A 141,648-nucleotide genomic window follows, 5' to 3' on the forward strand; every position below is an offset into this window, starting at 1 on the left:
TTTTAAATAAAGATACAATTTTTTGGTAGAAACAAATTTGAGAAAACAAAATTAACTAAAAAACTTGAACTTGAACAAATAAAAGGTTATTTTCTTTTATATAATTTTAACAAAAAAATATTTTTTGTAATTTTTTGGTTCTGAATTCAAGTAGAAAATATAAGTTTAAACAATTTTCAAGGATTTTCTTAGAGATTTGGGCTCTAATTTTTGTAAATTATGTGGGGGCCTAAGGCTAATGCCTTTTTGCTAACACTATAGGCACACCTCTCATCATATACATAGTCTATTACATATATAGTCATAGAAGAGAATAAATTGTGTTTTGTTTAATAATTCTACACATATTTGTCTAAATTACAGTTTATGTTTTCTTTCGGCAAAGTGGTTTAAAGTTCAAGAAAAATCATTTTATGGCGTGCTTTTCTAGTAGAATCTTTCTTTCCGGCATATTTAATTTATGAACGTTAACTCGAGTTCTCTATTCATATGGAATTATCATAGCATTGTTTGTTGAAGTAGGACATTTTGATTTGATCAGTCAGCTAGGTAATATATAAGTTATATGTATTCACAAAGTTGATGTACTTATTGTACGTCCATAATTTTAAGATTTTAAAGTGTTTTAGAAGGGAAAAGACTGAGCAAGCAGATAAAATAAGAAAACAATAATGAATAAAGGGTGAACGAAATAATAATCTTGTATTAAGATGTAAAACGACATATGTTTTCAACCAAGGTTAGGTTATCTAAATTGTAAGATATTTGTTTTGTTATTCCAGGATATAAAGAGGAATGTGTAACACATTCAGATACAAAAAACACGAAGTAAAAACTAGAAGATGTGCCACTGCGTCCTCTACTTTTTTTCTAATTTTCTTCTTCTTCAATTTCCACGTTGGAGAGTTGGTGAAGTTCTTAGTCTTTATCTTAATAATTATTCTAGATAATGCACTAGGGGCGGCTTGATCAAAGTAAGAATCCATGTGCTGATCAAAGTAAGAAGCCATGTGATAAGAGTAATATAGTGGTCCTTTATTAATCTTAAAGAATTGATATAAAATTCAGAGAATTTTGACTTTGTATACAAATAACACTATATACATATTTCATATACTATCGTTTTTTTGTTTTTTGTTTTTTTGCTAAAATACCTTATATATTAGGGCTTATCGGTGATATAACCAAAAAAAAGTAAAATTAGTTTTGTAGAAAGAGAATAGAGAGATAGGAAGAGAAAAGAGGAGAGAAGGTTTGATTTTGGTTATATAATGAATTATGAGTTTTTGTTTGGTTATTTCACCTAATTTTCCTATATATTAAAAATGGAACATTTTTAAACAATAACCCCGTTTTAGCAATTTATTCACGAGTTTGCAATTTTGGTTGACGTTGCATTACACAACTCTCTTCAACTTTTAATTTTAATAATAATTTATTTACTAGAAAAATTACAATATATGTCATTGGTACTCAATAACATAGTTTTTTTAATTAAAATGACTATACACATATTTTTATTTTTCAGTCAATTTACACACATTAAAATGTCTTAACATTACAAAAAATATTACATTTTTAGTTCACGAAAATACTATAATATGCCTTTCATAACATTTTCTCATATGCTATGTGTTCGGTAGCTATTATAGATACTCCCTCTGCGATAGCTCTTTTCTAACGACACTAAGTATACAGTAGCAATAAATGAATCTCGTTATTTACGTTACACGACTATATTTCGACCCAAATTGTTTGCGATTCATAATTCGAACTATGATATGTCTTCTATAGAAACTGATATCATAGGATTGACAACCTAAGTATTCTATACCTCTATAATCCTGATTACCTGAATAGAAAACCCTAGATCTAGCGTTTTCTAATAACTGTTTACAAATCTCAAATCAATCAACTGAACAACTACCTTGTTCGCCTACTTGGAATTTACTGTTTTCATTATTTACCCTAGATCTATTGTGTGCCCTAGCTCCTTATGGATTTCATCCCTAAGTACTACAATTGAACCTCTTATTTGAGAGAATAAATTACTCCTTTGGATAATTTGAGTGATATCAAATTTGGCGCCGTTGCCGGAGGCTTTGATCGACATTAGAGCTTATCTAGTTAGATTTAGTCTAGGTTTTCTACTGTTCAAGAAAACTGATAAAAAAATTTCTTAATTTTTTTCAGGTGCATGCCTAGCACTACTAGAAGCAACAAGGAAAAATCAATGTTATTCTCAGACCCAACAATCTTGGAACACACAATCCGCAAAGAGAAGAGATCAGCATCGATCGACAAAACATCAGTTTGGTGACCGACACTTCTCAGGAAACGTCGACTGATATTCCAAATCTGTTGATCGACAATTGTGAGCTACCGCCGATTGACACTTCAATCAGAAAATCGATTGACCTCCGTTCGCGAGACATGGTAGCGACCCTTATACTAGAGCGAGATGAGAATGAAGACCTGCATGACTAGGAGGGTCATCTGCATAATGCAGCAGGTTAGAGGTTAGATGATCAAAGGGCTGTAATTCCTGATCAAGATGCTGAAGCCCCTGCAGCTACTCAAGTTGTAGACGAGGCTGCTCAACCTAGAACGTTGGCTAACTACAATCGTCCAGATCAGTACTACGCCAACATATGTGATATTCGTCCTCCAGCTATCCAGAGGACCGATTTCAAGGTGAAACCCCAATAATTTACAGTTGTGGCGCAGACTCATACTATGGTTTATCACATGAGCATCCTATGGACCATCTAGAGCCGTTCAAGGGTCTGGTTTTGGCCATTAAAGCCAATGAAGTCCCTAAGGAGATGCTTTGCAAGCTCTTCAAATATTCACTGTCTGGAGATGCTTTGCGTTGGCTTAAGCAGTTCCCACAAGGATCTCTTACATCCTGGGCTGACATCAAGAATGAGTTTCTGCGCAATTTCTTTGACGAGTCCCGAGCTGAGGACTTAAAAAGAAAGGTTGCTACATTTACCTAGGAGCCTACAAAGTCATTCAGAATCTCTTGGATCAGAGAGACTGTCCACATTATGGATTCGACGAAGTGCACCTGCTTGCACTTTCTTCAGAGGAATCGTGCTGTCATATCAGATGGCTCTGGACACTGCTAGTGATGGACACTTCAACACTAGGACTCGATAAGAGGCTGTGAGACTGATTGAGAACTTGGCATCTAGCAATAGCACCAAGAACACTGATTTTGAGAAGAGAAAATCAGCCACCCTAGGAAAAGAGGAGTTGGATGATGTTAAGGCTAAGCTGGATATTTTTCACAAGCTTCTCAAGAATCAGGTTAGCTTTGCAGAGGATGTAGAAGCAGCTGTATACGTCAACAGTGACAAAGATTTTAAGGAGGATGTGAACTTCATCAGTGGAACTGGCTTTTAGAATCATAAGCCTGGAAATCAGAGTGGATACAAAAACTCTTATGGCAATGGACATAAGAGTAATTTCAACCAGAGTTCACAGTTCCAAAAAGCCTACATCAACAACTTCAACAACAACATCAACAAAAACTATGGAAATTCTTCCTATCAGAATGTACCACCACAGACTCGAGAGAGCAAGATAAAAGCAATGATTGATCAAGTTCTTGAGGGTCAGCAGAAGCTGATGATGAATGTCAATGGGAAGATAGATGCTATCTACACAGAGCTGAATGCAAAGTTTAAAGCCTTGAACACACTTGTGAAGAATTTGGGGACACAAGTGGTTCAGACAGGAGACGCTATTAAGAGGCAAAAACCTTCATCAAGGGTAAAGAAGATGAATCACTGAAGTATTACGTGAATGCCATCACAGAGGATGATTTTGGAAAGTGGTTAAGGATGAAAAGCTTAAGGAGGGAGAATTCAAATTTGAAACCTCTATGAGCTTCGGCAGTTCACATTGGTGTCAACTGACGCCAAGCGAAGAACATCGATCGATGGAGGCAGATGAACACCGATCAATACATGCTTTTCAACATCGATCGACGGAGTCAATTGTATCATGCGAGACAGTGAGAATCATGACCCATGAAGAGTTCACAGCTAAGCATCCTAATACACTCAAACCCTTACGTCTAAACATCGATTGGCAGAATGAGCCAGTCGCCGATCGATAGAGAGAATTAACCAGCGATCGACAGTCACCTTCTAGCATCGATCGACGATCACCTCACTGCTAACGAATGCAACTACCCAAAATAGATGTAGCACGACTGAATGCATTCAAAAACCCATCTCAACCTTCAGAGACATCAACAAAAAATATCAGTGAGAAATTTGAAGATGCACCAGAGCCTATGCAAGTTGATCAGGCTACTGTGGGAACAACCTTGAGGAAGAGAAAGGAAAAGGTTCCTAAGCATCTGAAGAGAAGAGCCACTGATAAAGAGATGGATAGTTTCACAAAGCAAATCATGGAGATTGAAAATGATCTAGGATTCATTGCAGTTGCTACAGCGACCATGAAGCTGAAGTGGAATCGGAGACTGAATCATTGATCGCCACTCAACCTAAAGCATCGATCGACAAGATGTTTGGAGCAAAGATCGACAAGACCTTGGAAGCATTGATCGACAGTGAACATGCGAATGAGATAGAAAATTTCCCAGAAGGATCTATCAACAGTAGGGAGAATGATTACTACCAACTTAGCTTCCCTGTTCATACTGCTATACCTTCAAAGAGGAAGATGAGCGCAATGGAGACTGATAAGTATGATGACTACAAAGAAGAAGCACTTATTGAGTTCTGTGGCCTTGCCATGGAAGAAGCATGAGTTCTCAAGGGATTCCATGAGACCAGAGGGAAAACATCGATCGACGAAAACAACAAAACATCGTCAACATTCATCACGGAACATAGTCAGACGGCTGGTGCAGGTTTTGGTTATCTCAGAGCAGATGAGTTTGGTATTTTGAGAGAGTCAGAAGGACAGTCACGTGCCCTGGATGAACGAGCTATACACATCTCTAGAGACGACGCATACACTATTCCAAAAGCTAGAGGAAATCTTTCGAGTCCGCAAGCAGATAAATAGGATCAAGCATTAATCGACGTCAACAACCGAGCATCGATCGACGGTCTCTTTGAGTTTGGAAAGAGTGCTTATGATTCCAGCGGGAACAGAATATTCAAGTGGGGTAGAAGAGATGAATACGGCATATACAGAAACGAGCATGGATATGCACGAGCACTAGATGGCAGAATCATTCATGTTTCTAAGGAAGACATCAGCGAAATTCTGGAAAGAGCTACAATGTATGAACAAGCTCATATCTGTCTACCAGAACATGCAGCAAAGTTCACCAGAACCTTGCCAAAATTAGGCAGATATTGATGATATGGTACATGGGATCTACAGAACCATGAGATGTCACTAGAAGAATCCTACAAGAGGCTCGATGATGTCTACTATCCAGTCAATGACAGCATTGAAAGGCTGACTACACACATGGATGAGCTGAAAGAGGATATGGACATGATCCGGAGATAATTCCACTCGACCATCGATCGACAATAGGCACGCATCTTTGTGAGGCAGGCTGGTAACAGTGAAGTTGTTAGAAGACAAGCTTGATGAGATAATATTTTCCAAGAGATTGGAGGACATCGAGGAAAAAATTCATGCCAGACTTAGAATGCAACTGGGCTGTATTGGAAATATTCAGAAAAGGATGCATTTTAGTGAGGTTGATAAGGAGATACTAAAAAACCAGTGGACCAGAGGAGATGAAGGCATAAGAAGCTTCGTTGGTACAAGTAAAGCAAATATATCGTTCTTTACTTTTTAAGACTCACGGACACTTAATTGTGTCGATTGACATCAAACATCAGCAAGCAAATATATCGTTCTACCTTGTTAATTATGTTCTTATGATTTATGTCATCACCAAACGTCGACTAGATATACACTAGGGACACTGTAATTTAAGTTTGGGAGGGAGATTTACCAATATTTATTTTATTTATGAGTCTTATAAAATATTTTCAAAAGTTTTTATCAAGTCAAAAAGGGGATAATGAACTTTTACAATTTCACTTATTATCTAACCATTCTTTAGCACCACTATTAGATTTATTGACTGCAGAGTGTATTAGATATACAAAAGTTGATCACCTGCCTAATTACCCACACTTGTTGAGAATGTTTGAAGGAACCAAAGCTGATCTCCAACCTAATTGAGCTTAAATTGTTTGTCTTAGGGCTTGATATACATTAGATCGGATTCCTCCTGCAAGTCTGGAAGGTAAAAGTTGATGTTAGGAGTTTTCAAGGCTCCTAATCAAATGTTGTAGTATAAAGGATGTCAAACCAGTTCTAAGTGATTCTAAAGCAAAGGGAATGCAAGACCATGCTTAATCTAAGTGCTATCAAGTTGTGAGATGATTTTTGACTAGATTACTACTAAAATGCAATAAAGGACAAAGATTTCTTTCTTATGATGAAACAAGAGGACTCATGGGGCTAGGCATCTGATCTTGGGTGACATAGATCCAATCTAGAGGTGGGAAGTTTTCAATCAAACACTTTCCTTATGCCTAGACACTAAGCTAAACAAGCCCTATCTCTAGATGAATGTTCTTTTGATAAAGCAACTCAAGCATCTAATCTCTTAGGTTGAATTTTACTAAATCAAACATGGAGAACAAGTCTAATAGCAATCTTAACTCCTTTAACAATTAATCTCTTAGGTAAAGCAAGCTAAAAGCATTGAAGAGCTGGTTCATGCATCTCAACATACACCTTGTGGGCAGGAAATGCCTAGAGAACTATTTTAGTGTGATCATGACTAAAATAGCATTGAGAACCATCAACAAGCAAGGAAACAAGTAGATCTAACACTAAACACCCTAGATCTTCTCTAATCACCCTTAATCACCCTAGCACATGAATCCAAAGATGACTACTCACTACTCTTCATGATGAGCCCAATAATCAATGATGATTTGGTGCTAATCATGATTAGTGATCAAGATAATCAAGCAATCACAAGAGAATATGATCAATATAATATCTTTCACCTAAAAGTTCTTTTGGGATTAGATAGAAAACAAGATAGATCCTAACTTTAGGATTACAAGAGTATTTATATCTTTGGTAAACCTAATGGTTTCCATTAAAAAGTCTAAAAAGCCTTTAAAAAATATTAAAATTTGACTAAGGATAAGTCTCGACTCGGGTTGGGTTCCGTCGGGTGCAACCCGCGTCAGCTTCCCCACGTCAACTCGTCGAAGCGCCTTCAGATCGTACGTACGGGTAGGCGTTCCCGCGCTGCTTCACTCGCGTGACTCCTCGAACAAAATCCTTCAGTAACGCAGGTAGGGGAGGATGGGTATCACCCGCGTCGTCGTCCCCGCATGAAGACGTTGATGATCTTCCTATCTCGTACGAGCGGGTAGTCGACCCCGCGTGCTTCTTCCCGCGTGGCACCTCGTTGTCTCTTCTTTGCCAACGCGGGTAGGTGATCCCGCGTGGCTTCAACCCGCGTCGGAGCTTACATCTCTTCATGTTAACGCGGGTTAGTGAACCCGCGTGGTACTACCCGCGTCGCATTCATGCATGCTCGTCCAAACTTCATTTTTCATCTCTTTTCGAACCAAAGTGCTCTTAAACACCTCAAATCACTCTATGGGATACTCCATTACCTGATAAAGACATATTAATGCAATATGGATCCTAAGAATGCTAATATCCTAATCTATATGATCAAAACATGCAAGAATAGAGAGTTAAAGCAATGTAAATATGCAAGATATCAAAAGTCTGTGTGTTTCTGATTCCCTTCTCTCTTTCTCTCTCTCTCTCTCTCTCTCTCTCTCTCTCTCTCTCTATCTCTCTCTCTCTCTCTCTTCGGCATCTATATGAATAAAAGATTGAAATGATTTCTTGCGGTTAGAAGGGTAGGAGTGTCTCATGAGACCCCATTATTCCCTTCTAATGGAATGATCACACATCGTTGGAAGTGAGGGGTAGGAGTGTCTCCTGTGACCCCATTATTCGCCTACACTTTGTCAAGAAAATAAAAATATATACATAGAAAAAGAAAGAGGGAAATTCAAAAAGAAGATGAATAAAGATGGACTGTATCAGCATCATTGTTTGTTGGAATCGAGATTAAGAATAGAGAGAAAGAGGGAAGAAATAGATTATTAAGACTACATGTGTGTTCAGAAACTTGCTTGAGTATCAGTTCATGTGTCTTTCGATCTATACTCCCAAGGTAAATTATACACTTTTTATATATGTATTAAATGAGATCAGTAGAGGGGCGAATTAGACAATATTAGCTACGTTGTTGCTTAGATGGGTATGTTGCTAAGCTAGGATATGGTATATGAGACACCTCTAAAGTTAGAATTGATTTGACGTGGCTTGTAACATTGTAGAGGTGATGATAGTGAGTTCTTAAATTATGTGAGTCCCTGTTTTTTTCAAACCTCTTTCATAAAGATTACTTTTTGTTTTGCTTGAGGACAAGCAAAATGGTAAGTTTGAGGGAGTTGATACATCATGGATTCTACCCATTTTTAGCCATGGTATATAAGTGTTTAAGAAACTATTTATTATGTGTTGGAGTTTTTTTAGCACATTTACAGGTTCAAGAGTGTTTTGGAGAAAAGTGATGATTTGGGTGCATTTTAAAGATAAAATGAGATGAAGCTCATAGCTGACCATTGAACATGTCTGAAAGTCGAAGATCTGAGATAAACATCGATCGACGCATATCATGTGTCGTCGATTGATAGTAAAGCGCGCAAAACCCAACTACGTTTCGAGCCGGCTTAAATCCGAGTCACGATATATTTACAGAAATACCTCTGACCAAATTTTAACCTAATATTTATATGCACTACCATTGTTCAGGCAACACACACTTTCTTATTTTCAACTTTTCACATTAAACAACACTTAGGGTTTTTAGTAGATTTGGAGAGAAGATCCAAGACTCCTTCAAAGATTTTATTAGAACTCCAGTATTCTAATTCTATCTATTTATGCATTTTATTCAGTTTATGCATATGAATTGTTTTGCTATGTCTGAGTAAATTCCCTGTTAGATTTAGGGTTCAAATAGGTTATGAGGGATTAGCCCAAAATATATAATTTCTAAGGTGATAAATATCTTTCAAAGAATTGTGGTTAATTCCTGTGTTCTAAAGTAGCTAACTAGAACTCTGAATTTAGGATTGTGGACAACTACAAAGGTAGGTTCTGCACCATAACTAATTCCTTTGAGCTAGGATTGTTTAGAAACAAACGAAAGTTGATTTAAACAATACTAGTGAACCTATCGATCAAATCCCGAACACGAGAACATCGATCGACGTTCTTAACATAACATTGATTCGACGTTTAAACCGTATCAACAAGCAAAAGATGAGATATGAAACTTAGTTAAAACATAAGACTCACATGCGAAAGCCGGATATCTTTACATAAGAAGACGAGTTCTAGGATTGACAACCTAAGTATTCTATACTTCTATAATCCTGATTACCTGAATAGAAAACCCTAGATCTAGCGCTTTTTTTTGGACGTCCATCTAGCGCTTTCTAATAACTGTTTACAAAACTTAAAACAATCAACCGAACAACTACCTTGTTCGCCTACTTGCAGTTTACTATTTTCATTATTTACCTAGCTTAATCACAAACTATTTAGATCTATTGTGTGCCCTAGCTCCTTGTAAATTGAATTTCTTATTTGAGAGGGTAATCACTCTTTAGAGTTATTTGAGTGATATAAAAAAAAATGTTATCGTAATCTATCGTTCGCAGAGAAAAATATTTCATAAACCTAAATTGATTAACTCAAAAACCTCTTGACAGATCTGAGGAACCACCAAAACAAATTTATGAATCGGATTTCTGAAACTCATTTCAAATAACGAAGTTCAACACAAAGACGTTGTCAGTCAAGGATTAGACCATGGTACTTTCGTGTTAACATTAAGGTCATGTTAGTTTACGATTGTCCTTAAAGGGGATGCCATATTCTGGTTTGGACCTTTACTGGAAGGCGTAATTGACCGAGGGCCAAAGAGCGCTTGTCGAGATTGATAGACCAAGTTTGCCGGAGTTATCCCTGTTGAGATGGCCGATAGTCATAGAAAACGATTCTCCGCTTTTGGTTTCAATTATACGATGAATGTTTCATATAATTTTACCTATAGTGTTATGAAAATTGATATGTTTTTGTACGAGGAAGAGGTAGCCTAAGAGGTTTGATACAAAACCAGTGCGGAGTCAGCTGCGGGATGTTTGCCTTCTCGGATGTGTCCGAGGGAAAAGAAAGGCAGAAGCCAGCGAGCCGCAAGGCTAAAAAATGAGATCTATTAGATCGTAATGCGAAGAGATAAAGTTTAGATTGATCATCCAAAGTCAGATTTTACAGCTTTGTATTTGCTATCATAAATATTTCTTCGTAAAACCTGTTATGTTTACTTATGAAAGTTTCTTTGTATGAATTGATCTGATTGTACGAAGAATTTTTCGCGTAAGTAATGGGCAACCGGTTTTATGAAGGTTGTAAATCGGTGATACGTATACACATGTCAAAGTAGCATTGTTTCTGCGGGTATTACGAGAAACATTTCTGCTTTGATTTCGATCTTTGGTGAAAGTTGTTTAGAGATACTCATGGAGTGTTAGCGAAGTTTATTTCGCTATGATCTAGTCGCAGATCGTTTTTCATAGGCTTTTGAGAGTATTATCATGACATATTCATTTCTGGAACAAATTTGTCAACCAGTGGTAGATCTTGCGAACGATTGGGAAGAAAGTGTTCCCTTTAATGTGCTCGCTGCTACTTTTAGTCTAAAGTTTTTTTCGTCGCAAATGTTTTCGATGAATTACCGTGAATCACTTGGTTCAACGGAGACTGAAGAAATGCTTCGATGCTTGAAGATTTCACGTAATTTTTTTTAATAGGAAACTAGCTTTATAAAGCCGGAGAAGGTTTCAAGACTATGGCTAATCGTCGAGTATCAGTTTGATATTGGTACATGTTTACTATATGCATGACTGCGACAAGAGATGATGTATAGTCTTTGAGATTATGTTCATGATCGTCTGGATATGTTGCTGGCGTTTAGACAAATTTTTGATTGTCGTTTGCCTATTTGGCACGATTTGCTTTGACGAAAGCGTTATCTTGACGATTTGCAAAACTTTTTGAAGTTTGGGAGTATACAAGTATAATATACGTACCCACTCCCCCTTTTTTTTTACGAAAGAAAACGGCCGAACCGATACTTTGAAGGGTTGTGTATGTTTCTTCTTCCGAGGTTTGGAATGCTCGACCATCCGGGCCGATTTAAAGATGACGCTGGGACTGTGATTTGATTGTTTCCAAGTTGACGACTTGGAATATGTCGGTTTTGAAAAAATCGCTAGAAACAAATCGGTTTTAAGATGACGTTCATGTCTCTAGTTTTTTCTCTCTTTAGGAGGCGAGCTGGATATGCGTGGCGATCATTTCTCGATTTTCAGAGAGTTTAGATCGGTTTGCAAGATCTGGCTGAACAGTTATGGAACGATATACCGAGACAAGAAAAATTACATAAGACTTAGCTCGCTAGACTATCCACCTAGGTTTTAAGTTCCCTAAAGTTCTATGGCAGTCTCAAAGGCGTTTTCATTTCTTAATAATTTCCTACGAAAATTCCAAGTCTGATTCAAAAATTTCAAGTTGAAAATACCTTAGTTCTCTCGAAGATTCGGGTTAGCCTCTTCTCCGTTTTGCTTGCTCATTTGCCCTTACTCTTCTGTCTGCCCATTTCAAATAGCAAGAATATTAATTCTTCATGGACTTCTCTGCTTTCCTTGCTGCGTTTAGGCTGCTGCCAATCGTTTAGGAATAGCCAGGGATGATCAAAAGATGCGAAGGATGATCAGGAAGACTCGCCAGGTGATGAGGTTTTGGCGACAGATAACGGCGTGAGAGGAAGGATGGTGAAACCGTGGAGAGAGGTGAATGGGCGAATGTTGATTCTCGGATTTCGCTGCATCTCTTTTATTATCCAAGATTCTTTTTTCTACGGTCGTTGTTAGATTTTTGAAGGTTGTCAAATGTTGCCAACTTTAGTTATTCCGCAGAATGTTATCGATTTTAATTTTACAAAATTTGTTTCGTAAAATGTTGTCGAGAATAATTTTTACGAGATTTGTTCCGTAAAGAAGTTTGAAGAGGTTAATTACTGCAACCAAGCTTAATCAGAAGTTTTTCTCATATCCGTGGAATTGATTCATGGAAGTTTCTTGTAGTTTTTTTTTCCGAAGTAAGATTTAGGTGACAAACATCGACAACTCGCGGAATTTGTTACTATGGAAGTGATACTTGAATTCTTACGAAATCTTTGGCTTCAGAAATTGTTTTAGTGGTGGGGATACGATCTCCCGTTTTGCTTTATTTACTCTTCGTAAGCCATTTTAGGTTTCGAGTGATTCTATAGAAATCAACTTCGTTTCTCTGAAAGTTATTTGGAAGAAGTACAGCTGTGGGGCTTTCGTAACCGATTTGCTGCGCTTCCTTATTCTACAATTAATCTAGGGTCTTTCGAAAGATATTCGAAAGAAGTACAGCTGTGGGGCTTTCGTAACCGATTTGCTGCGCTTCCTTATTCTACGATTAATCTAGGGTTTTTCGAAAGATATTCGAAAGAAGTACAGCGGCGAGTTATGTACCCGATTTGCTGTGCTTCCTTTTTCCGCGACTAACCTAGGGTTTTTCCACAAGATATTCGGAAGAAATACAGCGGTGTGTTATGTACCCGATTTGCTGTGCTTCCTTTTTCCGTAATTAACCTAGGGTTTTCCTGCGGTTTTGGGGAGAGCAAGTTTTACTTATCCGAAACGTTTTCGAAAAACGTGTTTTGGTTAAACCTTTACACGTTGAAAATTCTTTAGTTCGGCAATGAGCTAAACTTATAGGGTTTGATAAAATTTATCATTTCCCTTTATGTTTTGATAGAGAAATCACGAGCTCCTTTCATTGCACTTCTTGTGGCGAAAAGTCGCGGCTAGATTTTTCGATTATACCAAGGACTGTGGCGTTTGCGTAAGCGTTGGCCATAGACGCAGTGGCGGCTGGAGTTGTCTTACCAGCGTTGTTGCGAACTGCGATTTTGTCTTTCGTATTTTCAGACATTGTTTTGATCAAGCGTTTTGCGGCTATGAGTTAGAGTAATCTGTACCCCACTCCTTCTAGCGCCAAACTGTGGAAACCGAAAATTGCACTGTCGATTTTCGTTTAAATAAGTAAAGTTAGGAAAACCTTAATTTCCCAGAGGTCCCGAATATCTGCTAAACCACACGCCAAGCAATCAGAACACGAAATAAAAACGAGAAAAATAAGAAATCGAAAAGAGAGCAAAATAGATCTTATTCCAAATCCGCGTTTTGAGCGTTACAACAACATAAGAGCCTGGGCTACGAGAGCTATCAGCGAGATTCCTAGTTCTAAAACCCTAAGACTGCAAGACCTAATTGAGTCGCAGCTCAAATAAAAAAAAAACAGAAAGTTGCCTAAAATTCCTCTAAGTGCTAAGTTTGCTCTGAAAAAGTTTTCCTTTGTGCCTCTCGCCTGGGACTCAGTATATACTCCTCCAAGGTTGGTTTTAGCTTTTCCCTTCCTGCTCTTAAGCCGTCTTAAGTTTATCCACGGAAACTTAAGCATCTTAAGTTTTTCTTTTAATGAGAGTGACCTTTCAAAGAGACTTTTTGCGATAAGGCCCTTCTTAAAGGGGTGGCTCACTCTCCTTTAAAGGTGTCCCTGCTGTTAACATTTTTTCTGCGGAAACGTATATTTATATTTGTTTTTATAAAATAAAAACAAAAATCGCCATAGTATCTACGAGCTCATTCTTAAGAATCGTAAGTGGGCTTGTAGTCGCGTTTTGGACCTCGTTGGGCCGTCTTTCGACATGAAACGTTTGTTATGATTTTCATTTCGAGAAAAAACAAGTTCTCACTGCGGTACATGGGAGCTAGCATTGAGGAACATACGAGAATGCACGGAATTGGGTCGTACCCGTTAATCGTTGTCCGAGACAGTTCGGTCGCAACATAGCGACCTTGTCTGCGCTGGATCGGTCGCTACGTAGTGACCAACTGAGTGGCTTGGTTGGTCATTTTGTAGCGACCGGCTCGTTCGCGGACCGGTTGCTACATGGCAGCCTTGTTTGGATCCTTTTCTGACGGTTTATGAACGTGTTCTTGGACTTTGGGTGTTTAGTTTCGATGAATCAACCGAGATTAGTTCAAGATTTCACCGCAAAGTTCGCGGATCGGTCGCTACGTGGCGGCATTGATTCTGTCATGACCGATTTTGACCCCAACAATGCAGTTGATAAAAGCTCTTGCAGAAACTTCTCCTTTCTCTCTCAGCTCTGGATCACATAGCACTCTAACCTTGGTAAAAGGTTCAGAACCTCCTCTGCAGCGCACTCTATACTCAAGACTTCCCTGTTGACATTGCAAAGGGACTAGTAGCAAGATATCTGCATGTACATTCCTTTTCTTTTTGTTCTTTTTATTCTTGGTCCTTCCCCCAAACTTAGACTTTTCATTCTCGGGCTGTTCTGAAAGTCGGAGCTCGTGCCAAAGCTCGGTCGCTATGTAGCGACCGGGCTCAAGCCAAAACTTGGTCGCTACGTAGCGACCGAGCTCTTCCAAAACGTCGATACGACACCAGTCCATGCATTCTCGTCAAACCTTCGATGCTATCTCCCGAAGATCGTAGCAAAATCGGTTCATGTTTTCTGCAATTCTAAATCATCGATCAAACTTTGCGGATTGAAACCGCGGAAAGTTCGTTCTTTATCGAAAGAAGTCGCAGTAAACGCTTCGAGTCGGAAGACGGCCCAGAGGGACCTCAATCACGATTCGAGGCCCACCCTACGATTTCTTAATTAAAAGCCCGTAAACCGTAGCATGGTTTACGCTTGGCGCGCAAGGAAGGATAAACATCAAGTTTCCGCAGATAAATACGAAATTTTGAGGATGATTACGAAGATCGGGAAAAATGGAATATCTCCATTTTATGCTATGACGGCGTAAGGGCAGAAGAGTAAAAGCGTAAACCGACCTTGGAGTGAGTATATAAGGAGTCCTAGGCGAGAGACATGGGGCGAGAGACATGGGGAGGAGAACTTTTTCACAGCAAACTTAGCACTTAAAGCAATTAGGCAACTTTCCGTTTTTGTTATTTCGAGCTGCAACTCAATTAGGTTTAGCCATCTTAGGGTTGCTAGAACTAGGAATCTCACCGACAGCTCTCGAGCCCAGGCTTATACCTTGTTGTAAACGCTCTTACGCAAATTCGGAATAAGACTTCTCTTTGCTCTCTTTTTACGATCTTTAATACTTTGTCGTTGTTATCTCGTGTTTTGATTGCTTAGCGTGTGGTATTAGCAGATATCTGGGACCTTTGGGAAAATAGGGTTTTCCTAGGTTCCTAATTTAAACGGAAATCGACAGTGCGAATTTTGGTTCCCATAGTTTGGCGCTAGAAGGAGGGGGGTACGGATCAATCTAACTCCCAGCCATAAAACGCCTGATCAAAACAATGTCTAGAAATACAAAAGACAAAATCGTAGTTTGCAATAACACTGGTAAGACAACTTCAGCCGCCACTGCGCCTATGGCAAACGCCTACGCAAACACCACAGTTCTTGAGAAAATCGAAAACCTTGCTGCGACTTTTTGCCACTGGAAGTGCAATGAAACGAGCTCGCGATTGCTCTTTCTGAACATAACGGGAAACAATAAATCTTATCAAACCCCGTAAGTTTGGCTCATTACCGAAAAAAAGAAATCTCAATGCTTTACGGTTTTACCAATACACGTTTTCCGAAGGTAAAACTCGTTCTCCCAAAAACCGCTGAAAAAACCCTAGGTTAATCGCGGAAAAAAGAAAATGCAACAAATCGATTACACGTAGCGACCAAGCTCAAGCCAACTCTCCACTCGCTACGTATCGACCGGTAAGGCCTCAGAAAGGTCCTCCTTTGGGTTCTCTTTTGAATTCTGATCGAAACGTTTTTTGTTTCGTCTCAATCGGAGTTTCCGTTGAGATTTTAACGACGAAAACAAGTAGGACTCTTCTTGGTTCGCTTCCACTCGCTATGTAGCGACTTGTTAGACCTTTACTCGCTACGTAGCGACCGGTAAGGCCTCAGAAAGGTCCTCCTTTGGGTTCTCGTTTGAATTCTCATCGAAACGCTTTTCGTTTCGTCTCAATCGGAGTTTCCGTTGAGATTTTACGACGAAAACAAGTAGGACTCTTCTTGGCTCGCTTCCACTAGCTACGTAGCGACCTGTTAGACCTTCACTCGCTATGTAGCGACCGGTAAGGCCTCAGAAAGGTCCTCCTTTGGGTTATCTTTCGAATCTTCATCGAAACGCTTTTCGTTTTGTCTCAATCGGAGTTTCCGTTGAGATTTTACGACGAAAACAAGTAGGACTCTTCTTGGCTCGCTTCCACTCGCTACGTAGCGACCTGTTAGACCTTCACTCGCTACGTAGCGACCTGTAAGACCTCAGAAATATCCTCCTTTGGGTTCTCTTTTGAATCCTCATTGAAACGCTTTTTGTTTCGTCTCAATCGGAGTTTTCGTTGAAATTTTACGACGAAATCAAGTAGGACTCTTCTTGGCTTGCTTCCACTCGCTATGTAGCGACCTGTCAGACCCCCAGCTCGCTACATTGCGACCTGCCAGACCCCCAGCTTGCTACATTGCGACCTTTCAGTCCTCAAAAGGCTCCTCCTTTGTGTTCTCTTTTGAATCTCGATCGAAACGCTTTTCGTTTCGTCTCAATCGAAGTTTCCGTCGAGATTTTACGACAAACACAAGTAAGACTCGTCTAAACTCCTTCGCTATCTCCTACTCGCCCTTACCTCCAGCTTTGTGTTCTCCTTCAAATCTCGATCGAAACATCTCTTGTTTCGGTCGTAGTTACCATTGAAACTTTACGACAAAAAAAAAACCCGCAAAGACTTGTTTTCTCGCATGGATTTAGATTGATCGTATAAAATGGCAACGGTTAACTTAACACCTTAGCCGCCTCAACTATACGATTACGTTGAACCTTTTTACAAAAATTGACGTCGTATCTAAGGAGAAGATAACAGTCAAGTTTGGAAGATAAATGTCAAGTTTCAAAGGATAAACACCAATATCGGAAATGGCGAACATACACGAGAAGAGGAAAGGGAAATGAGCAAGCAAAACTGAGTAGAGACAAAACTGCATCTTCGAGATAACTAAGGTATTTCCGACTTGAAATTTTTGAAATCAGACTTGGAATTTTCGTAGAAAATTACTTTGAGGCTGCCATAGAACCTTAGGGAATGTAAAACCTAGGCGGATAGTCTAGCGAACTAAGTCTTAAGCAATTTTTCCTGTCTCGATATATTGTTCCATAATTGTTCATCCAGATCTTGAAAACCGATCTAAACTCTCCGAAAATCGAGAAACGATCGCCACGCATATCAATCTCGCTTCCTAAAGAGAGAAAGAACTAGAGACATGAACGTCGTCTTAAAACCGATTCGTTTATGGCAATTTTCTCGGAACCGACATATTCCAAGTCGTCAACGTGGAAACAACCAAATCACAGTCCAAGCGTCGTCTATAAATCGTCCTGAATTTTCGATAATTCCAAACCTCAGAAGAAGAAACATACACAACCCTTCAAAGTATCGGTTCAACCGTTTTCTTTCGTAAGAAAAAAAAGGGGGGGGGGTAGGTACGTATACTATACTCGTATACTCCCAAACATCAAAAACTTCTGCAAATCGTCAAGAATAGGCAAACGACAATCTAATATTCATCTAAACGCTAGCAACATATCCAGACGATCATGAACATAAATCTCAAAGACTATACATCATTTCTTGTCGCAATCATGCGTACAGAAAACCTGTACCAATATCAAACTGAAACTCGACGATTAGCCAAAGTATTGAAGCCCTTTCCGGCTTTAGAAAGCCAGTTTTGTTTAAAAATTTCTACGAGAAAATCACCAAAGCAATTCTTTCAGTTTCCGTTGAACCAAGCAAATCACGGAAAAGCATCGAAACATTTGCGACGGAGAAAACTCGAGAATAAATGTAGCATCGTGCACATTAAAAGGAGCACTTTTCTCCCGATGGTTAGCTAGATCCACCGCTGGTTGATCAATTTGTTCAAGAAACGAATGTGTCATGAGAATCCTCTCAAAAAACCTATGAAAAACGTTCTGCGACTAGATCGTATTGAAATAAACTTCGGTAACACTCCATGAGTAACTCAGAGCAACTTTAGCCTAAGATCAAAATCGCAGCAGAAACGTTTCTCATAAAACCCACAGAAACAACGCTACTTTTACATATGTATACATATCACTGATTTACAACCTTCGTAAAACCGGTTATATGATATGCCCACAGTCGGAAATCATATGATAAATTCTTCGTAACGAAACTAAGTCCTAACAACCAAACGGTTAACAGAAAATCTAAACTTTTCGAAAATTGACCATGTTCAATACGCTCCACAATTCACTTTAAGTCTGCAACGTTTTAACTATAATATGCGGCATGTAAGGAAAAATTTGTAACAAAGCTTCTTGAGCTATACGAAACATTCTAAAAAATGCACGAAATAGATCTCGGAAGGCCAACACTTCACAAAGCAGTATGAAGGAAAACGCTTGTTCCCATGGACAAATTTACACGACACCTCAGTCCTAATTCCTCGATCCCAAATCAAATTATTAGCATCCAAACAGGAACGACAATTTCGGCTGCGAACATCCGTAGTCAAACCAGAATGTTTCTCAAACGCAGGGCTAAGACTAAACCCCTGCAACATCGCGAAACATCTTCGAAGCCAGCAAACATTTCAAGCACGAAACACGGCATACGAAAGAATAACAAATCTTCAGCATCGCGAGACGTCGCAGACGCCTGAAGATTCATTCTTCGACAAAATTTTCTTCCTCGATAAAAACACCTTCTTGGAAGACCAGACAGTCATACGCACTAACATCTTCTCAAAAAATATTCTTCGCGAAGACTCAAAATGGTAATTTTTACCATTAAGTTTGTTGCTGATCACAACAAACTCTTAACGTCCTAAACAGACTTAGCCATCTCGTAGAGATGACTCTCGTACATCCGACACAAGGATAACAGCGCTATAAAAGAAACCCAAAATTTTTGGTCAGCACTTCCAGGAGGCTTAAAAATTGTCCTTGGAGAAATGCTCGGTTCCAACCATACAAGTCGTATAAGCCGAGAACCTATCGCGGTCTTTAAATCGGTATGGAATCAGGATGAAACTGAAACGGGATACGTAAGTCGAATTAGTCATCGCACCCTCTAAAACCAGGAGTAAACCTAGGTCCTTGCCCTAAACCCAGCGCAGTGGTCTTTAACATCTCTAGGCATAGTATCAAACACCCTGATACAAGATCCCAAAATTTGTCTCTTTGCCAATATTCGAGAATCTTCAGAAATCCCGCAAGTTTACACACTGCGGAAAACTCTCGAAACAGATTACAGATATAGCAGTTCACACAGAGTTAGATTACGAGATGACAACTCATAGTCTTCCTTCTACACCCATACAAAATGCCATTGGCAGCAACACGCCTTATAACCGCTACATAAAAACTAGACCATAAAGGTCTCACTGGAAAACTAGTCATAAGAACCTTAACTCCAAGACGAACTACAAAAGGCTTGATCCCTTCAACAAGGGTACGTAGGCAGCTGTCATAAGGTGCATTCTACATTTAGAAGAGCAAGAAGACCACTTACCACTGACCTTTTCAACCATTAATTCCGCCTAACTCACCGAATTGCCTAACTTGCCAAGCCACTCGTTAGAACCTCACGCAAGATGCTCATGGTTCTAACGAGCTGGGGGGCTAACTGTTGGGTCAAAATCGGTCACGACGGAATCAATGTCTGAAAGTCCGTAAAAATCGGCATGAACGTTTTTACGAAAAGTAATTTTCGTACATAAATCTTTACGAAGAATCTCGCGGTAAAATCATGTTCAAATCTCGATTGAATCAAATACCTTCTGTCCCAACGCAACAGACACGTATCTAAAACCAGCCACGGACTAGCTCGAGTATGGCAATCGGACCACGGACAAGCCAAGCACGATCGCTACGTAGCGACCGAGTGTCCGTACCGCTCGGTCGCTGCATAGCGACCGAGCGTCCATCCCGCTCGGTCGCTACGTAGAGACCAAGCGCTCTCCCCGCTCGGTCGCTACGTAGCGACCGGGCTCAAGCTAAAGCTCGGTCGCTACGTAGCGACCGCGCTCTTCCAAAACGTCGATACGACACCAGTCCATGCATTCTCGTCAAACCTTTGATGCTATCTCCCGAAGATCGTAGCAAACTCGGTTCATGTATTCCGCTATTCTAAATCATCGATCAAACTTTGCGGATTGAAACCGCGGAAAGTTCGTTCTTTATCGAAAGAAGTCGCAGTAAAACCTTCGAGTCGGAAGACGGCCCAAAGGGACCTCAAACACGACTCGAGGCCCACCCTATGATTTCTTAACCAAAAGCCCGTAAACCGTAGTACGGTTTACGCTTGGCGCGCAAGAAAGGATAAATGTCATGTTTCCGCGGATAAATACGAAATTTTGAGGATAATTACGAAGATCGGAAAAATGGAATATCTCCATTTTATGCTATGATGGCTTAAGGGCAGAAGAGTAAAAGCGTAAACCGACCTTGGAGCAAGTATATAAGGAGTCCTTGGCGAGAGGCATGGGGAGGAGAACTTTTTCACAGCAAACTTAGCACTTAGAGTAATTAGGCAACTTTCCGTTTTTATTATTTCGAGCTGCGACTCAATTAGGTTTAGCCGTCTTAGGGTTGCTAGAACTAGGAATCTCGCCGACAGCCCTCGAGCCCAGGCTTATACCTTGTTGTAAACGCTCATACGCAAATTCGGAATAAGACTTCTCTTTGCTCTCTTTTTACGATATTTTATACTTTGTCGTTGTTATCTCGTGTTTTGATTGCTTAGCGTGTGGTATTAGCAGATATCCGGGACCTCTGGGAAATTAGAGTTTTCCTAGTTTCCTAATTTAAACGGAAATCGACAGGGCGAATTTCGGTTCCCACAGAGCTATCCACAAAAGTGAAACTATCTTTAGAAGGTTCCATATGCAGTCCTAATAGCTCAGCAGTGTCTATGGCCATGATGCTGACTGCAGATCCAGTATCGCATAGGGCATTTGGTAAATTGTGGCTATGTATAGAGCATGGAATCAGGAACTTTCCAGGATCTTGTTCCTTCTTCAGTGTCCTCTTGGGTTTACGGCTGACCTTGTTGAATAGGAGCTCAATGTCCTTATCAGTCTCTTTGCTCTCTCTGATGAAATTACCAAGTTTATACTTATGATATGCATCCTCACAAGACATATCCTTAGGAACCCTCTTCACCCTCTTGTGAAATCCTTCAAGTTCCTCTTTATTAACTTCTCTCCTGAGGTGTTTGGGAATATTTCGTTTCCTAGATTTCACTCTCTTCTCAACTGGAATTTCTTCTTTCGTTGCCTGTCTTTCCATGGCAGGTTCATATCCGTCTGTTTGGTGTCGACTGATACCTGGTAGATGTCGTCGATCGATACCTGGTAGATGTCGTCGATCGATACTCTCAACGAAAGAGGTTTTAGCTAGGGTTGATTGCTCTTGTTCTGGTGTTTCTGCATATTGTTGACTTGTCTTCTCTGTTGTCTTCAAGCAAACTGAAGTCTGAGATGGATTTCGGGTTGCTTTCAAGCGGTGTGCATCAAGATCTGGTAAATGTACTAGGTATGGCATTGACAGTTGTCGATCGCTGTCTATCTGCTGTTTTCGATCGACGCTGCCGTGTTGGTGTAGGTCGATTTTTTCGTGTTGTTGCCGATTGACGTTAACTGATATAAATCGAGCTAGGGTGGGGAGGATGAAGGTGTTGAGCGTCAAAATATGAGTGGCTCTGAAATCCAACCGTTTTGTCTGATCCCAAAAGTGGTGTCGATCGATGCTCGGCTGATGATGTCGATCGGTGCTCAGCTGTTGATGTTGATCGATGCTCAGTTGTTGGTGTCGGTTGATGCTCAGTTGTTGGTGTCGGTCAATGCTCAGTTGTTGGTGTCGGTTGACACCAGTACGAGCTGCCTTTGGACACAGAGCTTTTGACTAGGAAAGCATCTTCTTCCAGCTTCTCTTGCTCGAGCACTTCCCCAAGGTCATTATCTGAGATGGTATTAACCTGGTGCCTCTCAGTTTCCATAGCTTTCTCTTTGACCGGAGCTTCTTGCTTCTTCACAGCTTCTGCAGTCTGAGAAACCTGGGTATCTAGCATCATGATATGGGCATCTAAGGTTTCAAATTTTTCATTCAGCTCTTTGTAGAGAACATCCAACCTCAGATTTAAGTATGCATTCGTCTTCTGCTGAATTTTCAGAACCTTCTCTATCATAGATTCCATCTTTCCTATATAGCCCTGATCATCATCCTTCTCTGTAACATGTTCTACCAACGAGACCATGTACAAAACCAATCTCAGCCTCAAACATCTTGTCACTATCCACTGCAGCTGATTTTATACTGTGCATATCCAGATTTTTGGAACCCTTGCTAGACATCAAGTTCTCAATCAGTCTCTTAGCTTCCTGTGGGGTTCTTGTCTCGAAGTTTCCTTCGCTTGCAGCATCCAGCATCATATTATATCGCACATCAATACCCTTGCAGAACTTCTTCAACAGCTAAATCTCCGTAAAACCATGATGTGGACAGTCCCTTTGGTATCTCCTAAACCTTTCCCAAGAGCTTTTGAAAGCTTTTGTAGGTCCATGAGAGAATGTCCAAATTTTATCTCTCATCTCTTCAGCCCTTTTTCCGCGATTAACCTAGGGTTTTCCTGCGGTTTTGGGGAGAGCAAGTTATACTTTTCCGAAACTTTTTCGGAAAACGTGGTTTGGTAAAACCTTTATACGTTGAAACTTCTTTAGTTCGGTAATGAGCCAAACTTATGGGGTTTGATAAAATTTATCGTTTCCCTTTATGTTTTGATATAGAAATCGCGAGCTCCTTTCATTGCACTTCTTGTGGCGAAAAGTCACGGCTAGATTTTCGATTTTATCAAAGACTGTGGTGTTTGCGTAAGCGTTGGCCATAGATGCAGTGGCGGATGGAGTTGTCTTACCAGCGTTGTTGCGAACTGCGATTTTGTCTTTCGTATTTTGAGACATTTTTTTGATCAAGCGTTTTGCGGCTATGAGTTAGAGTAATTCGTACCCCCCTCCTTCTAACACCAAACTGTGGGAACCGAAATTTGCACTGTCGATTTCCGTTTAAATAAGGAAAGTTAGGAAAACCCTAATTTTTTCCAGAGGTCCCGGATATCTGCTAAACCACACGCCAAGCAATCATAACACGAAATAAAAACGAGAAAAATAAGAAATCGAAAAGAGAGCAAGATAGATCTTATTCCGAATCCATGTTTTGAGCGTTACAACAACGTAAGAGCCTGGGCTACGAGAGCTTTCGGCGAGATTCCTAGTTCTAAAACCCTAAGACTGCAAGACCTAATTGAGTCGCAACTCAAATAACAAAAAAACATAAAGTTGCCTAAAATTCTTCTAAGTGCTAAGTTTGCTCTGAAAAAGTTCTATTCTGTGCCTCTCGACTAGGACTCCTTATGTACTCCTCCAAGGTCAGTTTTAGCTTTTCCCTTCCTGCCCTTAAGCAGTCTTAAGTGAAAAATGGAGATATTCTATTTTTGCCGATCTTCATGTTTATCGGCGGAAACTTAACATTTTTTCTGCGGAAACTTATATTTATATTTGTTTTTATAAAATAAAAAAATAAACCGCCATAGTATCTACGAGCTCATTCTTAAGAATCGTAAGTGGGCTTGTAGTTGCGTTTTAGACCTCGTTGGGCTATCTTTCGACATGAAACGTTTGTTACGATTTTCTTTTCGACAAAAACAAGTTCTCGCAGTTTTTATCGTAAAGTTTCAACGGTAACTTTGATCGGAATGATGTGAGAAATGATATGGCTGCAGTACATGGGAGCTAGCACTGAGGAACAGACGAGAATGCACGGATTTGGGTCGTACACGTTAATCGATGTCCGAGACAGTTCGGTCGCTACGTAGCGACCTTGTCTGTGCTGGATTGATCACTACGTAGCGACTCGTTCGCGGGTCGGTTGCTACGTAGTGACCAACCGAGTGGCTTGGTTGGTCGTTTCGTAGCGACCAGCTCGTTCACGGACCGGTCGCTACGTGGAGGCCTTGTTTGGATCCTTTTCTGACGTTTTATGAACGTGTTCTTAGACTATCGGTGTTTAGTTTCGATGAATGAACCGAGATTAGTGCAAGATTTCACCGCAAAGTTCTTAGTAAATATTTCTTTATGAAGATTACTTTTCGTAAAAGCGTTCATGCTGATTTTTACGGTTATTTGGATGTTAACTTCGTCGTGTTCGTTTTTGACCTCAAAACGTGTATTTCGAGATAACCGTTTTTGACCCCAACAATGTTTGCTTCTTATTATCGATAAAATAATTCTAGAACGTCGTACGACCTTTTCAATAAAAATTATATGGAATTTATATTCCGAGAAATCTTTTCCGGGGACATTTATACATTGATTCTGTCATGACCAATTTTGACTCCAACAATGCAGTTGATAAAAGCTCTTGCAGAAACATCTCCTTTCTCTCTCAGCTCTATATCACATAGCACTCTAACCTTGGTAAAAGGTTCAGAACCTCCTCTGCAGCACTCTATACGCAAGACTTCCCTCTTGACATTGCAAAGGGACTAGTGGCTAGAAATCTGCATGTACATTCCTTTTCTTTTTCTTCTTTCTATTCTTGGTCCTTCCCCCAGACTTAGACTTTTCAGTCTCGGGCTGTACTGAAAGTCGGAGGATGTCGACCGATGCTGAACTCTTTGTGTGGATCGATTTTGAAGACTGAGAGTCGTCCGATGCTGAAATCTGATTGTCGATCGATTCTAAGGACTGGAAGTCGACCGATGCTGCAATTCCAATGTCGACTGACGCTGATTCTGGTATTGCAGGCTCGTGATTTGAATCAGCTGTAGGTCCTGGATTTTCAAACATCTCTATGCATGAAATAGACTCCTCACTTTCTTCTTTTCATGGGATCATAGAAGACAGTTTCATCAACATTAGTCCGACACATCTTATTTCTCTTAAGATCACAAACTGCCCCCACTGTAGCCATGAAGGCTCTTCCAAAAAGAAGTGGAGATGTCTTGCATGATTTGATATCCATGGCATGAAAGTCCACATGGATAATGCATTCTCCTATCTCCACCTTAACATTCTTGATCATGCATGCTGAGTTTACTCGGGAGCTATCCACGAAAGTGAAACTATCTTTAGAAGGTTCCATCTGCAGTCCTAATAGCTCAGCAGTGTCTATGGACATGATGCTGACTGCAGATCCAGTATCGCATAGGGCGTTTGGTAAATGGTGGCTATGTATAGAGCATGTAATCTGGAACTTTCCAGGATCTTATTCCTTCTTCAGTGTGCTCTTGGGTTTACGGCTGGCCTTATTGAATAGGAGCTCAATGTCCTTATCAGTCTCTTTGCTCTCTCTGAAGAAATTACCAAGTCTATACTTATGATATGCATCCTCATAAGACATATCCTTAGGAACCCTCTTCACCCTCTTGTGAAATCCTTCAAGTTCCTCTTTGTTAACTTCTCTCCTGAGGTGTTTAGGAATATTTGGTTTCCTAGATTTGACTCTCTTCTCAACTGGAATTTTTTCTTTCGTTGCCTGCCTTTCCATGGCAGGTTCATATCCGTCTGTTTGGTGTCAATCGATACTTGGTAGATGTCGTCGATCGATACCTGGTAGATGTTGTCGATCGATACCTGGTAGATGTCGTAGATCGATACCTGGTAGATTTTGTCGATCGATACCTGGTAGATGTCGTCAATCGATGCCTGGTAGATGTCGTCGATCAACACTCTCAACGAAAGAGGTTTCAGCTAGGGTTGATTGCTCTTGCTCTGGTGCTTCTTCATATTGTTGACTTGTCTTCTCTGTTGTCTACAAGAAAACTGATGTCTGAGATGGATTTCAGGTTGCTTTTAAGCGGTGTGCATCAAGATCTGGTAAATGTACTCGGTATGGCATTGACGGTTGTCGATCACTGCTTATTTGCTGTTTTCGATCGACGCTGCCATGTTGGTGTAGGTCGATTTTTTCATGTTATTGCCGATTGACGTTATATGATATAAATCGAGCTAGGGTGGGAGGATGCAGGTGTCAAGCGGCAAAATCTGAGTGGCTCTGAAATCGAACAGTTTTGTCCGATCCCAAAAGTGGTGTCGATCGATGCTCGGCTGATGATGTCGATCGGTGCCCAGCTATTCTATGTTTTGCTTGAGGGCAAGCAAAAGAGTAAGTCTGAGGGAGTTAATAATCCTGGATTTTACAACTTTTATGCCATGGTATATGATTGTTTTAGAATATATTATATGGGTTTGGAGTATATTTTAAATTGTTTTCAGGCTCAAGTACGTTTTGGAGAACTTTGGTGATTTTGGAGCCTTTTGAGGGGCAAAACTGCACAGATACGTCAGATGTTTATCTATGGATGGAGATCTTTCCACGGTGCGATTGATCCTATATTTTGTCTCAAGATAGAGCTTTGAGTTAGCTTTCCAATGCCACCGGTTTAATGTCAATCAGCATCCTATAACATAACTAATTTCCGTTTTACTGAAGAGTGGTATGTCTGCCTCGCGAGAGAAAATCTTCGAGGATAATAAGGAATGTCGATCGACGACACAGCGTTGGTGTCCCATCGACGGTTATGCCAGAAGACGGGCCGGGTCTTTTTCATGACCGAATTAAACCTAGAAGCCACCACAAGTTACCATAATACCCTTGGACGACTCATAACCCTATTTATGTGTTTTCTAAGCCATTGTTGACGGCTACACTTTCTATTATTCTTTATTTTTCTTTTAGGGTTGGAGAGAAGATTGATTCTCCTTCAGAGACTGATTGGAACTCCTTTGGTTTTATCATCTTGTTATTCAAAATGATAATCTGTTAGGATTTCTAGGGTTTCTTATTGATTTCTACACAAGGGTAGCTTGTAATACCATGATCTGGAATAGTTAGAAAAGCATGACAATGTAACTGATTGTTTAAACGTAGAATCATAGGACAATTAAGAGGCACGGAAATGCAATCATTTATTGGAACCCGAACTCTTTTGGATTACATACCTAGGCGCATGCGAGAGTTGGTCTCGGAATCTAGTTGAACATAATCGATTAGGTCTTTAATTCTTGTCTGAAGAAGCATCAATCGACGCTTGGTCCTTGTTCACACGTGGCAGCTGGAACACAAGACTTAGACAGCTGATTAGTAATTGCATGCGAAATCTCGATTACTTACATATTGACTATGAGTTCTAAAGTTGAACCTATAAAATCCTTAGCATCATTGAATTTTAGTTTTGAATCTCTTGGTTGATAGATCCCTATATCTAGTTATTTTCTCTTATTGTTTACAAACCTCAACCAGTCAAACAACTGCCTTGTTCATCTTAATTTTATTTATTTACTGTTTTAATACTGATTGCCTAGCTTAACGTTGATTTGTAAAGTCTATTGTGTGTCCACACTCCATATGGATTTGATCCCTAAGTACTACAACTGATTTTCTTATTTGAGAGAGTAAAGTCACTCCTTAGGATACTTTGAGTGATATCAAAACACATTTCTTAACCTAGTTCATATACTATTCTTGCAGATGGGTTTCATACATGAAGTTGCCATAAACGAAAAGAAAGTTGGCTAAGTAAAAAAAGTAAAATTATTGGTTGAGTTGCTCTCGTATAAATATGATAGAAATGACATCTTACAAACATATTCAGTATCACACTCAACACGATAGTAGAGGAACTTTAGCTTTCTTAGAAAGAGTTACTTACTAAATGAGACACTTTTTTCTCTTTTTTTACTTCATTAGACACATCTCACTTGAGGGACACTTCTTCCTCTCCCTTCCTATGTGTTTTGACTCATACACCCTTTTGCTTTGGTTAGTGATGAGTTAGTTTTATTATTATAAAATGGCTGCCAGCTTTGTGGGGACCAAAAGAGGAGCAACGTGTTTCCTTAGATGAGATATTAAGGTTTTTGTTTTGGTTTGGGAGACAAATAGCCACCGTAGGATTGAAAGCGATCCAATGGTCGGGGCTTCATGTGTTTGAAAAAGGTAGGTCAGGTAATAAATGCAAGTTATCTTCCGGGTTGAAGGATAAGGAGAAGTAGCTGCAGCAGGGAGGCGAAGAAAGGTGAGTTTTTAGTTGTTTCTTGTTAAAAACCAAAGACGTAAAATCTGTTTAGGTTTGCTTCAAAACGTTTAACTATAATCGTTAAATTTTTGATTTTTTGTTTTATTTTGTGAAAGAGCTAGCTTTGAAGATGGACGACCAATGTTTGGTTCTAAGTGGAGAGTGGGTGTGTGGGGATGGAGGAAAATGGGATTTCATCATTGAGAAGCATCGAATGGGTTGTATGGTGCCTGTGTACGAGGGCATTGGTTGTGTGGATCTTGAACGCAACGTTCTGCGGGAGTTTGTGGTCGATGAAGCTCGTTTTGGTGTAGCGTTGAGCTACTGGCCACCAACAAGCCTGGAGATTGCAACTGGGATTAGGACCCCACCGGTGCTGATAACAAATGATGGGACTGTGAAGTACTTCTGCAAGCATCTTAAGGTGACCGGGGGGATGAATCTGTTTGCTCAGTTTAAAGAGAAGCCAAAAATTGTGGACAGTGATGTTGTGGATGACACAGATATGGGTTTTGTGTCACCAGATGCAGCAAAATTTTCGTCTGGGTCATCTAAAAGGGGTTGCATTCCATCAGCTGCTTCAGTGACTAAGGTGATAAACCTTGAGGAAGATGATGATTTAGTACGGGAGGTAGAGAGGGTGGAAGAACATTTGATGAGTGGGAAGAGAGTCAGAGGAGAGAGCAGCTGCGGTGTGGAGGATAGTGGTTTGAGTTCTGGAGCTAACAGTGAAGGAGATGTTGTTTTGGACGAGATAGAACTGAGGCCCAGAGGTTACGACCAGGAGTTTTGGGACCCGTTGTTGGCTGGAGATTACGGAGGTTCCAATGCCGTTAATGTTGTGTTTAACGAGGATGAGATTGTTGAAGGACTGAAAAAAAATTCGGGTCCGAGAACATATGTTGAGGTTGGGGGGTCAAGCGGAGGAGATAAGAAAGAAAATCCACTGAAGCCGGAGGATTACAATCCTTGGATGGGAGGAGGTGGTGGCCCTCAGGTTGGTGTTAACATGGAAAGGCGACCTGCACGTAAACTCGCTGATGTTGACGACGAGGAGTTTGATATTCCTCCAATGTTCGATGACACCGAATATGATGTGTCAGAGATCCCAGACATGGATGTGGACGAACATGACAGTGAAATAGCTGTTGGGAAGATATTTGGGAGCAAGGAAGATTGTCAGATTGCTTTTGCAATTTATGCAATAAAAAAACAGTTCAAGTTCACGCAGACGAGAACGAAAGTTGATTCATTTGTTGTGGAGTGTCCAGACAAGAGATGTGATTGGCGTGTAACTGCGCACGAGATCCGGGGGTGTGGTTACTATGGATAAGGAAGGCTCAGCTTGATCATATGTGCCCCATTGAATACAGACAAGGATACAAGAGCAGAGCAACATCTCGTGTCATAGCTGCCGTGTACAAAGCAAAGTTTGGGAACCTGGGGAAGGGTCCTGTTGCGCGTGATTTGCAGAAACTACTTCTGGAAGACCTAAGTGTGAATGCTTCGTATATGACGTGCTATAGGGCTAAGGAGAAAGAAATTGTGGGTGTGCGTGGTTCTGATGAGGACGCGTATCTGAAGCTCCCTGAGTATCTGTACATGCTAAAATTGGCAAATCCCGGTACAATTGCGGATTTGGAGACAGATTTAGACGACGATGGCGATGAACGTTTCCTTTACTTGTTCCTTGCATTTGGGGCTTCAATCAGTGGATTTAGGAAGCTTCGCCATGTGTTGGTGATAGATGGTACCCATCTTAGCGGCAAGTACAAAGGAGTTCTCTTGACAGCTAGTGGGCAGGATGCAAATTTCCAGATTTTCCCTCTAGCTTTTGCCGTTGTGGACGCTGAGGACGAGGATGCTTGGACCTGGTTTTTGCAAAAAGTGGAGAGGATTTTAAGCGATTCCCCCAGTCTAGCCATAATATCAGACAGGGCTGTGTGTATTTCCAATGCTGTGAGCAAGATTTATCCGCAAGCCAAACATGGAGCTTGCATAGTACATTTGACAAGAAACGTAAATTCAAGGTTCTCAAGTAAACACTTAGCAGAATTGGTGATGAAGACAGCCATGGCGCATCAGCCACGTGAGTACAAAGATCTTTATGGGAAGATCAGGGCCGCTAACAGTGCATGTGGGGTGTATTTGGGAAAAATAGGTACAGCTCGTTGGTCAAGAGTAAATTTCCCGGGTGAAAGATATAACATCATGACTAGTAATATTGCTGAGCAGTTGAATAATGCGCTATTGGAAGGTAGGGGAGTCAACATTCTAGAGTTGATAAAGTTCATTCAGAGAATGATGACTAGGTGGTTCAGTGCGCGTAGGAGGAAGGCGGAGAAACACAGTGGCGCTGTTGCTATAGAGGTGGACAAAGAGATGACAAAGAACATGGCGACTGTTAAGGGGAGTTACATAAATTCTGTCAATGAGTGGACTTGTCAAATTTTAGGAAAATTTGGGAGGTCAGACAAGGTTATGCTAGCGGAGAGGAAGTGTAGTTGTAAGTATTTTGATAATATCAAAATACCCTGTGGTCATGCAATACTAGCAGCTAACGGGCTTGGAGTCTCAACGGAAACACTGTGCGGTCATTGGTACAAGACATATGTGTGGAGGGAGACATATGCAGGTGTGATAAATCCAGATGAAGATCCAAGGAATGTAGACATACCTGAAGAAGTAAGCAAGATGGTTGTATACCCTCCCATCACAAAGAGGCAGCCTGGGCGTCGTCGCAAGTCACGCATTCCCTCGACGGGGGAGATCAAGGTGAGTAAAAATGATTTATTAGACAGAAGTTGTAAAACGGACCGTTGCTGATGAAGAAAGGGTTGTTTGTATTGTTTTAGGTACCGAAGAAGAAGTTGAGTCAGAACAAATGTGGGAGGTGTAGGGGGATTGGACACAACCGCCCTAATTGCGCTTGTCCCATCTAGGCGTGTAGCTGAATGAAGTTATTTTGTGGAGCATTACGGCGGAGTTTGTTTTTTTGTATGTCCGATGCTGAGGACATAAGTTGTTTTGTTATTGTTGTTCTTGATGGTCCTTTTTTGAAACAATATATCTAGAGCAAACAATAATTAGGTGATGAGGCATGTTTGTTGGATTTTTGATATCTTCTTCGGTGATTTATGAGATCCTTATTAGGTATTTTTGTGGATGTGGACAAGAAGATATATGTGGTTGTTGCTTTGTTTTATGTTGACTACATTATGGTGAGGGATGGTTGTTGCTGTGTTTTATGGTGTTCACATTGGAGTTGTACTTATGGAGACTAGTCCCGAAATAACATGAAATTGAAAGTACTAATAAAAGTGCAGTAATGTAATGATCGAAATCATAGTAATCTTAAACACAAAAGCATTTGGTGATAACATAGACGGAGAGTCTTGCAACAGAGTCATTGGCACATCCAAATTAATTCATCTAGTTGGTCAACCTAGCGTAGATCCATGCCATTGTTCCAAGTGCAATGGCTGTGACTGCAATGTTGGTCAATGGGTTGTACGCAGTAGAGGCCACCGTTGGGGAGGCAAGAGTAGCTTCTGTGGTAAAAGCTGGGCTGTCCTGAGTGCAACAGCTGTCGGTCTTGGCATCCATTAGAATTTTGAGCTGATGGAGTGTTTGTTCGATATGTTTGGCCTGGATTTCCAAACGTCTTGATGTGTAAATCTTGTAAGAGTCGACATCTTCCTTCAGTTGGGAGTGTTTTGCATCTACCATGTTGATCTCGTCAACAATGGCTTCGTCCACCCACTTGAACAAGTGGTGCTCGGTTTTTCTCTGATAATGAGAAGGAGAATTAGATCTATGTTTTTTAAAATATGTAATGAGACAACAATAGACGCTTTTAATTGAAGAATTATAATTGAATGTACCTTCAGCGCAATCTCGCAGCGATAGAACCTGCGGAAAAGATTCTCCTTTGTTTGCGCGCCGAATGTAGTCAGATTAGCTCCACACCAACAACGTGTGGGTATCCCAGTTGTTTGTCTCCCTGTATGTGACCGTGAGGAGGAAGAGGATGAGCTCATGACGAATGTAGGAGATTTGCACAGGGTCGTGGGTATGTAAGAGGAGAAATCAGATTTACTTTAGCTGAGAAGTAGTGTAGCTGAGAAGTATTTAGGGATTCTGTAGTTGAGGATACTTAATGGAATTGAATATTACGCTGAGGTCTGTGTTGCAATGTAGGTTGTGGTCGTGGACATGGAAGATGATATTTTGTTTGGGTAGTGGATGTGGACATGAGAAAACTTTGATTGATTGTATGCGTGAAATGGGGTATAAAAATTGTTCACTTTGCACGCTATATATAGTAGAGAATTGATCAATAGCAAATGCAAACGTTTTCCATAATGGAGGCCTGAAAATTAAGTCTTAATACATCAACAAGTCTAAGCGTGATCAAAGTTTTAGAAAGTGTTACATAACCGATAATAAGATAAGAGAAAAGGCAGGTGTTGTGCCCAAGAGAAAAAGTCCAGAACCCCAATATATTACACACAAAAGGTGGGGTGGAGACAGTAGTTGTAGCTTCTAATCATAGTACGCAGGCAGCACCATGGTCTTGTAGATGTCCATTGCGTACTGCTTGCGCATGTCATCGACAATCTGGTCTGTGATGCCAGCCATTCCAGGTGATGTATCACCATGTGAGTGCAACTCTAGGAACTTCATTGTCACAGGTCCGCAATCGCCGGATCGAGTGTTGATGTAGATGTCTGGGATACGGTTGCAGATAAAAGGCTTGAAACCTGTGAATTGGGTAAGTTCACAATTGGCAACTTTCCTGACAAGGTAAGGGAGGCAAGCAAGTACGGGTTTCATCCACTTAGCCATGCGTCTTGCTCCGTTCAAGGTGGGGAGAGGATCAAGTACTTCAACTAAACCCATATCAAGATTGATAGCTAACCCAACCCAGTGAGACTGGTTCCATAGCATAGGGGTGTAGATGGTGTAGATATCCTCCATCCATTTCTTTCCAAGGCACAGAACAATGTCGATCAATTCCTGGGGCCAAACGAAGCTGTCCTTCTTTTTCTTACCACACTTGTTGAAATCGTCCCAAATGTCGTTGATAGCTGAGCAAAAGATAGGTGGGGCGAAAGCTGCATTTTCAGTCTGAAGAATGTCGGAGTGTCTAGCAGAGAGCATGTGGACCAGAATTTGCATTTGCTGAACATGTAACAATGTTTGGAGTTAAAGGAAGATTAAAACAATACATAACAGGCTTACATGTAACAGAGAGTGTGACTTACGTAAGTGGTTGTCCATTGTTGAGGGTATGCGATGTCGAGAAGAGATTTGTTGGAAAACTCGAATTCAGATAGAGTACAATGGAACCTGTGACAGGCAGAAATTGAGTCAATAAGGGATGGAATGGAGAGGCACTGTAAATATTGGCATGAAAGAAGTAAGGAGTTGTTGTTAGAAATATCTTACACATTCATGTTGGCTCGAAGAATTTGTTGGAAAAGGTCCCATTCCTTCTGTGGAAGTGGGGTGATGAGATCCAAAGCAGGAATCACTGGAGATGCGATGAATTCCATAGCGAGAAGGTCCTCGAGTTCTGATGGAACATGTGGTGGGGGGTCTTTAGTTTGTGTGAGATCGACGGTGGGGTCATCTGCAGCCAGTTTCTGTTAAAGTAAAGTGATTAGATGATATGATTATACATGTCTACTATAAGTTACTGATAGTGTTCTTGGTTTCATACCTCCTCAGCAGAAGTGGGACGCCCGATGCCTGGTGGCGAGATAGACGAAGCTGTGGCTTTAAATGCATTGGGTGTCGTTGCGTGGCTAGCGAAACCAAGACCACTTTCATTGCTCTTGACCGGTGATGTTAGTGAAGTGAAAGGAAGTGGTGTACCGTAAATGAATGGCTGTCAGAGAGGATGGACCAGCTGTATTGTCGAATATTGGACCTTGGGAAAGAGGTAGGTCAGGGCTTATTGCGTCGTAGATCCTGAGACCATGATTGAGGATGTGACTAATCTCGGGGCTGTTTGGGTGATCAGCTTTATCATAGATTTTAGATGGCGGGTCCCACCGGCCGGGGTATAATGTGCCGAAAGTACGAGTCTCGGTGGGCTTCTGAATGGTTTCGTCACGAACAGGACTCTTCAGGATACCATTGTCAGGTCCATTGTGACTTGTTTTAGTTGACTGAGAATGTAGGTGCACAACTGCTGTTTCCTCATCCATAACATACACATCCTATAATGCAAGCAAACAATCTCATATCACAAATGGGGGCCAAAGAGAATAGAATGCTGCCGGTGAATATAAGTGAAAAAGTGTATTCGTGAACATCACCTGGTCCGTAATATTCTGCTCATCATTGTTCACCTCGTCTGATTTTTGATCAACCAAATTGTGGACGTCCTCTCGGTTGTTGTCAATAGCATCGACGTCCTACAATGATAATGACTTAGAGTTAGTGAAGGGTCTCCAAAGAGAAAAGCGCTTAGTCACCATATCGAGATGATGGTATGAGAAGAAACGACTCTAACCTCCGTGTCCAGAACGTTGGTTGTTTTAAAAAGAGGCTCCACCTCGTCGTATGATATGTGTTTCTGTGAGACGGGGACAATGTCTGCTTCGTGGGCCACATCATCCGCGGGTTCCAGCTGGTGGTCTACTGAGCAGTGGAAGTGAGAGTTGTGGATGGTGTCTTTTTTTTTCCATACCATCGAGAGCCTACCATGAGAACGGTGAAGGGGTTCTAATGAAGTTTTACAAAATAAAATCAAACGATCGGTTGTAATTCGAACCAAAAATGATTGAACTTCACCTCGGAGGCGTGGACAGTTGTGGTGTGGACGGTTTTGTTGGGAATGTCATCAGGAGTAGTGTTCATGTTTTTAGAAGCCTGGCGGTGGATATGAGCAGCGTACTGACTTATGAGAGGTGACTGGGGGTCCTCATGATCATCTCTCTCCATAGCATCCACAACCTACAGGGACCCATAAAACATTGTTCTTTTTAGATAAATTATTTTAGAATAATTGGCTATCGTTTGGAGGGTGATTGAACATCACCTGATCAGTTGGAGGATCGCTAGCGAGAGGTTTGACGGGTGCAGTCTCAACACCGCTCTGGTGTGTGTCAGGGAAATCCTATATGTAAAACCGAAAAGGTCAATAATGAACTTTTAGAGAACATTATAAGAATCATGCTGAACAAAACAAAGATCAAATGTGTGTGAACATTATACCTGATCGATGGGTGCTCCCTGATCTTCATGATGAGATGACCGTTGTTTTTTGCAACGAGATAGTACTGTATGAAATGATGATTGCCTACCATGCGCTTTTCTCTTCTTCTGATTTAGTAAATTTTGCATCTGTTTCATCTGCTTTTGAAGTACCAAGACCATCTCCGTTAGTTGTTCGTTGGTGAAAGTGTTGACGTTTGAGCGTGTAAAGTAAGAACTTATGCGCCTTTGCTTCCTTGAAGACGTCTCCTTCTTGATGGTCGGCTTTGGTTTGAGAGATTGATTGACACGAGTGAGCTTCTTATTCCCGTGACGGTGACCACGAGCTTTAGGATTTTTAAGTAGAGGCTCCGTTGTTACCCCACCAGGCCACATAGCTTTGTTGAACGTGTACTTCTCAGATATCAAATGTTCCAGGTAAATAAGACGGTCATCCTTGATTTTGTTGGGCCAATCTCCCCAACCAGGCTCCGCTTGGTTTTCGATAGCTATGACCGGTGAGACAGAAAGCTGAAAAACATGATTAAAAATGTGAAAATGAGTTTTATATAAAAGCCGCGGATGTAGACATTGTTCTTCACATTATCTAGGTTTATTTGACAATTACCAAAAACATTAGAATTTGAGAATCTATACTAGACCGGTACATTAGAAGAGAATTCGACACGCCTAATATCAAGGAAATTTATGGAGCCGTGCTGGGGTAGGTAACCATCTTCAAGGTCCATAAGCGTGCGGTTATCGAAGGGAGCAGGGATGAAATGAAGCAGTTGTGGGATGGCCTGGAAAGCAACCAATTGGAGTGTAAAAGGGAAGCCCTGCAGTCTAAAAGATCGCTGCTTGAGTTTGTGCACGAGCCAAGCGATAGGATCCTTTATCTTCGGTGGAGCAGGCTTGGGTGGTTTCATGCAGGAGATGGTCTTCAAGAATGATTCTCTACCCCAAGGAAAGGCGAAGAAGGTTTTGAGACTCGTAAGCATTCTCACATATCAAGGAGTGGGGCGTGCGACTTGTTTGTGCGCAATGAGAACGCCGTCGACTATGATAATCAGAGCTATACGAATCTTCTTCCAAAACAACATGTCCTTGTCTTCCTCAAGCATCTGACAGAGTTCAGCTATAGTTATCATGTTCTTCTCCACGAAAAGTTTCTACCAAACTACATCTTTGCCCGCAACAACAGCCTTGGCGGTGTCGGGATGATATCCTTCTGTAAAGGGGGAACAATTCAGACCTGTTACAGCTCCAAACTCTTGGAGACCGTAACGGAAAGGGTTTCCACCAAAAACAGAGAAAAGCGTATGGTCGCCTCCGCATATAAGTTGGCGTGAGAGGAAGGAGTGAATGAGCTTTCTAGAGATAGGAGCTTGTCGGGAAGGGATGTCGAATAGCTTTCCGAAGCAAGACTGTCGGATGGTTTGGAACTCCTTTGTGTCTCTGAGAACATGACGAAGGAATGGTAGGATCTCCGGTGAAGAATATATGTTAAGTTTGTTGATGGGGAACCTATCAGTCGCAAATAGCCTCAACGGGAGACGAGGATCCGGTTGCATGGTTCCTGAAAAGAGAGAGGAGAAACACATTAGAAGAAAACCTCTGTAAAAATGGAGAAGAAAATCGGAGGAAAAATAAAAAAAAAAACAAGAAAATTGTAACTTTGTTCAACAAAAACACTCAGAAATGTGAACCGATAAACACCATAAGAAGAAGGTAACTGGAAAACTGTTGTAATTGAAGAGGTGAACAGATAAACCGAAAATCCCCAAAAATGGTTTCCCCAAACCCTAGAATGAAATTGAAGAGATGAACGGGGTTACTCCTGAAATTATGAAAAAGATTAAACCTTTATAAAAGAGGAAACAGAAGTGGGGGGATACTAACCGGAGGACGACGGCGGTGGGTCTGAGTCCTGAGAAGCGGCGTTCTTCTTCTTCTCCTTCGCCTGAGAAAATGAGGGTTTTTTTCTCGCCATTAGACTTCGTCGACTCCGTGACAGATCCGGTTGGCTTCCGGCGATGAATCTTCGTAATCAACTCGATTTCGAGAATGGTGGAGCTAAGGTGTTTTTGGAAGATTTGAATGGTGGAGCTAAGGGGTTTTCAAAAATGGTGGAGCTAAGTCTCTCTTGTTTCAAATCTGTCTCGATTTGTCCGACACAGAATCAGAAAAAAAAATAAAAAATGTTGAACCATGGTTACTTTATCAGTGGTTAGGTAAGTGTGGTGTGGTCTAAAACGAGGGCAAAAGTGACTTTAGACAAAGGTAATGTGTGCCCCATGTGGGATGTGTCTAATGGAGTAATTCATAAGACATAATGTGTCTTAGAGAGTAAAAAAATCTCTTAGAAAACTGTTTTTGCAGCTAATTTCATTATGCTCTTTCTAAGAAATTTCTGCTTCTTTCTCTTCTTCTGCCCATAATGAGTTTTCTGAAATGACCGTTTTGATCTGTTGGCTCTTTCGATCTTCAAGGTTGCATTCAGATGGCAAGATCAGGAGTTGTTGGAATATGTAGAAGCTTGAAGCATTGTCGAATCCTCTTTGCCCATTGCCCATTCTTCATTACCAATTCCTTATTGACTATTTCTCTTCTCATCATTTCTCGTTTGAATCTTGTCCAAAACTTCTTAGTTTAATTGCAATTAGAGTTGTTGTTGAGATTTTATGAAGAAAACAAGAAACACTTTGTTTTTTTGTAACTTTTAGCCAAATGTCGAGGCGAAAACGGTTAACTTGAACACCAGTATGTTTTGATGAAACAAATATGCTTTTATCATTTCCTAGATAAACAGCACCAAAAACCGCAACTTGGAGCGAGTTGATGATTTTTCTGAGAAAAGTCGTAAAACTTGTATAAAACGATCTGAGAACGGATTTAAATACAAAACATTCTAGTTATGACTTATAATGTGAAGCAGCCCAATTTTAATGACGGTTTACTTTGCGTGGAGAGGAATATGCAAGAAAACAGGATATAGGAAGATTTTTTGAAATGATAAACTCAAATCTCGACAAATAAGGAAGAATTGGAGAAATTGACGATATGAGAAAAAGGAAACACTAACGACTTTGAGAGAGTATATAAACAAGACCTTGGAAATTCAATAAGGGAACCCAGCAATGAAAGTTCTGAGAAATTCATGTTAGCTTTGGAGAACGTAGGACATAGGTGGTTAGACTATCAAGTTTAGACTTGGACGTTTTTTCGCTTTGTTCTATTGTTTCTCAGTGTTAATGAGTTTCAGTACTAGCTTTCTGATGACCTTTTGTCTCGAAATATTCTTGATGATCAATAAAGCCACTGTGCAACTACTATCTTTCTGATTTTCGTGTTTGTGTGGCTACAGAGATAATTTGGATCCTAAAAGAAAGTAACGATTTCTTCCATTACAAATCTTCCGAATTCTGGTTACCAGAATCTAACCATATGTAAAGGGTGGATGTGTGGTTTACTTGATTGATTATTTAAATTATCATATTCTTGAGTGTTCATTGATCTTTTTTTTAAATATATAATGCATACATGTTAGTTAGTATATTTTCGTTAGAATATACCGTTACCTACTGACCAAACAAGTTGTTCAAAGACTCTTTGTTTTGCAGGTAACTAGTAGAGGGTTTGTCGGGGCACGGAGGAGACGTTTGGTGGGTATAGTTTTCTTACCCTTTTTGCTACACTTATGTTTATATTATGTGATGTGTGGGTTTTTGGAGCGATATGCTTATCCTATATAATGTTGGTATGATATTTTACGAAGATTCTCTATAATGTATAAAATGTTTGATAAATAAAGCGTAAGCTTAACCTAAGTGGAGTCTTGGTCTGGGACAAACCAACTTATGGGTTCAAAGTCGAGTTGAAAAGCCTTAACTTGAATTTGTTAGGATACAAAAACTCAAGTATTCTAAGAACCTCGGACCGAAGGTCTGACACATGTAGTAGCATCTTTGATCTGGTTAAAGTTGTCTAGTTCGTCGTGCATGTTATTGTTTGATTTTTGCATGACAAACTAGTCAATATTGACCTAGTCCGGATCAGTGGTGTTACATACTTGGGTGTTCGGGTGGTTTGACCTTAACATGATATTCATACTGATTTTGTTACCTTTACTCGCGGTTGCCATGATTCAAAAGTCCTGTCAAATTAACCCTATAACAGTAGGATTCCTGATGTTCCATAATGCGGAACTGCGTCTAAATAAAAATAAAAATAATGAACTGGAAACTAAATTTAAAAGTAAAGCTAACAACTAGAAAGTTTACCTTAAGGATCAGATGCTCAAAGGATGGCTATTGTTAGGTTTTTGTGTGAAGAATGAACTAAGGGGTGAGGGTCTCTTTATATGTGGTAAGAATGAACTAAAAGTAGTTTTGAGTCGTGGGTAGCAAGCAGGATTTGGCCTGGCCACCCAAAATGGCCAATGAGAAACAGTTTAGTGTCCAGCTGCAAATATGTCCAATAAAAACAAGATTTGTGGCCAGCCACCAAATTAACCAATCCTGGTGCAACATGACCAGTTTGGAGTTGGCCAAGTAAAAGGGACACACATATCCAATTTCTTGAAAGTGACAAGCAGGTAGTTGTATAGTCCAGAAGTTTTTGGATGCACTCAACACCTCATATAAGGATCCGAACGAGCCTGGTTTTTTAAATGTATCTTTGTCTGATCCAGATTGTCGGAAAGGGTTTTCTTTGGCCAAAACCTAGAATTCCACGACCAAAACATTTCTAAACTAATTCTAAGCTTATTACTACCCAAATAACTTAGAATGAATTTTCCAAAATTTGTAGGACGGTCTAGGTTGAGCCACAAGCGTTTCTGACCTACTAAATTTCCTAAAGAACCTTCATGTACTATTACTTAATTCAAAACTCAAATTTAAGAACCTTTGAAGAAGCTTAACAACACTTGGCTTTCCATTCTGTTGTTCCACAATCTTTTCCGAACTATGAAAGAATTAATTTCTCGACCAGTGTAGCTAATACTCTGACCTAATTCAACTTGTACTTCAACCATAACTACTGTGATATGTCCTTTGTACTCTGATTTCTCATTCTCGAACACTTTCATTTTTAATTTGGGTTTCCCGGTGCGTAATAAGTTTCCTGAGACTTCAAACACTGATCTGGCCATCAATTTTTTAATACTATTTCCTTGTTCCAATTTCACTCTAATGCTTTATCCGTCTTTATTGTTGATGATCTGCACCTTGTGCGGAATAATATATATATACCTAACATGTTTTAATTTTGATGTTTATTTTAATAAAAATTAAATTATTAAATTAGATTCACATTTTTATTAATATTAAAAATTATAAAACTTCAAAACTCAATTGGTAGTGAACGTACTAAATTATATTCTGTTATTTCATAGTTTTATCTATGGGATGTAGATATTAGATCAAAATCTTTTTCATAGTAATATTCAAATTAAGAAACTTAAATTTGATATTAAGAACATTTTGTGATATATGTGGACTGAAAAGAAATCATCAATACTATTAGAACAAAAGCACTTTTTATCTACTTGCAAATAGTTTAGGTTGGACCATCACATTAATTTAATTTCTTATTATTTCTCCTCAAACTAGCTTAGTTATATATCATATCTAACATATTATTTTAATGTTTTCAAAATAAGATATCTAAAAAATTCTTAAGTGTCTTTTCTAAGATTACACTTAATAATATCTTTTAATAGTGTATATTTAAATGTGAATTTATTTTTATCTTTTATATTAACTTTTAAATAATAACATTCTTAATAAATAATAAATATTATTATAAATGAATATTAATTCATTTATGATTATAGAATAAGAAATAAAAAATATTCTATAATATTTATATATACATAATTCATAATGAAAATGGTGGAAGAATTAATAAATGTAAAGTTACTTAATCCATTTATGAAATATTTTTAAAAAATTTAAAATTCAAAATAATTACATATACAGAATAACATATATTCATGAATTTTAAAAATACTTCAACTTATTAAAATAAAATATGTAAGATATTTAAAATAATAATTATTTTTATTTAAATAAACATATTCAAATTAGAATATTAAAATATAATTAAATATATTTTATTTTTTTAAAAATACAATACTAAATTAGTTGGTATTAGTACCTATACTATTAAAAGAGAATCATTTTAAAAAATGCTGTAAAAGTTCGTTGGACATATTCATTAATAGCTTAACATGTTTTATTTACCAAAAATATAAGCAAAGTTAAATATAGATAAGAATATCAAAATTAACATATGTTCCTAAAAAATATAGTGGACATTCTAAGTAGTTGAGAAATTTAATGGATTTTGCATTTTATATAAACAAATAATTTAGGTAGTTAAATTAAAATTCGCAAAGGCATGAAAATCAAAATTTTAATTAATATGTATAATCATATAAGCATGAATAGAACAATTGTTCTATTTTTTTTTTCTTAACTTGAGTTTATCATGTATGGTATAAACACACAATAATTACACAACACATGACTATGAAAAGCCTTAAAAAAAGATACATTAACGTGAGAGAATTTTATTGTTTAAAGACATAAGAGAATTATAAGATATGATTTTTTGTATTGTAAATAGATTGGTTATTTTCTATTACAGTATTAGGTCACAAACAATTTTATTAATTATTGAATGAAAATATTTAAACAATTCTAACCTCATGTCATAAACTCCTACGCCTTATATACACCCGTAAAACATTAAATTTATGTATATATATATATATATATTTATAAGATTATAGAATATAAGATGAATAGAATTGTAATTAGTATATTTTAGGTGACACAAAATATTTTCTTTGTTTTTAGAATGATTCACTTTTACTAGTATAAATTAAAGAATCACAAATAAAATAGTTTATTCAAATTTATATACTATTAAAAGTATATCATTTTTTTCTAAAAAGTATCATCAGATTAATATAGTTTTTTATCGGGTCAACCATTATCGGGTTGCAGATTGATAATGGGCTTTTGAGTTTTTATCAAATTTTTGCTTATCACGTTTAAATTAAATGCGAACCGGATTATACATAGATAAAATAATTTACCGGTTTGACCACGGGTCTGGGTCATGTACAAAAACACTCATAAAAATTATTAACAACCCTACGATCTATACTAAGTTAATTTTATATCTCACCAACTCAACAAATGTAACTCTTATAAAATATATACAAAATATAAAGATGATGTTGTAAAACCAAAGTGAACATAAAGTCTCAAATAAACAAATTGATAAATTATATAATTTTGAACAAAAAAATCATTTTCTTCTTTGATATAATACAACTTCGTATCTTAATAATGTACATCAAAACCATAACTTTTACTTATATCTAACATTGTTATTATCGGAAAAAAAAACCCGAGCTTTTGAAGCGCAGATCAAAATCTAGTGTGACACTTAAAGAAAAATATTAGGAACAATTACAACTCATAAAACATCAAGAAAATAATAGCCCCCAAACATGGGAAATTGCCACAAATAGCACGTTTATGGTACCACTTTTCATGTTTACACTAACCACTTTTACCCTCACTTTTAATGAAGGGTAAAAGACACTTATACACTTAGGGTTAACTAATCTTTTTTTTAACGCTGATTTATTATGATCTTACAATTATGATATAGGAAAGATTACATAGACGATTCGACAACCGACAATACTACCTGCCTTATGAAGGTCTACGCCTAACTGCATCACCTGAGCCGTCCTATGAAGATCCACGTCTGCCCAGATTTACTTGCACCATGTTGAAGATCTCTTGCAAACATTTCCTTTGTAGTCTGTATAATTGTTTAATAAATCTCTCTCTCCGAAACTTGAAACCCGGATTTCCTGTAATCTGCAATAAATTGCATAGTTTGGGATTCGAACCCCATACCTGGATGTAGAAGCCTTTAAACCTTAACCAATAGACTACGGTGCTTCCACAGGGTTAACTAATCTAGACTTAGGGTTTAGAGTTGAGGGGTGGGGTAGGGTTTTTGGAATGTGAAATTTAGGATTCTAATAAATATATAAATAAATACTTAGAAAATATAAATTAAAAAAGTTTCAAACATAATTTTCGATTTTCAAAAAGAAATTTGAAAAAAAAAGTTTTCGAAAAAAAATTATAAAGAGTTCGAATTTGAAAAAGTATAATTCAAAAACATAAAAAAAAAATTTTATTTATTTTTATTTAAATAATGATTTATTATATATATAAATAACAAGGATAAGAGTCATTTGCCACGTAATGAAGAATGTACTTTTGAAAATGTCCCTTTAGTGATGGTAAAGATGAAAAGTGCTAGCTTGAAAATGGTAAACATAAAATTTATCCAACAAACATTATATATTCTCTATAATTTAGATTCAAAAGAAATGAGACAAAAAAAACAAAAAAATGAATTAAAAACAGTATCTCCATATCCTTTTTGATTATATTTATACTATATTTATAATTTATTATTTGTCAATGTTTAGTGTTATTTACTGTTTTTTTTGTCAACCGTGTTATTTACTGTTTTAATCCTAGTTTTTCATGCTTATATATATTTTTAATATTTTTAATTAATTTTCATTTTTAGTTTATATAATATTTACTATTTTTGTTTTAAATATTTTATTTTGATTTTGTGATTTTTTGGATAATTATATAACTGAACAATGATACAATTATAAAAACTTTGAATTTTGTGATCTCCTTTATCTCCAACTAGGTGTTTTACTGCACTATGTGCAGCAATAAAATTTTAAATTGTATTTAAAAATACAAATTTGTTGATATTTTAGATTTTATTATTTTTAAACCAATCTTTTAATATAAATACTAAATACTAATTTAATTAAACATAGAATTAAGATAAAATAAATAATTTGATTTATTTAAAATTATATTTAAGTTATATTTAAAATTACAATTTAGATAGATTTTCCTTTATTTGTTTTGGTTAAGATATATTAAATTAACTTGTGTAAAGTAAAATTGATATAAATGATTATAATTATCAAAATAGAAATAGATATCAAAAATAAACAATTGATACTACAATTAAAATTTTACTTTAAAAAAAAAAGATTGTATAAAATTATGAAAATATTATTTAATAAAAAAATTATGATTACAAAAATATATATTTAAATAATATTTCGAAATTAAAAAAAAAATTATATTTCTCTTATCGTATTATTTAATAACATAGTTGAATATATTTATTTTAATGATGATTTATTAATTATTACCATATTATCAAAAGTTACCAAAAATTGAAATATTACATTAAATATAATTGTTCATATTACTTTTAACCATATGTCAGGTCATCAATTTTACTATGTTATGTCATATTTTTTTGGTGAAAATAATTGTAGATATGACATGTGTGAAATCACTGATGATGTCAAGTTGATTTTTACATTATTTTACACATCTTCTCGGTGTAATCCCGCTGAAGCTCAATTATTGGTGTATGAGATACCCTGTATCTGTTGTACTGTTGCGGACGAGAATCGTGTGGAGTGAAGATGGGTGTTTATAATTATTGTTATTTCTGTGATGATTTTGAAAAGGAGAATATCATAGTTCCTCACCGGAAAGAGAAAATAAATATATATATATATATATAAGAAAAAAGACGGCTTCATATTTAGAAACAGAAATGATTCATCCATCAGTGAACTCTCCCCTCAACATTGGTAATCTTCCCTTTACATCTACTTTCGTTATAAAAATCATTCATCCATCAGATTTTATTTTCCCGTCGTCCTTCTCTGTTTCGCTGAACCAAAAATTGATAGGAAATTTTTGGGGCTTTCTTGATAAGTTGGTTGAGAGCTACGAACTATACATGTTGTTTGTTTGTGACAGATGAAGAAGAATCGTTTCTGCTAAAGGAAGAAGATGAAGCAAGTAATGAAGAAGTCCTTCCTCAAATCATGAAGTTAAAACGAAGTCAATGGTGGATCTTTGTTTCTATCAGCATCTTCTTCCTCATCTCTGCTCAAGCCGTAGCTGTTCTTCTCGGTCGCTTTTACTACGACCAAGGAGGAAACAGTAAATGGATCTCCACTCTTGTCCAAACCGTTGGCTTTCCGATTCTCTATCTCCCTCTTTGTCTCCTTCCTGCTTCTCCACACACTTCTTACTGTTCCTGCAAGACTCTGGTTTGGATCTATCTTTCTCTTGGTCTGGCTATTGGTTTGGACAATCTTTTATACTCTTACGGGCTTTTGTTACTCTCTGCTTCAGCCTATTCGCTTATTTGCGGCACACAGTTGATTTTCAATGCTGTCTTCTCTTATTTAATCAATTCTGAGAAGATCACTTTTTGGACTGTCATGTCAGTATTTTTCCTTACTGTCTCTGCTCTAGTGATTGCACTTGACGATGATTCAAACAGTCCATCCGGAGGTTCTAAGTGGATTTACGTGATTGGGTGCTTGCTTACACTTCTCGCCTCTCTCATCTACTCTCTTCAGCTTTCTCTTATGCAATTTTCATTCGAGAAGATCATCAAGAGAGAGACGTTTGCTATGGTTCTTGAAATGCAAATCTACACATCTCTGGTGGCATCTTGTGTTTCTGTTATCGGGTTGTTTGCGAGTGGGGAGTGGAAGATGTTGAGAATGGAGATGGAAGAGTTTCACAAGGGTCACGTGTCTTATGTTTTAACTCTTGTCGGGACAGCAGTTTCATGGCAATTGGGTTCTGTATCAGCTGTGGCACTTATATTTCTTGTTTCTTCGCTGTTTTCGAACCTTATCGGTACCCTCTCTCTCATTGTTACACCTCTTGCAGCACTTGTGGTGTTCGACGACAAGCTGACTGTGGCTAAGATTGCCGCAATCATCTTCGCCATCCCGGGCGTAGCTTTTTATATGTATAAGAATTATCTCGATGGCTTGAAAGTAGAAAGAGCAAGCGAATCTCTGGCTGATTGATTCTACAAGGTGTTCTATTAGTGATTATTCAGGACAAGCTTATGGTATTTATGTTGTATATATAGTTTCTGATTTTTGTCTTTGTGTATACTAGCGTTCCTAATCCAGTTATAAGATGATGACATCCAACAATTTTTCTTGGTTTTCGAACATTGTCTTGGAAACTATTTTGTGTATTCAATCTTAAAGTGATGTGGTCCGGAGGTTCATTCCAGAGGTCGCTTAACTTGTGGTCAGGACTGAGAAAGGCAGATTAGATACCCAGCAGAGTGGTCAGCAACATCACGAGACTGAGGGCACACTCAAGTTTGGCTAAATTCATGATGTACGGATGAGACAGAAAACTGGGAAATGTCAACTCTTAGACCATCTCCAATGTATTTTGCTATTTTCATCTCTAAAATAGGGGAACTTTATAATAGAGGTGAGATATGCTCTAATGTATTCCCCTAAAATAGCAATCTCTATAATATAGAGTAAAAAATAGAGTAATGCTATTTCTTCTCTATAAATAGAGGAAAAAATAGAGATCTCTATTATAGAGGAAGAAATAGAGGTGAGTTGAAGTAATTTCACTTCTAAATGCTATTATATAGGTGAAAATAGCAATGGGTTGGAGATGCTCTTAGGAATATAGTTAAACATCGTCTTATAAATAACTAGATTTTGACCCGCACATTCGTGCAGATATTTTTCATTTTATGAATATATACTTTTGATTTATTATAAACATTTTAAGTATATAATTTTAATTTTAGTGTTCTATATTGTGAATATAAACATATTATTTTAGTAAATTGTATACATGGTAGCATCCATCATATTATTTTAGTAAATTTTATGATATAGAATATTTTTTGAATGTTATGATATTAAGTTTTTTTTGTTATTAAATTAAGACTTCAAAATATTAGATTACTTTAATTTTTATAATATAATTTGTTTTTTCATGTACATTTCAAGAAGTTATTCTTTATTATCTATGATTATACCTTTAAAAAAAATTAAAACATTATCATTTTAAGTTTGCATACTTATTTTTTAAATTTTATATTTTGTCAAAATTGTTTGGAAAATTACACAACTATATTTGAGGTGGGAGATTATATGATTTTCGAAATCGTTTTGTTACTAAATTCATAAATTATTTTATATAAATAATTTTAATTTCGGAAAAAAATTATACATCTCTCAGAATATGTTTATAATTAATAGAAATATTAAATTTATAATTAAAATTTGATTTTTCATTTATATTTTGAATGAATAATTAAAATTTCATAGTTTTCTAATAACATATTTTTAAATAGTATATGAACTAAAGGTTAGTTATAAACTATTATATTTTTGTATATTATTATTTTTTAAACAATATATTGTTGAGAGTTTCAAAATAAAAAAATAAAATAATATGTAGTTGTAGATATAAACGTTTAACCTATGCTAATGAATTTATGTTTATAAATTTATTTTTCTAACAAATATAATATAGTTTACGAATTTTAACACGTTTTGATGATGAGTGATAATTTATTTAAATGAAACTATTTTAAAAATAAAATAGATAAATTTACCCATATTTAATTCATATAGTACTTCTGTTTTAATATAATACATAATATAATTAAAATATATATAAAATAGTATAGAATTTTATTTTCTTGTTTTATAATAAATTTTTAATTAACATTGAATTATAAAGTTATATTAGTATTTACCAAACTAATTAATTGTTATTTTATAAAAATATTTAGAAGGTTGGTAAGATTTTGTTAGATTTTTTCTCAACAGACTTTGTTATACTTAAAAATAAATTTATATTTATATTTGTTTTATTATAAATGTAAATAATAAAATATGTCATATTAAGTAATTTTTTAGATGGTCCTAGTATGACTTGTTAACACTAGATAAAAAATAAGACTCTGTTTTAATAATTAGATACTGGAGTAAATCATCATCACCCTTGCCCCTGTCCGTCAAAGAACAATCTCACTGGGACTGAAAAAACAGAAATTTAATAGGGAAAATTGGAAATATAGAAAAAAAAACTTATAGATTGTCCCTATGCCATAATATGAACTAGAAATTGTCCACTTAGTATATTTTTTTATATAAACCCAATTAAGTCCCTAATCTAAGCCTAAAACGTTTTTTTGTAAATTTAATAGTTAAAAAAAAGTTAAAATTAAAAAAAAAAACAGATAGTAAATAAACAAAAGGGGATAATCCCAAATCGGGACTTAGAACCCTAATTTTGCCTCATCATTTGGCAATAGAGAACAAAAGACGATTTCAAGTCATCGGCGTGTCAGAGCTCGCCGTGGCCGGTGTTCCTTCTGCCCGCTAAGACTACGGTGGTGTTCTTCTTCTTCTTAATCGCAGTCTCAGAGACCACGTCTCACTTCGAATCTCGTTCTCAAGTAAGTCGCCGAACACCACTGAAGCTCGTACCTCACCGATAACTGAAGCTCGTGCCTCTCCGATCTGGAATATACTCTCTCAGCTCTATTTCAAGCAAACCAATCGAGACTTTTCGGGTTTCTTTGTGAATTTTTTTTCCATGTCTTTGTATCTTTTACTTGAGTCTCTTTTTAATAATAGTTTGACTGTCATAGGTATCGATTTTAGTTTCTGTGAATGATTTAGGCTTCTATCTTATCAAAGTTGCATACTTTTTTGATTGTTCGTTTGTGGCAACCGATCTCTTTTACCTGTTGTTGTTTCTCGTGACATTGAGAGAGAATGGACTCGTATTTGATTGGGTATTGACATCTATAAAGCATGTAAAGTATGTGGTTTGCATTTTTGTATGTCTTAAGTGATTTTGTTTGATTTGTTTTCACTAGTATGTCTGTCTTTGGACGATTGTTTTATGATTAAAAGTAGCATGAATATTGACTGTTGTGATTGTATTTGTTTCCTTATGCATTGTTCTCAGACACCTCGAGCTTTTCAGGTTTGTATAAGAACTTGTGACTTGATTTTCATGTCTTTCTTTTTAAAATTTCTGTGTTTCTTTATCATAGTTTGCGCTTGATATGTATCGACTTTAGTTGAGATAGTTAGTGTTAATAATATAGGTGTCTATGTTATAAAAGTTTAATTCTTTTGATGTTTTTGATCGCTAAGTAAAGGTTCATACTTTTTCTTGTTTGTCAACGCTTAAGTATTATGAACTTGTATTATGATGACTTTGTTTTATGAGTACTGACTGTGGTGATTGTATTTGTTTCATTGTTCACATGTATGATGATGGATCAATTGCCAAAAACCCTATTATTCAAAGAGGGAACTGAAACACAAGTTGAGAAGGTTAACAACACTTGTCGAACTTCCATACTTAAGAAGGTGGAGAAGTACATTCCAGAGGAGTACAAGGAAGTGTTGGGTGATCCGCTATATGCTCAGGTAATGGCGATTTATATACAAGCTCAAGTATTCGGGGAGAGTGATCCACAACTTCATTTGTAAGCAGCTTATAACCGCAAAGCGCCATGAGTTATGGTTCCATTATGCTAGGAACCCTCTCAGATTTTCTATGCAAGAATTCTATGCGATCACTAGTCTGAAGTATATAGATGAGCCTGACTTGGAGATTGATAATTGGAAATATGATAAAGGGTTTTCGAGTAAGCTGCTAAAGAGAGGAGGAAATATCAGCCTACATCAAATCAGGAAGGTGCATCTGAGATCTTGTAATATGTGGTCTCATGTTGATAGGCTAAGGTTGGTGTATTTGTGTGTGATTGCTGGTATAGTTATGGCGACGGATGAGAAGGTATGGATCCCACACAAGTACATCAAGCTGGTGATGGATTTCGAAAAGATGAGGAAATATCCGTGGGGTCTTCACTCCTTTGATGCGCTGGTGAGTTCCATAATCCAAGCTAGGGATGCGCATAAGAGTTATGTCGTTGATGGATTCTCGTACGCACTTCAGATTTGGTTGATGGAGGCTATTCCAGACATCGGGCCTCTTTTGGGTCGGAAACTCAGAGAAGGCGTGACTAGCATGAGATGCAGGAATTGGAAAGGATTTGCTAAGGTTTCCTATGAGGATATTATTAGCTTAGAGTCTAATTTTGGATCCAATGTAAGTTTTGTTTCCTTTAAATAATGTGTTCGAATTTGCATAGTTCTTAATGTTAGTGTCTCACTTCTGTTTTATTATGTTCTTTGTAGGGAGAAGTGTTTACTTACATCTCTTCAAATGGAAATTTCGATGTTGTTTTCAGTGATGAGTTTGATCGACCCTCTGAGATGCGGGATGCAAGAGTCGATCTGATGATCGAGATGCACCGAAAGAAGTATGACTGGAGTAAGCATGTTTGGGTTATCAAGAAACTGTACAACCATTTGAGTACAGTTCTGAGGAACATGGTTCATTTGAAGAAGAAGCTGGAGAAGCAAGTGAGAATGAAATGGAAGAAGAAATAGAATCCACCCATGTATCTGCTGCAACGAAGAGAAAGAACAAGTTTCAGGATACTGGTGCCGAGTCAAGGAAGAAGAGGTTACTTTGCCAAAGATCAACCGAAAAAATAGAGAACTTGACGAGGTAATGAATTCCTTTATCACTGGGGTAGTTAAGTCCTCTATTACTGCCTTAGCGCTTGAGATGCGTGAGGTAATTGAAGACCGCTTTACCAAATTAGAGGAGAAGTCCTTTCATCTCAGACTGCTCATGCTGCTCCGGCTTCATATCCATCTCATTTTGCTACTCCGGCTTCTACTGGTGATGCTGGGGCTACTCCGGCTTCTACTGGTGATGCTGGGGCTACTCCGGCTTCTACTCATGCTCTTGCTTCGGATTCTACTCGTGCTCGTGCTCCTACCGCTAATCCGGCGTCTACACACACTAGTGCTCCTGCTACTTCTCACAGACGAGCTCCTGCTCCTTCTTGCAGTGGAGCTCCGACTCTTTCTCACACTTGTGGTCCTGCAAGTTCTGCAAAGATAAGGTCTCAGACAAAGGTACACAAGAAATAGATCTCCTTTGATGTCTTCGGTTACTGTTCTTGCGGTTTGTGATATTGATGTAAGGATGATGTTTTGTTAGATGTTTGTAATATTTATGTAAGGATGATGGTTTGTTTGCGGTTTGTAATTTTTTTAAGTAAGAATGATGTACTGAAATTGCATGTATTTGATGTTATCATATACATGTTTTAAAAGTATTAATGTCATGTTTTGTGGTTTATAACCAGGATCCAGAGTTGTCTGATGTGTTCGGCAGCTTATTTGACACTTTAAATGTCAATTTAGGGACCCAAGAACACTTACAAAAGACAATGGGCAACCTTACACAAGAGTCGCATGTTAACGGGTTTGATCCATCTCAAGAGAAGCAATCCGAAGAACCTTCTGCTTTCACTATGCCAATAACTTCTTTCCGGCCAGAGATCTTCAACCACCATTCTTGAATGATAGAGATGATCAAGAAGTCCGTTGCAAAGACATCGACTATGAATTGGTTTTTGTTCTAGAAGACAAATTTTCCAAACTAAGTGAATGGATCCTGAAGCCCAAGTAAGTAATATTTGTATTGTTTTACTTCTTTTTCTCAATTCTGCCTCATAAACATCGTCACACTACTGCTTTCTCTTTACAGAGTACTTCAGATTGGGTCATCTAAATTTGATGCAAAGTTAGCTTCGCGTATAATGGGACTAATGAATGGTTGAGGAAATATGTGAGTTTAGCTCAGAATTATTTTGCAGATTGAATTATGTTGATGGTTCTCATTCCTAAAAAAATGGTATTGTCTTTTTCAGGATATTGACATCATGATGTATTTGTTTCGGGAAAAACCTCCTTGCGTCGGTGGAAGCCAAACCGAGTAGCATTTATGAACTGTATGTTTAGTAATCAGATCATCATGGCCTACGGCAAGTTTGATGGGAACAGGAGAGGGTACAAAGTCGACAACAATTTTCTCGAGTATGGAAGAGGTGAGCTTCCATATCATGGAAGCACAGGTTCGGTATGGAGTGTTGATGTCGATGGTCTCTACATCCCTATTTGTGTTAACCAAATCCACTGGATCTCTATGTGCGTCAATATTTTGAACCGGACAGTTGAGGTCTTCGATTATGCCGGGCCGTGGAAGCATTCGTCGTCCTCATTCCATGAATCGTCAAGGCTGTCCAGTCGTCAGATAAGAAGAAAGATTTCAATGTTAAGCAGTATACTGTTTCATATTTCCCGTTGCGCACCCTAAACAAGAGTGGTAATGATTGTGGTGCTTATTCGTTGAAGTTCATAGAGTGCCATCTACTTGGTTTAGACTTCTATTTGGTGAATGACGAGAACATCCAAGAAGCCCGACAAATATAGCGTTTGATCTTTGGGAAGCAGCAAATGACGAGGTCTTGCAGTATCGAATGTCCACATTTCAGCCTCCAAAGCGTGCTCCGGAGAAAACGATTGAACTCTTTTGAGTTCATGATTGTTGTCCTTGATAGTTTTTAGTTTATGATTTCAATTCATGCACTAATGTTATTGTTTTGAAACTGAACTACTATTTCAGTTCATGATTATTGTTTATGTTTTGAAACTGATATATTAAGTGATATAGGGTATAGAGTTTGAACCCTATCTAATTTATTTGAGTTCATGATTAATTGTTGTTGTTAGTTGATATTATAATTTACATTTTAAATAAGAACGGGTTGAAACCCCTAAATTCGATACAGTTCAAACCCCTAAATTCGATTTGGTTCAAACCATATACTCTAAATCATGTTATAGGGTGTAGTATTTAACAAGAGTAAATAAGAATTATGTATTTAACAATTTACAATTTAGTATGTAACATGACAATTTTAAGTGATTACTAAGATATGTTTTACAGATTAGTATTTTCAAATTTTGTCTTCTATAGTTCTCAGATGTCGATTTTAGTGTATTAGAGGGTAGTATTTTAGCAGCCAATATAAGTGTTATAGAGTATAACCTATTTACGGTTTATACCCACTTCGCCCACCCGAAAATTCTTAAATCCCGACCCTAAACCAAGATCCACACACCCCCAAACACGTGATTTTCTTTTCATTTGTCGAAACTTAAGAAAGTAAAGTAGAGAGAAAAGGGGATTAGGGTTCTTTCTCTGCGAATCCTGGGAATCTAGCAACAAAATCACAATGACCAGTTCGTCAACATCTTTTGCTCGTTTTCCTTGAATCTCTACTCATGGTGTGCCTACAAGATGTTGGTATGGCGAGGGCATAACCACGTTTGGTTCATTGACGGCGGAGAATAGGTATCGACGATTCTGCCGATGCGAAATCGCAAGAGATGTAAGTCCCTGTTTCGATTTCGTGTTGCAGATTAAACCATACTATATCACTTAATTATATTTACAGTTCAAAATACAATACTGACTGATTTTTGTTTCTTTTGCAATAGCGAAAAAAACTGAGAATCATCTATTTAAGTGGATTGATGAAGCTTTGATTGAGGAGATTCGGATGGTGGATGCAAAACATGAGAGCGTTGCTAAAGGGATTACGATGTTTGAAGAAAGGGTTATGGAAAAGGTGAAGTGCGAGATGGTTAGAGTTGAACATGAGATGTCCAAAAAGCTTAAAGAGAAGGTAGACTTGGAGATTGCTAGAGTTGCACAAGAGATGAAACAGAAGCTAAAGATAGCAATGGTGGCTATGGTAGTTGTAGGAGCAATCGTAGGAATATGGACTTCTCTTACTGTCTGAGCAAGTTCTAGTGATCGGTTGCTTGTTGTCTGAGTTTTATGGGTTCAGAATCTTTTAAGTTTGCAGTACTGTTTTCATTATGATCGACTAATAAACACTCCATGGATTCTTGTTTACAATCGTTGGCTTCATAATCAGCTTTAGTTCACAATCTATTACTTATTGTTTGATTTTTGTATTTCAAAGCTAGCTTCAATTTACAGTATAATGATTAAAGAGTAAAAGTTGCAGATAAACCTATTGATCAGCTTCAGTTTACAACTTATTGTCAAATAGATAACATTGCAGAAAATCAAGGAATGATTGCATAAAATCAAGTAAACCATATCCAAGAACAAGAAAATCCAGAAGCAAGAAAACCAAGCAAATCAAGTAACCAACACCATAATGAAAAACAAGAAAATCCAAAACAAAGACATGTCTAAATAGCTCTGTCACACGTAGCCCTGTTATGATTCTCTTCGCCACATCGACTGCACCAGCGCCTCTTTTTTTCTTGAGCTCCTTGCGATGAATGGAGCTTGTCTTCAACTGTTTCATACCTGCGTTTTCTTTTCCATCCTGCTCCTCTTCTTGATTCAGGAGCTAGCACATTAGCATTCCGAACAGTATCTGGAACCACCCAACTATCCTCAGGAACACCTATTAGATTGATAGTTTCTTGATAAGCTGTTCTCCAAGTGGAAGTCGTGTACATGTCATCCATTAGTGAGGATGGAGCTCGGCCAACTGTTAAACTAGCCATGATTGCGTGTCTACATGGGATTTTCAGTAGGTCGCATTTCCCACATAAGCAGGTTCTTCTGTCCAAATCAACCAGGCAGTCGATTTTATCTCCACGAACCAAAAAACGATGTTCGTTAACAGGCTGGAGAAGAAACGTCTTACCGTTGTTAATCCCTCTATCTATCTTTTTCTCGATGGCAATAATTAATGATTTTTTAGTGCTTCATGTGCGTCGTTCGAAGAACCAACGGATAAGCATTTCTCTTATGCTATCCAACAAAAGAATGACTGGATAATCTCTTGGTGAGCGCAAAGAAGAGTTTATTGATTCAGCCGGGTTTGTCGTCCTGATGTCGTACCTGTATCCCTGAAACTGACAGCGAGCCCACTTTGTAACATCTACATCTGTTAAATATTTTCCAATAGCTGGACTAATATTGCACACAGCTTGGAATCGCTTCCGAAAATCAACAACTCTATAAGCTTTAGAAGCTTTTGCAATCAATCCAACCACTCCATTTCCTCTGTAATGTGTGACCACATTATTCAACAAATGGTGAATACAAATTACATGTTGAGAAAGAGGATACCCATTCTCAAGCGCCTTACAAAGTGAGTTATTTATGTCTGACACAAAAGCAAGAGCACGCTCGTCCGGAACAATAACCTTTAGTTGTCTGAAAAACCAATCCCATGAATGATCATTTTCTGAGTCCACAACCGCAAATGCAATAGGATACAAGTTGGAGTTTCCATCTAAAGTTGTCGCAACAAGTAATACCCCTTTGTATTTGCTCTTCAAAAATGTCCCATCAACAATAAGAATTTTTCGCATGGCTGTATGAAAATCTCGTACTAATTGCCCAAACGAAACGAAGAGAAATCTGAATTTACCATCAAAATTGGTTTCGTAAAAGGTGTGTGTTCCTGGATTAGCTTCTTTCAGCATGTGCAAGTATTTCAGAAATTTTCTAAAACTTTGGTCGGGAATGCCTCTAACCAGACTAATTGCATACTCACGAGCATCCCACGCTAATGATTTAGATATCTCGCATCCATGTTCCATTCTCATAATCTGTATGATATCATTAGATTTGGGACCTTCTTTGACACCATCATACATATGCATTATTAGACTCCCAATAGTTTTTGCAGAAGCTGTCCGAACACCATTATTCATACTTGACGCAGCACATGTATGATCCGCCACATATTTTTTGATGATGAAATATGTGGATCATGATAGCCGCTCAGCACGAACACTCCACTTACACTTGTTGTCCACGCATCGGATGTACCAAAGTTTTCTATCTGAATTCACAACTTTGTAGTCGAAGTTATTCTTCATTGCTGACATTTCCAATCCTGCTTTCAACTTCGATTTGTTTTGAAACGTTTCACCCCCCTTCACAACATCCTTCAAAGAAAACCGAACACTTTTTCCCCTATCGTCTTCTTCTCCACTTAAGTCAACATCTTCATGTTCTTCCGAGGCGTTCGAGTTACATTTGTCTTCAACATCCTTGCTCGATTCAGATGAACTACCAATTCCATCTCGAGGTGAAAACGAGGAAGGCTCACCTGGCTCTCTGAACAGCGAGTTAGATTGCTCCTTATCAAGCTCAATGTTGTCGCTGTTTCCATTGACAGGTGAAATAGACACACACAACCTTGTAGAAGCTTTTCCAGGTACATATGTAAGAAATTTTTTAACTTGCCGATCATTCCTAATGATAACTGGGGGACAGTCTATCGTACTGATTAACTCCATAGGTAAGTAGCTTAACTCAAGCTCGACATTGTTTTGGTCAATTCCAAAATCCTCAAAAGCCGTAGTCCTTAGATCTTCAAAGGAACTTGTCAATTCCACAGCCAGTACTCTACCTCCTTTTTCCCTATCAAAAGCAAATCCCCATCCTTTACAAGGATCAAATTTCCACACCCCACAAGAGGCATAGATATGCATGTTCTTCAACAAGGGATTCAAATTTTTGGGGTGGTTTCAAAATTAATCAAGAACTTGTGAAGAAGAAGAGAGATCACGGTTTTTAAAAAAAATAACTTTAGGAAACACTTAAAATTTTGGAAAATAAAGATTTACAGAATATTTTTCAACAGATTTTGGAGAGATTTAAGAAATATTTTTCAAAAGATTACAAATTTGGCAGAACATGCATTCTGCTGCAAGTAGATTGTATATATGATGGTAGACACAATGGTAGAATGTATAATCAGGCAGAGATAGGATATAGTATCTTAGTAGATAACGAAATATTAACATGGTAGATTATTAGTAATTGGCAGATTATGTGATTCCCAGCCAGTAGATATATAGGAAATAATAGTTCAGGAAATCTTTCGTGGTTCAGATCGTAAGTAAAACCATAACCTTTTCTTTCTGTGGTAGTAGACAGATTACCAAATCGTAGATTTTAAAATCTGTAAGCACCAGATATCTATGTAGTTAACCGAAACTACGATCTACATATTTGTAGTTAGTAGATTTTGTTTTCTGCTGTCCGTAGATCAAAATATGAAATTGTGTTTCACTAATATTTAGTCAACCAAATTGTTTTCATATGATTGTTTCATGTTTATGTACATTTTGAATAATTTTTCATATTTTTCTGACTCTTAAAATAATTGATATGAATTTTTGAAGTTGGTCAGGAGTATCTAAGTCCAAATCTGACTAAAAAATGATTTAGGATAAAGGGACAATGTAGTTGTTTTTCTGCGGTGTTTTGGCAATTTTTTCAATTTATTATGTAATATAAGGTGAGCTTTATGTATATATACTAGTAGACTTGCCGTAGCCCGGGTTCGGCAAATATATTTATCGTTGATTAATACATACATATTATGGTCATACTAGAAAATTATAAATCATGATTAAAAATCAAAATTTGTTGTATTTTTCATATCCAAAATATACATATGGAATACTGAGAAAAAGTGAAATGAATGAAAACTTAATTAAACAAAAGTTCTAATCAAATTACCTTTTTTATCTTATATATATTAGTTTCTCGTAAAAATAAATTGTTAATTAAAATTGCTTCAAATTTTGGTTTTATAATCAATTGGTATCATTTTACTAACAATTAAGTACTTATTAAATTAAATGATATTAGATAATCAATCTATACTATTAAAACAAGTTACACTTACGAATTTTTTTACTCTAGTTGCTCCTAACTTTTAGTCTAGCTGCATTTTTCATTAAAGGTACTTTTAGTCGTTTTAAGCCATTCTGATTTTTTCTCTAAACTGCGTCGTTTTTGTTAGCAAATAAACAAGAAAATCTGTAATAATTTAAAGGTAAACAAATACAGCTGTTTAAATACGAATTTCAATATATTATTAAACCCAGTATTCTTCGCTTGATTGGTTAGTATAGTCTTTCCAAATTTATAGGTAACCATTTTTAGTGTATCAACCAAGTCTTCCCATATATTGTATATAATTTATTATTTATATCAGATTTGATATCACGTAGAAGAGAATATACCATAAAAACGAGTTGATTACACTAAAAGATACTTTTTGACTTTCTATTACATCTAGAGACACTTCTTACATGTGACACATTTTGTTGTGGGCCAGCGACAGACTGTGGACAATGTTTTCCTTAATGCAAACAACACTTGTGGATGGGTGATTTGTGGACGAGTGATGCGTGCTTGGGTGATTTGTGGACGGGTGATGTGTGGATGAGTGATGAGTAATGTGTGGACATGTGATGTTAATGTGTTTAAAGTAGATAACATGTACAAACTTTTTGTTTTGATTCCATAAAACTATACAACAATACGTGGATATGGACTCATGTTACTAAAATTATGTCATAAAACGTGGACACAGACTCTGTTATCTCCAACACAAGCACTTGCCTTCTTCACCCCAACTGATAAATTATTTGCGATTCAACTTCAATCAAGATGAGAAAGAGATGATATTGTGAGTATGAGCGGAGAGAAAAATTGAAGAAGCGTTTACTTTATGTCGAAGAGTAATAGATCTTGCATGTCAGAGATTTCCGATCTAAAGAATTTGCGCTTTGTCATGATGTGGATGGATGTAAATTTGATAAGAGTTGAATTTAGATCCCGAGATGATGAATGAAATCGAAAGAATATTATTCATGTCCACAACTAATTTATAATTATGTTAAGATGTCCACATTCACAACTAATTTATAATTTTGTTATCAATGCTTTGGTGTCCACGTCCACATTTAGTTTTGTTTACACATTTATATATATATATATATATATATATATATATATGAAAAAGGATTTTAAAAGGTAGAGAATTTTATATATAGTTTATTATGACAATTATTTTTGTTTATATATTTTAGAACTTGAGATAAAAGTAAGTAGAAACATAAAGAAGAATAAGAAAAATAATAGAATGAAATAAGAAGAGGAGAGATATCCTCTTTAGTTTAGGGTCATAAGAGTATTTTTGAAAAAAAAAATGTCTCAAGTGATAAGTATCTTGTAGTGTAATTTGAATGTGAGAAAGTTTCTCTAGATGTAAAAAATTCTTGGATTTAGTACTTAGCTTTCAAAATTTATCAAAATAAATTGAATCCTATATTGAAGCCACAAGAATATAGCAATATATACTCAATTTAAAAAATATAGAAACAAGAGAATACATACACTATCTTTTGTTCATATATTCTATATCCGCAACTTCTCAAATCACACCATATGTGTGGGATTGGTAACAACTATATTCTATAGAATATCTTAAATACTGGCGTGGTAAAAGGGAAACATAACAAACCAACATATATATATTATATATAGATCCCAAGGTCTCTCATTTTTCCACAACCAGAAACGACATCCCTGGGCACTTGACATGTTCGAAAGAGTCTGTAACACCTGTCTCCTCCTCTCTCGAGAACGGCATGCTACTAACCAAAAAGATACTGCATTAAACCGATTTCTAAAACCGAATAAAATGTCAAACCTTTTAATCAAATAATTTCCAAGTAAAACGAGTTTATAATTTAAAACCAAATACACTAAATCAAAAAGTTAATTAAAACCGAAATAAAAATACGATGATCCCAAGATACCAAACTGTCCAGATATTCCAACACTCGGCAAGCACACCTGCAAGGGAAGAAAGAGGGGTGAGCAATAGGGGAGGTACTCCGTGCGGTATGGGATGCTAAACACGCAAACCACTGACTGGAGTAAATAGAACTCCCACTATGGAAGTTTAGCTCTAACATGAACACACACGACGCCTAACGCATCACACAAACCAAACAATGCAATGATAGCATATAGCTAGTCCATACACCCCGCATCTCCTCATATGGATATATAATACGTAGCGTCGCTAGTACAGTCTGTCTCTGTACCCCTGCCCTCTCAAGTAGCGTCTATGGTACAAACGTCTCTGCACCAAACGCCCGCACCAGTAGCATCGCAAGTCCATACGTCTCTGAACCCCTGCCCACACAATCAAAGTAGCGTCGCTAGCCCAGACATCTCTGAGCCCCCGCCCACACACATTGTCCCTACTCATAGCTATGTGTACATACATATATATATAGCATCTCTTAACATCACATAATCAATCAACGGTTGAATCCTCTAAACCCCTAGTTCCGGTTTACAGTGAATGAACTAACCAACAATCAAGACTCAATTCAAATAGACGGATCATGATTCGAAATCTAAACTACGATAGAGAGAATTCTACACTGGTACGGGATTTACGGAATAAACTCTCACCTTAGCCAATAACGAAGAACCATAAGCGAGTCCGACTATAAACGAAATGATACACTGGTACGGGATTTACGGAATAAACTCTCACCTTCGCCAATAACGAAGAACCATAAGCGAGTCCGACTATAAACGAAATGACTTTATCAGCAAGAAAGCTACGGTTTCGCCATGGATCTCTACTTCTCACCGCGACACATCAAATCGAATATAAATAATACAAGACAAAGACCTAATCTATAATAATAATTTGGAGTTTTCTCTCACCTCTTGCAGCCACATCATCAGGGAGGTAGGGGCTTTTTGTGACACCTGTTGATACCACTCAAATTACCCTAAGGAGTGTTACTCTCATCAAAAGCGGTTCAGATGTAGTACTTAGGGATCAAATCCAGAAGGAGCTAGGGAACAATTAAATCTAGTATTTATTAATTCTAAAGGTTGTAAATGTATAAATGAAATATCAATAGTAACAAACGAGCAAATAATAAATGTAACTTGGTTGGAAATGACATTAGATGCAGGGCCACTATTCAGGTGTTGGAGATTATAATACCTATAGATGCCTAACTGTTGCATGCATGATATATTATAGCTCATTCGTTTAACTCAGTGATCAGCTGTCGCATGTACCACTGGTTAACATACTAGATCTCGTGTCTCAACGGTTAGTATGCAGACAATGAGAGAGTGTCGATCGATGGTCTATTAAGACGTCGACCGATACACCTTTGCCAACGTCGATCGATTGTCAGTTGAGGACATCGATCGATTGTCAGTTGAGGACATCGATCGACGGGTTCTAGCCAGGCCTATGCGCGAGTATGAAATGCCCTACTAAGATGCTAAATTGGCGGTTAGCCCTTTCTAGCAATCCTAATATGATAGATAGATGTCAGGATGGGATAACAAAGGTGCTTGAGTATGCAATCCTATGATCAAGTTCTAGTTAGCAAGGCTAAAACAAGCAATGAATACAAATCTATCATGAATATCACAACAAGGCATATCTATAGTTTTGGGCTAATCCCACAAACCTATCTGAACCCTGGATCTAACAGTTGAACTACTCAGACATAACAAAGCAATTCATATCAATAAAAAAATAGAAACTCATAGTATAGATGAAAAGAAATAGAAACAAGGAGTTCCAATCACAAGTGATCTTCTCTCCCAAATGAAACTTGTAACAAGACTAGGTCTAGAAAAAGCTCTGTTCTTCTGCCGTCAAAACACTTAGGCAGTATATATTCTACTAGGTTAAAAACTCGTCAGGGCATTTTGGTAATTTGGCTTGGCCTTGGTTTTTAAGTCTGCTGAATCCAAAATGTCGCGTCTGGTGTCTCGACATCGATCGATGGTACTTGTGTACATCGATCGATATTAATCTTCATCTGTCGAGGCATTTCCTGATATCGATTGTCAGCACTGATGCGCATCGATCGATTGTTCTTCCTCTCGTCGACCTCTAAGTAGTCAGCTCGGGTGAAATGTCCTTTAAGCTCCAAAATGCTCCAAAGTCATAGCTTTACTACGAAATGCACCTGAACCTGAAAACATACCTAGAAGAGTAGAAAACATAGATATATATATATAGTAAAATACTTATATACCATGGATAAAAATGGGTCAAATCCAAGGTATATCAACTCCCCCAGACTTACCCTTTTGCTTGTCCTCAAGCAAAACATACAGGCAGTCTCTCTGAAAGAGGTTTGAAAATATTTGGGAACTTAAGATTTTAAAACATAGAAATCTTTCCTCAACAATTTTGCAACCACATTTAAAAAGTTCTAATCACAAAAGCACTCTATGCAATATCCTAGCTTAGCAACCATTTCTAACATAACACAACTCATCAATTCACGTCTGACATCCCCTCTACTGATTTCATTTCTTAGCATAAATATAAAGTGAATGCTTTACCTTGGGAGTATCGATCACAGGATGCAAGGATTTCAGACAGGTATCTGGAGCGACATGTAAAAGTTAGTTCCTAGTTTCTCTCTCTCTAAATTTCTCTCTTGAGTCAAAGTCTGCTTCCATTGCAGGATCAGTGAACAAGATTGGACAGGCTTCCATGAATCAAAACTTAATGGTGGTTGCCACCAAGTTCGGTTCACTTCTTTTTGACCTATATCCAAGTGTTATTTGCGAAAGCGAGCCTTGAAGATTGCCGTCTCCAAGTCCCGTTTCGAACTCTTTTGTTTGAGTCTTTATGAATCAAGCCTTAATGGTTTTAGCCACCAAGTCCTGTTCAGACTCATCCTAATTAAACAATAGATCTTTTTTTTATTATATATATATTTTTTAATACTCACTAACTAATCTAGTGTCGAAATTTAGAGAGAGAAAATGTGATAAATAATCTAAACCAGGCGTTACCTTCCAGACCTGTCTGAAGAATCCGATCCCATGTATACCAAGCCCCAAGACAAGCGGTTATGTCAGGTTTAGTGTTGGAAATCAGCTTTGGTTACGTCATACGGTTCAAGGCAAGTGTGTAGTTGATAGGTTGATCCGCTTTAGCATCTTTAGTGCTATCTGCAATCAGTAAATCTAAAATGGTGCTAAAGATTGGTTAGATAATCATGTTTAAATCAATATAAGATTATAGTCCCTATTTTCAATAGCTAAGCATAATTTATTAAAAATTCTTTTTTACATTAGAATAAAATAAATTATATCAGTAAATCTCCCCCCAGACTTAAATTACACTGTCCCAGTGTAACTCAGCCGGAGTTATGATGAATAGTTTATGATGTACGAAATGTAACAAGTAAGGAAGATACATCTGACCGGATTAGATATCGATCGATGGGTAAGTGTTACATCGATCGCCGTGTGGTTGTCTATGTCGAGCGATGTCGACGTCTCGTCATCGGTCGATATTCAGGTCCTCCTACTTGGGTCTCCTAAATCTGAAAGAAATAAAATGAAAGGAATTAAATGCTAGCTAATAAAACCAAAGTAAAATACCTAATAGTGGGTTGCCTCCCACTCAGCGCATGGTTATAGTCATTTAGCGTGACTGTGGTAGTGATTGGCTATTGGGTGGAGAAACAGCTGCTTGTTGGAAAGCAAGCATCCACGTCATCTCTGCACATTCTGGACCAAGGTGCAATGAAACTTCTTATGGCCTCATCATTTCTTGTCCATTTGTCATCCATCTTCTCAAGTACATTGGAGATGTTCTGTACCCTTTCTTGAACGTTGTCAATGCTGACCTGGTGCCAGCTTATGTTGTCATAGGCGTATGCTGAAAGATCTGTCAGTTTCTTTTGCATTGACTCTACCGTCTTGTGTATCAGCTGCTCGCTGATTGGTGTGGACTCGGCGTCGATCGATGCGATTATGTGTTCGTTGGTCGATCTCGGCGAGTTGCCATCGATCGATTTTGCTAGTGTCCTGTCGATCGATGCTGATATCTGGTGTTGAGCTGCGAGTTGCCTCTGAATGGCTTTGATTTCTTTCTGTAGCCATTCTGTGTGGTTGTCTAGTCCACTGATTTTGTTGTCGAATGGAAAGTAGATGTCATCGCAGCGTTTGTCAAGTCGTTCCTCCATGGTGTCTAGAGCAGTGTAGATCTTGGATGTGATCTTGTCAACCTCTGCTGCTGTGTAAGGAAGTAACTCCACAGGTTTCTTGCCATCGATCCAAGGCCCTCGTAGCCTGTCGATCGATGCTGATTTTGCCTGCAAAAAACTTTGATTAGTAATGTTCTCAATATCCTTTTGGGCATGAAGTAATTGACTAGACAATTTGTTTAAATCTATCATGACTGGTGATATAAAGCGGTCATGCATATCCTCGTAAGTCCTCAGCCTCTCATTCATGGCTGAGACTTTAGCGTCGAGCGATGTGAAGGTACACATGTCGATCGATGTGGCTGGTTGTTGGTCCTTCTTGCGAATGGTGTCCAGATCTTGCTGTAGTAGCTCGATTTTAGTGCTTAGCCAGTCCACGTTGTTGTTGAGAGGGCAGTAAACGTCGTTTATCCTCGTGTCGATGTATGAGACTTCCCATTCATCCCTGTGTTGTGTTGAACATTGCGGTTCTGCAGGGATCTGAGCTGTAGGAAGACTGACGTCGATCGATGTTGCATGTGGTGCGTCGATCGATGCTGAGGTCGTAGCTTCCTTCTCAAGTTGCTGACGTAAACTCTCAATTTCTGTCCTCATTTCTGCCATACATCTGAAAAGCTCATTGTAGCCTCTATCCAAAGGCTGATGTGTATCTTCTACCAATGTTTTGAGCTCCTCTCCCAGTTTCTCCTGAGCTCCACAAATACCAAACACCATCTCATCGATTTCATCTTTGGTGTAGAGTTCTGGTGCCAGTCTTGTGAGTGTGAAGGAAGTGGCATGTTCTGGAAGACAGATGTGGCTCTCTTCAAAAAGAGATGCTCTTTCCAGTAATTTCCTGATGTTGTCCTTTGTGACAGGTATCATCTCACCAGCTACGCCTCGTGCGTATCCACACTCATCTCTGTAGACTCCATACTCGTCCCTTTGTTCCCAAGTGAACTTTCTGGCTCCGTACATGTCAAAAGCGCGGTTCCCACATTCATACGTCTGTCGATCGACGTCGGTTATCCCTATCGATCGACGTTGGTGTTACCATGTCGATCGATGTCTCGGTTGTTCCGTCGATTGATGCTTGCCCTTTTGGTTGACGTGATAGATCTGGGTTGATCTCTGTTGTGGCGACTCCTGCGTGGTTGTTAGCATCTGTTTGAATGACGTCTGGCGTGCCACGTTGCTGTGAGAATAGGTTGTCAGGTCCATTGGCTACTTGAAGGATGTCTGCTATGTCCTCTCTGGACACTTGTAAAATCCTTCCATCCATTGCACGTGCGTTGCCATCTGGGTCCCTGAAAATACCAAATTCATCAGGTGTTAGAAAACCGTAATCAATGTTTGCATAATCATTCAATTTAGAAATAGAAAGATTAGGGCTTAGAGTAGTATCGATCGATGTAGATACAGTTACATCGATCGATGGCAGAGTAATTTCTGCAGAACTTTCGTTCTTGAGATGATTGCTCTTCATGGATTTTTCTGTTGATGTAGAAGGAAGAGTGTTCATCTTTTTTGCTTGTGTGTTTGCTCTGATGTGTGTAGGTGGTTTCGGAGGTGAAAAACGATTTATATAGGTATCTGTAAACCTAGTTGGGGAGGGAATATTCTCCTGCTCCTGAATTTTCGCTGCGGCGCGAATATCGATCGATGTTGCTTTACGGGTGTCGATCGATGTGAGCGGTTGTTTTGCTGGACGAGGGTGGGTATCGACCGATGTGGAGTGCACAGCGTCGAACGATGTTGGAAACGTGTTGGTGAACTTATGTGTTTCAAGTCTTTCATCCTGCAAAGACATTTCTATTGTACGTTCTTTCCAATAATCCTCATAGAATTCCTCTGTATGTTCCTCATTAGGGGAAGTAATTACAGTGTCAACTGCAAAACTTTCATGGAAACCACTGTCTGCCTAACTGCCTATGGAATAATAATCATGTCCTCTCTTGCTTGGAGGTTGGAAGGTAAAGTGTTGGTAACAATGATTAGGTGAAGCGAAATTGTCAACTGGGTGCATTACGTCGAGTGACATGTTGTTGCGGTCATCGGTCACCGTTGACTCATTGGAATCGATTGATGGAAACGTTGGGGTGTCGATCGATTCCGAGTACTCTGTTTCGTACTCCGATTCATACTCTGCTCCACAATGGCATGCGCCAATGAAGCCAAGTTCTTTCCCATAATCCACAGAATTAATGACCTTTCTCTTAGGTCGGATTGGGTCGTAGTGGATGTTTGGGTCTATGAGCGTTAGACACAATTTGTTTTTGTTCATGTCACATACAGCTCCTACTGTAGCTAGGAAAGATCTTCCAAGCAGAAGTGAAGAGTTCCAGTTAAGCTCGATGTCTAGGACATGAAAATCTACAGGGACAAGGGCATTACCAATCTGTACCTCCAGATCTCTTATGATTCCTCCTGATCGTTTCTCTGAAAGATCCACGAAGGTGAAGGATTCCGTTGAAGGTTCGATGGTCAAACCAAGCTGGTCTGCCATGATCCTAGGGAGGATACTAACTGATGCTCCTGTGTCACACATTGAATGGGGAAATTCAACACCCTTGACTACGCATGGTATTGCAAACTTCCCAGGATCACTCTTCTTCGTCAATGTGATCCTGTGTTTCATCTTCTCTCTGACTTGATGAAACATTCTCCTAATGTCCTCCTCAGTTACCTTTGTTTCTCTGAAGAACATCCACAACCGGTGTGTGAAGTAAGCTTCATCGAAAGGTTTTTCGATTGGGATTCAGAGAACTCGTTTAGTGAAACCATCCATCTCCTTATCGTCAGCTTCCCTCTTAAGGTTTTTAGGAATCTTCTCCTTTCTTTTCCTTAACCTTCTCCCTTCAGATTCTTGTTCTTCTTGAACTGATTCTGGTGAACTATTTAAAGGGTTGGGTTTTGGTTCGGGTGGGTTTGCTAATGGTTTAGGTGGTGGTCTGAGTGCGTTGATGTAATCATTATCGATTGAGGGTAACCGCACTCGGTATGTCAGAGGTGCCTGTCGATCGATGGGAGGTGTGTTGTGACGATCGACGTCGGACTCACTCTGTCGATCGATGGTTGGCTCAACCGATCGATCGATTTTATCATAGAAAGGGGAGGGTGGGTGAGGATGCTTAGCTGTGAATTCTTCATGAGTTAGAATTCGAACCGCATTGCATTCAGTCGATTTGGCAGACGACGTCGATCGATGACTGGAGTAATCCGTCCATCGATCTTCATCATGGTCTGTCGATCGATGCGAGTTCATCGACATCGGTCGACACCATTGGGATCCGCCGAGACTCATGGAGCTTTCGATTTCGAAGTCTCCTTCCTCAAGCTTTTCATTTCTCACCACTTGCCAGAAATCATCATCTATGATGGCATTTACGTGGTGTTTCCCTTTGTCGGCTCCTGCCTCTCTAGCAAAAGCTTCTTGCCTCTTTATAGTCTTGCCCGTCTGAATTACTTGGGTTTCAAGTTTTCTCACCTGAGTCCTTAAGGTCTCGATGTTGGTGTTCAGATTGTTATAGGAGGAGTCTATTTTACCGTTGAAATCCACAGTGATTTGTTGTTGTCCCAACAGTACTCGATCAAGCATTTCTTCGATCTTGCTTTCCTGAGTCTGGGGTGGTGGATTTTGGTAGTAAGAGTTCGAGTGGCTCTTGCTGTTGTTGAAGGGTTTTTGAAATTGTGAACTTTGGTTATTTCTTTGACCATTTCCAAAGAAGTTTCTGTTTCTGCCCTGGTTTCAAAATTTCTGGAATCCGGTACCTCCGATGTAGTTCACATTTTCTTCTCCTTTCGTATCTGCTACTTCTCCTTCAGCTGAACAGACTTGCTTCCTAAGAAGCTCGTGCACCACATCTAACTTAGCTCTTACTTCGTCCATCTGTTCCTTCCTGATAGAGGCTACAGACTTCTTCCGTTCAGAGTCAGTGTTTTTGGTGCTGCTGCTGTTAGCAAGGTTTTCGATAAGTCTCACAGCTTCCAACGGATTCCGAGTAGTGAAGTTTTCTTCACTCGCCGTATGAAGGGCCATTTGATACTGTAAGGCGAGACCTCGGAAGAAAGTGCTTAGCAGCTGCACTTCGTTAAATCCGTGGTGTGGACAGTCTCGCTGGAAGAACCTAAATCTAATCCACGCATCTTTGAAGGACTCTCCAGCCTTCTGCGAGAATGTGGAAATTTTGTTCCGAAGTTCTTCAGCGCGCGCCTCATCGAAGAAGTTTCGTAAGAAAGCATTCTTGATGTCGCTCCAGGATGTTAAAGATCCTGTGGGTTGTTGCCTAAGCCGGTGCATCGCTTCTCCATTCAGCGTGTATCTTAAGAGCTTGCACAACAGGTAATCTTCGGGGACTCCTTCCATCCGAGTAGCAGCGATTAGATCCTCGAACCGTTCCAAATGGTCCATAGGATGCTCGTGCGGTAACCCAGAGTAGGGTATCTGCGACACGAGAGTGTAGTATTGAGGCTTCAGCTCGAAATTCTGCTTCTGGATCTCTGGAAGTCGAATAGCTGATCTGTTGGAATAGTACTCATCTGGGCGATTGTAGTCGGTCAGTGGTTTCGATCGAGCGTCCTCATCTACAGGTTGAGCAGCTCCTGTAGCATCAGCATCAGGGATTACAGTTCCCTGAGCATCTATTTTCTGACATGTTGCATTACGCAGATGACCGGGTCATACAGGTTTCCGTTTTCGTCCTGAGTTAGAATAATAATGTTTACCATTTTTGACGACACAGTATCGTTCAACGTACGCGGTGTAGTATCGATCGTTGTCGAACGATTGGGATCGATCGACGATGATGGTCTGGTGTCGGTCGACGGTTGGTTGTGCGTATCGATCGACGACGAAGTGGTTGTGTCGAGCGATGTGGAACGTTGACCTCTACGGATGGTGCGTTCCAAATGAGCAGGATCGTCTGAGAACAGCAAGTCTTTCTCCTTGTTGCTTCTGGTACCGCTGGGCATGCACCTGAAAAGACAAGAAAAAGATTATTAGAAAGGGGGTAAAGAAAAGAATAAGAATTAATAAAACTAAATCTAATGGCGATCAAAGCTCCCCGGCAACGGCGCCAAATTTGATACCACTCAAATTACCCTAAGGAATGTTACTCTCATCAAAAGAGGTTCAGATGTAGTACTTAGGGATCGAATCCACAAGGAGCTAGGGAACAATTAAATCTAGTGTTTATTAATTCTAAAGGTTGTAAATGTTTAAATGAAATAGCAATAGTAACAAGCGAGCAAATAATAAATGTAACTTGGTTGGAAATGACTTTAGATGCAGGGTGTTGGAGATTATAATACCTATAGATGCCTAACTGTTGCATGCATGATATATTAGAGCTCATTCGCTTAACTCAGTGATCAGCTGTCGCATGTACCACTGGTTAACAGACTAGATCTCGTGTCTCAACGGTTAGTATACAGGCAACGAGAGAGTGTTGATCGATGGTCTATTAAGACGTCGACCGTTACACCTTTGCCAACGTCGATCGATTGTCAGTTGATGACATCGATCGACGGGTTCTAGCCAGGCCTATGCGCGAGTATGAAATGCGCTACTAAGATGCTAAATTGGCGGTTAGCCCTCTCTAGCAATCCTAATATGATAGATAGATGTCAAGATGGGATAACAAGGGTGCTTGAGTATGCAATCCTATGATCAAGTTCTAGTTAGCAAGGCTAAAACAAGCAATGAATACAAATCTGCCATGAATATCACAGCAAGGCAGATCTATAGTTTGGGGCTAATCCCACAAACCTATCTGAACCCTGGATCTAACAGTTGAACTACTCAGACATAGCAAAGCAATCCATATCAATAAAAGAATAGAAACTCATAGTATAGATGAAAAAAAATAGAAACAAGGAGTTCCAATCACAAGTGATCTTCTCTCCCAAATGAAACTTGTAACAAAACTAGGTCTAGAAAAAGCTCTGTTCTTCTGCCGTCAAAACACTTAGGCAGTATATATTCTACTAGGTTAAAAACTCGTCAGGACATTTTGGTAATTTGGCTTGGCCTTGGTTTTTAAGTCTGCTGAATCCAAAATGTCGCGTCTGGTGTCTCGACATCGATCGATGGTACTTGTGTACATTGATCGATATTAATCTTCATCTGTCGAGGCATTTCCTGATAACGATCGTCAGCACTGATGCGCATCGATCGATTGTTCTTCCTCTCGTCGACCTCTAAGTGGTCAGTTCGGGTGAAATGTCATTTAAGCTCCAAAATGCTCCAAAGTCATAGTTTTACTCCGAAATGCACCTGAACCTGAAAACATACCTAGAAGAATAGAAAACATAGATATATATATATATATATATATATATATATATATATATATATATAGTAAAATACTTATATACCATGGATAAAAATGGGTCAAATCCAAGGTATATCACCTGTCACTTAACCAAACCAATCGTAAAATCATAGAATCTTCAGTGTAATCCGGTTATCTCATAACTTGGCTTTTATTACAGTTTGGTATTAAGTCCAATCAATAGATTAAGACAAGCCCAAATAACATTAGGTTTCTTCTTCCTTTCAGGATTGCTACCTTCCCGAAGAAATTTTCAGAAACTTGAAGCGCCTTTCTGATCTCCATAACGTCTCAACCTTCCATTAATCTGTTTCTAACTCCGTTTGATTAATCCACTCCTCCCATTGGAAGCATTCCGTCAGACCTCTTCGCATCTCCCTTCACTACTCTTAACTAAATTCGTCCAATCTTTCATGCAATCAGAATCGTGTTCCTCTAGAGGAGCAGAAGATAAAGTCATGGCCATGAATTTTGTTAGATCCACTGGAAAATCATGAATTTCTACGGTTCCAAAAGCAAAGAGATTTATCAGGTTTGTGTTTACTCCCAATGATGCACGGGGACGTGAGTTTGGGTGACGTCCCGGTACCGGAAACGTTTCCGAAACAGTAACGGCATGGGGACGGTGCTGGAACGGCGTGGGGACGTATCCGTAAGTTAGGACTTAACAACATGAGCTTTTTAGCACGTGCCGTTACTTTTTCTTTCATCACTTTTGATTAAGAATATATATTGTTGAAATTGAAAGCATTAAATGATTCTCTACATCGAATTTATTGCCGAAGGTAAGAATTCAGAAATGAAACCATAATGATGACTTTGGATTGGAACTATTACTTTTGAATATTCTATTTCTGTTATACATCTGGTGAAGTTTATGCGATTATCAGTCCATATATCAATCCAAACTAAAATTTTATGTATATATATATTATTTTTATAAACGTATCTATGCCGTACCCGTATCCATAATTTTTTAGTTTTGCCGTTTCCCGTCCCCGCTCCCGTCCCCGCTTCTGTACCCGTATACGTCCCGGTGCATCATAGTGCATAACCTATGATGCACGGGGACGTGAGTTTGGGTGACGTCCCGGTACCGGAAACGTTTCCGAAACGGTAACGGCATGGAGACGGTGCTGGAACGGCGTGGGGATGTATCCGTAAGTTAGGACTTAACAACATGAGCTTTTTAGCACGTGCCGTTACTTTTTCTTTCATCACTTTTGATTAAGAATATATATTGTTGAAATTGAAAGCATTAAATGATTCTCTACATCGAATTTATTGCCGAAGGTAAGAATTCAGAAATGAAACCATAATGATGACTTTGGATTGGAACTGTTACTTTTGAATATTCTATTTCTGTTATACATCTGGTGAAGTTTATGCGATTATCAGTCCATATATCAATCCAAACTAAAATTTTATGTATATATATATTATTTTTATAAACGTATCTATGCCGTACCCATATCCATAATTTTTTAGTTTTGCCGTTTCCCGTCCCTGCTCCCGTCCCCGCTTCTGTACCCGTATCCGTCCCGGTGCATCATAGTTTACTCCATTCATTTTCATTATTCATTCTGCTCAAAATTATTTCATCTGATTCCTTATGCGTGATTCATGATTACTTGATCATTAAAAAAAAACTGCAAGATCATATCACTGTTTTCCATCCACATAATCTCTTTTCTATTTAAGCAGGGAGTCAGACATGGAAATAAAATCCGAAAGAATGTTAGTTTAGAAGCATAACCCGCGTTCTGATCCTGTCGGAGCTCCACCATGACCACCATGAGATCAATATCAGTCCTCAAGCTTCATTTGGTTAGTTAGTTTACATATATATCTATATACCTTTCTCAAGATTCAATAAGAATATTGTTTATGTGTGTCAGTGTGTGTGAATTTGAATCATTTTTCTTGATTGGATGCAGGCAGGGGAATAATTTTGAAAAACGTGAAACGCGGTGGAAAGACTTTCCGTCACCGGCTGATCCGGAAATCAAGTGATTGAATCACGAGCAGGGAAAGATGGGTTTGGGTTTGATCTTGGACTCAACAAAGGATGATGAACCAGATCCATATACTCGCGGACATAGTGGGTACTTAGTCTCGGACCCGATATGCTTTTTTTTTAAAGATCACTTTCTCCTCCATTTTGTTCGTTTATGTCCTCACCTTCTATAAATGTTAGCTTTCTTCCTTCAACATCATTCTCTCAATCCCTGAAAACACTAGAGTTAATCTATTTTCTGTGATATACTCCTACTGGATTCAAATGTGTATTTCTTCAACTATGTTAAGAGATTAAAGACTGTGATGCATGTGTTTCTCACTGAGTTTCGTATGTTTGCATTTGGCTTTAATGCATCATTGATTTTAAGATAAGAACTATTGAGCTTGATACCAAACGCATCAAGCTCCAGATTTGGGATACTGCTGGTCAAGAACATTTTCGAACCATCACCGCTGGTCAGTGTACTTTCGTTCTAATAGTGTTCTTAGCATACATTGTCCCACTGAAAACTGAATTAGAGAGGATTAAGAGTCACTAGCAGAAAGGATCTCTTTTTTTTTTTCTGTGCAGTCTACTTAATGCTATGGATGATGCTTTGAGGATATTTAGTTTTTCTTTTTAAACTTATAATTTCCTTTGCAGCTTATTACCGAGGGGCAATGGGCATTTTGCTGGTATATGATGTCACAGACGAGTCATCCTTTAACAGTAACTTTTGCTTCTGTCTAAGCATAGCATCTTTGATTTTTTACATTTTTGCTCTGTTCTGGACCTGTTTTCTTGACCTTATTGCAGATATTAGGAACTGGATTCGTAATATCGAACAGCACGCTTCGGATAATGTCAACAAGATCTTGGTAGGGAACAAAGCCGATATGGACGAGAGTAAGAAAGTATAGTGCACAGGAGTTTCATTCACACTTATCTTACCACTTCCTGATTCACGACTAATCATATTAACAGCGTTTACATTTTTTTGTTTCAGGCTGTTCCAACATAAAAGGGTCAAGCACTTGCTGATGAATATGGAATCAAGTTCTTTGAAGCAGTAAGCCAAACATATCTCATGAAAACTTATAAAACTCCATTGGTTATTTGTTTGCTTGCATGGCTTATAAGTCATTTCACATGACAGAGTGCCAAAACAAATCTAAATGTGGAAGAGGTTTTCTTCTTGATAGCAAAGGACATTAAGCAGAGACTCACAGATACTGACTCGAGAGCAGAGGTAAGAATAAATAAAAATATAAAGGTGCCAACACGTCACTCTAATGTTTTAGTAATTACCTTTAGATCAGACTCTGTTTTCTTAAATGATTGTCTTTCAAGTGTTTTTCTTTATTTCTGCAGGATGAAAAGAAGTGTATAACCGGCAGTTTTTGTGACATGCTCTTCATATCACCGTCAAACAGGAGCTAAGGTTCATAATTTAAAAGAAACAAAACTTTCTCATATTTTAGTGGATGAGTATTAAGTTAACTGGTAAGTTTGATTTTATACTTGCAACTCTTAAAGTCTCCCCAATCTGTTTCATGATGTTCTTGGAACTGCTTGCAGTGATGGTATGTAGGGTTACTTGACTCCATGTTCAGGGGAGACTCGCCTGCCTATATTCAAGCCCCCAATGGAGGGTCTGGAGGACATCTTGACCAACCAAGTCATGTGAGATCACTGACCACATGTTTCTTCTAATGGAAAGATGTACTCAACTCATCGAATGATACTTTGAAGATATAAGAAAAACAACATCTAATAGTGTACTTGAAGATCATAATACTCCGGAGAAGATACTATTTCTTATTTTTATTTTTTATTTTTTCTGACATTATATGTTACACTACAATTCTTTAGATCAATCTATTGAACCATTACTTTATAAGGTAATAACATAGTTCAATACTTGAACAAAAAAAGTTTAGTTACACCAAACTTTGTAGATAAATTCTTATTATTATTCCCATATCAAATATCAGAAACGTATATTATTATCTTATATCCAACTTAAATTTTTTAAAAAAAAAATTTGAATAGTATATTCTAGATACTATTAAAATTATCTGATTTATCAATAATATATAAAAATAAAAATACTATTTAAATAATTTGTATGTAATTACTCATTTGTTAATAAATTCAGAAAATAGTCATTTATGGTATATTTGAATTAAAAAAATTGTAAATTTAGAAAAACTATTTACCAAAAACAATATGAATATTGATTATTTTCATGAAAATGTATGGACATCAACCAAATTAAATTCTAAAAACAGACTATAATCTCACCGAAGAAAAAGTTGTGAGAACATGTTAGAGAAGGCTATAAATCTACAAACTCACTACTTATTACATGTATCTATTTTACTACTTTAATAAAACATAAAGAATGGTATTTTTTTAGAAAAGCATATTATAGTATGAGTATCAACTAAACAACTTGACAAAAACATATAAACAAAAATAAAAGTAGATAACCTAAAATAAAAAAGACATATGAAAGATATACACTGTCAATTTAGAGTAGAACATAGCCCAGTTAAAACCATATAAAATATCGATTCCTATAAATAACGCAATAAAATTTAGGTTGGATATCATGATCTCAATAAATTTAATCGTGAAATATAAAAGATGAACAAAATAATGATTCATACATAATATATAAGCAACTATTATTTAAAATATATAATAAATTTTAAACAAAATATATGAATTATCTGCACTACTCACAATAAATCATATTATAGTTAAGGTTCTCTCTCATAATAGTAAAATCAATAGAATTTTTTTAAAAAAGTATATTAACAGTAAATTCAAAAGAAAGTGTATAAGAAAAGAATAATTCATATTTTATGTGCTGAAATTCAATCGAAATTTCGAATAATTTTGTTTATTTATTATTATAATTATAAAATAGTTACATCATTAAAAGTAAAATTTATTTTAAAGTCTATGATTTGTAAAAATGTAACAAAATAATTTGTGAATGTTAACATTACTTTAAGAATAAACTAAATATTTTAAATATGTTTCATAATTTAAAATATTTTTATATTGTTTTTCACTTGAATACCCGCCCATAGGACGGGTTTTACCCTAGTTAATATATAATTATAGGGTTTATGATAAGAACAGTTACTTGTAATACAAGAAAAATAGGACTGAGGAACTTATCATAATTGATCACGTGCTCCACATCACCAACCGATACAAGACGTCAAAGACGTAGCATCGATGGCTCTCCGAAACCATGGATCAACTACGGTGACCAAGGGATCACGGCGGTACAGATCTACGACCGGTGGTGGTGGGGACATGCGGCTCCGCCTCGAACGTCTTTCTCTCCCTCTCGGCTCATGCTCTCCATCTCGCAGATCCGGTACGTAACAAAAACGCAACAGACGTCACGGCATCCGGCAGGTAACGAGTCTGTGATAACATGGGCTGCTCCTCCGGTGATGAACCATGGCTCCGGTGGGATGAGGTGAGATTGTTGACGGTGGTGGTGGTGCTTGGTGGTGTTGATGCGTGCCGGTGGCGTCAAGATGCGATGACTCCTGCTCGCAGATCTCTTCCTCCATGCACTAACGTATCAGCAACCATAGAAGAAAGGGAACTTGAGGGAGGAGAGGAAGGAGGAGCACGTGTGTGGAGGTGGAGAGGAAGAGAGATGATCAAAGGAGATGATAGCAATGACGGCTCCACTCTCTGACAAATAAATAAAAAGAATAGGGTTTTGATTCCTTTTAAATACATATACACATGCACAGTATAAGAATAAGAAGGATATGGATTTGGTTTAGGAAATGGTTTGGTTAATTATTGTGGTTTATATTACTATAATTTAAAATCAAACCAATCGGATAAAGAAACCGAGTCGTTACAATTCTTCCCCACTTAATCGGAATTCGTCCCGAATTCCAAGACGGAACCCGAGAATAACTTCAATAGCTACGAAAGAAATAATATAAAAACAAACAATGGAAACAAACTTAACTTGGTCTTCTCCTGCAAAGAAAAAAAAATCAGAAACACTAAGAACTAGCCGAATGATACTGGAAACATTGAAAACCGTTGAAATCTTAGTCCCATAAATCGCCGTCCCGGGTCAGAACCGGAACGGAATCCCGCTCTGATACCAAATTGTAACACCCGTCTCCTCCTCTCTCGAGAACGGCATGCTACTAACCAAAAAGATACTGCATTAAACCGATTTCTAAAACCGAATAAAATGTCAGACCTTTTAATCAAATAATTTCCAAGTAAAACGAGTTTATAATTTAAAACCAAATACATTATCAAAAAGTTAATTAAAACCGAAAAAAATACGATGATCCCAAGACACCAAAACGTCCAGATATCCGAACACTCGGCAAGCACACCTGCAAGGGAAAAAAGAGGGGTGAGCAATAGGAGAGTTACTCCGTGAGGTATGGGTTGCTAAACACGCAAACCACTGACTCGAGTAGATAGAACTCCCATTATGGAAGTTTAGCTCTAATATGAACACACACGACGCCTAGCGCATCACACAAACCAAACAATGCGATGATAGCATATAGCTGGTCCATACACCCCACATCACCTCATATGGATATATAGTACGTAACGTCGCTAGTATAGTCTGTCTCTGTACCCCCGCCCTCTCAAGTAGCGCCCATGGTACAAACGTCTCTGCACCAGACGCCCGCACCAGTAGCATCGCAAGTACAGACGTCTCTGAACCCCTGCCCGCACAATGAAAGTAGCATCGCTAGCCCAGATGATAAAACCGAAATAAGGATCACTCTTTCGGTAAGGTTGATATGAACTCAGATCCGAGAGGATTGAGAACTGATGGTATGAACGGTGACACTAAGGGTTGCGGCATAGCCCAAAGATACTACCAGACTTCGATCGTTGCCGGATGTGACGCACCGGTCCAACAAAAGAAGGATCGAAACTTGGAGATAACCTCACCAAGAAACTAAGAAGTGTTCTAAACAAAGAACAAGGAGAGAAACTCATAAAAAGGGGAAAACAATCTGTGTTATTTCGTGGCTCTAAGGCCTTATTTATAGGATTACAAGTTGTAGAAATCCAAAGAAGAATGTGCTAAAAACAAGACATAGAAACTAGAAATGAAGAATTTGACTAAAGACCGAAATTAATGATTTTTGTTGAATTCTTTTTCCCATGCACGACCAAGACTTCCTTGCTGACTCCCTCTTGGTATTCTTGATGAGAATGTGCTTGAAATGGACTGAGTAAAGGGCTGGTCGAATTTGGAAAGAAACAATCCCATAATGAACTTTTTATGAACTTTTCTTTGGGCTGAAAAGGCCCATTTCGCCCAGCAGCTGAACCAGTTCCAGAGTAGTGTCACCTAGCTCACTCAGCTCATCTAGCTCGCCCAAGTAAGTGTCACCTTGTCCAGCTCGTCCAAAGTGGATTCTAGCTCGACCATATGTCTTCAAATGTGAAGTTGGACGGAAAAGACAAGCCCTAGTATGGTCAGATCGGTCATCTGGCCATGGTTGCAGCCAAAGCTCCTTTCCGGACATATGTGGGACTGTCCAGTACACTGCACGGTCAGTCTGTCCGGTACGTTGAAAAACATGAACCTCGGTTGAAATGTTCAGAACGTTCTGATCTCCAGGCTGGTTCGGCTCCATGTAATGATCCTCGGTTAATATATATTTATAGGGTTTATGATAAGAATGATTACTTGTAATACAAGAAAAATAGGACTGAGGAACTTATTATAATTGATCACGTGCTCCACATCACCAACCGATACAAGACGTCAAAGACGTAGCATCGATGGCTCTCCGACATCATGGATCAACTACGGTGACCAAGGGATCAAGGCGGTACAGATCTACGACCGGTGGTGGTGGGGAACATGCGGCTCCGCAACGTCTTTCTCTCCCTCTCGGCTCATGCTCTCCATCTCGCAGATCGGCGGTACAGATCTACGACCGGTGGTGGTGGGGAACATGCGGCTCCGCAACGTCTTTCTCTCCCTCTCGGCTCATGCTCTCCATCTCGCAGATCCGGTACGTAACAAAAACGCAACAGACGTCACGGCAGCCGGCAGGTAACGAGTCTGTGATAACATGGGCTGCTCCTCCGGTGATGAACCATGGCTCCGGTGGGATGAGGTGAGATGGTTCACGGTGGTGGTGTGGTGGTGCTTGGTGGTGTTGATGCGTGCCGGTGGCGTCAAGATGGGATGACTCCTGCTCGCACATCTCTTCCTCCATGCACTAACGTATCAGCAACCATAGAAGAAAGGGAACTTGAGGGAGGAGAGGAAGGAGGAGCACGTGTGTGGAGGTGGAGAGGAAGAGAGATGATCAAAGGAGATGATAGCAATGACGGCTCCACTCTCTGACAAATAAATAAAAAGAATAGGGTTTTGATTCCTTTTAAATACATATACACATGCACAGTATAAGAATAAGAAGGATATGGATTTGGTTTAGGAAATGGTTTGGTTCAATCCAAATTAATTAAAGATAAAAAAATCAAACCAATCGGATAAAGAAACCGGGTCGTTACAGAGTCCTAGAAGCTTCAAGAGGAAAACAAATCGTTATGTGTCTTGATTATGACGGTACTCTTTCCCAACCGTCTCTGATCCAGACAGAGCTTTCATATCCAGCAAGGTTCTTTAGGATCCAAATTCTCCAACATTTTGCCATAAATTTCTAGAGTATTTTCCTGTTTCGCAGATGCACAGACAATATACATTTTATAATATTTTCATCTACTATTTAGAATGATCAAAATTTAGTTGATTAACTATATGCAAAATATTTTTGCAGGTTTATAGTTTTGTGAAGCTAGCAGAACTGTATTATGCTGGAAGCCATGGGATGGATATTAAAGGTCCAACAAAAGGTCTCTCTAGATACAATAACGTATTATTATTCTAATTTTTCTTTTGTTTTAATCAAATTTCTTTTGTTTCTTAGGATAAACCATCTGTTCTTTATCAACCAGCTGGCGACTCTCTTCCCATGATCGATGAGGTAAACAAAAGATTGTTTGCTTTGTTCTTCTATTTGCATTCTATTTTCAAATATGAACTTTTAATACGTTAGAAATACTGCATCATAAAATTTATTAATTTGTAATAAAATACATTGTATTATCTACAATTTCAATTGAAGACATCGGACCTCAAATGTTTAATTTCAAATTTCGGTTCAAAATCTCGCTTTATAAAATTAATACCACATTATAAAATTTATTAATCTATAATAAAACACTTGAAACCATATTTTCTTCGCTTGTGGTGAGCGGGATGAGACTCGAGACCATATTTTCTTCGCTTGTCCCTACTCTTTTACAATATGGCATAAGCTGGCCAATCGCTTAACTGGAGCTAGGACTGATCCCAATTGGATGACTACTCTGCAGTTTGTAAGCACTAACTCCCTTCGCAATATGGACAAGATTCTGTTAAAGATGGTGTTTCAGAGCTGCATCAATCATCTTTGGAGGGAGCGGAACGAGAGGAGACATCACACAGGCTTTCAGACAGTGGACCAAATATATCGGATCATTGACAAGTCTATTCATAACAGGATCACGTCTCTGCGTTATATGGCGAACCACAAGTTGGCTGGTATAATGCAAAAGGTGGTTTGAAGTAACAGCATAGGCTAGGAGGTTTACAAATTCATTCTTTTGCATTGTATAGCTTTTGGTTTATCATCTTTATAGGCTTTTATAGTTGATGTAAATGCCCATTTTTTTTACATTGATCAATAAATTTCACATTTCATAAAAAAAAAAGACTTGAAAATATCTAATCTTTCAAGTTTAGTTATCAAGTTGCAAACAACGTTTCAATTTGACCTCACATTTTGAACAAACAAATAAAATTATTATATGAAAATATAAACCCAAAAATCAATCCACGCTTTTAAAGCGCGGATCAAAATCTAATAGGTTATTAGAATCTATGAGTTCATGTTTACAAAGGTAGTTTGATGACTGCTGCCGTCATAGAACAACCTCCAAACTATGTCAGTTGGTATCTACTACTTGTTACATACTATTAGAACAGATTCCCAACATTTAGGGGAACAAAACACATATTTGATAGGTAGAGCTACAAATGAAGATGCTGCAACATGAGAGAGGTTTGTTCTTGTTGATCTCTTGATCTTATTGTTGTGTTAATTTTGTGGTTCTATATGATCATGGACGGTTAGAGGTTTGAGTGTGGCAAGTTCACGCAGCCAAATTGATACAACCGAACCACTTGATGTGAAACATCCTATGTTCTGCACGTTTCAAAACTACTACTCAATATTATGAGTAGTTCAAAACGTCACATGTTCTGCATTACTTCCTGAGAAGGGATTAATCTCAAAAATCCAGACTTAAAAAAAGAGCCAATATTATTTAATCGTTGTGTTATAATACTCATTTTTATTACATGTCTAAAAGTTAGATATGTTGTGGTGGTTTGATGACTGCTGCCGTTGTAGAATAAAAAACATATCGATCAAGGGACATGAAATCTCACTTAAACAAGTTTCTGAGCACACATGTAGTCTTTTCTGATTCATTTTTTTTCCCTCTTTTCTCTTTTCTCTGAATCTCTATAGTTTCAATTTCAATGAATGTTGATTCTGATACTATGGCATCCCCGATCGTAGATAACCGGAAATGACACAGTCGATGTTTCCTATGGATGACCCGAGGTTCTCAAAATAAATCCGACCGCCTTAGACAACCAACCAACGAACACAGACGCTCCTATCGGATATTAGTCTAGGCTTTTCAACCCGATAAAGCAATATTCGATAGTTAGTTTGTCCCGGACAAGGACTAATATCATATGAGAACTCGTGATTTATAAGCATTTTTTATACATTTTTTATTTACTTTAAACATTTTACAAAGTGTTATAGTTTTATCCTACGGTCTATTGTCCAACAACGTTTTAAGTAAATATATATCAAAAGGTACGTTGCAAGGACAACAAAATACTACCGTTGGTTGGCCGTTCCTTCCGTCCAAAAAGTAAAGTGTCTCCAGCCTAAGGGTTACCTACACACATGAATGAGTTATGAGCAACTAGTTTACTCAGTGAATCTATAATCACAACACAATCAATAATAAACAAAACAATTATCAAATACATATACATGATCATGCAAGTACTAGTACTATACTTTAGTATACCAATCATCATTGTGAATTCTTATCTAAATGAAGAACTCTACACTATCTTCTTTTGACGTTGAATACATATATGTTTTTCTTAATCCAGTTACTGGAAACAATAACTGCCGGATCCATAACCAACTGAGAAAGATGAAAACAATAGATAAATAACATGAACAGTCTCATAAACCAAGTTGTAAATTTCGTTCGTTAGTGATGACATGGCGGATTCCTTGTATGTATCACTACAAGAAAAGTCCACATTGATAGCACACTATAATAGCACGTTTTACTAAACTGCTATCTTAGGTAATTAAAAAAAATTGTATAATATAATAGGGTTATATAAACGCTATTATAGAGTTTCAGTAAGCGGGAACCCAAAATTAGCTTTTCCGCATAATAACTTAGAGAAAATCTTTAATCTAATAACTTTCCCTCTCACTAATCGCATTTTCCCTATATCTTCCCTAATTTTACTCTCTTTCTCTTATAACCCTAAAATCAAGTGAGCTCGATTCCGCTTCTCCCATCCGCCATTTCAGCCCCATTCTCCTCTCTCTCCATCGCTGAAGGTACATGAGGTCTTCATTGCGCCATCTCTGTCGATACTTAGCTCAAATCGAACAGATGTTTTCGTGATATCCTTTGTTATCGTTTTGCTTCAATTTTGTGCTTTGATTTCATCTTTGCTTCGTTTTGCTTCACTTTCGGGCTTTGATTTCATCTTCGCTTCGTTTTGCATGTTTTCGTTTTAGTCTTTAGCGATTCGATTGAGTTATATGTTTGCTACTGATTGACTTTAGGGATTCGATTGAGTTATCTGTTTGCTACTGATTGACTTCAATTTCGTGCTTTGATTTCATCTTTGTATGCATATATTGGGTTATCTTTTTGCTACTGATAATTTTTGTGTCATATATGCGCCATCTCTGTCGATACTAAAGTTTCAGTTTAGGTTTAGAACGTATAATGGTTGACAAGGCTTGGGTTCATCTTAGCAGGTAATGACTTTAACATACAACGTATGTTATCTTTCAGTAGGTGTTTAGAGACTTAACTTGTTTTTTGTTTTCCTTTTCATTATCATTGAAGAGTTGATCCTTCTTATGAGAATGGGGCTACAAAGTTTGTACGGGATGTGGCTGAAGCTTTGAGAGGGTTTGATATGATTGTATGTCCTTGCATTGACTGCCGCAATATAGATCTTCACTCAGGAGATGTTGTAGTTGACCATCTCGTTACTAGGCGAATGGAGGAGGCATACAAGAATCGGTCTGATTGGTATCTACATGGAGAACTGAACTCAAGGGTTGATTGTGAAAGCAGCACAAGTCAGTGGAATGATGAGATATTTGGGTTATACAGAGCTTATGAGTGTTTAGATGAAGAGTTAGCGGGTACAAGGGAGTTATCTGAGATGGCAGAGGGAGACGACAAGAAAGAAAATGAATTCTTGGCAAAGATAGCTGAAGCTGAAACACCTTTGTATCCGAGCTGTGTAAATCATAGCAAGCTATCTGCAATTGTTTCATTATTAAGATTGAAGACTCAATGGGTGGTCTGACAAGAGCTTCAATGATCTGCTGGAGACCTTACCGGAGATGTTACCAGAGGATAATGTGCTCCACACTTCATTGTACGAGGTTAAGAAATTTTTAAAATCATTTGATATGGGTTACGAGAAGATCCATTCTTGTGTGAATGACTGCTGCCTATTCAGAAACTGGTTGAAGAAACTTGAGTACTGCCCAAAATGCAAGGCGACGAGATGGAAGACTAATATCCATACTGGTGAGAAGAAGAAAGGAGTCCCACAGAAAGTATTACGCTACTTTCCAATAATCCCAAGGTTGAAGAGAATGTTCCGGTCTGAGGAAATGGCTAAGGATTTAAGGTGGCACTTCAGCAATAAAAGCACTGATGGGAAACTTCGACACCCTGTTGATTCAGTCACATAGGATCAGATGAATGCTAAATACCCTACCTTTGCAGCTGAACAAAGGAACCTCACGCTTGGTCTCTCAACAGACGGATTTAATCCATTCAATATGAAGAATTCGATGTACAGTTGTTGGCCTGTGTTGTTAGTGAACTACAATTTACCACCTGACTTATACATGAAGAAAGAGAACATAATGCTTTCATTGTTGATTCCTGGTCCACAACAGCCAGGTAATAGCATAGATGTGTACTTAGAACCCCTCATTGACGATCTAAATCAACTGTGGAGCATTGGAGAGTTAACCTATGATGTTGTAAGTCGAGATACTTTTACTCTGAAGGCAATGCTGCTTTGGACGATCAGCGATTTTCCCGCTTATGGGAATCTTGCCGGTTGCAAACTAAAGGGTAAAATGGGGTGTCGCTATGTGGTAAAAAAACCGATAGTATGTGGCTAAAGTTCAGCAGAAAACATGTCTATATGTGCCATAGAAAGGGTCTGCCACCAGCTCATAGTTTTAGGGGAAAGAAGTGGTTTGATGGAAAAGTTGAACAAGGGAGAAGGGGAAGAATACTAACTGGGTGTGAAATTTCTCAAAACTTGAAAAACTTCAAAAATAACTTTGTAAATTTTAAACGATCTGCAAGTAAGAGGAAAAGGATTATTAGTACTGATTTAGGCTCTGATAATGAGGGTTTACCGAGTGAGTCAGAGGAAGATGAAGAAGTTCAAGTCGATGAGGATGAGTTATCAAGATGGAAGAAGAGGTCAATATTTTTCAGGCTACCATACTGGGAGGTAGATGACGCTTATTCCATGTGCTTTTATGATTTTTAGCATTTTCAATGTGTTGTGATTAACTTTGATTTTCCTTTTTCTTTTTGTTTTGAATAGGAACTTCCGGTGAGGCACAATTTAGATGTAATGTACGTCGAGAAAAATGTGGCTGCGAGTTTAGTTTCAACATTGTTGCACTGTGGGAAATCTAAGGATGGTCTTCCGGCTAGGAAAGATCTGGAGGAGCTTGGTATTAGGCCGGAGTTGCACCCTACAATTCAGGGTAAACGTACATATCTTCCTCCACCACCGTGGTCTTTGTCCAAGTCAGAAGAAGATCTTTTGCAGGAGACGATTTGACTTCAAAGGCCCAGACGGATATTGCTCTAACATATCAAGAGGTGTTTTATTAGATGATTGTAAAGTGACAGGTCTGAAATCACATGACTATCATGTCCTAATGCAGCAACTTCTTCCTATTGCGCTTAAAGGGTTGTTACCTAAAAGACCTCGTCTAGCAATTTTGAGATTGTGCGCATTCTTCAGTACGCTGTGTCAGAGAGTGATTGATAGGGAGAAGCTATTGGTTATGGAAGTTAAGATTGTTGAGACTCTATGCTTGTTTGAAAGATTTTTCCCTCCGAGTTTCTTTGATATCATGGTCCATTTGACTGTGCATCTAGGAAGGGAAGCTCGGCTCGGTGGACCACTTCAATTTAGATGGATGTACCCATTTGAGAGGTACTATATATATGACTTTTCTACATTTCACTTTGCTTTAGCAAATCAAACTTTACTCACCTTCGTTTCAGGTATATGAAAGTCCTAAAAGACTTTGTGAGAAATACTGCAAGACCAGAAGGGTGCATCGCTGAGTCATATTTAGCTGAAGAATGCATCCGGTTTTGCAGTGATTTTTTGAAGAAGACAACAAATGTACAAGATAAAATGGACAGAAACATAGAGTATGAGAACAATTCCATCTTAGAGGGTCTTCCAATATTCACCGGCACTTCAATTACGCTCACTGAAATGGAAAAGAAAGTAGCACATCTTGCTATCATTTAGAACATGGCTCTCGTCGAACCATACGTAGAGTAAGTACAACACTTTATTTATCTTCCATTTCGCACTCATTTCTATGTATGATCAACCAATTGATTCATTTCTTTTGATTTTAATCTTTCACATGTGAGCATCTACAGCATTTACAAGACTCATATGACAAATGTCGCCCAGATGCATTAACTTTATGGAGTATGCACACTAAGAATTTCGCATCTTGGTAAAAGAACAGGTTAATTTTTGTTTTCATAATTTCTCTTATTACTGTACAGATGTCTTTGACTTGTTCTTACCTTGTCAGGTGCCTCTTGATTCTACAGAGCATACAGAAACACTTAAGTGGATAGCTTATGGTCCATGTTGTTCTGCAAGGTCTTACACAGGCTTCATAGTAAATGGGCAGATGTTTCATACAACATCAGTTGACATGAGAAGTCAGAATAGTGGGTTTTATTATGAGGCTACTGCAGTTTGTAGATCTAGTGCCAAAGATACATCATAGGTTGTTGATTCGGGTTCGTACTACGGCAGTCACTGACATCATTTTGATGGATTATAATATCTTCTATGTGCCTCTGTTCCGGTGTCAATGGGATGTAATGGGTAATGGAGTGAAGATTGAAGATGGTTTTACACTAGTTAACGTGCATCATAGTCAAGCATCCTTTTCAAGTGATCCGTACATACTCACATCTCAAGCTAAGCAAGTCTTCTACTCTCGAGAAAATGAGTCATCAAACTGGTATACTGTTATGAGAGGTCCTTCGAGAAGATACAGTAAGGAAGACATTCAAGAAGGGACTGTAGACATTGGGCCATTGCCATCCGATATTGACATGGATATTGACATTGATGAGGCTGAGAATGTCAGAACTGATTGTGAAGGCATCTATATGTGAATCCTTATTCATTTTTTTTGTCTACTTGATTGGTCATTGTCTGTTTGTTTGGATTGGTCATTGTCTGTTTGTTTGGATTGGTCATTGTCTGTCTGTTTGAAACTAACTCTTCTTTTATTATTTGTTTCAGGTAAATTGAAATGGTAGGTGCAAAGAAAAGCAAAAGAGGAAGAAAGTCCAAGAAGAAAGTAGATGATGATGTTGAGTTCGTATGTACTTTGCACCCAGAACGAGAAGAAGGTGAGCAACATGTGACAGCACCACGAGAAGGTGACCAACCTGGGACAGAACCAGAAGAAGATGACCAACTTGAGACAGAACAAGCTGAGGGTGAGCAACATGTGACAGAACAAGACCACCATAATGTCGAAGAGGCTGAAGGTCAGATTGAACACTATACAGTTCTGGAGCCTATAAAGTCAAGCTCCTGTAAGAGAAAGCGTGGACCAACAATAATGAAAGACATTGCCAAAGACCCAAATAGTAGAGTTCATGTAGATTTCACCTTCATTGGAGAACCTTATGGTCCTGGTTCAGTCAAGCTGTCTTCATATTTGGGTCCATTGGTAAGAGAAAACGTTCCTGTCACACTTGAAAGTTGGAAAAACTCACAGAAGATATGAAGACAATGCTCTGGAAATCAGTTCGGGTAACAGTTTCTATCCAGAATATGTGAAGACAGTTCCTGTCAGAGTTACTGATTTGTTTAGTATGTAAATGCAGGCAAGGTTTGAAGTTGATGAGGACTACCAAAGGGTTGCAGTGCTTAAGCAGATGGGAGGACTATGGAGATATCGAAGTCACGCCTGGTAACCCAAATCAATGCAGCTGAAAATAATCAACAAAGGATGAATCTGAGACCTAAAACCGTGAACCCAGTTTAGTGGCGCATATTTGTAAAGCTGAAAACTAGCCATGAATTTAAGGTATACATTTTGATTTTAGTACGTAAGATCTTCATAAGAAAGTAGATATATATTAACAAGCATATTATAGGTACTGAGTGATAGCTACAAGGAGAGAAGACGCAACCAGATTCCTACATACTTGTAGTCGCAAGGGAATGGTTAGGCTAGCAGAAGATATGGTAAGCATACATGCCTCATGTTCTTGTCATTATAAATTGTTAGACAAGGCTGTTGACATATAATATTCTGAAAAAAAGTTATGCCGACCCATCTGAAGTGTCAAGGCTTAAAATATGGGTGAAGTCACGTACCAGGAAAGATGGTACTCCTATTAACACAAATGTTGCTGAGAAGATTGTGAGTTAAAAACATCAATTTTCTTATACTGATTTTGGTTTGGATTTTTGTTCTTCATTAGAAGCCTCTAAGGTTACTGGTTTCGTTTCTGATGTACAGCGAAAGGCAGCTGAGCTTGTTGAGGGTGCTAATCAATTATCTGGTACAAATGAACATGAAGATACACTCATCCAACTGTTAGGACATGATAATCCTGGTCATATGAGAGGAATGGGCAGAAATATGAGTAAGACCAAATTAGCTTGCTTCCAAGTGAAGCACAAGTCCATTTCTCAAATGCAAGAGAATCAAATTCATCTCCAGCAAAAGGTTAATGAGTTACAAGCGGAACTATCTAAAGTCAAAAAACAGGTCAGACACTTCTCCGTTTGTGAGTTAAGATTACTAGGTTATAACCTAATAATAAGCTTTGTTTTGGGTGTATGTTACAGAGAGAAGCAACTGAAGTGGGTGAAAACTCAGCTACAAGAGTAAGTCATCAAGTTACACATCAATTATTTGTTTGCTATTTTACACTCACATTTTGAACTGATCATTTTACAAAATGTGAACACAAAAGCACAAAAGAGTTGTCTTTTGATTGATTGGGCTGATGAAGATGGGTACGTTGCAGAGGGTCGTATCCTTTCATCAGACCCAAATGATATAGTGAATGACAGTAGATTAGGCACTACTGATGCTAAAGTGATGGTAGATGCTGCTACTGAACCTGAAGCATTCCTGTGGAGACCTGGGAGTAACATGTGCACAATCAAGGAAGCTGTAGGCCACATTATTGCATGGCCTAAAAATAAATGTGTTGAACTAGGTCAGGGGCTCAAACCTGAAGACATTGCACCACTGGTAAATGAATTTTCTTGCATTCATGTGTGTTTTCGAATTGGTTTGGTCTTTCATTAAATTGTTTTCGCATGTGTGTTTTGACATGGGTCAAAAACTAATTCTCTCAACAAAAGTAAACTACTAGATTTTTTTGATGATAATGTAGTTGTTTGTGAAGGCCATTGGCAAACACATGAACCAAAAGCATTGGTTAATGGACTTCCTCTCGGACCGAAAGCAGTTAAAGTCTTCTTGGATGTGGTACATGAATCTGGTACATATATATGGAGGCCTACGATGGATGAAGCATATCTGGATGACTGCGTAATGTATTTTATATCATGGCCTACTCGGAAAGTTATCTTTGAAAACCCACCAGAAGCAACAAGAAAACAAAATCCTCTTCCAAACACTGCATCATCAGTAGGAAACACAAAAGCTGCAGGTGTAAACGCAAGAGAAAGATCAGGAGTAACATCATATAAAACTCCTACTGAGAAGTCTCAAGCAACAAGTCAGGTAATTTTGAAATCATCTTGTTATATTATTGTCTGAGTTGTAAATTGTTTATATTGTAACCTTGTCAGCTAAATCAGGAAATGGAGCTATGAAAGTGAATCAGAAATGTAAATTGATGGACGTTGGTGAGAAGAAACATGTTGTTGCTGAAGGACGTGTACATTCAACAGTCCCAAATCAAATGGTCCATTTTGTACGCTTGGGTCCGAATGCAGCTAAAGTATGGGTAGATGTGGTGATGGTGGAAGATGCAGAAGCTTGGAGGAAATCAGATTAAATAGAGTCTTTGAAAGGTGCACATGGTTCATCAATTGCTTGGCCAATTGATAAACTGGTCATATTTTAAGCTGATGTAAGTGTTGTTCTTTGTCTTTAAAATCTGCATATGTAATTGATAAACTGATGAGACTTATTGATTGTTGCAGCATGCAGGGGGAATGAAGAAGTTTGGTCCAGAATTTGCTAGTTTCAAACAAGTGTAATGAAGCTATGTTCGATTATAAACTAGGGTAATGAACTTATGTTTGACTACGACTTTCTTTTCTGTTTTGAAACTGAATGTGATCCTTTTTCTCAGCGGCATATGTATTAGCTACATCTGTTATGAATGGTTAAGTTTTCTTATAAGTTTTATATTTTGAAAACCATCATCAAGTAAATCATAGCTCTGAAACAAGTCAACAATGGCAAAAAAAAACTGTTATGATCAACTATCATAGCATTTAAAAAACATATGAATTACTCTATCATCGATATGTGAAAGCTATAACAAAATTTAGTACAGAAATAACCCATAGCTATTATATGTTACATATATATAATAGCACAAATTATAATAGTGATACTTGATTGCTATTGAATAATTACCTATCATAGTACGAAAAATGAATTGTAAACAATTGGTAACAAAATAAACCGTGCTGTAGTTAAGGTAATTATATCTTACGGGTATTGCTATCATAACCGCACATTTCGTAGTGTCACTAAAAAATGCTATCGTAGGAGGGGTACCTACGATAGCTGCCGATGACATAGCATTTATGAATTCGCTATGAAAACCCTACTATAGCATATTTTCAGCGCTAAGAATGTACATATTTCTTGTAGTGTATCTTGTTTTTTTTTACAAAACTCAGCCAAAAAGTTGGCATTTTCTCAGCCTTTAAGTAACAATAACTCAGCTGTCTCGCATTTAAATAACTCAGTCATGTCGTATTTAAATAACACTGCCAATTAACAATAATTCAGTCATTATGAAATTAAAACTCAGCCGTAATTGAAAGAGAACCCAGCCATAAACAAAAATCAGCCGCAATTAAATGACAACCCAGCCATAAAGTAAAATATAACCGAGCCGTAATAATGTCATAGCAAAGAACATAAAAAAGATAAGATTATGATACAATACATCTTCACCACTCCCTTGTGTCCCTAATCACGCTCATCGGTTCAAACTCACGGAAGAAGAGCCCCACCTATTTGATCCATAAACAGCGGTTACACATTTTGTCACCCTTACTGTTTTCAATGAACCACAAGACCCAATCTCGCTCCAAAACAGGAACACATTGGTAACTATAGAACGAAGGAACAATGGTTGAAATGAACTCGTCCCTCTTTGCCCGAAACTCGTCACCGTGAAGAGAACCACATGCCCATTTTAGAGATCGAACTAGTTTCCCGATCCTATCAACTGATTCCCTTGTAAAACGAGCAAAATACTCCTCATCACCCCCAAAAACTTTTTCTAGTCATTGCGTATGTATACACAGCATGCTCATATCCTTCATCCGCTGCGAGCTTCATGAAAGCAAGTCCTTCTTCCTGAAGGTTAAATGTGAATAAAAACAGTACACCCTTCATATAAAGTGTGCTTAGATTTCTCTCTGTGTAGCAAGTTTTAAACAACTCAGGAGGCATATTAAGTCTCCAGGGAACGGATAACACATCGTAAAAATGGTTTACCCTGCTCCGCTCTGCTAACGCCTTAATCGACTTGCACGATGCTCTTAGGCCATAGAGATCTGTGATTGAGTTACCGACCACACGTTCAACCACTAACGCCTGAATCTCGTCAGGCAATTCAAGAATCGGGAAATAATCCATTAATGTAACGTTAATATAACTAAGCAATGATGGTTGATATAACTCAGCCATGTTGGTTAATGTAACATCGAGGCCTTCATAGAGATCGAGACGGTAATACTTTGTAATATAACTCAAAATATAACTAAGCCGTTAATATTAATAGGACGGCTGAGTGTGAAAAATACGGCAAAAGTGTGGAAAATACGGCTTAGAACTAATATCGAGGCCTTTATAATACTTTAGTATTTAAAAACTGATTTAACATTCATGGTAATACTTTTCTATATTATTAAACGTCCCTTACAGTAATGGGACACTTCTTCTTTCTTGATTTGACCGTGTTGATACTTAATTATGGCGCTTCAAAAGTGTGGAAAATACGGCTTATAACTAATATCGAGGCCTTTATAACATCGAGGCCTTTATAACATCGAGACGATAATACTTTAGTATTTACAAAGTTTGATAAGACTTTGCATTAACGATAACTCAGACATAATTAAACGATAACTCAACCGTAAATTAACGATAACTCAAACATAATCAAACGATAACTCCGACATAATTAAATGATGATTAAAAGACTACATTTTTATTTCTCCCAACAACAACTAATACATCTAACACTCCACCGTAAGACACTAGATAAGTACTACGATCTCACTTATGTCGTTCTTCATATCAACTAAGTCTGCTTTTATGTGGGCAAATCTTGCTCCATCGTCGCCAGTTTGTTTGCCACAACTACAAACTCTTCATTATGTGCTTCATCAAGCAATTTGAAAACATGGTTTTCACCAAAAATTGCTCCACAACGATAAAACCTTCTTCCCGGATTCCTTGCGGTATTTGACGTTAACACAACAGTAGAAGCTACACAGTCGCACCTCCTTGGAATTCCACGCCCTATATCCATCGAATTCTACTTCACAACACACAAAAATGATTGAAACTATACCAAGGCGAAACACACAAAATGCTCAAAGCGATTTTATAAAATCAAGTAAAAAACCAATATATGATCTTGGATTTGACGAAAGAGACTTACAGTTAATCCTCTCTTCTGAAGAACCCTAATTTTCAAATTTGGGGGTTTTTGGAATGAGCCTTGTGAATTTAACTTCTGTGAGGTAACATGTTGATGTTTTCTCTTTAAATGAAACGGAGTGTTTTGTTTTAACGGAGAAACGTGAACTGTTGACGACAAAGGTTACAGAGGGGCGAAAACATTAACGGACATATATAAGGATATAATTAAACGATAACTTAACCGTAAATTAACGATAACTCATACATAATTAAACGATAACTCAGCAATATAAATTAACGATAACTCAGACATAATTAAATGATAACTCAGTCGTAATTAAACGAAAACTCAGCCGTAACCATTAACATAAACCCATACATTAATATGTTGTTCTACATACATAATGGCATAGAAAAGAACAAAAAAATATAGGTTTCTGATACAATGCATCTTCACCACTTCCTTATATCCCTAATCAAACTAATTGGTTCAAAGTCACGGAAGAACAGCCCCACCTCTTTGATCCAGAAACAGCGGTCACACATGTTGTCATCCTTAGTGGTATCAATATGCCACAAGCAGAGACATTATCGCTTCAAAAGAGGAGCACATTTGCAACTGCAGAACGACGGAACAACCGCTGAAATGAACTCGGCCCTCTTTGCGCGGAACGCATCACCGTGCCACAAACTCCATCCCCATTTCATAGATCACACTAATTTCCCGATCCTGATAACGGATTCCCTTGGAAAACGAGCAAAATACCCCTCATCATCATCATCCCAAAAGATTTTACGAGTCATTGCGTGTGTATACACAGCACGCTCATATCTTTGATCCGCTGCAAGCTTCATGAGAGCAACTTCTTCTTCTTCAAGGTTTAATGTGAAGACAAACTGAACACCCTTTATATAAAGTGTGCTTGGATTTCTCTCAGCGTAGCAAGTTTTCAACAACTCAGCAGGCATATTGAGTCCCCAGAGAACGGATAACACATCATAAAATGGGCATACTAATATAGGCACAGAAACCACACCTGAACCAGGGGCCAACCGGATGTACCATTCAACCAACCGAAGGACCAACCAGGATATGTGTTCAGTCAAATCGGCGTATCTCCGCAACAAGGAGGAATTCTGAAATGAAACGAATTTTCATGCATTCTAAACTCAACTAGGAGTCAACTCCAATTGGAAGAATCTCTAAAACTACTCGGACCAGGAAAATACGAATTTTACAAACCGGATGTTCTCAATCTCGTCCATCTGCGAGCATCCGAGTTTAGAAGTTGCTTCAAGCCCAACAAAGAAGCGTTCCGACCAAAACCAAAGCATGAACTTCAAGATGGATCTCTTATCAAGCCAACAAGCCCAAGAAGAGGAGAAAATACCACGGAAATCTCAAGATACAATCATTTTTCCAGAACCGGTCAAACCGAGCAACTTATGGATAGATTGGACAATCAACTGGTCCAATTGTTTCCAAACCGAGGTCAAGCAACCAGGACGAATTCTACATGGTCCAAGGCTTCCAGAATACACATCCAACCGTCCAGAAGAGCCTCCCCTCATCTTTCCCTACACCAGCAAGCATAGGATTAAGTGGATCTTCATTTACACCAAGTTTCCTTTTTCAAAATCACTCACAACTTGGAGTCTTGGAGAATAAATCACCAACGGCTATTTTTCCACGACCGGAGCTTCCTGAAGCTACTTGCAAGGAACCTAGACGTCCCAAGACACCATGCTTTCTTGCCCAAAATTTCCAGATTCAAGGAGATCATCAAGTTTCCCATTTTAAGCCAAAAATCCCTTTATCCTATTCCAACCGTTAGTTTTTATTTTCCTTTGCTATCTTTCTGATTTTTAGCTTTGTAATCATTGTCTCCAGAGCATATATAAGCTCTTGGTCGACCCTTATAAGAAACCACCTTTCAATCCTTAAGAAATAATATTCAGGTTGTTTATTTTTATCAAAGAGAGTCTTTGAATAGAAATCTGTCCTAAGGATACTTGAGTGATTCATGTGTTCAATTAATTCGTCTAACATAGGTTGTTTGTGTGATTCAACAGCCAGTGTTATTCCAGAATAAGAGAGTCAATCAAACCCACGGATTGAGAGAGTCAATCATCATCTATCTTACATCATCGGTCCATCTTCCATCATCAATCATCTATCAATAAACCATTCCATCCCTTTATCTGTTAGTGCAAAGATGACACCACAATTGAGTAATGCAGAAGATAAATCAAGAGACAAACGGATACAAGCAACCAACTATGATTTATTAGAAATCGCCTTTAAACAATCTATTACAAGACTTGCTTATCAGCTTTTACACGTCAGTGTTAACACCCTAACACACGTTACTAACAGATTCCTAATCTACCCAAACATGTCTCTTTCCCGTCAGTACTTCAGCATCTGCTTCAGCACGACCCAAGAACACCCCTAAGGGATTTTTACCCTTCCTCTATAATAATAGCCAGTGTCTTATGGAATACAGACGACTCCATAGCTCTTTTATAGTGATCTCCACGTTCCTGAAACCCTAGTCTCCAAGGAACATGAATATGGACAACTTCCATATCAATAAGTACACTTTCCTTTTCTTGAAATGTACTTATTCCTCAAGGCATAAACTTGCTCCCCAAGTTTATCTCTTGCCTTTTCTTCACGGTATAAACTTGCTCCTCAAGTTTATCCCACGCCAGCTCAGCCTCTTGCGTCTACATGGTCTCTACCACTCCGCATGCCTCCTGGTTCACTCTCTGACACACATTGCCTGAGCAACTACTTCAACGACTACGTCAAGACATAAACCTCCAGTTTATCCTTCTCCATCTCAACATCTCTTGCATCCACATGGTAACCCACCACTCCGCATGCCTTATGTAGTAACGACTAATGCCTCCAGCATCAGTGACTTCGTCGCCTAGTTAGTCACGGAAGACCATTGACATCTACAAGCTCCACTTGCATCTTCAATCTCCCCCTTTTAGCTTTGTGTGCCGATCAAGCACAATATCCTTCTGGTTCAACAACCACGTTTCCTCACCTGGAAACTTCCACACTCGATATGCCATTCTCCCCCACGAGAGTTGCACTATCTTCATCTTCTTACATAGATATGCTTTTCTCCCCCACGAGATATGCACCATCTACATCAGGACGTCCATCACCATGCTCTTCTCCCCCCACGAGATATGCACTCCTTGGACCAGAACGTCACCACTTCTCTCCCTGCTTGATTGCACACTAAGCAAAAACACAGATGGTTAGATGTCAATACAAACATCACAGACACACCCGTCTGCTTCTTCATGCGTATTGCATCAGACCCTAACGCATCCGCCTAACTAATTCTCGAACTACCTCTCAAACCACTCCTTGTCTTGGCTCCTTAGGCTTGGGCTTCTTCCCCTCTGCTTGAAATATGGTAGGCTCCTCCCACCTAGTCTTCACAGCTATCCACGCAGCATCATTGATTCCTCGAACCAACAGCTTCATGCGCACCTTCCAATGACCATACCGGCCATCCTTCAACATGATTGTCTTCTGCATAGAACAATCGTGTACATCTTCACCTTCAGGATCACACCAGTAACTTAGGTGACCCGCTCTAATACCACTTGTTAGTGCAAAGATGACACTACAATTAAGTAATGCAGAAGATAAATCAAGAGACAAACGGATACAAGCAACCAAGTATGCTTTATTAGAAATCGCCTTTAAACAATCTATTACAAGACTTGCTTATCAGCTTTTACACGTCAGTGTTAACACCCTAACACACGTTACTGACAGATTCCTAATCTACCCAAACAGTCTCTTTCCCATCAGTACTTCAGCATCTGCTTCAGCACGACCCAAGTACACCCCTAAGGGATTTTCACCCTTCCTCTATAATAATAGCCAGTGTCTTATGGAATACAGACGACTCCATAGCTCTTTTATAGTGATCTCTACGTTCCTGAAACCCTAGTCTCCAAGGAACATGAATATGGACAACTTCCATATCAATAAGTACACTTTCCTTTTCTTGAAATGTACTTATTCCTCAAGGCATAAACTTGCTCCCCAAGTTTATCTCTTGCCTTTTCTTCACGGTATAAACTTGCTCTTCAAGTTTATCCCACGCCAGCTCAGCCTCTTGCGTCTACATGGTCTCTACCACTCCGCATGCCTCCTGGTTCACTCTCTCATCTTCATTATCTGTTTAGCTCTGGTTCTTATCTTAATTATTCATAAAACTCATTGTTCTTCATTGTTTCCAGGTTAGATTGGATTAAAAGGAACAGCAAGTCGGTCATCTTCACCATCTTTCCATCCGGTCTTCATCCTTACCGATAAGATCTCTTATCGCCCCATCGCCCATCCATCTCGTCGACCCAGCTTCCCAGCCTGCAATATTTGGTATCAGAGCTTAAAGCTCCTATATCAGGTGATATCAATCCATATCTATCCCTGTTCTTGTTTCATTCCTTGTTAGTTTTCATTTATAAAATCAAAAAGCCATAAAAATTGTTATTTGCTTCAAGTTTGAATTTTGCATTTTGTGTTCTTGAGAAAAGAAAATTAAGGAAGAAGGAGTTATCTTGTTTTGATCCACGAAAATCTTTTGAAACATCAGTATAGTTGTTTGCATTCATTCCCATCAGCTCCACTTGCCATATTTGAATTTTTTTTTGCATTAATTCATTTCATAATTTCCATTTTCGGTTTATTGCATTCAGATTTAAAAAAAAAACAAAAAAAAGAATCTCATATTTATCTCATACCATTTCGTGCATACCATATAATAATTATATTGTGCATTTAAATATCAAAAGGAAAAAAAATTATTTAGTCTTTTCCATTAGATATATAGAATTGTTTCCATTTTATCTTTCGGTTTTGCATTGCAAACCAAGAAAACAAAAAAAACAATTGCATTTGTTATTTGCCATTATTTTTGTTTGCATATTTCATATTAGTCTGACTTAGTTCTTGCATTATTTTTGCATTAAAAAAACAAAATAAAAATATTTTTGCATCATTGTTTTAGAAAAGTTGGTCCAAAGCATTTTTATTATTTGTTTGCATAAGGATTCGACCACTGCCTTTAAAAGCACTTAACTACATTGTGTGTTTTTCATCTCAGGTACCATGGATGAGGAAGATCACTATTGGGAAGAAGAGCAATCCATGCTTGATGAAGAAAGTAGTTGTGGAGATGATCAATGGTCCGACGATGGCTCCAACACTGATTTTGAAGAGGATCCTGATGATAGGAGTTTCAAGGCTCCTAATCAAATGTTGTAGAATAAAGGATGTCAAACCAGTTCTAAGAGGTTCTAAAGCAAAGGAAATGCAAGACCATGATTAATCTAAGTGCTATCAATCGGTGAGATGTTTTTGAACTAGAATACTACGAAAATGCAATAAAGGACAAAGCTTGTATTCTTATGAGATGGGAGAACTCATGGGCTAAGGGAATTGGCCTTGGGTGATCAAGTTTCAATCTAAAGGTGTCAACTTTCAACCAATCTATCTACCTTAGACCTAGACACAATCCTAAACAATCTCTATCTCTAGATGAATGCTCATTTACTAAGATAACTCAAGGATCAAATCCCTTTGGTTGAATGTTATCTAAGTAATCATTAATTTCAAGTCTACTAGCCATCTTAACACCTTTAACAACAAACCTCTTTGGTAAAGAATGTAAAAGCTTAGGAGAGTTGGTTCAGACATTTCATCAAACACCTTCCGGGTATGAAATGCCTAGAGCTTAACTTTAGAGAGGCCAACTCTAAAGTTGCATTAAAAGCACTCTACTAGCAAGGAACAAGATGGATCTATACTAAAACACCTTAGATCTAGCTTAATCACTTTTCGTCTCCCTAACCCATGAATCCAAAGATGACTACTCATTACTCTTCATTATGAGCCCAAGAATCAAAGATGATTTGGTGCTAATCATGATTAGTGATCAAGATAATCAAGCAATCACAAGAGAAAATGATCAAGATAAGATCTTTCACCTAAAAGTTCTTTTGTGATTAGATAGAAAACAAGATAAGCTTTAGTTTTGGATTACAAGAATATTTATATCATCTTTGGATAACCTAATGGTTTCCTTTAAAAAGTCTAAGATACCCTTAAGAAATGTCTAAAATTGCTTAAGTAAAAACGCGCGACCCGGGTAGCAGTCGCTAGCAACACCCCGAGTTGGAGCGTCGAGCAGCTTCGAATATGCGTGCAGGTGCAGCTTCCCGAGTCACTCAACCTGCGTGAGTCTTCGTCGTCTTCGTCTCTCTTCATGCGCGCGGGTACAGCTTCCCGAGTCTCTCAACCCGCGTGAGCCTTCGTCCTCGTCGTCTCTCTTCTACTCGAGCCTCTCCTCTCCGACCATCAAACAGCCCTACTCGAGCTCGATTTCTTCTTCCTCGCCTTGATCAAGCCGTGACTGCACCACCGTCTCCTCTACGCCGCGACCAAGCTTCGTCAAGCTTCATCACTCTCCGCGTGGCCGTGCCGTTTCTTCGTCGCCGTCGGGACTGAGCCTCACTCCTCATCGGAAAGCTCTCATGTACAAGTCGTATCCTCCATTGCCGTACTCCGTCGTCACCGGAATCGAGTCTCACCATCGGGATCGAGGTGGAGAAGACAACAATGGTGATCTTTGCCATTTTTGCACATCTGGCCCTTGGACTTTTGGATATTTACTTTTCAACCCCAAAACTATTAAAAGTGCAGAAAGGTCCACTCGAATCAACTCCAAAGTTTCTAATTATGCGATTTAGCCCAGGCGAAATTCCTAAATTGCAACCTTGGTCCCTGGATACTTGTTAACATCACAGTGGACCCAAAACTTCTAAAATGTGCAATTTAACCCTTGAATTTTGCCCCAAACTTCTAAATGAGCATTCCAACCCCTATGATATGCAAATGAGTATGCAAATGCAACAAAAAGACCTAAATGCAACCTAAAATGATCATAATAAGCTAGAAGATGAATCTAAAACTTATTAAAATCATGAGATATCAACTCCCCCATACTAGTCCTTTACTTGTCCACAAGTAAACTTTAAAAACAATCAAGAGGGAGATATTTTAAATTGAGAGCTTATAACCAAAAGAAACACTTTCTAGCCTTCAATATGACATCCCAAAGAAAACATAGCAAATAGCATGAGCAACTCCCTTATTATACTCTAGCTTCTCTAGGCCTATCCATACTCTTATGCCTCTACTCAAGTTGCAATACTCATTAACCAATAAGTTCCTTCAACCAGCTCTCACATTGATTCACACACACACACACACAAGGTGAATTCTCACAAATGGGCACATGATCTCAATCATTTGGCTAGGTAAGCAATGGTCTAATATTAATGAAAAGAAGGATTCAAATGTTATTATTCCAAGGTGGTTATCACTCAAGAACAAGGAACTTGATCATTATGCAAAATTTATCTAAGATTAGAAGCAACTCATGCATACATAGATTCATTCTCATCATTCTACCCTTTTCCTAAGTGATTACAAGTTCTACCCTTTTATCATCATCTCAAAACCAAAATAAAACCCACTCACATCACTCACCCAATGAAAAACTCTCTCTTTCTTTTGACTCAACTAACTAGGGACTTTAATTCATTTTCTTTACAACACTTAGCTCTAACTCTTTATCATTTCCTTCCCCACCTTCTCTTTGATTCTTTGCTCTTTTTTTTTTTTATAAAGGGGGGAGGTTCTTTTGTACATAATCTAGAGCTTCATACTTTCCTTTTTGTCCCTAGAGTTTTCTTTTCTATTGACACTCTTTTGTTCATCTCTCTCATCTTTCTCACTCCTCAAACCCAAGATATTGAAATTTAGATCACACAAACCCCTCTCACCATCTCTAAATGCTAGCTCATTATGCTAGCAAGAAATGAGAATAAACCTATGTTGCCTCCAATACTCTCAAGATTTTGCACATGACAAGCTATCAAAAGAGGCCTCACTCATGCAATTCAATGTTTGGTCTCAAAGAATGGCTAGGGTTGTAGGGTATGGAGTGCCATTTGGGTTAACAAAGATTGGTATAAAGGAATAAGATAACCCAAATGTGTATGAGATCCATGATCAAGTATGCAAATTCCCATATGCAAGAGAGATTAAGTTCATTCAAGCCAAGTTCAGATTGGAGCTGATCTTAAGAACAATGCCAACATCAAGCAAGCAAACAAGTTTCAAGAAGAGTTTTCAAGGCTCGAAACTTACAAGCTTTTTCAAAAGATGCTTAAGCTACTTGATATGTTTAATTAGGATGTCAAATTGAGTTCTAGACATGTGTTCTTTACAAGGTTTCTTCCAATGCATGAATGCAATCTAAATGCTTCTAGACTCAACCATAAAGATGCAAATGATGCAACTAAATGCTTATTTTTGTGATTTTCGAAAATTTTCAATTTTTGTGGATTTTCTATGAAAATAATTATTCACAATGCAATGCATGAGACTTAATGACAAATAGACAAAACAAAACACAATGTGAGATAGTAGACTCTCCCCCAAACTTACTTTACACAGTCCCTTGTGTGACAATAAGCTCAAAGGAGAGATCTAAGGGAAAGACATAAACATGATAACTAAGTATTTACAAATGTATAATGCACTTACTTGAAGTTGGCTATCATGAGAGAAGGGAAATGAGGAGGGAGGACTTGTTGTCACCTTGGAATTTTCGACATGACCTTTAGGAATTTTTGAGAATTCCCCCAAACTTGTCCCTAAGCTTATTCAAACACACTAAAACAAGAAAAATATATATAAAGATATATACAAAGGATACCATGGGACTTCCTCCCAAGTGAGCTTGTTTTAAGTCTTTAGCTTGACTTTCCCACCTTCAAGAGTGATGGTGAGGACTTGAGAGAGAAGCTCTTGAAGCTTGATTGGATCATCTTGGAGCTGTGGAGTGATAATGGCCTTTGCACTTGAGAATGGTGTAGACTTTCCCTTGCATTTGATCTTGTACTCAATAGCTCCATCCTTGAACTTCACTGAGTGAAGAGTGAGAGTGTGTGGCATCATATCAAGAGGTGAAGGGTGAGGTTCTTCCATCATCTTATTCTTGCCATGAGCAGCCTTTGTGGTTCTACTCACCTTCTCCTTTGTAGCACTTTCCAAGTGCTCATCACACATCTCTTTAGAGGACTCTCCATCAAGACATTCTTTTCTACTAACAACCATTTCATCCTTGATGTTTTCAATGGAAGGTTCTTCATAAGTGACGGTTCCACAATACTCAAAATTCATTATTGGAGACTTGATTGGGTAGGAAATAGCTTTGTTCACATTGAGGAGTGTGACCTTCTTGTTGGAAAAGTCAATGCAAGCTCCAACTGTTGTGAGAAATGGTGTGCCAAGGATCAATGAGACTCTCTTCTCAGTTGCCATCTTCAAAACTGTGAGATCAATAGGGATGATGCAGTCTCCAATCTTCATAGGGTAGTCTTTGATTAAGCCTAATGGAGTTGTTGAAGAAGAGTCTCCAAACATGAGTGAAGATGTGTTTGGCTCCATGTTCTCCATCCCAAGACTCTTCACCATCTCCATTGATATCACATTCACACTTGCACAAGAATCAACAAGAGCATCATCAAGTGTAAGCTTACCAAGGGAGCAAGACAAGGTGAATTTCCCTTGAGTTTCTAGTTTTGAAATAGACTTTGGTGTGACTGGTGGATCAAGCTGCATAGTAGAGATGTTTAGGAGCTCTCATACTTCTTCTTTGTGAGCTAGAATGTCCTTGATGAGCATCATTTGGACATGAGCATCATGCATATTCGATATTTGTGGAAGCTTGACTCCTACATCTCCCATGTCTTTTTTGAACTTGGATATCACCTTCTTCTGAGCTTTAGTGAGGAACCTTTGTGGAAATGGGAGATTGTCATAAGGTGATTGCTCAACCACATGAGATTCTTCTAGCTGAATCTCCTTCAATTGCGTGACAGCTTTCCCAATAACCGGTTTCTCAGCCTTGTGTCTAACTGGTTGCAAAACCATTCCCTCAACCTTCTTTACAGTTTGTATCTCAACCCTTTCCACAATCTTGTATTCAACCTTCTCCACAATCTGTGCTTCAGCCTTGGCAACAACTTCTGTTCCATACATGAGTCTTTCAATCTGATCTACCTCTTTCTCATGATCACTCAACTCAAACTCAGAAGTAATAGAGATGATAGCATTGCAATACTCTTTGGGATTATGCTCTGGTTTTCCTGGTAGAGAGCCCATTGGACTCTTGGAGGTTGAAGGAATAGAGGCAAACTGATTCTCCAAAGCTTTGAAGTGAGAGGAGAGTTGTAGGAACTTGTTGTTGAGATCATTGTAGCTTCCATCAACTTTGGTGTGAAGGTTCTTCAGCTCATATCCAATGTGCTTCTCACTTCTAGTTTGAGACTCCAAGATATGTTTCAACATTGCATCAGTGCTACTCTCTTGTGGAGCAGAGGTAGAAGATTCGGCTTGGCCTTGTCTAGCTTGGTAACCACCTTGTTGATTGTTGTAGAAAGGCTTTTGTTGGTAGTTATTGTACTGAAAGTTAGGCTCCTTCTTGTACCATGTCCCATTAGCATTCACAAAACATAGCTCTTGTTGACCTTCTAGACCATCAACTTCATGAACCACAACTGTCTCCTCTTGTTTCTGCTCACCAACAAAGTTCACTTTCTCTTGTGTGGCTCTATCCGAAAGAAGCAAATCCATCTTATCTTGCAAAGCTTTCAACTCTCTCTTTGTGTTTGTATCATCACCTCCACTGCCTCTGTTACTCCTATCATGCTCATCACTGTAGACTGAATCACTCTGAACCATGTTCTCTACAAGCTCCTCAGCCTCTACTTCGTTTCTCCCCAAGAAGAAACCATTGCTAACAGTATCAAGCCGGCTTCTATACTTGGGTAAGACACCTCTGTAGAAAGTACTAAGCAAGCTCTTTTTGGTGAAGCCATGGTGTGGACATTGGTTTAAGTAGCCTCTGAACCTCTCATATGCTTCCCCAAAGCCTTCAATATTCTTTTGTTGAAACCCAGAGATTTCATTCCTAAGCTTGGCAGTCCTTGAAGTAGAGAAGAACTTGGTGAGGAAAGCTTTCTTGCATTCATCCCAAGTGGTGATATAGTCACTTGGGATGTTCTTCACCCATGTGTGAGCTTTGTCTCCCAAGGAGAATGGAAACAATCTCAGCTTGAAAGCATCTTCAGAAACACCATTGGTCTTGGCCAAGCCACAATGCTTATCAAATCTGTCCAAATGGTCAAGTGGATCCTCCAAAGCAAGACCATGGTACTTGTTGTTCTCTATCATGTTTATCAAGCTGGATTTGATCTCAAAGTTGTTGTTCTCCACAGCTGGTGCTCTGATGCCCATCCTGTTTCCATGGATATTAGGCTGATCATAAGTACCAATGGCTCTAGCTTGGCGCTGTGGATGTTGTTGTTGGCGCTGTGGTCTAAAAGGATCAGCTCTTGGACCAATGCCTCCTTGGACATCACCATCTTGAGGCAGATTCTCCATATCAAACCCCAACCTTTGCAAGTGAACCTGTTGCTCCACTTCTCTTCTTCGTCTTGCCATCTCTCTCTCAAGTGCTCTAATGTCTTCAATTCTTGGAACTAGGTTTGTTGGACCTCTGCTCCTTGTGTTCATACACCTGAAATGCAAATGGAGAAGAACAAAGAGAAGCAATAACACAATTAAATAAAAATTGACTTAGTCTCGAACAAATGACTAAATTCCAATGTCACAATCAACTTAGAATTTGGCAACGGCGCCAATTTGATGATAGGAGTTTCAAGGCTCCTAATCAAATGTTGTAGAATAAAGGATGTCAAACCAGTTCTAAGTGATTCTAAAGCAAATGGAATGCAAGACCATGCTTAATCTAAGTGCTATCAATTGGTGAGATGTTTTTGAACTAGAATACTACTAAAATGCAATAAAGGACAAAGCTTTCTTTCTTATGAGATGGGAGAACTCATGGGCTAAGGGAATTGGCCTTGGGTGATCAACTTTCAATCTAAAGGTGTCAACTTTCAACCAATCTATCTACCTTAGACCTAGACACAATCCTAAACAATCTCTATCTCTAGATGAATGCTCATTTACTAAGATAACTCAAGCATCAAATTCCTTTGGTTGAATGTTATCTAAGTAATCATTAATTTCAAGTCTACTAGCCATCTTAACACTTTAACAACAAATCTCTTTGGTAAAGAATGTAAAAGCTTAGGAGAGTTAGTTCAGGCATTTCATCAAACATCTTCCGGGTATGAAATGCCTAGAGCTCAACTTTAGAGAGGCCAACTCTAAAGTTGCATTAAAAGCACTCTACTAGCAAAGAACAAGATGGATCTATACTAAAACACCTTAGATCTAGCTTAATCACCCTTAGTCTCCCTAACCCATGAATCCAAAGATGACTACTCACTACTCTTCATGATGAGCCCAAGAATCAAAGACGATTTGGTGCTAATCATGATTAGTGATCAAGATAATCAAGCAATCACAAGAGAAAATGATCAAGATAAGATCAAGAGAAAAGTTCTTTTGTGATTAGATAGAAACCAAGATAAGTTTTAGTTTTGGATTACAAGAATATTTATATCATTTTTGGATAACCTAATGGTTTCCTTTAAAAAGTCTAAAATACCCTTAAGAAATGTCTAAAATTGCTTAAGTAAAAACGCGAGACCCGGGTAGCAGTCGCTAGCAACACCCCGAGTTGGAGCGTCGAGCAGCTTCAAATATGCGTGCAGGTGCAGCTTCCCGAGTCACTCAACCCGCGTGAGTCTTCGTCGTCTTTGTCTCTCTTTGTGCGCGCGGGTACAGCTTCCTGAGTCTCTCAACCCGCGTGAGCCTTCGTCCTCGTCGTCTTTCTTCTACTAGAGCCTCTCCTCTCCGACCATCAAACAGCCCTACTCGAGCTCGATTTCTTCTTCCTCGCCTTGATCAAGCCGTGACTGCGCCACCGTCTCCTCTAAGCCGCGACCAAGCTTCGTCGAGCTTCATCAGTCTCCGCGTGGCTGTGCCGTTTCTTCGTCGCCGTCGGGACTGAGCCTCACTCCTCATCGGAAAGCTCTCATGTACAAGTTGTATCCTCCATTGCCGTACTCCGTCGTCACCGGAATCGAGTCTCACCATCGGGATCGAGGTGGAGAAGACAACAATGGTGATCTTTGCCATTTTTGCACATCTGGCCCTTGGACTTTTGGATATTTACTTTTTGACCCCAAAACTATTAAAAGTGTAGAAAGGTCCACTCGAATCAACTCCAAAGTTTCTAATCATGCAATTTAGCCCAGGCGAAATTCCTAATTTGCAACCTTGGTCCCTGGATTCTTGTTAACATCACAGTGGACCCAAAACTTCTAAAATGTGCAATTTAACCCTTGAATTTTGCCCCAAACTTCTAAATGAGCATTCCAACCCCTATGATATGCAATTGAGTATGCAAATGCAACACAAAGACCTAAATGCAACCTAAAATGATCATAATAAGCTAAAAGATGAATCTAAAACTTATTAAAATCATGAGATATCTGATCCTTATGAAGGAGATCCTGAGCCAGTACCACCAGACCCTTACCATGTTGATAACCACTCCACTTATTGTTCTAGAAGAGAAGCTGGCCTAGAAGAAGGCTATGAAAGTGGTTCATGGCAGGAAGAGGCTGGAGTTGAAAACTGCCTAGAAAACAAAGAAGAGTGGGAGCATGAATCTGATGAAGAAACTCAGCTCCAACTGGACGTCAAAGAGGACTCATGGGAGGCTCAAACCCATACTGACTCTGATCAAGAAATAGAAGAGATTTCTTGGGCTGGAGTACCTATCTCTGGTCTGGAGGAGAGCCAAGCATTGTCTATGAAGCCTTACCAAGATTTTGGGTCATGGTATGAGGAAACTGACTCTCAAATCAGTGAAGATGAAGCAAGGCAGCCCAGACATGAGGCTGAGATCCATGGATATGATCTAGGCGTGCCTGAAAAGGAGGAAGCCATAAGTGAGGCCGGAAGAAATGTTAAAGAATCCCAACTTGCCTTGGCTGAAGAGGAAGAACTTGAAAGTGAGGCCGGAAGAAATGTTACTGAGCTTGAAGCTTCCTCCATCAACCTTTCTGGTTATAACAAAGAAGCTGCTGCTTATCAACAATGGGAGGACAATTTGAAAACCTGGTACCACAGTTACCAACTATCAGATGAGAAGACTGATGACGAATCTATTGATACTTGGGAAGATTTCAGATTAGAAATGAGAAGACTGATGAAGGAAACTGCTGCCCAATACCACCAGCCCCAAAAGAATGATACACATGCACTCCACACTTCAACTCCACGCTTTGGACTAGGAGTAAGAAGGCTGATCACCCTCACAGCCCACAAGAGGTGAAACCGACCATAGAAAAACCCACTAACAAGCAATCAAAGAGTTCACAGCCGAGTTCACTACAACTTCCAAAAGAGCCAGCAATCCGTCCAAGGTCAAAAGGAACTTCAGAAAATACAGAGAGCAAGGCCACAGTAGTCCATATTAAAGGAGGTCCACAGCCTGAAGATGAAGCTATGCAACAAGGTTTGCAGAAGCCACCAGCATCATCAAATCAAAGTAAGTCCGCTAGTCCTAAAAATATTAAAATTCAGACTTGTTATAGATGTCATAAGAGGAGACATTTTGCTCTAAATTGTCCATTTAGAAAGTTATTAGGAAGCATATCACTGGACTTGTTCCTTTAGAGCTTTCAAATTAAGGATTTATGCACTTGTCTTTGCCAAAAAGTTTTGATCCAGGTATATGACAAGGAAATGGGCGACCAAACAAGTCTGAGAGGTTGAAAGAAAGCCAGGGACAGCACCTGGCTTGTCCACAAAACGTTGAAGAAGATGCAAGAAACAATAAAAGCACACAAGCTACCAAAGAGCAAATCATTCTTCAACTAGCTGAAACCATTTGGGTAAATCTAAATTTTACTTGTACAAGTTATAAATTCTAAAACACAGATATAATTCACTTGTTTTCTGCCAAAGTTTTGAGAATATTTCAGGAACAGAGGCCAAGGATCCCATAAGCGATCCACACAAAGAGATCACAAGGTGTCTAATTGCCAAAGGAAAGCAAGAAGTTACCATCAACAACTTCTTGATTCCAGACGCTCCATCATATCATAAAACAACATCCAAGAGGCCATACCAATATAGAGGAGTAGTCTGGTCGTTCCTACTCAAAGGAGAGCCACCAGATTTGCCACCAAAGACCAAACCGACAAAATACCAAGATAAGGCCCTAGAATCTCAAAAGAGGATGAAACCTGACTTGCTCTATCCTGGTGCAGGTTATCCAGTTTCAACGTTGAAACCTTTTCAAGAGAGAGGGGATGATATAGGCACATAAACCACACCTGAACAAGGGGCCAATCGGATGTACCATTCAGCCAACCGAAGGACCAACCAGGATATGTGTTCAGTCAAAGTGGCGTATCTCCGCAACAATGAGAAATTTAACAATAAAACCAATTTTTATGCATTCTAAACTCAACTAGGAGTCATCCCCAATTGGAAGCATCTCCAAAACTACTCTGACCAGGAAGATACGAATTTTACAAACCGGAGGTTCTCCATCTCGTCCATCTGCGAGCATCCGAGTTTAGAAGTTGCTTCAAGCCCAACAAAGAAGCATTACGACCAAAACCAAAGCATGAAATTCAATATGGATGTCTTATCAAGCCAACAAGCCCAAGAAGAGGAGAAAATACCACGGAAATCTCAAGATACAATCATTTTTCCAGAACCGGTCAAACCGAGTAACTTATGGAAAGATTGGACAATCAACTGGTTCAATTGTAAAAAAAAAAAAAAAAAAAAAAAAAAAAAAAAAAACTGGTTCAGTTGTTGCCAAACCGAGGTAAAGCAACCAGGACATATTCTACATGATCCAAGGCTTCCAGAGTACACATCCAACCATCCAGAAGAGCCTCCCCTCATCTTTCCCTACACCAACAAGCATAGGATTAAGAGGATCTTCATTTACACCAACTTTCCTTTTTCGAAATCACTCACAACTTGGAGAATAAATAACCAACCGCTATTTTTCCACGACCAGAGCTTCCTGAAGCTACTTCAAGGAACCTAGACGTCCCAGGACACCATGCCTTCTTGCCAAAACTTTCCAGATTCAAGGAGATCATCAAGTTCCCCATTTAAAGCCAAAAATCCCTTTATCCTATTCCAACGGCTAGTTTTTAGTTTCCTTTGATTTCTTTCTGATTTTTAGCTTTGTAATCATTGTCTCCAGAGCATATATAAGCTCTTGGTCGACCCTTGTAAGAAACCACCTTTCAATCCTTAAGAAATAAATTCAGTTTGTTTATTTTTATCAAAGATAGTCTTTGAATAGAAATCTGTCTTTAGGATACTTGAGTGATTCGTGTGTTCTATTGATTCGTCAACCATTCCATCCCTTTATCAGTTTAGCTCCTGTTCTTATCTTAATTATTCATAAACTCATTGTTCTTCATTGTTTCCAGGTTAGATTGTATTAAAAGGAACAGCAAGTCGGCCATCTTCACCATCTTTCCATCCGGTCTTCATCCTTACCGATAAGATCACCCCATCGCCCAACCATCTCATCGACCCAGCTTCCCAGCCTGCAACACATACCCTACGCCGATCTTCTAACGCCTTCATCAACTTACATGATGCTCTAAGGCCATAGAGATCCTGGAAGGAGTTACCGGCCACACGTTCAACCACCAATGCCTGAATTTCTTCAGGCATTTCAAGAATCGGGAAATATTCCTTTTTCTTTGAGAGGGGTGATGGAGAGTAATTGTGTAAAATAGAGATAGAGAGTAATTGTGTAAAATAGAGAGTTTAAAGTTGTACTGTTCGAGTAGACACATTATTTATAGGCAGATAACGGTTATATTATCGTGACGTTTCGCTTTGCGACGTTTTTTTTTTTAGCGGGAAATTAATTCATAACTCATCCACTCAGCCGTAACACAAAACATTAAACCACAAAACTCAGCCGTGTCACAGAAACATAAAAAATATAGCTAAGCCGTAATACGAAAACATTAAAATCCATAACCCAGCCGTAATATAAAAACATACGATAGTGCTCTGTTCATCGTAACTCCCACTGTAGTTTTTGTCTCTGGATTCAACATCTGAAACTTCTGCTTTTGAGCTAAAACTGAAAAACGTTTAACTCGTCTCTCTCTTGCTCTGTCATTCCGATTCATTTATGGGTCCTTGTTCTCCGTAAACTGGTGGAGTGTCGTGCGCAATTGTTTTCTGATGCCTCAATTCATTCAGTCCATAATCATCGAGTACAGACTTTGCGAATTCTTCACGTTTTGTTTTCTCATCAAAATGCAGAACTCTACACCCTCTACTGTCGGCGTTGAATACATATCTGTTTTCTTAATCCAGTTACCAGAAACAATAATTACCGGATCCATAAGATCTCTGAGAAATATGAAAAATAAGATGAAGAAGATAGATAGATAGATAAAGAAGATGAAGAAAAAGATGAACACACACAAACCTAGTAGTAAAGTTTCGTTAGCAGTGACATGGAAAATCCAAGTTGATGACATGGCATATGACATGGAAAATCAGTTAATCAGCCGACAAGCGAATATATAACTCAGCCTACGTAAATCAGCCCTCATGTACAATGTAAGTCAGTCAAACCGTGAATACTATTTCAGTAATTAATCTTTTGATCTGAAATCAGCCGTAATAAGGATAAAAAACCATAAATCAGCCGTATCGTTGCATAAATCAGCCGTCAACGAATGATATTCTAATAATTAGTCTTTCGCTAATAAGTCAGTCGTAAGTAAGCTGAGTTTACTGTTAATCCATCCTATTACGGCTGATTAAATATAAACTCAGCTGTAACAACATCATATTAGTCAGCCGTAAATTAAATAACTCAGCCAGTCGATATTCATTAACTCAGCGGAGGAAACATAACTCAGTCGTGTCTTAACTACAACTCAACCGAATATTCCAGAAATCAAACCGCCGATGTATAAGTCAGCCGTTATCCCATAAATCAGCTACATTTATGTAAATCAGTTGTACCGGACGGCTGACTTATGTTCTTAAATCAGCCTTTTCCTCTTAAGTCAGTCGCGTTTATTAATTCAGCCGACACATAGCAATAAATCAGACGTAACGACGTATGAGTGATTTACGGCTGAATTAATAAAAACACGGAACCAAATTCCTATGTAACACCGGGTTTTTGCTTACGTGGCAGCGAAAAATAATGACATTCTAGTAATTATATTTTCTTTGATAACGTTAATAAAGGGAACGCTTGGTATTTAAAAATACCAATAATAAAAAAAAAATTTGTAAGGTTCTAGTCAATTTTTCTAAAATCAGTTATGTTTGAATAAGCTTCCCAATTAGTTATTACTAGGTTAAGACCCGCGCCTTGCGCGGAATGAATATTATATATATAAATTATTTTATATATTATATGTTTATAACATATTATGAAATAATAAATATATATTGAATAAAAAAGTCATTATCTACTACTTATATAATTAAATTGGTGCGAACATATAAATAAATTTTATAAATCGAAAAAATATTTTTTCTATTTGATATGATATATAATTAAATTTAAATGATAGTAACATATATGGTATATTTTAATATTAATATTTATCAGATGATGCTTTTTGCTCATATTTTTTTTTATCATTTGTATTTGTTATAACAAAAAGTCTAAATTAGTGATAACAGAATTTGCACTGAGGAATTAATGGTTTAAGTAATTTATAATATTTAAAAAAATTAAGTTGTCAATATTTTTTCAAATTTTTTATCAAAAAAATGTTCAAAGTAAATTTCAAAATTAAGATATTTATGTATTTTATATGGCATATAGTTTAATTTAAAATAATACATATATTTATATATCTTTTATTTTTGATACTTATTAAATGAGACTTTCAACTTATATTAGTTTTTAATTATTTGTATCATGTCATAACAAAAGTTTTAAATCATAGATCACAAAATTTGAATGTGGAACTTTTAACAGTTTTAGTAATTTATACTCGTTTTTAAAAATTCAAAATATAATATATAAATAATTTTTTTAAAATTTTTATTATATGGTTACTATAATTGTTTAATTTATTTTAATAGCTTAAAATTAAACAAATATAATTATAATACACACTTATTTTTATCAAATCTTTATTATTCAAAATCATTAATTGTCATATATACTTTAGTCACATTAGGCAATTCTGTAATGTTATTTAGGGAAATAATGAAACACATTAATAATGTATTTACTTTGGTTTAATAAAAAGCTTATTATATATTTAGATGGACCAACCTATTTCTCTAAGGATTCTAAGAATCATTCTAGTGATGACATGTGGCTACAAAAAAATGTTGCAATGCTTCTCAAATAATATATAGGGGATATGGATTTGGAAAACTCAAGGAATTGTGCAGCCAACACATCGTAATTGTTTTAAGAGAAAAGAAGACACGAAACCCAAGTAGATATTAATGTTGAACGATTTTAAAAAGCATCATATATCTTTAAGTACAACCATTAAAAGTCCAACTCATTAGAAAATATATATATGAAAACGAGTAAAGTTGTAATTAATTAGAAAAAAAAAACGAAATGTACGCTACAAAAGAAACTTTAATGACAACAAGGGTCAGTGTTGAAGCTGAGAGGTGGTTGGTGCCAGAACTTGAGGGAGACGGTGCAGTCATGACCGGAGACTCAGCCAAAGATGGTGAAGATGTCGGTGACGCGACCGAAGATGGCGAAGTCATAGGTGTTCCAGCCGATTGAGAAACTGTATCAATATTTTACTTTTATATCTCTAATTAACATACAATATAATATAAAAAGTTAAAAGGTGACCCTTGTTTTTGAAAAAAATAATAATTTACGTCTACTTATAAATGTAAGATTATACTAATAAATACAAATGCAATGTAAGTGACAAATCAAAAACTTTGGTTTAAAAAATTCCTCATAGAATTGTTTGATTGCAGTGACCGAAAATTCTAAAAACAAAACTAACAACACATAAAGTACCAAACTAAGATGTGAGCTGGCTTTTGAACATTCAATCCATAAAAAAATGAAACAGAACAAAAGATTTCAGTTTCATTTTTTTCTTACCAATATTCAGTTCGGTTACGAGTATAAAAAATATAATTAAAAATAAAGTATAACATATCCACTGTGCAGTTTACTTTTAGTTATAGCAAATGCGATACCAGTAATTTTCTATTAAGTCTAGTGATCCTCAAGTTATGAAAATGGTTTTGTATACCAGAACATCTAGTAAATTTCCTTAAAATATAACTTAAAATATTAATTATGAAAGAACACAGAAATACCTTAAATATTAATTATGTAACATAATCGATTAATAATTAAAGAACAAAGGCCAAAGTAACTCAATAAGTACTCAGAGACATACCAGGAGTTGATGCAGCCGGTGTCACCTCGTCCAGCATCGCTACACCAGCAATAAAAGTTAACTTCGAAACAATGAATGAATATACAACGCAAAAAACATTAGAATCGAGGAAAAAAAACAACAATACTCACGACAATGAGTAGCAACAATCGGGAGCTTGCAAGTCGTAGGCATGGCACGAGCTCTAGTGTTATTAACGGCAAACCCCATAGTTTTGCTACTTTCTAAACCGACGCAAACACACGTAGGGTTATACTGTAGAACAGATAAGATTCCCCCACAACAAACTTTCGTGGGCTTAGTATCATTTGATCCGGGGGTAATGTACGAGAGACAATCCATCATGTCATATATAACGCTGGAGCAATCAGAATTCGACGGTCCCGGCGCTGGAGCTGCTACCGATGAAGGAGAATTTGCCGGCTGTGATTTGTTGCGAGCATGAATGGGTGCAAATGATGATGATAGTAGAAGTATTAAGATAGAAAGAAGAGATTGCTTCATTATTGTTATATTCTTAGAAAGTTCTTATTGTTTATTGTTTTCTTTGTGTTAGGTTGGTTTTGGTATATAGGAAGACGAGGTTTATATAGAAGTGAACTCGGCAGGGAAAAAGATAAGAATTTTTTGTTTGTTTGTAAGCCTTCCTTTTTAGGGTCTGAAGCCCGGTTCTCCCGTTCCTTAAATTTTGGGGGTTAGATATTATTGTTGAATAGGTTAGTAGGTTGTTATTATCTTTTAAGGATTTGATTGTTTCTGTTTTATTTTCGTTGAGTTGATCTCCATGTTCAAATGATTTGTAAAAGGGACGGGCATGCATATCTTTGACAAAAAGTTAAATTTTAATTTAAATTCTGATCTCATTTTGGTGTGTTTGTAATTTTATTTTGTGTGACAACTGATACATATAGTTGACAAAAGAAAACTAATATAATAGTTGACAAACGAAAACAAACCAATAATATGAAATCGTTAGAAATAAAAAAAGCTGATATGAACTGATAAACCCAAATTTTTCTCAAAGAAAAAAAAAACTGATCAATACAAAATGTTAATACTTGTGTTCATTAATGCTACGTGCGTTACAAAACGTCGGAACTTCCAATTCCGATAAGGTTCGTCTAGCTTCTATGTGTAACACTCTAATGTTGAAACCTAGATTCAAACGAACATACTGTACCATAACAACCGTAGCGAAAATGCACCCTCTAAAATGATCATTTACCATATGCTTAGTACCTACACCATAATCTACATCAGTTCTAATTGGTTCTTCTAATCTAACCGCAGGCTGATGTTCGCTAGTACTACCATATTAATAATCAGTTTCTCCATGATGATACCAAATTTTGTAACTTCGTGTAAACCCATTCAAATATAAATGAGTCCAAACATCCCACTCTTTAATAATCTTTCTATTTTTACAATTAGAGCAAGGACATCTTAACATACCCGTTTTTGCTTCCGGTTGTCGCTGAACTAATCCCATGAATTCGGTTATACCTCGTTGGTATTCTTCTGTAAGCAATCTCGTGTTCGGATCCAAATGAGTTCGATCGATCCAAGAATGATAATAATTTGAAGAAGACATGTTTTTTCAATCAAATTTGTGTGTAAATATAGTATGTGAGAGAGGATGAAGAAATGGAGTGAATGAAGAGGATGGGGGGGGGGTGCGGGTATTTATAGATGAAATGCTGCCGACAGTACCGAGGAAATTCCGACGGAATCCCGACGGCAACGGCTCTTTCCTCAAAATTTTCTCGGAATTTTTAAAATCCCCCAACGGCTCTCTAACGGCTATAATATATCCTCGGATATTCGTCGGTGTTTTCCGAGGAATATGATTTCCTTGGTATTTCATCGGTATATTCCGAGGAAATTCGTCGGAATATTCCGAGGATCTCATTTTCCGTCAGAATGTCCATCAGAATTACACTGTTTTCTTGTAGTGACGTGGATGCTTGTTTTCCAACAAGCAACTGTTTATCCACCAAATAGCCAATCACTACCACAGTCAAGCTAAATGACTATAACCAAGCGCTGAGTGGGAGGCAACCCACTATTAGGTATTTTATTTTATTTTCAGATTTAGGAGACCCAAGTAAGAGGACCTGAATATCGACCGCCAACGAGACGTCGACATCACTCGACATAGACAAACACACGACGATCGATGCAACATTTTCACATTGATCGATATCTAATCCGGTCAGATGTATCTTCCTTACTTGTTACATTTCGTACTTATGAATTATTCCATCATAACTCCGACTGAGTTACACTGGGACAGTGTAGTTTAAGTCTGGAGGAAGATTTACTGATATAATTTATTTTATTCTTATATAAAAGGAATTTTAATAAATTATGCTTAGCTATTGAAAATGGGACTATGATCTTATATTGTTTTAAACTTGAATATCTAACCAATCTTTAGCACCATTTTAGATTTACTGATTGCAGATAGCACTATAGATGTTAAAGCAGATCAACCTATCAACTACACACTTGCCTTGACCGTATGAAGTAACCAAAGCTGATTTCCAACACTAAACCTGACATAACCGCTTGTCTTGGGGCTTGGTATACATGGGATCAGATTCTTCAGACAGGTCTGGAAGGTAACGCCTTGTGTAGATTATTTATCACATTTTCTCTCTCTAAATTTCGACCCTAGATTAGTTAGTGATTTATATTTCAGTTCTATCCATTTAAAAAAAAAAAGATCTATTGCTTACTTAGGATGAGTCTGAACATGACTTGGTGGCTAAAACCATTAAGGCTTGATTCATAAAGACTCCAATAAAAGAGTTCGAAACGGGACTTGGAGGCGGCAATCTTCAAGGCTCGCTTTCACAAAGAATTCTTGGATATAGGTCAAAAAGAAGTGAACAGAGCTTCGTGGCTACCACCATTAAGTTTTGATTCATGGAAGCCTGTCCAATCTTGGTCACTGATCCTGCAATGGAAGCAGAATTTGACTCAAGAGAGAAAATTAGAGAGAGAGAAATTAGGAACTAACTTTTACCTGCAGTTCCAGATACTTGTCTGAAATCCTTGCATCCTATGATCGATACTCCCAAGGTAAAGCATTCATTTTATATTTATGCTAAGAAATGAAGTCAGTAGAGGGGATGTCAGACGTGAATTGCTGAGTTGTGTTATGTTAGAAATGGTTGATAAGCTAGGATATTGCATAGTATGCTTCTGTGATTAGGACTTTTTAGATGTGGTTGCAAAATTGTTTAGGAAAAGATTTCTATGCTTTAAAATCTGTAGTCCCTAATATATTCAAACCTCTTTCAGAGAGACTGCCTGTATGTTTTGCTTGAGGACAAGCAAAATGGTAAGTCTGGGGGAGTTGATATACCTTGGATTTGACTTGTTTTATCCATGGTATATAGGTGTTTTACTATATATATATCTATGTTTTCTACTCTTCTAGGTATGTTTTCAGGTTCAGGTGCATTTAGGAGTAAAGCTATGACTTTGGAGCATTTTGGAGCTTAAAAGACATTTCATCCGAGCTGACCATGTAGAGGTCGACGAGAGGAAGAACAATCGATCGATGCACATCCAGTGCTGTCGATCGACACCATGAGATGCCTCGACAAATGAAGATTAATATCGATCGATCTACACAAGTACTATCGATCGATGTCGAGACATTGGACATGCGACATTTTGGATCCAGCGGACTTGAAGCCCAAGTCCAAGCTAAATTACGAAAATGCCCTGACAAATTTTTAACCTAGTAGATTATATACTGCCTAAGTGTTTTGATGCTAGAGAGAGTTTTTTGTTACAGTTTTACTTTGAGAGAGAGAGAGAGAGAGAGAGAGAGAGTTTTGAGAGAGAAGATCACTTGTGATTGGAACTCCTTGTTTTCATTTCTTTTCATCTATACTATGAATTCCCATTTCTTCATTGTCATGAATTGCTTTGCTATGTCTGAGTAGTTCATTTATTAGATTCAGGGTTCAGATAGGTTTGTGTGATTAGCCCCAAACTATAGATCTGCCTTGTTGTGATATTCATGATAGATTTGTATTCATTGCTTGTTTTAGCCTTGCTAACTAGAACATGATCATAGGATTGCATACTCAAGCACCCTTGTTATCCCAACTTGACATCTATCTATCATATTAGGACTGCTAGAGAGGGCTAACCGCCAATTTAGTATCTTAATAGGGCATATCATACTCGCGCATAGGCCTAGCTAGAACCCGTCGATCGATGTCCTCAACTGATTATCGATCGACGTAGGTAAAGGTGTATCGGTCGACGTCCCTATAGGACCATCGATCGACACTCTTTCGTTGTCAACATACTAACCGTTGAGACACAAGATCTAGTTTGTTAACCAGTGAAACATGCGACAACTGATCACTAAGCGGTTGAGCTCTAACATATCATGCATGCAACAAATAGGCATCTATAGATATTATAATCTCCAACACCTCAATAGTGGCCCTGCGTCTAATATCATTTCCAACCAAGTTACATTTACTATTTACTTCGCTTGTTACTATTGCTATTTCATTTAAACATTTACAACTCTTAGAATTAATAAACACTAGATTTAATTGTTCCCTAACTCCTTGTGGATTCGATCCCTAAGTACTACATCTGAACCTCTTTTGATGAGAGTAACACTCCTTAAGGTAATTTGAGTGGTATCAACAGCTCTCGAGCCCAGCCTTGTACCTTGTTGTAACACTCAAACACAGATTCGGAATAAGATCTATGTTGCTCTCTTCTTACGATTTTTATACTTTGTCGTTGATATATCGTGTTCTGATTGCTTAGCGTATGTTATTAACAGATCTCCGGGACCTCTGGGAAATTAGGGTTTTCCGTGTTTCCTAATTTAGACGGAAATCGACAGTGCGAATTTTGGTTCCCACAAAATTCAATACCCCTGAAGAAGATTCGCAACAGTTGAACCTCAGTGAAACCATGATGTGGTCTTGAATTCTCGCTAATTGTTGATTGAACCTTATGAAAAGTTGCCTACGTACCACTTTTGAGGATCAAGACACACATAATTAAATATACAAAAAGTTGACCAAGAGATCGAACTGCTTTCGCAAGCAACAAAAAACAAAGCATTACAAAATAAAGCCTAAGGTTTCTAAGTGCAAAGAGTTTATATAGAGAAAACTTCTTCTTATCTTCTCTTCCGAACGTTTTCTAATATACTCCTTTCCCCCGCAAATACTCGTTTTCCATTTCCTTCTATCTTGCCTTATTTTTCGGGATTCGAGTTTATCCTTCCCAAAAATCTTCCATTATCATGTTTTCTTCCATTATCTTCACCAAGTTAGATAAACATGTCATTGGTATTGTGCCTCTTCATTGATGTAATTTACATTCTTCCCTGCAGCCTGTTACACCATGAAGACTTCATGAACATAATCAATTTTCGCTTTGACCACAACGATCTTATCACTATCCATTTCAGCCGATATTGTTGCTAGACACCAAGTTCTCAATCAGTCTCATAGCTTCTTCTGGAGTCATGGTCTTGAAGTTTCCTTTGCTTGCACCATCCATCATCATTTTATAATGAAATTCAATACCCCTGAAGAAGATTCGCAACAGTTGAACCTCAGTGAAACAATGATGTGGATAGTCCCTTTGATATTTTATTCATTTAGTTGGTTCTTGAGTGAATGTCCAAATTTTATTCCTCAGCTATTTAGACCTCACATCATCAAAGAATCTAGTCAGAAATGCAGTCTTGACATCATTCTAGGTAGTGAGAGATCTTGGTTGTAAGCTCTTCAGACAATTAACCACATTCCCGGAAAGAGAATATCAAAACAACTTGTAGAGGAGGTAGTCTTCAGAGACTCCATGCACCTTGATGTTCGACACAAAATCCTCGAGTGTTTCGATATGGTCAAGGGAATTTTCATGAGGAAGACCATGAAAACGGTCTTGGTCCACATAACAGAAGTATGAGGGTTTAAAATGATGTCAACCCCCTAGATTGATGGAGGTCGAATCGCTTACTTGTTAACATTGAACTGATCAGGCCTGGTCCATTTTGCTATCGTTCTCCGTCGAAGAACTTTATCATTCTCCATAGCTGCCACAGACTCAGAGATTACATCCCCCTGATCATCAAGTTTCTGACATCTGCATTATGCAGATGACCTTCGGGGACATGCAACTCTCAATTAGCATGCTGAATCAACACAAGTGTCGCAGCCATCTTCGTCTTCCAGTGTGCCGTGTTTATAGGAGTGTCATTCGGCTGTTGTGTCTGAGTAGTGTCATTCAACGACCCAAGGGTGTTGATCGATACTTGCATGTTGGCCTTACGGTTCGTTCGTTCCAGCCCAGAAAATCCTTGGGTATGAGAGTTCCAAAAGCTGTAAATTTTGTTGATTTTGGTATTGAAATGAATGCACCTGAAACCCAAGAACAGAAAGATAAAATAAGTACAACAAAAAAAAAACCTTGTCTAAATCCTACCCGTAGTATAATAGTGATCAGAGTCCCTGACAATGGTGCCAAATTTATTTTACTCAAATTAACCTTCAAGCACCTCTCTCAAATAAGAGGATTAGTGCAGTAATTGATGATCATGTCCACAAAGACTCGATATTTCACATAATAGACTATTGGTTTCAGACTAAACTAGATTAATAATAGAAAACAATAAAGAAAACAATAAAGAGATATGTTTGTAGAAAATAAGGAGAAAATGCTAGATCTAGGGATTTATCAATCAATGAATTTAAAACTACAATCAATAGATGCCAAGGGTTAATTAGGTTCGATTCCAGAACTCAAATGCAAATGGTAAGTTATCCAATACTCCCTGCGATAAACTATTAGATGTCTAACTCTAATATAATACCAATTCTCGTTGCATATCCAATGAATCAAACAAGAAATAAAAAAATATTTGATAATTTCCAAATAATATACAAGACCAACACTCGCTATGTATGAAAATCTATTCCAACAGAATTAGGTTCAGGTAATCGACCATTCTCTCATTTATCCTAACTATACTATGATTCTAGGTTAAGGTAATCAGTCACACTCTCGTGCTATTCTTATTACTCTAGAAACTTGTATGACAAACATTCCTAATGTAGAATATGATGAATAATCCTAACAATTCTATGATTATCAATTTGACATTAAGCTCATGAAATCCCTGAATCTAACATATAGAATTACTCAAATATGATAGAATAAACACAAATCATAATCTGAAACAGTTGCATAAGCAATTCCACATGAGTTCCTCTCTTCGCTCCTAACCTATAAGAAAACTTAAAAGAAAGGGGGTAGCCGTGAACAATGACTTAGGTTCTAACTCTAATATAATACCAACTCTCGTTGCATATCCAATGAATCAAACAAGAAATAAAAAAATATTTGATAATTTCCAAATAATATACAAGACCAACTCTCGCTATGTATGAAAATCTATTCCAACAGAATTAGGTTCAGGTAATCGACCATTCTCTCGCTTATCCCAACTATACTACGATTCTAGGTTAAGGTAATCAGTCACACTCTCGTCCTATTCTGATTACTCTAGAAACTTGTATGATAAACATTCCTGATGTAGAATATGATGAATAATCCTAACAATTCTATGATTATCAATTTGTCATTAAGCTCATGAAATCCTTGAATCTAACATATAGAATTACTCAAATATGATAGAAAAAACACAAATCATAATCTGAAACAATTGCATAAACAATTTTACATGAGTTCCTCTCTTCGCTCCTAACCTATAAGAAAACTTTAAAGAAAGGGGGTAGCAGTCAACAATGACTTAGAAATAATATATATAGGGTTTATGCATGTTCGCAGTCTTCAGTAAACGAGAGAAACTTAGGGACAAAGTTGCAATTCTTGAATCTTCGTTAAAACTCGCCGGTTTGCTGAATTGGAGTGTTAATAGACACCAAGGTAGTGTCGGTCGACACCAAGGTGGTGTCAGACGACACCTTGTTGTAGACTCGAATGCTTCCTTTCGCGAGTCAGATGGACCACCCTTCAGTAAAACGAGCATAAAGTTTGATCTAGGATCCTTCTTAACCTCAAACCGGTTGCTTTGGAAGGTAACTCAAAGATAAAAAAGAAGAGCTCAATCCCACAGCGTGAAGTCCTCTATCCATAGCTAAAATTCTGACACATATGTGCAGTTCAAGACCTCATATAGCTTAAGAATATCGAAAATAGCCCAAAACGTACCTAGACGCCGTATAACACAAAACAACACCAAAATGACCCAAGCGTACCATGGTTTATCAATAAACCAATTTCTTAATTTCATAATAAGATTCAGCTGACATGTTGTCTTCACGAAAATACACTTAACAACGCGGCCCATGCATTCATGCAATTCTCAGGTAAACTATGATCAATTTTAAATAGAGAAAATTTGCTATTATGCCTCACTTTGACTGGACATTGTGGAATCAGTACCCGTGGAAAGGATATTTGTGTGACTAGTCCCATTATTTCAAAATACCAGCACTACCCCTCAATAATGGCAATGATACTAAATGGCAGGCTAACGGCTGTTGGGGTCAAAATCGGTTACGACAAAGTTGATGTCCAAATCTCCGCAATACACAAGTATGTCCCTCTGCAACATATTTTTTTCGAGATGAAGTTTCATTCAAATTCCATTTAGATCAAACATAAGCCATCAGAAACATACAACCAATTACGGATAGGTTCGAGTATGACAATCGGAACACGGACAAACCAAGCTTGGTCATTGTGCAACTACTGCACATGTATCCGGTCGCTACGTAGCGACCGAGCTCAAGCCAAGCTCGGTCGCTACGTAGCGACCGAGCGTCCGTCCCGCTCGGTCGCTACATAGCGACCGAGTTCGAGCCAAGCTCGGTTGCTACGTAGCGACTGAGCATCCGTCCCACTCGGTCGCTACGTAGCGACCGAACTCTTCTGAAACATCGATTAAACACCAGTCCATGCATTCTCGTCTATCCTTCGATGCTATCTCTCGAAGACCGTAGCGAACTCAGTTCATGTTTTCCGCCATTCTAAGTCATCAATCAAACTTTGCAGTAAAAACCGCGGAAAATTTGTTCTTTATCGAAAGAAATCGTAATAAACGTTTCGAGTCGGAAGACGACCCAAAGGGACCTAAGACACGACTCGAGGCCCAACTAACGATTTCTTAGCCAAAATCCCGTAAAGTGTAGGACGGTTTACGCTTGGTGCGCAAGGAAAGATAAATGTCAAGTTTCCGCGGATAAATACAAAATTTTGAAGATAATTACGATGATCACAAAAAATGGAATATCTCCATTTTATGCTATGACGGCTTAAGGGCAGAAGAGTAAAAGTGTAAACCGACCTAGGAGCGAGTATATAAGGAGTCCTAGGCGAGAGGCATGAGAGAGGACTTTTCAGAGCAAACTTAGCATTTAGAGCAATTTTAGACAACTTTCCGTTTTTGATATTCGAGCTGCGACTCAACTGGGTTTTGTAGTCTTAAGGTTTTAGAACTAGGAATCTCGCCGACAGCTCTCGAAGCCCTGGCTATTACCTTGTTGTAACGCTCAGACGCGAATTCGGAATAAGATCTATTTTGCTCTCTTTTCGATTTCTTATACTTTATCGTTGTTATTCTCGTGTTATGATTGCTTGGCGTGTGGTATTAGCTGATATCTGGGACCTCTGGGAAATTAGGGTTTTCCTAGTTTCCTTATTTAAACAAAAATCGATAGTGAAAATTTCGGTTCACACAACGGCACGACTTCAAATAAGAGTAAATGGCAAGCTAATGTCAATGATATTTCGTTCAATAACAAGGAATTTTCTTCACTTTGTTGCTCTTTAACCTTTTTCTATGGGGTGTGCAAACCGTTTAATCATTTTGTTGCTCTTATATGTCGTGTGCAAACCGTTTTATCTTCATAGTCTCTTGTTGTGTGTATTTGTGAGTAGGCACATATATGAAAAAAAAGAAAAACTATTGTCTCAGATAAAAAATCCTATGGGTTATTGGAGAAACAAAGATAAAGAAGAAAGATTTAAACTAGATAATGTCGTCATTTCATCAAATGGGCTCGATCCTCTCTATTATGTGCACTAGTCACATGATTAAATGTTTAAATGGCAAAAGTAAACAGCGAATAAAAATCTCGCATACGACGTGTATCCATCCCAATATTATGAGAAATGGGTTCAGTCCCTTTAATGGGTCCAAGTCAACTGATTGCTTGGATGGCAAATGTAATTAGCAAAAGAAAGCGAGAAATGATCTCGAATCTCTTTATCACGATGAAATCCCTAATTTTAACCGCTCTAGCGTTTTGAAAGGAAGTCGTAAAAATGAAGAAGACAAGAACTATGGAGACACGAGGGTTAGTGATTCTATCTAACTTTGTATAACTAGGATGACTATTTTGTTTTCTTATTGGAATAAATAGTAGTGATTTATGTTTAGTGAGTAATTGGTCTAAAACAAGTCTGATTTGTATCCTTCTTCCATTGTATGACTGTTGCAGGATTTCAGCATTCCGCTGAATAGCTTAGAGATCTCATTAATTGAACTGGGAGACTTAGTTAATGCTGGGGAAGAAGAAATGGGAGAGTGGACGAAGGCGTCAGACATGAGAGTCGCTGCATTAGAGGAAAAAGATAGAGCGTGTGACATGATAGTCGTTGCATTTGAAGCTTATGTTGAGAAAGTAGGAGAAGACTCACCTGAGGACTCACCTCAGGATGTGAAAGAGAAGGAGAAAAAAGGAAAGGGGGTTAAAAGGAAGGTGCACACACTGGATGACAACTTGAACAAGACAATGAATATGTAAGGCCCAAACCCGGTTGCCTAAGCCGCGGTCGATACCTCACGTCGCTCGGTCCATACACTGACCGAACCTCTCAAAATTTCGCCCTTTATCTATATTATCGTCCATAGGCGAGGGCTAACTTAGACCTTAGCTTAAGACTACCTTAGTCATTCCCTAGCTTAGATCATTTCAACTCATACGCAGCGGATATTCTCAACTTTACCATTGGTCTACAGCCAATATAATACTTGTCTGGTCGAATCACCTCAGCTAATGGTTAGTATACTCAACTACCAGCTAGCTCCAAGGTCGATCCTGATCCCAAATCAAGTCATACAAATCGGAGGTTCCATTACCCTAACCATTCTATCTAGATCTATGAAACATTGCTAGATCGTACCTTTGCCACATCCACGGAGCTTGTTAGCACATTGTCCCAACTGACTTAGCTGTTTAGTTAGCTCATCCAGCTAGCTGAGCTGAACCACTTCACTTGAGGTTCCATCTACTCTCTCCCAGCTGATAGAGCTGCGAGGTAGATTTGCCAAGCTCCCCGTCTACTCGTACATCTCCCTTATACCTGCATAGACTCTTCCCTTTGGTACTTAGTCATTCAGCCAACCATCCCCACATGACTTAGAACTGATGAGTCTTTACACTTACCTAACCAGCCATGGAACCATGTCCCAATGAACCCGATCAATCTCGCTCTTACAACCGGTGCATCCTTTGATCAATCAGATCAGACACCTTGATCCATCACCTATTGATTAGGTCGTCCATCCTTTCCCAAGATCAGATCACACACGGCCTTCCTTGAATAAATACACCAGCTCAATACTTGTGGTCCATGCCAACAAGTACTAGCCTTACTCATCTCCTTTGCTTGCTGTTGGTTCCAAACGAATTGGACCTTGCACTCCACATGGTTCCTCATGTACTAGGACCCCCATGTGTCTCCTCTATGAGTCAGATCATTGATTCACACAATGATCAGAGCCAACACACACCATGATCCACCATGGATCACTATCCAATGAGTGGCATCTAACTTCCATCCCACATGGATGAGTTAGATCAACTATAATCCGCCCTTATCTCAGGGTCCTGGATTCTTAGTGTACATCACAACATATGTTTTTCAAGGGGCGTGCCATACTTGGCCCTAACCGCACCACAAGAGACAGAACCATAACTTGAAAGTAATTATAAAATCGTTTACCTTATACATGATCTGATTAGATCATGTGCCTCCTCTTATTGTGTTCAGCCATGCTCCTCCAGTGCACGCCTCTATCAAACCTTATCATATACTTCCAGTATTGATAAGATATCTCCATGGGTCGCACCCATGTTCCCTTCCTTTGATCTCCCATCAAACCGATTTCTGCACTGCATCCACCTTCAAGGCTGTCCATGCCATTGGGAGTGGAGTCCGGCCTTCTACCTTCTCTCATGACCATTTGCGTGATTTCTCAAGACATAGAGGAATCCTAGGACGTGAACATCCATGATCAAACACCATCACAGGGTCGTTCTCAACTCCCATGAAACTGCCTTCCCACACACTTCTCTCCTAAAGGCTCTCTTGGCCTTAGGAAGTGGAATCCGGCCATACATCTTCTTCCCTGACTATATGTGAGTGTTCTCAGGACCTGGAGGATGCTTTGAGTTTTAATAACAGGAATCAAAACCCATCAAACGGTCGTTCATAACTTGCTCTTTGATCTCTTCCAAAACTGCCTCTTTATGGCCTTCACACCACTCTTGGGGTTGGATGTTGAATCCGACCAACTCTCTGTGTTTTCTCTGTTTTTCTTTGTGTTTCAGGGTGTAGGAGGAATCCCTGGCGTGCCTGCAAAGGCAGGTACTTGCCTGCCTTTTATAGAAGAAGAGGTGGTTACTTCTCAACCATTACATCCCTTCGGTTTCAATTCTGGCCATTGATTTAATTAATGGTCCATATCACACCCATTCGCCTATGGCAGTTACCAGACGTCCTGAGCCTGCTTATCCACTCCTAGACAAGTCACACTGAAGCCCTCACGGATTACCCAAGCCCCTGGCTCAATCCCAAGAGCCCACCGGCTCATAGCCATCCTTGGCCAACCAACCAGCCCGTTGACCGCCCGGACCTGTTCTACTGGTCCGAGACCTGAACACTCAGTCCAGCTGAGTTGAGCTGATCCCCAGCTGACCCAACTGAGTGAGCTAGTCCATCCAGCTCAGGGAGCTGACACACTTTACTTGAGCTCCAGCCGAGCTTCGTCTAGCTGGTTGAGCTTCTTGCTTGCATCGCCTAGCTGCTAGACACTTCGTCCAGCTTGGTTTCGTCATCTGATTCAATCCTTATAAGTCCCTTGGTCTATTTTCAGACCTAGACTAAATTTTCCCATGATCCATGCTGACTTACACTTGGTGAGCTACCTCCGAGCTTCACCATTGAATCGTCTAACTACCGTAACACTTGACCAACTCCTTTGAGCTTGTCTCCAACCTGTTTTGGTTAAGTCTCAGCTGTCTGATTCCCTTAACTATGTTTTTGGATCATGACACGCTTGTCTTTAGGTCATATGACCTTACTGGTGCGTCTCCTCGCACCATGTCTCGTCCCGGACGATCCTATCCAGAATCAGGGATGCTACAAGTCTCCCCCACTTGAGATGGATTCGTCCTCGAATCCAGTGGTGCTGATTTCCTGCCTCAAGACCAAAGGTTCCAACCGAACTCTTTGTATCCGGAACATGGAGCATGCTCGATTGGTTCTTCTTAACCAATTTGTTGCATCTCCCTCCTTGTTCCTTCTCACTGATCACGTCATGATCATCATATATACATGTCTCCCCCACTTGATAGAGATTTAACCCAAAATCTTATCAAGTGGTCCATCCAGCACCCATACAAAGACATGACTTGTGTCAATGACCCAACTCTCCAGGTTGCGGTCCTAGTAGACACCAAGTCCATATCTCATTTCAGAATGTCGTCTACTCTAGACTTTATTCTTTTTCGGATCTGAGTCCATGACTAGATCAAATTCAGTCCCTAGGAACATACTGTGTACTCAAGTCTTAGTAGATTCAACTGATCTCCAAGCCACTCGATAAACCAGCTAAGTCTTACAGAACGTGTTCCAATCTTTAGGCTGCTCACTCTACCATGAGTCCTAACAGATTTTTCTGTTTCCTGAAGTCCTTTCCGGACACTAAGGCTTATGATTCCAGCCACCAATTACTGGATCATTTCTTAATTGGCCACAGCCTCTCCCAGCTTGGCCATATTGCGATCTTAGTCCCTACAAGATTAAACCGCCTCAACCGTCTCACCCCAACCATAGGTCAATCTGCGACTTGGTTATGCTGTGATCCTCATCCCTCACTGGACTTGATCGACTTCAGCTCAGCCATCTCGGCAGGAGCCATACAATAGGGACTTTTGGACATTGGGGTCGTCCCTGGTTCCAGTTCTGCTATGTTCGGATCAGCCCTATCAGGGGGAATGCCCTGTAGCGCTCGAAACACGTCGTCGAACTCACTGACCAGCGGAATCCCGTCCGGGTCACCAGCCCCTTCAACCTCCTTAGTGGTGATTGTGGCCAGTAAGCCTCACAACCCTTCTCAAGCATCCTTTCCACTTGGATTGCTGATATTACTAAGCATCCAGAGGTCGAACAAATACTTTGGAACCTGATCGGGGGTCCACACCCACTCTCAAACTGCACCCTTCCCCGATAACAGTCCAAGGTGGCCCGATTCTTCCCAACCCAGTCCATGCCTAATATCACTTCGTGTCTCTTTAGGAGGACACAACCAAATCATAGTCCATCCTGACTAGATTCCATTTGTACTCGTCTGAGTAAGCCAACCCTGGTCCTTCTCTGGACTCGATTGCATACCGAACCTGGTCCACTCCCCACAACATTTGGTACCTAGTTGAGTAGGATCTCGGTTTGATCACACATTTGGAAAACATCCCATACAATTCTCCAAAGTGTCACACTTCTGTGAACGTCTCATACCATTCACAAGAGTGTTTAAAATATACCTCAATCCTAATCATATTAAGATACATAACATATTGTTCTTTCCGTGGTCCAATTCCTCTTGGAATTGATCCATTCCATTCAACTCGATCTAAGGAATCCTACATTGACTTACACTGAGTCTAAGCTGATCCATCTGATCACAAGCCCACTCATTTACTAGCCATGTATCGTCTCCCTTAGACCAATATGAACACCGCATATGCTCACTTGTTTAGAACGGCCACCAGGGAATAACCCTCCAAGAGAGTACTGCACGTTTCTTTCAACCTAAACCACTCTCTGGTCAATGTTACTTCCCTTATCCAGGTCGTCCATACAAAGATCTTACATTGCGTCCATCGTCCAATCTGCCTATTACCTCCAAATAACTAGATAACTAACCTTTCTGTTTTCAGGGTCTTGCCTTTGGAGAGTGCATCTTGGCTAAGACGGCTCATCTTGGAACTCCCCCATTCATAAGCATGTAACCCAATCTTACCTCAACTCTCTCTTGGCTCACCACAACTAAGGTTCCAAGTCATCTCAGTTTTCAGAAATAATTTCGGTTTGGAACTCAACATCTTTGAGCACTGTCCTTAACAGGATCAAGCATGCTCTGATACCAATTTGTAAGTCCCCGACCCGCCTTCCTAAGCCGCGGTCGATACCTCACGTCGCTCAGTCCATACACTGATCGAACCTCAAAATTTTGCCCTTTATCTATATTATCGACCATAGGCGAGGGCTAACTTAGACTTTAGCTTAAGACTACCTTAGTCATTCCCTATCTTAGATCATTTCAACTCATACGCAGCAGATATTCTCTACTTAACCATTGGTCTACAGCCAATATAATACTTGTCTGGTCGAATCACCTCAGCTAATGGTTAGTATACTCAACTACCAGCTTACTCCAAGGTCGATCCTGATCCCAAATCAAGTCATACAAATCCGAGGTTCCATTACCCTAACCATCTATCTAGATCTATGCAACCCTGCTAGATCATACCTTTGCCACATCCATGGAGCTTGTTAGCTCATTGTCCCAGCTGACTTATTTGTTTAGTTAGCTCATCCAGCTAGCTGAGCTGAACCGCTTCACTTGAGGTTCCATCTACTCTCTCCCAGCTGATAGAGCTGCGAGGTAGGTTCGCCCAGCTCCCCTTCTACTCGTACAGCTCTCTTATACCTGCATAGACTATTCCCTTTGGTACTTAGTCATTCAGCCAACCATCCCCACATGACTCAGAACTGATGAGTCTTTACACTTACCTAACCGGCCATGGAACCATGTCCCAATGAACCCGATCAATCTCGCTCTTACAACCGGTGAATCCTTTGATCAATCAGATCAGACATGGCCTTCGTTGAATAAATACACCAGCTCAATACTTGTGGTCAATGCCAACAAGTACTAGCCTTACTCATCTCCTTTGCTTGCTGTTGGTTCCAAACGAATTGGACCTTGCACTCCACATGGCTCCTCATGTACTAGGACCCCCATGTGTCTCCTCCATGAGTCGGATCATTGATTCACACAATGATCAGAACCAACACACACCATGATCCACCATGGATCACTATCCAATGAGTGGCATCAAACTTCCATCCCACATGGATGAGTTAAATCAACTAAGATTTGCCCGTCTCTCAGGGCCTGGATCCTTAGTGTACATCACAACATATGGTCTTCAAGGGGAGTGTCATACTTGGTCCTAACCGCACCACAAGAGACAGAACCATAACTTGAAAGTAATTATAAAATGGGTTAACCTTATACATGATCTGATTAGATCATGTGCCTCCTCTTATTGTGTTCGGCCATGATCCTCCAGTGCACGCCTCTATCAAACCTTATCATATACTTCCAGTATTGTTAAGATATCTCCATGGGTCTCACCCATGTTCCCCTCCATTGATCTCCCATCAAACCGATTTCTGCGCTGCATCCGCCTTCAAGGCTGTCCATGCCATTGGGAGTGGAGTCCGGCCTTCTACCTTCTCTCCTGACAATTTGCGTATGTTCCCAAGACATAGAGGAATCCTAGGGTGTGAACATACATGATCAAACACCATCACACGGTCGTTCCCAACTCCCATGAAACTGCCTTCCCACACACCGCTCTCCTTAAGGCTCTCTTGGCCTTAGGAAGTGGAATCCGGCCATCCCTCTTCTTTCCTGACTATTTTCGTGTGTTCTCAGGCCCCATAGGATGATTTGGGTGTTAATAACATGAATCAAAACCCATCAAAGGGTCGTTCATAACTTCCCATTTGATCTCTCCCAAAACTGCCTCTTTATGGCCTTCACACCACTCTTGGGGTTGGATGTTGAATCCGACCAACTCTCTGTGTTTTCTCTGTTTTTATTTGTGTTTTAGGGTGTAGGAGGAAGCCCTGGCGTGCCGGCAAAGGCACGGACTTTCCTGCCTTTTATAGAAGAAGGGGTGGTTACTTCTCAACCATGGCATCTCTTCGGTTTCAGTTATGGCCATTGATTTAATCAATGGTCCAGATCACACCCATTCGCCTATGGCAGTTACTAGACGTCCTGAGCCTGTTTATCCACTCCTAGACAAGTGATACCACTCAAATCACCCTAAGGAGTGAATTACTCTCTCAAATAAGAGGTTCAATTGTAGTACTTAAGGATCGAATCCACAAGGAGCTAGGGAACCTATTAAATCTAGTAACTTATTAATTCTAAGTGTTTGTTGTTTTATGGTTTTAAAGTAAATAGCAATCCTAATTGAGCAAGTATATTGCTCGACTAACAAGATGATTTGGGGGTGTAACTTATTGGAAAGGTATTAGATGCAGGGTTTCTATTCATGTGTTGGAGATTATAATCCTATAGATGCCTATCAGTTGCATGCATGATATATTAGAGCTCAACCCCTTAGACACAGTGATCAGCGATGGCAATGTTTCACTGGTTAACTAACTAGATTTTGGACCTCAACTGTCGTATATTGATCACAAGAAAGTGTCGATCGATGGTCCTATAGGGATATCGATCGATACACCTTTCACAAATATCGATCGATTGTCAAAAGACAATATTGATCGATGCTTCTAGTTAAACCTTAGGCGTAAGTTGATAATGCTCACTAGCTTTCTAGTTCAGTGGTAGCCTTTTTCCAGTTGTCTAGTATGACAGATTAGGTTCAGGACTGGATGGTCAAGGATGCTTGACTCATGCAGATTCCTAGATTCAATCTTCTAGGTAGCTAATCTAGAATAAGCATTAAGAACAATCAATCAATGAATACCTCAACTTAGCAATCTATATTTGGGGCTAATCTCTATAACCTATTTGAACCCTGAATCTAACAAGTAAACTAGTCAGACATAGCTAAGCAATTCATGACACAAAATGTAAATAAAAACTGCATAGAATAGAATAAATGAATTAATGGAGTTCCAATCACACATCTCCATATGATCTTCTCTCCTAAAACTCTTTGCTGAAAAAAATAAGAATACAAAGGTGGCTTTTTGCTCTCTTGCCTCCTAACACTTAGGCAAGTATATGTCTATTAGGTTAAAAACTCGTCAGGGGTAATCTTGTAATTCGGTGAAGTATTGGGTTTAAAGTCGGCTGGAACCAAGTTGTGCTTCCGCGTCTCGACATCGAGCGATGGTACAAGATGTACATCGATCGATCTTAATCCTCAATCGTCGAGGCTTCTCTTCTGTATCGATCGACGATACTAGATGTGCATCGATCGATTGTGTCTTCTTCGTATCGACCTCTAATGGTCAACTAGGATGAATACTCATTTAAGCTCCTAAATGCTCAATAATCATCACTTTACTCCAAGATACTTCTGAACCTGAAAACATACCTAATAGGATAGAATATATAGTATATAGATAGTAAAATACATATATACCATGGGTGAAAATGGGTCAAATAGTGGTAATTGATCACTTAAACGCTGCGTTTTACTGAGAGCGAATATTGGCGACTTTTTTGGCGATTCGATACGACAAACTCGCGAAGATGGATCTGGCTCTTCCGCCGGATCGTACGGGCTCGCCGGAGGTTGATAAGGGGAAAAAGGAGGATCGGGAAGTTAAGGGGATTCAGGGAGAGTTGGATCGGGTTGGTGATTTGACGAAATCGAATTTGAGTTGGGTTTCAGTGGCGGCTGATAAGAAAGCATTGAAGAAATACGAAGTTGAGGTTTCTACAAAGGATGGAGTTCAAACGGTGGAGATTCCGGATGAGATTCTGGAGAACTCTACGCCGCTGTGGGAAGATTTTGTAGTGGGGAAGTTTTTGGATCCAGCTCCTCATGTAGCGAAGGTCCACATGGTTTTGAACAAGATCTGGCGTTATGGTGATCCGTCTGTGAAGGTTGAGGTTTATGAGGTGAATGACACAACAATGAGGTTCAAGGTTTCAAGTTCAAAAGCTAGAGAGAAGATACTTAGGCGTGGAATGTGGAATATTGTGGGTGTGCCAATGATTGTTTCGAAATGGTCACCGTCGGTCGAGAGTGAGAAACAAGAGGAGGAAGCTATACCGATGTGGGTTCATCTGGAAAAGGTTCCGCTTCATATGTTCTCGTGGGAAGGGTTGAGTTTTGTCACAAGTCCAGTTGGTTTCCCAGTAAAGCTCCATGCTGAAACCATTGCTTGTACAAACTTTGATGAAGCTAAAGTGTTTGTTAGAGTGGATGTCACCAAAACTCTTCCTAGAGAGATCACGTTCTCCAAGGAAGGTAAGACCTTCACAGTAAAGTACTACTACCTCTGGTTGCCGACAAAGTGCTCATATTGTGACAAATGGGGGCATGGAGAGACTGTGTGTGCGAAGAAAGGAAAAGATAGTAAGCAAAAGGAGGTCTCAAAGTCTCCAAAAGACAAAGGTGGAAGTGTTGGTAAAGGGTTGAATTTGGTAGGGGTTGAAAATTTTCAAGGCGAGGAAAGCAATGGCATAATAATGCAGTCATGTGAAAAGTTGGATGTTGGAGAGGATTCAGGGGTAAAGGAGATGTCAAGGCAGGGAAAACCAGTGGGGTTGGAGGCTAATGCGAATGAATGGACTCAGGTTTCTCCTGCGAAATCAGGGAGAGTGCAAACTGCTGATGATCAAAGTTCTGATGATATTCATATCTCGGCTTCGAAATATTCAGTGTTAGAAATAAGTGAAGTTGAGGAAGGAGAAATAGCTGATGTGGAGGATGAGATAGGTGAGGGGAAAGAGGGAACAGAGGTGTCGGAGAGTGAATTTTTGGAGGATGAACTTTTGGAGAAACAAGAAAGAGAGAATTTGAAGTCAGGAGTAAAGAAGGGTAGAGGTAGAGGTCAGAAGGCTAAAGCTCAGACTGCTAATCCAGGAAAGAGCATAAGGTCTTCTCGCCGACAACATTAATCATGTCGAGTTTTTTCTGGAATGTGCGCGGATTCAACAAACCTTTGAAGCATTCCATAGTGAAAGAGTGGGTGGGTAATAATGATTTGATGTTTGGATGTATTTTGGAAACAAGAGTCAAAGAAAAGAAGGCGGAGACTATGTTGGGTTCAGTGTTTAGGGGATGGTCTCATATGATGAACTATGAATATAGTCAAGGAGGGAGAATACGGTTGGTTTGGAGGGATGAGGTTCGCATGACACCGGTGTATAAAACTGATCAGCTGATCACTTGTTCAGTGAGTCTACGTGACCAGGAAGAGTTTTTTTGCACTTGTGTTTATGCACATAATCTATCTGAAGGGAGGAAGGAGTTGTGGGATGATATTTGTCATCAAAATGATTCTGGTTTGTTTAGGAATAAGCCCTGGATTATTATGGGTGATTTTAACGAGATTTTGGAGGCTGATGAGAGTTCGGGTTTTTTGGATTTGGGGAGACTTCCTAGTGGAATGAGAGACTTTCAGAGAACAGTTCTCCACTGTAATCTGTCAGACTTGGGGTATCAAGGTCCAGTGTACACGTGGTGTAATAAGAGAGAGGAGGGAGTAATTTGCAAAAAATTGGATAGGGTTCTGGTAAATGATGCTGCGCTTCAACAATTCCCTACTGCTTATTCAGTGTTTGAGCCTGGAGGTTGTTCAGATCACATGAGATGTAAGATCCAACTCTTACCTCCTATAGAGAAACTTCGGCGACCCTTCAAGTTCGTAAATGTGATTGGAAGTTTGCCAAGTTTCTTGCCAAAAGTAAGGGAGTTCTGGGGGACTACTCAGGCGCTTTTTCATTCTACATCAGCGATGTTCCGGTTTTCGAAGAAGTTAAAAGCTTTAAAGACACTTATTAGAGAGTTGGGCAAGGAAAAACTGGGGAATCTTTCGAAGAGAGCAAAAGAGGCTCATGGAATTCTCTGTGATAAGCAGCAGCAAACTTTGTCTATCCCGAATGATAGTACTATTAAGGAGGAAGTTGAGGCTTATGAGAAATGGATTCATATAGCTAGTCTTGAGGAGGATTATCTAAAACAGAAGGCGAAGTTACATTGGTTAGACAAAGGGGATCAGAATAATAAAACATTCTATAATGCTATTCGATCTAGACAAGCTCAGAATGCTATTCGAGAGATCAGATGCCAGGATGGGAGATTGGTAACTACGCAGTTGGAAGTAAAAGAAGAAGCAGTAAGGTTTTTTTCGGAGCTGCTTAATCATACTCCTGCCTCTTATACGGGAACTTCTACAGAAGAGTTGAAGGATCTGTTAGATTTCCGGTGCACAGCGGAGGATTGTAGTTTATTGGAAGCAGAAGTAACTCAAGAGGAGATTCGTAAGGTCTTATTCGCCATGCCTTCCAACAAGTCCCCTGGTCCGGATGGATTTCCATGTGAATTTTACAAGTCAGCTTGGCCTGTTGTTGCTCAAGATTTCTTAGTTGCTGTTCAATCTGTCTTCAAATTTGGATTTCTGCCAAAGGGGGTGAACTCCACTATCTTGGCTTTAATTCCAAAGAAAACAGACTCCATGGAGATGAAGGATTACAGGCCCATTGCATGTTGCAATGTTTTATACAAAGTGGTTTCGAAAATCCTTGCTAATAGACTGAAGATTCTTCTCCCAAGGTTAATTATAGAGAATCAATCGGCATTCATCAGTGGAAGGCTTCTGATGGAGAACGTTTTATTAGCATCAGAGTTGGTTAAGGAGTATCATAAAGAGTCGATATCTCCTCGTTGCGTTATGAAGATTGATGTCTCAAAAGCATTTGACTCCGTTCAGTGGTTGTTTGTGCTGCAGAGCCTGGAAGCTATTGGTGCTCCTCACAGATTTATTCATTGGGTTAAGCTGTGTATTGCTACACCTTCGTTCTCTGTGCAAGTAAATGGTGAGCTTGGAGGGTATTTTCAGAGCTCAAGAGGATTGAGGCAAGGCTGTTCTCTTTCTCCTTATCTCTTTGTGCTGTGTATGAATGTGCTTTCACACAAGATTGACAAGGCAGTTCGAGAGAAGAAGTTTCAGTTCCATCCACGCTGTAAAGCCTTGTCTCTTACCCATCTCTGTTTCGCTGATGATTTGATGATATTTGTTGAAGGATCTAAAGAGTCTATAGAGGGAGCTTTATCCGTGTTTGATGAGTTCACGATGTGGTCAGGATTGAGCATCAGCATTGAGAAGTCAACGTTATATATGGCGGGAGTATCTGTGGAAGAGCAGAGTAGAATCTTGATGAATTTCCCCTTTGCTGTTGGCTCTCTTCCTGTGAGGTATCTGGGTCTTCCACTTATGACTCAAGGAATGAGAAAGCAAGACTATCTACCTCTCTTGGAGAAAATTCGTAACAAGATTGGTACTTGGACTAGTCGTTACCTTTCTAATGGGGGTAGATTGCAGTTGATCAAGGCAGTTCTCATGAGCATTGTCAGTTTCTGGGCTTCAGTTTTCAGATTGCCGAGCAAATGTATGAAAGAGGTGGAGCAGTTGTGTGCGTCTTTCCTATGGTCTGGTCCGGTTCTTAAGACCTCGGGAGCTAAAGTGGCATGGAGTGATGTGTGTAAGTTGGAGGATGAAGGTGGTTTGGGTATTCGAGTACTAAAAGAAGTAAACATGGTCTATGGTCTTAAGATTATTTGGAGGTTGTTGTCGGGAGAGTCTCTTTGGGGGAGATGGATAAAGACTTACCTTCTGAAGAAGAAGAGCTTCTGGGCAGTTAGTGGGAAAACACAAATGGGTTCGTGGATGTGGAAAAAAATATTGAAGCTAAGGCAGATTGCAAAGCAGTTTGTTAAGCACGAGATTGGGAATGGGAGGCATGTATCCTTTTGGTTTGATAATTGGTCGGGTAAGGGAGTTTTGTATGATCTATTGGGAGACAGAGGAATCATTGATCTGGGGATAAGGAGAGAGGCAACAATTGAGGAAGCTACTATGAGAAATAGAAGAAGAAGAAATCACCGGTTGGAGATTCTTAATTCAGTTGAGGAGGAGATATCGGGTGTGAAAGAGAGTTTAAGAGAGGATGTCGAGGATGTAACCCTTTGGAAGAGTAGGTCGGGATACAAAGCTACCTTTCCGACTAAGGAGACTTGGATGCTGGTTCGAAAAGCTTATGCGAAGTGTGATTGGGTCAAAGGCGCCTGGTTCCCTATGGCTACTCCAAAGTTTGCTTTCATCTCGTGGTTGGCTATGCGAGACAGGCTTTCTACTATGGACAGAGTGTCTATTTGGAGTCAGTCTGTTGATACAATGTGTGTGCTATGCAAATTGGCACCGGAGAGCAGGAATCATTTATTCTTTGAGTGTGTATATTCAGCTCAGGTTTGGAAGCAATTGTCACTTGGTATTTTGCGAAGTGGTTATACAACAGACTGGTCCAGAATTGTGCCTCTGATCTGTGCGAGTGACAGGGGAAGAAAGCAGTCATTTTGCATTAGATATGCATTCCAAGCAGCTGTTTATGCACTTTGGATTGGAGGGAGAGGAATAAAATAAGACATGGTGAGGAACCCATGCCAATAGCTACTCTGAAAAAGATCATTGACAAGGGTATAAGGAATAAGCTTTACTTGATTGAAAAAGATAGAAGGAAGGGTATGGAAGGAGCTCTTCAATATTGGTTTGAGACAAGAATCTAGATAATATATGTTTTCTTGTTAGTAGGAGCAAGTTCTAAGATGAATATGTATAGGAAACTCTTGAATTAGGATTACACTTGTTGTACAAAGGCTTTTTGATGAATAAATTTAGCATTCATTCAAAAAAAAAAAAAAAAAAAGGTCAAATCCATGGTATATCAACTTCCCCAGACTTACCCTTTTGCTTGTCCTCAAACAAAACAAACAGGCAGTCTCTATGAAAGAAGTTTGAAAACAGCAGGGACTTATAGATATCAAACATAGAAATTATCACCTCTACAATTTCGCAAACCACATCTAAAGTCCTAATCACAAAAGCACATTATGCAATATCCTAGCTTAGCAACCAAGTTCAACTATTCTACATCTTATCAAAGCATGTCTGACATTCCCCTCTACTAACCTCATTTCCTAGCATAAATATTAATGTGCATGCTCTACCTTGGGAGTATCGATCACAGGATGCAAGGATTTCAGACAAGTATCTGCAACTGCAAGTAAAAGTTAGTTCCTAATTTCTCTCTCTCTCTCTAATTTCTCTCCTGAGTCAAAGTCTGCTTCCATTGCAGGATCAGTGACCAAGATTGGACAGGCTTCCATGAATCAAGTCTTAATGGTGGTTGCCACCAAGCCCTGTTCACTTCTTTTTGACCTATATCGAAGAATTCTTTGTGAAGCGAGCCTTGAAGATTGCCGCCTCCAAGGTCCGTTCGAATTCTTTATTTGGAATCTTTATGAAGCAAGCCTTAATGGTTTTAGCCACCAAGTCATGTTCATATTCCACCTAGCTAAATCCTAAGTCCTATTTAAATAATAAATTTTGGATTTTTTTAAAATAAAACCTAATACTAATTACTCTAGGATCAAAATAGAGAGAGAAAATTGTGATAAAGAAATCTACATAAGGCTTTACCTTCTAAACTTGTGTGAAGAATCTGATCCCATGTATACCAAGCCCCAAGACAAGCGGTTATGTCAGGTTTAGTATTGGAGGTCACCTTAGGTTCCTTCAAACAATCAAGGCAAGTGTGTATAGTTGATCATAGTCCCTTTCACATAGCTAAGCATAATTTATAAAAAATCTTTATATAAGAATCAGAATAAATCATATCAGTACACCTCCCCCCAGACTTAAATTACACTGCCCCATTGTAACACAGTCGGAGTTATGGTGGAAATAAATCATAAGTACAAATGTAACAAGTTAGGAAAATAAACCTGACCGGAGTGGGAATCAATCGATGCGAGTAGGTATGCATCGATCGTCATGTGTGAGTGTGTGTCGATCGATGTCAACTTCTCGTCCACGGTCGATATGTTGGTGATACCACTCAAATTACCCTAAGGAGTGTTACTCTCATCAAAATAGGTTCAGATGTAGTACTTTGGGATCGAATCCACAAGAAGGTAGGGAACAATTAAATCTAGTGTTTATTAATTCTAAGAGTTGTAAATGTTTAGAAGAAATAGCAATAGTAACAAGCGAAGTAAATAGTAAATGTAACTTGGTTGGAAATGATATTAGATGCAGGGCAATTATTCAGGTGTTGGAGATTAAAATACTATAGATGCCTATTTGTTGCATGCATGATATGTTAGAGCTCAACCGCTAAACTCAGTGATCAGCTGTCGCATGTTTCACTGGTTAACAGGCTAAATCTCGTGTCTCAACGGTTAGTATGTCGAAAACGAAAGAGTGTCTATCGATGGTCCTATTGGGACGTCGACCGATACACCTTTGCCTATGTCGACCGATAGTCAGTTGAGGACATCGATCGACGGGTTCTAGCCAGGCCTATGCGCGAGTATGATATGCCCTATTAAGATACTAAATTGGCGGTTAGCCCTTTCTAGCAGTCCTAATATGATAGATAGATGTCAGGATGGGATAACAAGGGTGCTTGAGTATGCAATCCTATGATCATGTTCTAGTTAGCAAGGTTAAAACAAGCGATGAATACAAATCTATCATGAATATCACAACAAGGCAGATCTGTAGTTTGGGGCTAATCCCACAAACCTATCTGAACCCTGGATCTAATAAGTGAACTACTCAGACATAGCAAAGCAATTCATAACAATGAAGAAATAGAAATTCATAGTATAGATGAAAAGAAATGAAAACAAAGAGTTCCCATCACAAGTGATCTTCTCTCGCAAACTCTATCTTCTCTCTCAAAGTAAAACTGTAACAAAAAGCTCTCCTCTGCCGTCAAAACACTTAGGCAGTATATAATCTACTAGGTTAAAAACTCGTCAGGGCATTTTCGTAATTTGGCTTGGCCTTCGGTTTTAGATCCGCTGGATCTAAAGTGTCGCGTGTCCAATGTCTCGACATCGATCGATGGTACTTGTGTACATCGATCGATATTAATCTTCATCTGTCGAGGTATCTCTTGGTATCGATCGACAGCACTGGATGCGCATCGATCGATTGTTCTTCCTCCCGTCGACCTCTACATGGTCAGCTCGGATGAAATGTCCTTTAAGCTCCAAAATGCTCCAAAGTCATAGCTTTACTCCGAAATGCACCTGAACCTGAAAACATACCTAGAAGAGTAGAAAACATAGATATATATATATAGTAAAACACATATATACCATGGATGAAAACGGGTCAAATCCAAGGTATATCAACTCCCCCATACTTATCATTTTGCTTGTGCTCAAGCAAAACATACAGGCAGTCTCTCTGAGAGAGGTTTGAAAATATTAGGGACTTAAGATTTTAAACCATAGAAATCTTTTCCTCAACAATTTTGCAACCACATTTAAAAAGTCCTAATCACAGAAGCACACTATGCAATATCCTAGCTTAGCAACCGTTTCTAACATAACACAACTCATCAATTCACGTCTGACATCCCCTCTACTGACTTCATTTCTTAGCATAAATATAAAGTGAATGCTTTACCTTGGGAGTATCGATCATAGGATGCAAGGATTTCAGACATGTATCTGGAGCTGCAGGTAAAAGTTAGTTCCTAGTTTCTCTCTCTCTAATTTTCTCTCTTGAGTCAAAGTCTTCTTCCATTGCAGGATCAGTGACCAAGATTGGACAGGCTTCCATGAATCAATACTTAATGGTGGTTGCCACCAAGCTCTGTTCACTTCTTTTTGACCTATATCCAAGAGTTCTTTGCGAAAGCGAGCCTTGAAGATTGCCGCCTCCAAGTCCCGTTTCGAACTCTTTTATTGGAGTCTTTATGAATCAAGCTTTAATGGTTTTAGCCACCAAGTCCTGTTCAGACTCATCCTAAGTAAACAATAGATCTTTTTTTTTTTGTAACTCACTAACTATTCTAGGGTCAAAATTTAGAGAGAGAAATGTGATAAATAATTTACACAAGGCGTTACCTTCCAGACCTGTCTGAAGAATCCGATCCCATGTATACCAAGCCCTAAGGCAAGTGTTTAGTTGATAGTTTGATTTTCTTTAGCATCTATAGTGCTATCTGCAATCAATAATTCTAAAATGGTGCTAAAGATTGGTTAGATATTCAAGTTTAAATCAATATAAGATTATAGTCCCTATTTTCAATAGCTAGGCATAATTTATTAAAATTCCTTTTATATAAGAATAAAATAAATTATATCAGTAAATCTCCCCCCAGACTTAAATTACACTGTCCCAGTGTAACTCAGCTGGAGTTATGATGGAATAGTTCATGATGTACGAAATGTAACAAGTAGGGAAGATACATCTGACCGGATTAGATATCGATCGATGGGAATATGTTACATCGATCGTCGTGTGGTTGTCTATGTCGACGTCTCGTCGGCGGTCGATATTCAGGTCCTCCTATTTGGGTCTCCTAAATCTGAAAGAAATAAAAGCTAGCTAATAAAACCAAACTAAAATACCTAATAGTGGGTTGCCTCCCACTCAGCGCTTGGTTATAGTCATTTAGCTTGACTGTGGTAGTGATTGGCTATTTGGTGGAGAAACAGCTGCTTGTTGGAAAACAAGCATCCACGTCATCTCTGCACATTCTGGACCAAGATGCAATGAAACTTCTTGTGGCCTCATCATTTCTTGTCCATTTGTCATCCATCTTTTCAAGTACATTGGAGATGTTCTGTAGCCTATCCTGAACGTTGTCAATGCTGACCTAGTGCCAGCCTATGTTGTCATAGGCGTATGCTGAAAGTTCTGTCAGTTCCTTGCGCATTGACTCTATCGTCTTGTGTATCAGCTGCTAACCGGCTGGTGTAAACTCGGCGTCGATCGATGCGATTATGTGTTCGTCGGTCGATCTCGGCGACTTACCATCGAGCGAATTCGCTCGCTTCCTGTCGATCGATGCTGATATCTGGTCTTGGGCTGCGAGTTGCCTCTGAACGGCTTTGACTTCTTTTTGTAGCCATTCTGCGTGGCTGTCTAGTCCACTGATTCTGTTGTCGAATGGAAAGTAGATGTCATCGCAGCGTTTGTCAAGTCGTTCCTCCATGGTGTCACTAGCAGTGTAGATCTTGGATGTGATCTTGTCAACCTCTGCTGCTGTGTAGGGAAGTAACTCCTCAGAATACTTGCCATCGATCCAAGGCCCTCGTAGCCTGTCGATCGAAGATGAGTTTGCTTGCAAAAAATTTTGATTAGTAATGTTATCAATATCCCTTTGGGCATGAAGTATTTGACTAGACAATTTGTTTAAATCTATCATGACTGGTGATATGAAGCGGTCATGCATGTCCTCGTAAGTCCTCAGCCTCTCATTCATGGCTGAGACCTTAGCGTCGAGCGATGTGATGTTACACACGTCGATCGATGTGGCTGGTTGTTGGTCCTTCTTGCGAATGGTGTCCAGATCTTGCTGTAGTAGCTCAATTTTAGTGCTCAGCCAGTCCACATTGTTGTTCAGAGGGTAGTACACGTTGTTTATCCTTGTGTCGATGTATGAGACTTCCCATTCATCCTTGTGTTTTGCTGAACATTGCGGTTCTGCAGGGATCTGGGCTGTAGGAAGACTGACGT

At 38.7% G+C, this 141,648-nt stretch overlaps 9 protein-coding genes, 1 long non-coding RNA gene and 2 other non-coding genes across 12 annotated transcripts; 7 read left to right on the top strand and 5 right to left on the bottom strand.

The window, feature by feature from the left end:
• Positions 1-29,730: 29,730 nt before the first annotated feature.
• On the top strand, positions 29,731-31,319 carry LOC106430509. The gene is made up of 2 exons (XM_013871302.1): positions 29,731-31,152; positions 31,233-31,319. The coding sequence occupies exons 1-2, from the start codon at positions 29,731-29,733 to the stop codon at positions 31,317-31,319; spliced, it is 1,509 nt and encodes a 502-aa protein (XP_013726756.1).
• A 490-nt stretch (positions 31,320-31,809) lies between these two features.
• Positions 31,810-32,417, bottom strand: LOC106430510 (uncharacterized protein At4g04775-like). The gene is made up of 2 exons (XM_013871303.2): positions 32,262-32,417; positions 31,810-32,166 (listed from the first exon to the last, which is right to left on the bottom strand). Exons 1-2 carry the CDS (start codon positions 32,415-32,417, stop codon positions 31,810-31,812), a joined length of 513 nt encoding a protein of 170 aa, XP_013726757.2.
• LOC125575091 lies at positions 32,175-33,959 on the bottom strand. The gene is made up of 3 exons (XM_048738978.1): positions 33,829-33,959; positions 33,645-33,729; positions 32,175-33,561 (listed from the first exon to the last, which is right to left on the bottom strand). The coding sequence occupies exons 1-3, from the start codon at positions 33,933-33,935 to the stop codon at positions 32,923-32,925; spliced, it is 831 nt and encodes a 276-aa protein (XP_048594935.1). The 5' UTR covers positions 33,936-33,959; the 3' UTR covers positions 32,175-32,922.
• Positions 33,960-34,948: 989 nt separating this feature from the next.
• Positions 34,949-41,349, bottom strand: LOC111200521. Its single transcript, XM_022691732.2, has 4 exons — positions 35,605-41,349; positions 35,429-35,506; positions 35,182-35,343; positions 34,949-35,087 (listed from the first exon to the last, which is right to left on the bottom strand). The coding sequence occupies exons 1-4, from the start codon at positions 35,977-35,979 to the stop codon at positions 35,001-35,003; spliced, it is 702 nt and encodes a 233-aa protein (XP_022547453.2). The 5' UTR covers positions 35,980-41,349; the 3' UTR covers positions 34,949-35,000.
• Positions 41,350-45,128: 3,779 nt separating this feature from the next.
• On the top strand, positions 45,129-46,782 carry LOC111212601 (probable purine permease 13). The gene is made up of 2 exons (XM_022714161.2): positions 45,129-45,328; positions 45,501-46,782. Exons 1-2 carry the CDS (start codon positions 45,292-45,294, stop codon positions 46,571-46,573), a joined length of 1,110 nt encoding a protein of 369 aa, XP_022569882.1. The 5' UTR covers positions 45,129-45,291; the 3' UTR covers positions 46,574-46,782.
• Positions 46,783-52,454: 5,672 nt separating this feature from the next.
• On the top strand, positions 52,455-54,288 carry LOC111212600 (uncharacterized protein At4g04775-like). The gene is made up of 2 exons (XM_022714159.1): positions 52,455-52,527; positions 53,984-54,288. The coding sequence occupies exons 1-2, from the start codon at positions 52,455-52,457 to the stop codon at positions 54,286-54,288; spliced, it is 378 nt and encodes a 125-aa protein (XP_022569880.1).
• Positions 54,289-55,237: 949 nt separating this feature from the next.
• Positions 55,238-56,194, bottom strand: LOC106430513. Its single transcript, XM_013871307.1, has one exon. The coding sequence runs from the start codon at positions 56,192-56,194 to the stop codon at positions 55,238-55,240; it is 957 nt and encodes a 318-aa protein (XP_013726761.1).
• Positions 56,195-68,430: 12,236 nt separating this feature from the next.
• LOC125578754 lies at positions 68,431-68,536 on the top strand. The gene has a single exon (XR_007316837.1). It is a non-coding gene; the product is annotated as a small nucleolar RNA R71 (small nucleolar RNA).
• Positions 68,537-73,402: 4,866 nt separating this feature from the next.
• LOC106430522 lies at positions 73,403-77,543 on the top strand. The gene is made up of 4 exons (XR_007315965.1): positions 73,403-73,736; positions 73,824-73,916; positions 74,039-74,170; positions 74,246-77,543. It is a non-coding gene; the product is annotated as an uncharacterized LOC106430522 (long non-coding RNA).
• A 5,282-nt stretch (positions 77,544-82,825) lies between these two features.
• LOC111212598 lies at positions 82,826-83,814 on the top strand. The gene is made up of 3 exons (XM_022714157.1): positions 82,826-82,857; positions 82,949-83,354; positions 83,425-83,814. The coding sequence occupies exons 1-3, from the start codon at positions 82,826-82,828 to the stop codon at positions 83,812-83,814; spliced, it is 828 nt and encodes a 275-aa protein (XP_022569878.1).
• Positions 83,815-103,247: 19,433 nt separating this feature from the next.
• LOC125578675 lies at positions 103,248-103,354 on the top strand. The gene has a single exon (XR_007316758.1). It is a non-coding gene; the product is annotated as a small nucleolar RNA R71 (small nucleolar RNA).
• An 8,484-nt stretch (positions 103,355-111,838) lies between these two features.
• On the bottom strand, positions 111,839-113,366 carry LOC106430529 (non-specific lipid transfer protein GPI-anchored 4). Its single transcript, XM_013871317.3, has 3 exons — positions 112,920-113,366; positions 112,789-112,827; positions 111,839-112,152 (listed from the first exon to the last, which is right to left on the bottom strand). The coding sequence occupies exons 1-3, from the start codon at positions 113,290-113,292 to the stop codon at positions 111,950-111,952; spliced, it is 615 nt and encodes a 204-aa protein (XP_013726771.1). The 5' UTR covers positions 113,293-113,366; the 3' UTR covers positions 111,839-111,949.
• Positions 113,367-141,648: the final 28,282 nt, after the last annotated feature.

This window comes from Brassica napus, chromosome A9 (assembly GCF_020379485.1).
Source record: "Brassica napus cultivar Da-Ae chromosome A9, Da-Ae, whole genome shotgun sequence".
NCBI lineage: Eukaryota > Viridiplantae > Streptophyta > Magnoliopsida > Brassicales > Brassicaceae > Brassica > Brassica napus.

Coding starts and splice junctions, on each gene's coding strand:
- LOC111200521 (XM_022691732.2), bottom strand. CDS start 35,979: ATGTGGCCTGGTGGGGTAACAACGGAGCCTCTACTTAAAAATCCTAAA. Junction 35,507..35,604: donor AGGGAGCACCCATCGATCAG/GTATAATGTTCA, acceptor TTTTACATATAG/GATTTCCCTGACACACACCA. Junction 35,344..35,428: donor GCGATCCTCCAACTGATCAG/GTGATGTTCAAT, acceptor GGGTCCCTGTAG/GTTGTGGATGCTATGGAGAG.
- LOC111212598 (XM_022714157.1), top strand. CDS start 82,826: ATGGTTGACAAGGCTTGGGTTCATCTTAGCAG. Junction 82,858..82,948: donor GCTTGGGTTCATCTTAGCAG/GTAATGACTTTA, acceptor TTATCATTGAAG/AGTTGATCCTTCTTATGAGA. Junction 83,355..83,424: donor CACCTTTGTATCCGAGCTGT/GTAAATCATAGC, acceptor TGGTCTGACAAG/AGCTTCAATGATCTGCTGGA.
- LOC106430510 (XM_013871303.2), bottom strand. CDS start 32,417: ATGAGCTCATCCTCTTCCTCCTCACGGTCACATACAGGGAGACAAACA. Junction 32,167..32,261: donor GCTGCGAGATTGCGCTGAAG/GTACATTCAATT, acceptor TCTCATTATCAG/AGAAAAACCGAGCACCACTT.
- LOC111212601 (XM_022714161.2), top strand. CDS start 45,292: ATGATTCATCCATCAGTGAACTCTCCCCTCAACATTG. Junction 45,329..45,500: donor GAACTCTCCCCTCAACATTG/GTAATCTTCCCT, acceptor TGTTTGTGACAG/ATGAAGAAGAATCGTTTCTG.
- LOC106430513 (XM_013871307.1), bottom strand. CDS start 56,194: ATGAATAATGGTGTTCGGACAGCTTCTGCAAAAACTATTGGGAGTCTA.
- LOC106430529 (XM_013871317.3), bottom strand. CDS start 113,292: ATGAAGCAATCTCTTCTTTCTATCTTAATACTTCTACTATCATCATCA. Junction 112,828..112,919: donor GATTGTTGCTACTCATTGTC/GTGAGTATTGTT, acceptor TTGCTGGTGTAG/CGATGCTGGACGAGGTGACA. Junction 112,153..112,788: donor ACCGGCTGCATCAACTCCTG/GTATGTCTCTGA, acceptor ATATTGATACAG/TTTCTCAATCGGCTGGAACA.
- LOC125575091 (XM_048738978.1), bottom strand. CDS start 33,935: ATGGAATTCATCGCATCTCCAGTGATTCCTGCTTTGGATCTCATCACC. Junction 33,730..33,828: donor CTTCGAGCCAACATGAATGT/GTAAGATATTTC, acceptor TGCCTGTCACAG/GTTCCATTGTACTCTATCTG. Junction 33,562..33,644: donor AACAATGGACAACCACTTAC/GTAAGTCACACT, acceptor TTACATGTTCAG/CAAATGCAAATTCTGGTCCA.
- LOC111212600 (XM_022714159.1), top strand. CDS start 52,455: ATGGCCTACGGCAAGTTTGATGGGAACAGGAGAGGGTACAAAGTCGAC. Junction 52,528..53,983: donor TTTTCTCGAGTATGGAAGAG/GTGAGCTTCCAT, acceptor CTTTTGCAATAG/CGAAAAAAACTGAGAATCAT.
- LOC106430509 (XM_013871302.1), top strand. CDS start 29,731: ATGTGCCCCATTGAATACAGACAAGGATACAAGAGCAGAGCAACATCT. Junction 31,153..31,232: donor CCTCGACGGGGGAGATCAAG/GTGAGTAAAAAT, acceptor GTATTGTTTTAG/GTACCGAAGAAGAAGTTGAG.